Raw genomic sequence first — 144,179 nt, 5'->3', positions numbered from 1 at the left:
GATTCAGAAGGATAGGATTACGAGGTACATGGACAGGGTGGATAGACAGTTGCCGTTGCTGTTACTCAAAATGACACACTTTAAATGTGAAGGATTTACGGTTTCGTGAAGATTTGAGAATTGTTTTTCAACCAGAGCGTGTTGGGGTCTGGAATGCACTTCTTGAGCAGTTGTCATGCTAACCTCAAGCCATTAGAAACGACACTGTTGTGCACTTCAAATGCTTTAAGATTGACGGCTAAGGTCTTGTGTCGGAAAGTGGGCCGAATGTCGACTGTGCTGTATTTCTGGTAGTAAAGAGTCTGTGCTTAGGTGATTGTATGGCTGTGGAAGGTCAATCATTGAGTAGCTTAAGGTAGGAATTGATGGGTTTCTGAAGATTATCTTCACAAAGTTGATAAGAGAGAACTTGTAATATTTTCTGGAAATATGTCAATGGTAAAATTAAGAGAAAAAAGTTGCAGATTTCTGACAGTCTGATACCAGATAATTGAGAACCAGGAAATAGCAGAACTATGGAGCAAATACTTTAATTATGCCTTCACAGAAGAAAACAAAACCAAAAAGAAAACTTCCGAGCAATACTAGGGAATTTCAGTCTTACGAGAAAAGGGGAATAGAATGTAAATAGCAACTAAACAGTTTAGAGAAAGTATTGGACTGAAATTAATGGGCATTGACAATGTCATCAGAGATTTATGAAATGGGAATCATATTTGAGAAAGTGGCTTTTTGGAAATTTATGTAGAAGGTATCAATGCAATACGAGTGGATTAACAGAAAGATTTTTGATAAAGCCCCAAGCCTATTGCACAAATTCGAATCCTATGGGACTCGGCCTTATATATGGTCATAGATTTAGAATGGGAGAGCTGGCAGGAAAGAGTGAGTCGGAATAAAACCATGTTTTATTTTTATATGGAAGGCTTAGAGGATATTGTACGGATCGTGTCTTGGGCTCCAGCTATTCCCAATACACATCATATCTTTGGATGATGGGTGCAAATGCAAAATTCCCAAGTCTGCTGACAGCACTAAACAATGTCAGACTGTGAGTGGATGAGGAGGATATAAAAAAGCTCCAAGGTGACTGAGACAAGTGGAGTGACTGGGCAAATACGTGGCAGATGGAGAGTAATGGGGGAGATTGAGATGTTGTGTACATTGATGGGAACAATGGACTGGCAGCCTCTCATTTGAAAAAGGAGTGGTTGAAAAATGTTGCACTATAAATGAACTTAAGCTGCATTTTTGTTTATTTCTGCGTAGCCCTCCGAGTCCATGTGTGACAGTGAGTTCTGAAGCCAGAAGTCAATACTGGGAATGGCATTGGCACGCTGACCATTGTATGTAGGCCCAGCACGTGGGGAACTGTAACTTTGAAATGAATCTGGATCTCTCTGTACACCAATCACTTAAAGCAATATTGCAGGAGCAGAAAGCAGGAAGGAAGAAAAATGCTGTATTCACGTTCATTTCAGGGGGATTTGAGTACAGGAGTAAATGTATCTCACTGCAGCTGTTCAGGGCCTTGGTGAGACCCCATCTCGAACATTGTGCCGTATTGTGTGCAGTTTTGGTCTCTTTTCCTAACAGATGACAAACCTGACATTGAGTGAGAGTAGCAAAGGATGACCAGACTGATCACTGGGATGACAGACTTGTTGTGGGAGCAGAGTTTGGGGGAACTGGACCTGTATTCAATGGGGTTTAGGAAAATGAATGGAAATCTCAGTGAAATATATAACATTCTGACAGGGCGAGACAGATTAGAAACAGGGATGGTAATTCCCGTGGCTGGGACGTCTAAACCAAGGGGCGACAATATTAGGTACAGACAGGCCACTTTGCATTGAGATGAGAATAAATGTCTGCACTCGGAGACTGGCGAACCAGGGGTACTCTCTCCCAGATCAGGCTGTGGAAGTCAAGGGGCTGAATATAAATAAGGATTTGTGGAAACTAAAGGGATTGCGAGAGAGCAGGAGTATGGTGAGAAGATAGAAAATCAGCTCTCATTCCAGGTTGTTCTCAAATAACGCAATAACTGTGTTCCTGTGCAACACTGTGGTGTACAAAATCGTGCAATATTAATAATGGCGTCTATGGAAAAAAGAGGGTAATTGGCGAACCCCCAAAAATATCAGTAAAAACCAAACATTAAATTTGATCTAACAAGCAATAGGACAGTCTAAATAAATCTTTAAATTACATGTTGTAATGGAACAGTGCTGTAAATGCAACGCTTTCACACGACAGTCACTCACTGGTGCACGATATCTTTCACGACAATCTTCACCAGAAAGCGCGCGGGGGCTGCCTGACCATGTGATGCCGATGGGGAATTCCAGTTCTCTCCAACATTCTCCCCACAGTTTGAAATAGATTTCTTTCGAAACATAGACTACAATTCCCAGTTTCGGGCTCAGTTTCAAGGCCTGCAGAGCGGATTGCATTCCTGTTTTTGCTGAACACATTGATTGTACCTTTTGTAGACAGAGGGTTTCTGAGGCAGGATTTGCTGTTCAGCTGGTGCCCGACAAGGAATCGCGTCACAGTGAATGCCAGTTCACTTTATAGAAAAAGGTTCATGAATTGCATTGCAGCCGAAATGTATTTAATCAACACGTGTTATTGGTGAACTGCCTGTACATAGAATGGAGGCGCAAAACTGATGGGCTGAATGGATTACAGCAGTTCTCATTTTATGTTTCACAATGTTAAAACATATTAAGAGATATGTATATTGTATGGGGAAAACTGCGTTGAGGAGATGTTCGGCCATTAACTAGAATAGGGAAAGCTCAATGAGTTGTATGACATATTCCTTTCCCGATGCTTCTGTGCAGTGTGTGGGAAAGCTATGTAAATGTTGTCACAAGCTCTCAGCTGTTAGGAAGGAGGTCTCTGCAGGGTCAATAGGATTGTGTTTCCCATTCCCTTTTCTGATAACGAGTCTGGTGCCGGCTGTTCTCTCCGGGTATATCCTTTCAGACCTCGGAGCTGTTTGATACAATTGAGTGCCTTGCTTGGCCGTTTCAGAGACCATTGAAGAGTGTATCACATGTCTGTGTGTCTGGAGTCACTTTAGGGCCAGACAGGAAAGCACGGGGGATTCACTTCCTGAAAGTACACTGGGGAATGAGATCGACATCTATAATCGACATTGAACACAAGATCAATATGACTGACACCAGATAATAGATCACGATATTTTATTAATTGTTTTTAACTTGCACCAGTTTCCAGAGAATTATCCTGGTCTGGATTAGCAATCCAATGACAATTCCACAACAACACCATCTCCACATGGGGGTCTATCGGAAACCACACTGAACCGATTATTTCTGTACTCTTTGACAGCTCTATCAAAAATAACCCCAACCAATTTGGCCATCGTGATGGGACTGAGGACGTGGCAATTGGTCTAATTGTAATTATTCCCTTCTTAGGGGATGGGACATAGTTGAGTATTTACCCACATTGCCAGGAAGTTGTCAGAGTTGGAGCTGGAATGAAACAGCTTCCTCAGGGACACGGTTGGTTGTGTAGCAAAAGACCTCAGTCCTATTGCAGGAATGGTGTCAGAGCCAAATGCCTTTGTCGTACCTACAGTGTCCAGCTGTTTCTTCATGTCACGTGCAGTGAATTGAATTGATTAAGACGGGCATCAGTGATTCTGAGGGCATCATAGTGAGGGTGAGGTGGGTAATCGACTCAACACTTCTGGCTGAGGATGGTGCAGATCCTGCATCTTTAACATGGATGCACAGGGCTGTTGCATTATTTTGGATGGAGATATTTGTGGAGTCCTCTCCTCCAGTAAGTTGTTAAATGGTCCATCGACTTTTATGCATGGATTTGACAGGACGACAGAGCTTATATCTGATTTGTAGGTCTTGGGATCATCTCTCTCTCTGTATCAGATGTTAGTCCTGATGTTTGTAGTGTAACCAGTCAAGTGCAGTAGTTTTCATGGATTGTCATCAGGATTAAGTGCACGTGATTCCGACCCGACCATGTTCACCTACATTCGTCACTGACCCATGGATCGGCTTGATGGTAATGGTAGACGGATGGACTATCCTGGGGGAAAAGTTACAGATTGTCATTGAAATCTACAGCATCAGATGATAACCAAGTTTTAGCTGCAATATCTACAATTCAATGCTTCTGACTGCCCCCAGTTCACACCGAGACCCATTCACCCATCAGCCCTGTATTCAGTGACCTACTCTGGTTTCTGATGCGGAAATACTTCCATTTTCATTTTCTCATTCTGCTGGAAGTCTTTCCTTGGTGTCACGCCTCCAATTTGTTACATAAACAATATCCATGTAAGGTACAAATCTGAATCTTTTCCTTTCAGTAATGCCATCTTCTGTATTTGAAGTGAATGTGTTTCCTTCTGTTTTTCTCCGTGACCATGATTCAGAACTCTGCAGTGTCAGTGATGCCAGCCTTATGCAGTTTCAGAGTTAAGGAACTTGTCACCATGTGTTCCTGTTCAGTTCCCAGTGTACAACACTCCATGTTGGACAGGATGTTTGGGCATCTTTGACAATATGTCTTTGGAAATTGTTCTTAAACAGAAATTGGAGAAGAAATTGCTAAAGATGTTGCAGAATTTTCTGGAGTGACTGCAGAGTTAAACTTTCAGGTCCAGTGAACCTTCTATAAAGGTTTTTTATTTTTATTTCCAGTATTCCATATTTATTTATTTAATTGAAAAATTGTTCTGCGCCTATTCATTTCTGGAGAAACTCTGCAGGTCTGTCACTATCTGTAGAGAAAGAGAAACAGTGTTAGCGTTTCCAGTCCAGTGTGACAATTCTTCAAATTGCAAAATGGTCTTTTAATCCCTTGCCGGAAGTGGAGGATGGGTGGCAGGGAAAAGAGTGTGTGGCAAAAGAAAAACGGGCTTTTAACAGTGGTGAAAGGAAAGATTCTGTATAACGGGTCGAATTTAAGGTGTTAATGGAGGAAAGGGGTTCTCTCTATTGAATGCCAGATAAAGAAGACACAACAACACAAAGTCATACGGAGGCCAGGAGGGAGAATGTTGACCATGTGGTATTATATAAATCTGGCCACAGAACCGTTTTCACTGTCGTGATCACCACCCCCTTTAGACAAAGGAATTCAGGTGCTTGCCTTCTTATTGGCACTAGTAAGCGTTTCATGCTGCCTTAGTATTGTAACATGGAGAAAAACAAATCACAGCATGACATTTGGGCTGAGTGTTGGTTACCTGTCGTTTTTAATATTGTTTCAATTTTGCAGTGCTTATCTTTAAACGCTTGTTCTTGAAGTTAGCATCAGATGGAGTGTAGGATGTAGAGGAGTGACATTATAGAAACATATAAAATCATGAGAGGTATGGATAGGGTGAATAGCCAAAGTCTTTTCCAAAGGGTAGGGGAATCCAAACATAGAGGGAATAGGTTTAAGGTGAAAGAGGGTAGATTTAAAAGGGACTAAGGGGCAGCTTTTATACACAGAGGGCGGTGTGGGTATGGAATGAGCTTCCAGAGGAAGAGTGGGAGATGCAAGGACATCAACAACATTTAAAACTCATTTGGACAAACATATGAATGGGAAACATTTAGAGGCCCATGGACCTAATGAAAACAGATAGGACTAGTATAGTTTGGAAAACCTGGGAAGCATGGGCATTTAGAAAAGCTTCACGCAGAGTCAGGGTGGTTTTGTGAAAGGGAAATGATACTTTGCCTGTAAAATCATACAAAGTATTTCTGGAGATGCCTGTAAATGTAACAAGCGGACTTGATAAAGGGGATCTGGTGGACACCAGGCTTTCCAGAGATTTTCCACAAGGTATTACAAAATAAAGGTTCTTACACAAAACAGGAGCTCCAGGACGTCGGATACTGTATTAACATGGGATGATGATTGTTTAACACAGAAATCGGAGAGTCAGGATTAATGGATCTTTATGGTAAAGGTTTATCTGCTGGAGTACCACAAATATCAGTCTGATGGCATCAGTTATTTACAATCTATGCTGACAGCCTGAAGGAGGGAGCTGAGTGCAATACACATCCGAGTTTGAGAATGACACTGAGAATCAAAAGGCAGGCTGTTACTTAATGGAGAGGACTTCCAGAAAAGGAACAGGAAAGGCATTGGAGTCTTCCTGGGTATGAAACATAAAGTCAGCATGATGATGCAGCAAGTAACTCGGTTGGTACATTAGGTGGTTTCCTGGGATGAAAGGGTTGTGTTATTGAGAATCTCTCGGATGGTGAGGCGTTAATTCATTGGGTTTTAAATGAATGAGGAGTGATCCTGCTGAAAACTACAAGACACTGAAGGGGTTGGAGAAGGTAGAGGTTGAGAAGTTTTTTCCATTCTTGAGCAAAGTGTCGAACTCGATGATATAGATACTGAATAAGAAACATCAATTTCAATCTGAGATTCAGAGTAATGTCTTCTCTCCGAAGGTAGTGAATGTCTGGAATTCCCTTTCTCAGAGAGGTGTGGAGGGATACAAGGAGTCGGCAAGAGAGTGGAGTTGAGCCCTGGAGTAGATTAGCCATGTTCTTATTAAATGACAGGGTTAGCTTGAGGGACTGATTGACCGACTCTTGTTCCTATTTATTAATTTCACATGTTATGCTTTTGGAAAGTAACGGATTATTTTGCTGGAAATCGTGTTGTACAATGTTGCATTCAGGGAGAGCAGAGGATTTGTTGTTTTAACCCTGGGTGGGATATGTGGCTGTATTCCCAGCGTATCTGGGTCTGCAACATGACCCACATCTGGAGCATAAGTTACAGAGAGGGGAAGCCTGTAAACAGGGACTGGGGGGTGGGGTGGTGGTCACTTCCTGATCCAGCCTGGATTTTCCAAGTACATGTCCAAAACTACACCTAACCATCGGATTGGCCTCGATCTCTCCCTGTTTAGCATGTTAGAGGGCTGAATGGAACATCAGAACATAGGGCTGAGGGACACAAGTGGGCCATTCGGCCCTTTCACACTACTCCATCAGTAAATAAGGTCATGGCTCATCACATTGTGATCCCAGCTGCACGTTTCTTTCCATGCACCATTATCCCTGATTCACCTGTCCATGGAAAATCAGACAAAGCCAGCTTCGATGTAATATAAAGGTCCAGCCACGCCAAACTTCTGGGAAAGAGAATTCCCACTTGACTAAAATCCCACTTTGTGGATTTATCCTAATTCCTGCTCTGACAGATGTTGGAGGGTGTCACTGTTTCCTTTTATCATCCCATTCCTCCACTGCTGACACCAAATTTTAAATGTAACCAGATTGGTGATATTGCCGATGATAAAGTTCTCAGACTGAGTCAGGTTCAGTGACAGGAACAAGTCAGGCAAGGTTTCTTTAGTTAACCACAAGTAACTAACAGCACTAACAGATGCGCATGGTGGATCTGTGGTTATCACTGATACCTCCCGTCACCAAGTAGCTGCGTTCAGTTCGAACCTCGAGCAACCCTCTATGTGGATTTTGAACATTCTCCCCATGCCTGTGTGGATTTCCTCCCAGTGTTCTCGTTTCCTCCTATCGTCCATAGATATGCAGCTGAGAGTGGATTGGCCTTGCTGAATTGCCCGCAGTACCCGGGATGTGTCGGTTAGATCTCCCCGATTAAGAACAATCAATTAAGTTTTTTTTTCATCGTATGTTAGTGCCTGGGCCGCTGAGGTCTCGGAATCGATATGGCTAGACATTGAGCCCTCTCAGACAAAGTGAACCCTTATTAGTCTGTTGTTATGACAACATTTTGGAATATTGTCATAAAATAATGATTATCAATACTGTTAAAATTTCAAGGACAAAGCGTCAGATCGAAGCAATACAGCCAAAACCATGTTTCTTACCTCTTTAATTGGTATACCGGGGATAATGGATTCCAGGTTTAAACTGTGGGCAGCGAAGGGGATACCTTGCTTGGGTGATTTAGAATTATTAGTATCCCTACAGTATGGAAACAGGTCCTTGGGCCCAGCAAGTCCACTTCGATCCTCTGAAGAGTAACCCACCCACACCCATTCCCCTACCATCCTATATTTACCCTGTTTAATGCCACTACTTACAGATCCTGGAACACTATGAGCGATTGAGCAATGGCCAAGTCATCAAACCTGCACATGTTTGTGACTGTGGGAGGAAACCTACGCAGACACAGTTGAGAATATACTAACACCACATAGCGAGTCACCCAAGGCTGGAACTAAACCCGTGCCCCTGGTGCGCTGAGTCAGCAGTGCAAACCACTGAGCCACCACGTGTTACTTGAAGGAGAAACAATGATACCGTTTGATCAAATAACACGTAAGTATGAACTACCTAGTAGAGACTTTTTTTTCCAGCTTATAGATTTGATTAAAAAACACAATTTTAAAAACCACATATAGATCCGCTACAGAGAAGCAGGGGATTATTGTAAAGAATACACTCTCTGTCAGGACCCTTTACCATTTGTTGGAGAGTGTCCCCGCAGACAATGCTGTGCAGCTTTGTGACGTCTGTGCGAGAGAGTTGGGATTTTAGATCTCTTCGGAGACATGGGAGGATATTTGTGAAAATGCTCGAAGGAGTTTGATCTGTAATAGAACCCATTCCATGCAGTTGAAAAATCTTCATAGGTTCTATCTGACCACAGATTTTCTCTCAAAATTCAAAGTGGGATTATCTTCAGCGTGTCCTAAATGCAGAATGACTACAGGCACTCTTACTCATTGCATGAGGTCCTGCTGCAGGCTTTGTATATATTGGAGAACTGTGTTAGGTGTGGTAGAGTGGGTCATGGGGACCGAATTGGAGATGGACCTGGTTTGTATTTTCCTGGACCTGCCCAGAGTATCTTACACAGGTGCACATGGGAAAAAAATACATCCTTACTTTGTATGCTAGGAAAGATATTATGTTGTGTTGTATGTCTGAAAACTCCACGGGTCTGTTGAGACTTTGTAACCTTATCATGGAGAATATCCCTTTGAACTTTCTCACCAGTATGGTGCACCAAAAAATAGATAATAATATAAGTCATAGAATCATCGAGTCATGGAGATATACAGCATGGAAACAGTCCCTTCAGTCCAACCCATCCATGCCGACCACATATCCCAAACCAATCCAATCCCTGGCTCATAACACTCCAAACCCTTCTTATTCATTTCCCCATCCAAATGCCTCTTAAATGTTGCACTTGTATCAGCCTCCCTGACATCACCTAGTAGTTCATTCCATACACGTACCACTCTCTGTGTGAAATAGTTGCACCGTAGTTCTCTATTATATATTTCCCCTTTCATCCTAAACTTATACCCTCTCATTCTGACTCCCTGACCCCAGGGAAAAGACTTTACCTATTTACCCTATCCATGCCCCTCATAATTTTGTAAACCTCGATAATGTCACCCCTCAGCCTCCGACGCTCCAAGGAAAACAGCCCCAACCTGTTCAGCCTCTCTCTCTAGCTCAAATCCTCCAAAGCTGGAAACATCCTTGAAATCTTTTCGGAACCCTGTCAAGTTTCACAACATATTTCCGATAGGAAGGAGACCAGAATTGCACGCAAAATTTCAACACTGGCCGAACCAGTGTCCTGTACAGCCGCAACATGATCTTACAATTCCTGTACTCAATACTCTGACCAATAAAGGAAACGCCTTCTTCACTATTCTATCTACCTGTGATTCCACTTTCAAGGAGCTATGAACCTGCACTCCAAGGTCTCTTTGTTCAGCAACACTCCCTGCGACCTTACCATTAAGTGTATAAGTCCTGCTAAGATTTTCTTTCCCAAAATGCAGCACCTCACATTTATCTGAATTAAACCCCATCTGCCACTTCTCAGCCCATTGGCAATTTGGTCAATCTGAGGTGACCCTCTTCGCTCTCCACCACACCTCCAATTTTGGAGTCATCTGCAAACTTACTAATTGTACCTCTTATGCTCGCATCTGAATCATTTATGTCAATGACAAAAAGTACTGAATCCAACACGGATCCTTGTGGCGCTGCACTTGTCACAGGCCTCCAGTCTGAAAAACAACCCTCCCCCACCACCCTCTTCTTCTACCTTTGAGTCAGTTCTGTATCCAAATGGCTAGTTCTCCCTGTATTCCATGAGATCTAACCATGCCATTCAGTCTCCCATGGGGAACCTCATCAAAACCCTTGCTGAAATCCGTATAGATCACATCTACCCCTCTACCCTCTTCAATCCACTTTGTTACTTGCTTAAAAAACTCAATCAAGTTTATGAGACATGATTTCTCACGCACAAAGCCATGTTGACTATCCTTAATCAGTCCTTGCCTTTCCAAATACATGCACATCCTGTCCCTCAGGATTCCCTCCAACAACCTGCCCACCACCAACGTCAGGCTCACTGGTCTATAGTTCCCTGGCTTGTCCTTAACATCCTTCTCATACAATGGCACTACGTTAGTCAACCTCCAGTCTTCCAGCACCACACCTGTGACTATCCATACTATAAATATCTCAGCAAGAGGCCCAGCAATCAGTTCTCTAGCTTCCCACAGAGTTCTAGGGTACACCTGATCAGGTCCTGGGGATTTTTCCACCTTTACCCGTTTCAAGACAACCAGCACTTCCTCCTCTGTAATATCGACATTTTAAAGGTGTCACCATCTATTTCTCTACATTTTATATCTTCCATATCCTTTTCCACAGTAAATACTGATGCACAATACTCCTTTAGTATCTGCCACATACTTCCTGTGCTAGTAAAAATATTCTGTTGTGTTGGATGTCTGAAAAACCTCCGGGTCTGTTGTGTCATCATAAGCTCGTCATGGGGAATATCCCTTTGGACATTCTCACAAATATAGTGCACCGAAAAGCAGAGATTTATATAAGATATGGCAACCCTTTTTGGATTACCGCGATACAGGCTGATCTGACAATCTAAACAGGGCTTTTGTATAGCCATGACGATATTGTCTAATGAACCACATATTAAAAATTGTGAATGTATGAATGTGTATCAGTTCATGCTCTCGAAGAACGATAGCTATCACTTTGTTATGCTGAGCCATATTATTTATTGATTATTTATTGTTTATTTTTGTTTTTCTTCTGTCCGTTTAGAGACTTTAACTTATTTTGTATATACATGCACATGGGTGTAATTTTGTTCAGTTATTTGAGTTGTTTTGTTATTGGTTTAATATAAATAATAAAATATATTTCTCAATAAAATAAATGTTAAAAAATTCAAATGCAAACATTGATAGATTAGAGTTCCAAATAACTCTTTTTCAGAGAGATCACTCATGCTTTACAATGAAGGTCCCAAGACGGGTGATGGGGTGAGGTTGAGAGAGCATCCACTTCATGGTAACCTCTGTCGGTGTGGGGAATTGAACCTGCGCTGGTGGCCTCCCTCTGCATCACAAACCAACCATCCAGCCAACTGAGCGGGAGACTGTGTAACTGTTACACACAGAATCAGTCACAGACAAAGGGCAAGAGAAATTTTAATGACAAGGGAAAAGGTGTATTTCAGACAAAAACGTTCTCTGCTAGAGATCATATTTTATAATGAGGCAAGTGTTTGGAAGCTGTCTTTGGCTGAATACAATAAGGTGAGACCAGTGAAATAACCAGAATGACTAATTGTGATTGGATATCGATAAGCATAAAATAAGTGCATGTTTTTGATTGGTCTGTGGAAAGCATGCTGACTGTTGTATGAATTTATAAATCAGATGAAATATATTGTAAGCAGAGTCCGTCCCCATGGGAAATGCCTTCTGAACACATGCTAGAAGAAACCCGGGGTATGAAGTGTCTGAGAATCGAATGCTCAGTAACAGGAACCTGGGGGTTGAATGACTAAAAGTTCCTGTAACATGGAGCTGAGAAAACCATCAGATCACCCCCAAACGTATTGAATGTTGGAGCATGTTTGAAATACTGAATGGCCTCATGATGGATTTTAATTGTGTGTGATTTGAGAAACGTACATCTCTACTCCATCCTCTTACATGTTACACACTGGGGCACAGCCGTTTTCCTGAAACTGGGAATAAGTTGGAACAATACCTGGAAAATTCCATAATTGGCATTCCCAGGACTATTCTATAACTATGTGGGTGGCATTAGAAAGGCAAGAGAGAAAGAGAGGGAAGGTGCTGTATGCAGTAGTGAGATTGGTGGAGCATGAGCCTTGTTCGGGGGTCGGTGCTAGAACAGATATACAGTGAGTGTGAGGGAGCAGAGAGAACACGGTGACCCTTAACCCTCCAGAGTGGGGAAGGTTATTGATGCTTTTCCTGTATTGCTGGACATTTCTTCAGACCGTAGATACTGCACTGAGGTAGGTGGAGAGAGCAGACCATGCTCGGTGGGTCTGGTAGTGTGGCCCCCTCTGGGAAGAGAATGGTCCCCTTTTGTACTTGCCCATCCACCAGGATCTCCATGTTGCTGTCGACAAACCGTGGTGTAATTTCCCCTTCGCTGCCATGTTTGGGGAAAATGTGCAGGGCAGCTCCAAAGTGAGAAAGCGCAACCGTGTGCCCATCGGCCTTTTCAAGATGGCACCAGTGTCAGTGATCACAGAATATCCAGGGGCATCCAGGCGATTGTGAGTACCTCCAGTCATGATGGGTGTCAGAATCGGGCTGGCATTGTATGAGAGGGTCACTATGGAGTGGGGTGGCTAGTTAATGAGATGAGTTTGGTAAGATAGCACCATGAAACTAGCTCGGCCTCGTGCAGACAACCCCTCTGTCACACCTAATTAAAATGTCACTGAGACAGTTTTTTGTTAGATTCAGCCCAGTGAGGCGAAGACTCTGCTGTCCTCACTCCCAGTTACAAAGCTGCAGAACAAATGCTCATCCAAAACTCTCCATCGCCTGAACTCACAGCAATATCCCTTTCACTCATAATTCTTCGAAATACTGACCCGTGTTGCATGATACTATCGAAATGTCTTCATCCTGAAACCTGTGAACATATCCTTCCATGATATTTTATCTCAGTCTCCCCCCCACATCCTATCTCCACCCCAAAACACACTCATTTACAGTCATATTGCACGAGACTGCCAGTATGACTAGTCATTTGGCCTAGCTGGTCCATGGCAACCAAAATGTACATCCAGACTCACCCCATTTCCCTGCCCTTGTTCTGTATCCCTCTAATCCTTTCCTATCTGTGTATTTGTCCAATTGCCTTTTCAATGTTGTTATTGTACCCACCTCAATCACTTCCACTGACAGCTCAGTCCATATGTGTACCACACTCTATGTAAAAAAGTTGCCCCTCAGTTTCCTTTTTATATTTTTTATCCTTTCCAAACATTAATGGATGTCCTCTAGTCAACGATTCACCAAACTTGAGAAAGAAGGTTGAAGTATTCACTCCATGCACGCCTCTCATGATTTTATAAGGGCTACACTTCTATAAGAACCCCCTCAGTTTCCTTAGCTGTAAAGAAATAAGTTCTAACCTGTCCAACCTCTGCCTATAACTTAGAGCTTATAGCCCAGGAAACATCACTGGAAATTTGTTCTGCATACTTTCTAGTTCAATAATATCCATTCTAGAGCAAGATGAACAAAACTGAACACAATACTCCAACTGCAGCCTTACCAACATCCTGTACAATTGCAGCATAACGTCCCAACTTCTATACTCAATGCGTTGATGAAGGCCAATGTGCCAACAGCCTTCTTCACTGTCCTGTGTATCTGTGACTCAAATTTCAGACAACCGTGCACCTGATCTCCAACGACCTTTTGTTCCACTACACGTCTTAAGGCACTATCATTCGTCATTAAACTCCTACCTGGATTTGACTTTCCAAAATGCAAGACGTCACACTTATCTAATTTAAACTCCATTTGCTATTTCTCAGCCCACTTCCCCAGCTGATCAAGGTACTGCTGCAATTTCTGATAACGTTCCTCACTGTAAGTGATGTCTCCTAATTTAGTGTCATCTGCAAACCTACTAACGTTGCGTTGTGCACTCTGGTCCAAATCATTGATATAGATAACAAACAGCAATGGGCCCAGGACCGACCACTAAGGCACTCCACTAGTTACAGGCCTCCAGTCTGACAAGCATACCTCCACCAAAGCCATTTGTTTCAGAACATTAAGCCAATTGTGTCGCCAATTTGCCAGTTTACATTGGAGTCCATGCGATCTAACCTTCTAGAGCGGCCTACCATGTGGAACCTTATCAAAGACCTTACTGAAATCCATATAGACGATGTCCACCATCTTTCCTCATCAACCTTCCAGGTCACTTCCTCAAAAATCTCTATCAAACTTTGTCAGGCATGATCTGCCACGCACAAAGCTATGCTGACTGCTCCAAGTCAAACTCTGTCTTCCCAAATGCATCCATATCTTATATCTCCGAACCTTCTCAAGCGGTTTACCGAATACAGATGTGAAGCTTACTGGTCTATATTTCCCAGGCCTTTCTTTGCAGCCCTTCTGAATAAGGGCACTACATTTGCTACTGCCCAGTCTTCCGGGACCTTGCCCCTGAACTACCTTTTCTCGCCTTGTGCAGTGCTCTTAGATATATCTGGTCAGGACCAAGAGATTTATCTGACTTTATGCATTCTAATATTTCCAACAACACCTCTACTGTGATATTGACTGTGCCAAGATATCGCAACTAACCTCCCAAAGGTCACAGGTCTTCATATCTTTCTTCATGATAACCACAGAGGGGAAATTGAGGACCTCACCCATCTCTTGAGGTTTTACACATGCATGCCCATTTTGGATTTTAAGGCGTCCTATCTCTCTCTAGTTGTTCTTTTTATTTACTATACTGAATCTGGATTCATCTTCATCTGCTCAGCCAAGGCTATCTCATACCCCATTTTAGCCCTGCTGATTTCCTTCTTCAGTAAACTCCTTTAACCCATGTGTACCTCCAGGGATTCCCTTGGAACCAGCTGCCTGTACCTGAGCGATGCCTCCTTTCTTTCTGCTCAGAGCCGCAATATCTCTTGTTATCCAGGGTTCTCTCTTCCAGCCTCACTTTCCCTTCACCCTCACAGGAACATGCAGACCTTGAACTCGAGCTACCTCACTTTTGAAGCCCTCCCACTTTCCCGGGATCCTTTTGTCTGGAAACACACTACTCCAATCAAGCCATGAAATCCCCTGTCTAATGTCAACAAAATTCGCCTTGCCCCAATTTAGAACTTGAATCTGTGGGCCATTTTTTTTCCCTACCATACCTATTTTAACATTAATACATCTCTGGTCACTTTTCCCAAAATGCTCCCCCACTTTACCTCCGTCACCTATCCTGCCCTGTTTCCCAACAGTAGGTCGAGTTTGTCCCTTCCCGAGGTGGACCCTGTACATGCTGCTTGTGGAAGCTTTCCTGAACACACTTAACAAATTACGTTCCACCGAAGTTCTTAACCCTCTGGAAGTCCCAGTCTATGTTAGGATAATTAAAATCACCTATTATGACAACCCTATTGCTCCTGCAAGTCACGCCAGTCTTCCTGCATATTTGTTCCTCTAATTCCCATTGATTATTTGAAGGCTTATAGTGCAACCACTATAACGTCACCAACCCCTCTTATTGTTTGCATCATTTACAAAATCGCATTGGGTATTATCTCAGTTATTTCATCTTTAAATACTAGAGTGATACACGCCTTAATCAGAACTATTGGTATTTAAATTGTTTCCATTCACATCTCTTCCTCGCAGTGACTTTCACATTCGCAGCATCCCTTGTCAAGGCACAGTGGAGATATGGAGCTGTAAATGGATGGGAGCTGCACATCCTGTCAGTTCCAACATTGGTTGCCAGTTTCCCCACACTGAGCTGCGATCTAACACAGTGTTACCGAACAATGCAACAGCCTGAGTTTATATACGAATGAACCAGTGCGGACTGCACAGCCCCCCACGCTGGACATTTAGCCCAGGATTATAGATCCAGCATTGGTGTGGGCTGCACAGAGTTTCACTCTGCACATAGCTGGGTTGCATTCAGCAGTACACTAGCCGGATCTACACAGTGCTCCATCCTGAACATGTAATGGTTATGTCAGAGAACTAAACACCCGGCTATGCGTTTATTTTTGTTTTAATTCTTGTGATTGGACCCTTCAAATCCTGACTCATCCGATTAGACCGGACCCTCTGGATGAGTCATGGTAACTGTTGTTACAGCATCTGAGTCTGCAACATGACCAACAAATGGAGCAGAGGCTGCAGAGAGGGGCATCTCTGTAAAATGGAATGAGGGAATCGCCATCAGATCAGCCGTGGTCTTAGTGAATGGTGGGGCAGGATTGAATGGACCACTGATGCAACTTATCATATATTTCTCTTTGTTCCAAGCAAACTCCCCTTCTCTCCCAGTGTCCCATACTGGTGGGGAGTGAGTCACTTCCTCCTGTCCCTGCGTAACAGGATCCTCACTAGCCTGCAGATATCCCTGTGCCCCAGTTTTGAGCAGTTGAATAACTGGCTCCTGTTCCTGTGCCCCAGTCTCGAACAGTTGAGTGACTGCCTCCTGTCCCTGTGTCCCAGTTTCAAGCAATTGAATGATTCACGCATGATCCCAAGTTTGTGAAAATAGATGTCCTCCTCCTGCTCCTGAGTAACAGGCTCCAATAGCTCTGTGCTCACCTGCTGCTCCTGTGGAATGGAGGTGAGGGACTGAATGGCCTCTTCACATTCTGTACAGCTTTTTCTTGACTAAAAGCCTTTCTCCTGTTTCTGTAAAACACCATCAAATTCTGAATGATGTATTTTTGTATTTGACTCTCTGTAATTGAGCAAACCAGCGGACTGACAGAATTCAGAAGCTAAATAACCTCCTCCTGTTCCCGTGTTATACACTGAAGAGTCAATAGACTCTCAGAGATGTACAGTACGGAAAAAGATCCTTCCGTCTGGTCATCCATACCGCCAAATATCCTAAATTAATCTCGTCCCCCTTGCCAGCAATTGGCCCATCTCCCTTTAAACCCTTCCCATGCATGTATCCATCCAAATGCCTTTTAAATGGTGTAACTGTACCTGCCTCCACCACCTCTTTTGTCTGTTCAATCCATACACACAGCGGTCTCTGTGTGAAAATGTTGTCCCTCATGTCCCTGCTTAAATCATTCTCCTCTCACCTTAAACTTTTGTCTTCTAAGTTTGGACTTGTCTATCCTGGGAAGACATTGACTGTTTACCTTATCTATGCCCCTCATGATTTTTTAACCCCGTTAAGGATCCCCCACCCCCACCCCCAGCCTCAACACTTGAAAATAGCCCCAGCCTATTAAAACTCTCCATGAAACTCTAACCCTCCAACACCTGCAACATTCATTTAAATCTCTTCTGCACCCTTTCAAGTTTGACAACATCTTTCCGACAGTAGAGAGAACAGAATTAAAGGCAATATTACAAAAGTGGCCAAACCAATGTCCTGGACAGATTTAACATGTCATGCAAATGCTTCGACTCAAAGCACGCACCAATAAAGGAAATATCACCAAATGCCTTCATCACTGCGCTGTCTACCTGTGACGGCACTTTCAAGGAACGGAGAACCTGCACCACGAGGCTAGCGTTGCTGCCTCACAGGGCAGTGACCTGGGTTTAATTCCATCATTGAATGACTCGCTGTGTGGGGTTTGTACATTCTCCCCATATCTGAGTGAGTTTCCTGCGGGTGCTATGTTTTACTCCAACTGTATAAAGATATACAGGTAAGTGTAGATTGGCCATGCTAAATTGCGCACCATACCCAGGGTTGTGTAGGGTAGGTGGATTAGCCATGGAAAATGCAGGCTCAGAGGGATAGGGCAGGTGTTTGTCCAGTGGGATACTGTTTAGAGGTTCGGTGTGGTCTCGATGGTCCGAAAAGCCTGTTTCCTCACTGTAGGGATTCGATCATTTCAATGGAGTTCTCCTTCACTAGCAGCTTTCGACAGGGCACTACCTGTAAGTCTTACCATGATTTGTCTTGCCAAAATGCAACACCTCATATGTAACTAAAATATACTCTATCTGCCACTCCTCGGTTCACCTAAAAAAGGTCCCATTATCGTCTGAGAGATCATTCTTCACTGTCGACTACACCACCAAGTTTGGAATTATCTACAACCTTACTGACCATACTTCATATACTCAAATGTAAATGATTTGTATCAGTGACAAAAGGCAGTGGACCCACTATTGATCTTTGCGGAAAGCCACTGGTCACAGGTCTCCAAGTTTAATGAACAAATATCCACTGTCACGCCCTGTCTCCAATATTCAAGAAAATTTCGGATCTAAATGGCGAGGTCTCCCTGGATCCGAGGAAGTCTAACCTTGCTAACCAGTCTACCATGTAGAACATTTTGGGAATCTTACTGAGTTCCATAAAGACAACATCCACTGGCCTGTCTTCATCAATCATCTTCATCACTTCCTCAAAAGATTACACCGAGTCAGTGAGACGTGATCTCCAATGTACAAAGCCCTCTTCAGTCCTTGTCTTTCCAAATGCATTTACATCCTTTCCCACAAAATCCCCTCCAACAATTTAGTCACCATTGACGTCAGGCTCAGCGATCTATGGTTACCTGTTCTTTTTCCTTACTTTTAAAATAATGACACAATGTTAGCTGCCCTCCAGTCTTTTGACACCTCACCTGTGGAAATCAATGATACAAATATATCAGCAAAATGCTGACCAATTTCTTTCCTAGCTTCTCACAAACATTTGGGATACAAATGATCAGGTCCCAGGGATTAGTTCACCTTTATGTGTTTTAAAATGTCAAACACCTCCTTGTAGTATAGACACCTTTCAATGTTTCACTGTATATTTATTCATTCTCTCGCTCTTGTAATCTCCTCCTCATTAAATACCGAGGAGAAGGTTTTGTTTCATATCCCTCCAATCTCGGGTGGTTCCACACATAGGTAGTCTTACTGATCTTTAAGGGGCCCAGTTCTCCCCCTAGTTAATCTTTTACCATTACAGGATTTGTAGAATTTCTTCAATGCCTCTTTAACACTATTTCTAAAGCTATCTCATGTCCACATTTTTCTGGCCCGAATTCCCCATTGACTATACACTTATTGCCCTTATACACCTCTCGGGATTCACTTGATCTCAGCTCTGTTTACCTGACATATGCCTCCTTCCTTACCTTGACCATAACATCAATATATTTAACCATCCAGCATTCCCTGCACTCACCAGCCTTGCCCCTCTCACTAATAGGAACACGTTGGCTCTGGACTCTCTGAAATCACGTTTTGATGGACTTGCATTTACCAACCACCCCTTTAGCTGTGAATAGGGTACCCCAATCAGTCTTTCAGAGGGCTCACCTAACACTTTCAAAATTGGCCTTGTTCAAAGTTTGAACTTAAATGTTGACATCAGGTATTTCCTATTCCACAACTAATTTAAAACTAATATTTATGTATAACAGACTTGAAAGTTAAATCAACACTTCCTGCCCCTCTATAACGGGCTCGAAAGTCTGACCAGGCTCCTCCTGTCCCTCTGTAAGAGACTCAAGAGGCTTAATGGACTCCTCCAGTTCTTCTAAACACACTCGAGAGGCTGCACGGCCTCCTCCTGTCCCTGTGTAACAGATCCAAGACACAACAACCCGTGGATTACGAGCAGCCGTTAAACTGTATCTGGTGGAGGTCCATCCTTTCTCAGATACAGAAACACAGACAACACAATGTACTGCAGGTGCCCTCTCAGTTACACTTTATGCAGCTGCAGCAACACATCTCTTTGTTCTGAATGATTCTGTTGACAAAATGTGCCAATATTCCAGCTTTCCACCTTTTCAAGTAGCAACAGGCTAATATGGGCTGAATGGTCTTCTCTTCTCCTCTGTAATAGGCCCATTGGAAGAGAATTTCTTCGGCCTGTTCCTGAGCAGCAGTCCCAATGCTCTATCTCAAGGTTATGAAAGGATTTGAAAACAGGGCATTAAAACCAGGAGTAGCCTCACACTGGTCAATAAGCACCATACTTTGTGTTCAGGTATCTAGAATCTTGCCCACCACACCCCCCCCCCCCCACCTTTATTATGCAGCCGATATGTTATTTTATAACTGCCTCCTTTCATAAACAGAATGGAATATACAGTGTTCTGTTAATACGCTCAGATACAAGGAAAAAAAGATATAAAATATTGAAAGATTTATGGTCCATCCCTCAGCAACCCTCATCCATTGCATCCAGTATATGCAAAGTGATGTATTGAACTGGTTAACTGAGTCTATTTGTTTAGTGACTGCGATTAATGCCAATCTCCATGGATTGTAATTATCCCAGTGGAGGGTTTCCATCTTTTAATGATAAATGGGCTCCGTTCAATGTGTCATCTCATAACATGAGCGGAGCATCAACGACAGCACTGACAGGGATCAGCAGATCCAGAGAGAGGGGAGGGGAAATCAGAATCTGAGAACATGAGACTGGAATGTTCCAACAATGGATCAGAATTTAAGGACATTAGACTGAAATATTCCAACAATGGATCAGAATCTGAGAACATTAGTCAGGAATATTCCAATAATAGACAGGAGCTTATCCGATTATATTTGGTATCTTTCTGCATTTGATTGGATGTCATTATCATTGCGGATCTATTTCGCTCTTCTCATTATTCAATACTTTTATTATCCCTTCCTGGCTATCGTTGGTGTTCCTGGTGAGTGTCACTATCCAGATTTGTTTTTTTATAAACCAGTTATGACTGTATTATAGTTATTTCATATCGTCTACACTTCCTGCCACTATTATTGTTCCAATCCAATCCAATCTCTCAATCTAGATATTCACTCTACAGACCACTGCTAACTGCATCAATGAAGGTGTTCAATTCCTGTCTCGCTCTCTGCTCTGGCAGTGTTACTCACGGATCTCTATGTTGAACTATTCAGTTTCAGGGGAGAATCATAATGCATCGTATCATTGCCTTTGCTGTTAAGAGCATGGAGGTCACTGTCTACTGTTCTGGTTACAAACTCCACTTCCTTCCACTGTTTCCATCCCATCCCTGGCCAATATCTGCAGTTGAAGCAGACAAGTCACAACTGTGGGAGATCCCTTTGACAATGAGCTGATTCTTGACACCATTCCCTGACATTTCTAACTTGAAATACTCACTACTCCAGAATATATCTAACTGGTTTATTGCATCTGCTGTTTGAACCTTGAGCTATGAAGTACAGGCTTAATGAAGCCAATAATCTGCTGCTGACGCTCCCGGCTTCAAACCTGCCGAAGCAAATCTGATTCGAACTCACACCAAACTCCCATCCATCTGTCATTCATGTGCACACGGATGTATATTGCTGTTGTGTCTGGCAATGCCTTTATTTTAACATTCTCAAACACTTTATCTCATCTGTCCATGAAACTTCCCTCGTTCTCTCTATTGATAAACAAAAAGCCTGCCAGCTGTTCTTATTTAAAATTGTTTTCTCCATGTGCGTTCCTTCTCAAACAATGAGTTTCGCATTCAACCACGCCTATCGCGCACACTCTCTCAGTCTCTGATGAACACAGAGAGAGAGCAAACCTTCCAATTATAGGCAGTAATCTGATGCGAGTATAGTTAGTATATGTTAGTAAAGTTTTCAATACTCTCCAGATAGTGCAGTTCACTGAGCAACACACTAGCATGGTGTGCACAGCTCTCCATGCTGGGCTGTCATCTTGTCCCAGTTTATGTTTGTTTGTGGTGTTCTGTGAAGCAGATTCAGAATTTGATGTAACAAGCCATTCAGCTGATCTGACAATGCCTGTATTTAATGTTCTCATTCTTGTAATTTTCCGCACGAAGATCTCACGTCTGCAGTTAGTCCCACTGCCCTGTCTTTTTCCCCATATTTACACAACATCTTTTCAGTTAATTAACTGCCTGTTTCTGTCTTTAATGTGAATCTCTCTGTCCCTCTGTATCTTTCCCGGGCCTTGGGTTTTGTCTCCCTAGTGTATCGAGTGCTGGCATTGTGTAGCTCAGAAATAATGAAATGGCGTGTGTCAGGCTGTTGTTCACTTCCTGGTGTGTCCCATGTGATGGTTCATGGGCAGGTGTGTTTCAGAAGTTATGAGACACATCCTTGTACCTTGGTGTGTACCTGTGGCTGTCCCTTTCAGGTGACCTTGTGATCAGTAACACGAGGAAGACCACTGAGTAAAGGACCAGGCATCTAAATTGCCTGACAATGCTGTCACTTTTTAAATAAAAGGTTATTTTCTCGTCATTTTTCGTAAGAGGTCTTAAAGGCCAAACTTCCTACTGAAAACGGCTCAAGTAAATAACTTACGGGGATTTTAGGGTTTTTAATAAATAGTAGTAACAATGGCCAGCTCGCATAGACTAGGCTTTCTAGGTTTCTTTTCATTGTAGCAATAACAATCACCAGGTGCTTGGGGTCCCAGAACGGGTGTAAGTTTTAGTAAATTATCCCGAGCTGCTATTCTCTCTGGAAGCTCACTTGATGCTCTTTCCTCCTGGATTGGAGAACTGTATGCAAGAATGAATGTTTGAATGTTCCTTTTTGCCAAGGGGTGTGTTTAGGTGATTGTAGTATATTGGAACAGTTCATTTGTAGAAGGTACTGTATCCATTATTCTGTTAATGTTTCCAATAGTTAATTTAGTCTAAATTCCTCTTCATAGTGTATGGACTTTGATTAGAGTGTTTAAATACATTGTGTTTTGCTTTATGGTGAGTGGTTTGACGAGTACCATCACATCTGGAACACCCACTTCACATCTACCGTTAAAATAAGAAAAGGTTCGCATCCAAATTACCTCCTTAAACTAGTTTGAGTCAGTCTGGTTGGTCTATTGCAAACTGGGGACTCTTGTCTGGTTCTAAATCGATAATACTAAATTGGGTTTAGAATTCCAATCCCTACAGTGTGTAAACAGGCCATTCGACCCAACAAGTCCACACCGACCCTCCGAGGAGTAACCTACCCAGACCCATTCCTTTACCCTATTATTACACATTTACCCCGACTAAGGCACCTAACCCACACATCCCTGAAAACTACAAACAATTTAGCATGGCCAATTCAACTGACATGCACACTTTTGAATTGTGGGAGGAAACTAGAGAATCCAGAATAAGCTCATGCAGACACTGGAGAGTATGCACTGGGAGGCTATTGGGTTCAAAGGTCCAGTATGGTACTTGTTAGTGTCTTTGGTTCTGGATGTAGAATTTGGTTGGTTTAAACAGTGTATTGAGTTTAAAGACAATTTCAGTCACTAAGAGGTCTCTGGGTGTGGAAGAAGTAAAGTTTTACAAAAGGTAATGAAGGGAAGCTGTAGGAATTGACACACAAGCTGGAGTTAGAACATAGAACATAGAACATAGAACAATACAGCACAAAACAGGCCCTTCGGCCCACCATGTTGTGCTGAACTTCTAACCTAGATTAAGCACCCATCCATGTACCTATCCAAATGCCGCTTAAAGGTCGCCAATGATTCTGACTCTACCACTCACACGGGCAGCGCATTCCATGCGCCCACCACTCTCTGGGTAAAGACCCCACCCCTGACATCTCCCCTATACCTTCCACCCTTCACCTTAAATTTATGTCCCCTTGTAACACTCTGTTGTACCCGGGGAAAAAGTTTCTGACTGTCTATATCTATTCCTCTGATCATCTTATAAACCTCTATCAAGTCACCCCTCATCCTTCGCCGTTCAAACGAGAAAAGGCCGAGAACTCTCAACCTATTCTCATGCGACCTATTCTCCATTCCAGGCAACATCCTGGTAAATCTCCTCTGCACCCTCTCCAAATCTTCCACATCTTTCCTAAAGTGAGGCGACCAGAACTGCACACAGTACTCCAACTGTGGCCTAACCAAAGTCCTGTACAGCTGCAACATCACTTCACGACTCTTGAATTCAATCCCTCTGCTAATAAACGATAATACTCCATAGGCCTTCTTACAAACTCTATCCACCTGAGTGACAACTTTCAAAGATCTATGTACATAGACCCCAAGATCCCTCTGTTCCTCCACCTGACCAAGAACCCTACCATTAACCCTGTATTTCGCATTCTTATTTGTTCTTCCAAAATGGACAACCTCACACTTGGCAGGGTTGAACTCCATCTGCCACTCCTCAGCCCAGCTCTGCAACATATCTAAGTCCCTTTGCAAACGACAAATGCCCTCCTCACTGTCCACAACTCCACTTATCTTCGTATCATCTGCAAATTTACTGACCCACCCTTCGTCTCCCTCATCTAAGTCATTAATAAAAATTACAAACAGCAGAGGACCCAGAACTGATCCCTGCGGAACTCCACTTGTAACCGGGCTCCAGGCTGAATATTTACCATCTACCACCACTCTCTGACTTCGACCGGTTAGCCAGTTTTCTATCCAATTGGCCAAATTTCCCTCTATCCCATGCCTCCTGACTTTCCGCATAAGCCTACCATGGGGAACCTTATCAAATGCCTTACTAAAATTCATGTACACTACATCCACTGCTCTACCCTCATCCACATGCTTGGTCACCTCCTCGAAGAATTCAATAAGACTTGTAAGGCAAGACCGACCCTTCACAAATCCGTGCTGGCTGCCCCTAATCAAGCAGTGTCTTTCCAGATACTCATAAATCCTATCCCTCAGTACCCTTTCCATTACTTTGCCTTCCACAGAAGTAAGACTAACTGGCCTGTAATTCCCGGGGTTATCCCTATTCCCTTTTGTGAACAGGGGCACAACATTCGCTACTCTCCAGTCCCCTGGTACCAACCCCGTTGCCAGTGAAGACGAGAAGATCATTGCCAACGGTACTGCAATTTCCTCTCTTGCTTCCCACATAATCCTAGGATATATCCCGTCAGGCCCGGAGGACTTGTCTATCCTCAAGTTGTTCAAAATGTCCAACACATCTTCCTTCCTAACAAGTATCTCTTCTAGCTTACCAGTCCGTTTCACACTCTCCTCTTCAACAATACGGTCCCTCTCGTTCGTAAATACTGAAGAGAAGTACTTGTTCAAGACCTCTCCTATCTCTTCCGACTCAATACACAGTCTCCCACTACTGTCCTTGATCGGACCTACCCTCGTTCTCGTCATTCTCAGGTTTCTCACATACGCATAGAATGCCTTGGGGTTATCCTTGAACCTATCCGCCTAGGATTTTTCATGCCTTCTCTTAGCTCTCCTAATCCCTTTCTTCAGGTCCCTTCTGGCTATCCTGTATCCCTCCACTGCTCTGTCTGAACCCTGTTTCCTCAACCTTATGTAAGCCTCCTTCTTCCTCTTTACTAGACATTCAACCTCCCTCGTCAACCAAGGCTCCCTCACACGACCATTTCTTTCCTGCCTGATAGGTACATACATATCAAGGACACGTCGTATCTGCTCCTTGAAAAAGTTCCACATTTCCACCACATCCTTCCCTGACAGCCTATGCTCCCAACGTGTGCTCCTCAAATCCTGTCTTACAGCATCGTAATTTCCCTTCCCCCAATTGTAAAATCTATCTTGTTGTGTGCACCTATCTCTCTCCATAACCAAGGTGAAAGTCACAGAATTGTGGTCACCATCACCAAAATGTTCACCCACTAACAAGCCCACCACTTGTCCCGGTTCATTACCGAGTACCAAATCCAATATGGCCTCCCCTCTGGTTGGACAATCTACATACTGCGTTAGAAAAGCTTCCTGGACACACTGCACAAACACCGCCCCATCCAATCTACTTGATCTAAAGAGCTTCCAATCAATATTTGGGAAGTTGAAGTCGCCCATGACTACGTCCCTGTGACTTCTGCACCTTTCCAAAATCTGTTTCCCAATCTGTTTCTCCACATCTCTGCTGCTATTGGGGGGCCTATAGTAAACCCCTATAGAGTTGGGGTTGTGTTTGTCTGTGCGAAAATGAGAGGTAATTACAGCTATAGCTCGGCAATTACATTTGGTGGAACCGCCATCGGAATCTTTGGAAATGGCGAGAATTCAATTTCAAATGAGGCACCTTGAACATGAAAAGGAATTGAAACAGTTTGAATTACGATGAAAAGTAGAAATAAAACAAAAGGAAATGAAGACGGAAGAGAGAAAAAGAGAGAAGAAAAGCAGAGAGTTTCAACTTCAAAATTTAGTAATTGGAGAGGAAAGTTGACATAGAAGGTGGAGATGAAGGCAGACAGTCGGCTGGATAAGGAGGATAGTGAGGATGAGCAACCCTATATCGCCAAAGGTCTGATGGGGATCTGTTTAAATACATCCAGGTATTATCTAAATTTGATGAGAATGATGGAGGGAGCCTTTTTAATATCATTTCAGAAAGTGGCTAAACAAATGCAGTTTCCAGAGAACATGTGGATTTAGTTGATTCAAACAAAGCTGATAGGCATTTGCATCCCTATCAGAGGAGGTATCTGCTGAGTATGAGGAGGTAAAGAAAGCCATTTGAAGTGCATATGAGCTTGTGCAAGAAGCTGACAGACAGTGTTTCAGGAATCTAAAATAGCATGCCTGGTTAAACGCACTTTGTGTTTGAAAGGATCAAACAAATTTTGAAAGGTGGGGAAGGGTATTAAAACATAGCAAACCTATGACCCTGAGAGAGATTCTTATTTTGGAGAAGTTCAACAATTTACTTCCTGCAGTCATGAGAACTCGTGTGGAAGAGCAGAGAGTAACAATGGGAAAGTTAGAAGCTGAAATGGCTGATGATGATGATTGAGTTCAGAAAGCAAAGTTTGGTTTCTGTGAGAGATTGAGAAGATTGTGTGAGATCTTCTTAAAACATATCCCTGTGAGAGTAAGGTTTATTGGCATAGGCCAGGAGTAGCAGGTAAAGGGGTTAGAGCATTAAGAGGTACAGAAGCATGTAATTCTTTTCTGCTGAGACATGAGGAGCTACTTCATTCAGAAGGACTATTGGAGAGATGAGAAGTGCTCCATTATGTAACGTGTGGTTGGAGTGTCCAGTGGAAACACCAACAGATTGATTCCCCAATGGGGAAGGAGGCCTTGAGCTTGGTGTTGGCGTTACAACATTTCAGCATTTAAATTACAAATAACGTATCTGAGACAAATCGTTTTCACTGATCGTGACCCCATAAAGATTTTGGAGAAGTTTTGGGAGAGAAATACCAGTCTGTGTCGACTGAGCTTATTATTTCCGCCATTAAATATGAAATTATACATGTGACAGGGTTAGAAAACCTAAGTTTTGACACGTTGTGGAAACTTGAGTGAAGAAAAACAGAGGCATTCTGTGGCAGGAGTAAAATGACTGAAATCGAATGTCGTTGTGAACATTTGTATGCTCAGAGTCAATGTAACATATGTGTATGGCAGTCAATAGACAATAGTCAATAGGTGCAGGAGAAGGCCATTCTGCCCTTCGAGCCTGCACCACCATTCAATATGATCATTCCTAATCAGTATCCTCTTCCTGCCTTATCTCCATAACCCTTGATTCCACTATCTTTGAGAGCTCTATCCAACTCTTTCTTAAATTAATCCAGAGACTAGGCCTCCACTGCCCACTGGGGCAGAGCATTCCACACAGCCACCACTGTCTGGGTGAAGAAGTTTCTCCTCATCTCTGTCCAAAATGGTCTACCCCGTATTTTTAAGCTGTGTCCTCTGATTCGGCACTCACCCATCAGCGGAAACATGTTTCCTGCTGCCAGAGTGTCCAATCCGTTCATAATCTTATATGTCTCAATCATATCCCCTCTCAGTCTTCTAAACTCAAGGGTATACAAGCCCAGTAACTTCAGTCTTTCGGTGTAAGGTAATCCCGCCATTCCCGCCAGTCTACTCATAGAGGAAGGTTAGGAGGTCTAAAATGAATCCCTTTTTGTATATTGATGGATCATTTTATTAAAGTTGGAGTTGTGAGTATACTATCACTATAAAAAGGTTATTTTCTATTGGGATTTTTTTTGAAGAGAGGTTATAAAGGCAGAGGTGCAGAACTGCTGTCTGAAAACAGTTTAAGTAAATAATTGAGAAAGCCTTTAGGTTTTATGAAAACATTGGTAACAATGGAAGTGCAGCGGCCAGCTCTCCCAGACCAGGTTTTCTCGGTTTGCTTTTAGCTGCAGCATTCAGAAGCTGTTGGGGATCCCGGAAAGGGTTGGAAGTTTCAATACATGATCCCCAGCTGCTTTTCTCTCTGAGATCTCTGTTGATGTTGATATCTCTTCGATTGGAAAACTGCATGTAAGGATCTGTATTTGAATATATCTTTGTGCCAAGCAGTGCATACCAAGAAGATACGGTATCTATTGTTTGTGTAAGTGTTCAAACAGAAAAGCTATTTCAAAATGTTCTTTTCTTTAAGTGCATTTTAACTAAAGCATTTGAATAGACTATATTTTGCTTAAAGTCGAGTGGTTTGACCAGTCACAACATATCTGGAACGCAAACTTCACATCTATTTTTAAAATAAGGAAAGGTTTGGGTCTAAGCGACCTTCTTAAAATATTTTGCAGGGATCTGGTCTGGTCCACAACACTTATAGATGAGGAGTTTCTGACTGACTCCTCTTATTGAAAATTTAGTGGAGGGGTTGGGGATGGTTTGCTGGAGGTTGTGCTGTGAGCTGCCTGAGACATTCAGGGAGACATGAGGATTTGCTGACCCATCTTTGGGTGGAGCCTGGGGATTGTAGTTACAGCATCTGGGTCTGTAACATGAGCAACAAATGGAGTAAAGGTTACAGAGTGGGGAAACTCTGAAAACACAGAGTTAGTGTATGTGTGGAAAGGGATCTGTTGGACCCACCCGAGTTTTCCATTAACAGCCTCGCAAGCTACACTTAATCCAGGAGCAGAGTGTGAGGGCACATTGATTGAACAAGGAGCTGGTCACAGAGCAGTGTCACCTCCTTTAACGCGTCCTGCAGCTTCCCCCCCGGGGAAAGGACGGTGCTGCCAGTGGCTGTTCGGGTCACAGTTTCATTCAGCTTCTATGTTCTGGAACTTTCCAAGCAGGACTGGGTGACATAGCCATCATCTCCCAGTATGTTGCCATCAATGTAACCATTCGGTGATGGATGAGGTAAATACATCATTTCCCCCACAGCAGGGAGCTGCCAAGTGTATCCAGTATAATGGGATTCCCGATGGTGTACATGGCATCTGCAGAGTACCCATGTCAATGGGGAGAGGTAGAGGAACTGAAGGAGGTCTCTCTCTGTTAATGTTACCGTGTGTCCATGCACAGTACACTGTGTTGGTGAATACCTCTGTCCTGACAGCAGCCACAGTTCCTTCATTCACAAGCAGACAGCATTCCCATCGTCTTCGGGTCTCCATGTAGAAAGGAATGAATGTATCTTGGATAAAGGCCGTCCCCTTAATACATGTTTAAAAACAGCATCCCCATCACCAACCAAACACTTCAAAACATTCCATGTGTACGGAGAGCAATGGGGTCACTTGGAGTGTCTGGGTGCAGACGATCAGGGATGGAGCAAAACCTCCCATGTCTGTACGGGGCTGAGTGAACCCTCCAGGACACAGTATCATTAAGTCCTGTAATCCCTCTCCATTTCAGTAACATACTGCCTTCCATTATTCCTGTAAATGAAATGACAGGTTATATCATGTTATATTGCACCTGCCAAATTATTTTCCATTGCCTTTACCTCTCTTGATAATTTATTCTCTTGCTTATCACAGCAACATGACCAAACTCAATATCTGTATATCTGTTCCATCCTCCTGATCGTTGATGTAGATTGTAAATAGTTGAGGACCCAGCACTGGTCACTGTGTGACTCCACTGGTGACGTTCTGTCAAACTGATTAAGACTGATTTATCCGGAGAGCCTACTTCCTGTTTGATACACAGTCCTCTCCCATTACTGTGTAACACAGTGGAAAAGCTGAATATGAACGAAGAGAATCAGTCAGGAATCCAACCCCTCGAATCTGCTCCGCCATGGAATACAATCATGGCTGATGTCATCGCGGCCTCTGTTCCACATCCCTGCTATCTCTCGATCGTCAAACTCTAGTCTCTTGTTGGAGATTGCGCCACATGAAAAAAATATCCACTCCACATCTACACTTTCAATTATATTTCGCATCTTACAGACCTCAATGAGCTCTCCTATCGTTCTTATAAAATCGAGACTATAGGCCTAAACTGCTCAATTTCTCTTCATAAGACAAACACTTCAAATATGGAATCAATCTAATGAAGCTCTTCTGAATTGCGTCCAATGGAAATACCTCATTCTGCAGGACACCCAAACTGTACTCCAGTTACAGCCTCACTAATGCCTTGCATAGCTACAGCAACACTCCCTACCTTTCTACTCTATCCTTTTACAAATAAACGATGAAGTTATGCTTGCATTTCTCAGTATTTGAAGTACCCGCAAGCAAGTTTTCTGTGTTATGCAAGCAGACACCCAGATCCCTCTGCACTTAAGCACTTTGAAGTTTCTCTCCATTTAGATAATAATTTGCCTTTTTATTAGGCTGGCCAACTTGAATAACCCCATATTTATCCACATTAGTTTTCATTGCCAAATGTTTGCCCATTCACCCAATCTATGCATATAGTTTTTAAATCTCTTGCATCATCATTCCGAAGTAATTTCCCGCCAATGTTAGTGTCATCTGAAAAGTTAGCTAATGTATTTTCTATCCCGTCAACCGAGTAATAATATCGATCCCAAATGGTTGAGGCATGAGAACTGAAATCTATGGCACCCAACAAATTGCATTTTCCAATAGAAAATGATACATTTAATTCATCTGACTGCATTTTGTTAGTTAACCAATCCTCCATCCAAGACAATAAATTACTCCTAAACTCATGCTGTCTGATCTTACCACTCACTCTTTGGAGAAGCGACATATCTAATGCCTTCACGAAGACCAGATATATTCCATCACCAGGATTCCCACTATCCACCTTGTTTTTCACATCTTTAAATAACTCAAGAAAACACTTCAATCATAGTTTATCTTTTGTAAAACCATGTTGAGTCTGATGGATTGTGGTTTACGTCTGCAAATGTCCTCAACAATGGATTCTAATAATTTGCCTTAAATTACAATACTTTATTGTTACATTTTACTCCCTAATGTATTCAGTTATTATAATTTCTTCCCTTTTGAAAACCTTGACGTTTTCTTTGAATTCCTGTTTGATGGGCAAAAGGTTTTAAGAGATGTGCTCCAATTGCTGCATAAGCGGTATGTGTGGCTGACTGGACTCATCATCCTGCTGGTGTACAAAATCGATGGGATGAAGTCTTTCTGGGGTTCCATGTTTAGATTAGATTACTTACAGTGTGGAAACAGGCCCTCCGGCCCGCCAAAGCGTAACCCACCCATACCCCTACATCTACATCTACCCCTTACCTAACACTACGGGCAATTTAGCATGGCCAATTCACCTGACCTGCACATCTTTGGACTGTGGGAGGAAACCGGAGCACCCGGAGGAAACCCATGCCGACATGGGGAGAACGTGCAAACTCCACACAGTCAGTCGCCTGAGGCGGGAATTGAACCCGGGTCTCCGGCGCTGCGAGGCAGCAGTGCTAACCACTGTGCCACTGTGCCGCCCACACGTGTTGTCATCTCCAAGGCCAAAATGACCGCCTCCTGTTGATGCGTTAGAGGGGTGGGGGATTATGGAATCTTCCCGTTACTGTGTAACATTTTGAGGGTCTGATATGTCTTCTTATATTTCTCCATAATCGGTGGAGATACTGAACGGTCTCCTCATGTATCCCAGAGATGGAACGAAGGGAGCGATTGGTCTTCTCTTGTTCCCATACAACAGACACGTGTCTGAATTACCTCCTCCTTTCTCACGAAAAAAGTCTCAGATAGTTTTTATCCTAACACATTTCCCTTGCAACAGACTCGGTGGGTCTGAATGGCCTCCTGTTATCCCAGTGTAACAATCTCCAGTCACTGTGTGACCACTTCCAGTTCCTATGTTACGGACTTGAGGAGGCTGAATGGACTGATCCTGTTGCTGTGTAACAGGATACTGGTGCAACATGGCCTACTCTGGATCCAGTGTTATAGATTCGAGGGGATGATTGGCCTCGAATATATATCAGGCTCGAGGGGCTGACAGTGTCGTCCTATTCTGGTGTAACAGGCTCGAAGACCTGAATATCCTCCTGTTGTTCCTGTGTAACAGGCTGGTGAACGGAATGGATTCCCCCACTATCTGTGTAATTCTCTTCAGTTGTTGACTCCTTCCTGTCATCTGTGTTGAAATAAGATCATCCTTTATTTTTGTAAACTCCAATGGCTATTGGATCAACCTGATCATCCTTTAGATATAAGCTAGCACCTTCATTGCAGGAATCAGCTGAGGGATCCATCTCTGAGCTGCTTCCAATATAACAATATCCTTTCGTCATTGAAGAGACTAAATCTGTACACACTACTCCAGATGTGATCTCACTAAGACCCTGTACAGCAGCAGCAATGATTTACCAGCCTGTTGTAAGGTTCCCACCCAGGTTAGAGCAGTCTCAGCTCTCTGGGGGAATACAGAGCATTTATGAACGATCATTGTCCTTCTCTACTCCACTAGGATAACGGGAGATCTGGAGAAAATGTCACAATGATGCTTAAGAAGATCATAAATGATGTGGCGAGATGATCTCTACCATTAATCTCCCCAAATCCCACATCGCTCAGATTCTCCAGAATCTAGTAAGGTGGAGTGCAAAAATAGCAAGGAGAAGGCAACATTGATGGGAGTTATATATCAAAGTGAAAGCTGCAATACAAATGCTGGACATGTTATAAAACGGGAAATGAGATATACACATTTGTGGCTACTGCAGTAATAATGTCCTGTTTACATTATATCGAAACTGTGTTAACCCAACTGAATGCTAATGCTGGGAAAAAATGGATCTCATGAGCATGTGTAAGATGGTGGGATTAACATTTTGTCGAGCACTGAGCGAGAGATCAGGTTATTTAGAAATTGATGCTGGATGATCAGAAAAGCTCATTGAAAACTTTGCTGTAAAGGACCTTTTGGGAACAGTGACCACAATACATTGGTTTTCTTTTATGCTGTTTGAGTACACGGTAGTTTTTGTTTTATTTGAAGTAACTGTCATAACTCTGAATCGTCCAAGCCCTGAAGGTGTGAGGAGAAATTGGGGTCTGCAGATGCTGGAGATCAGAGTTGAGGAGTGTGGTGCTGGAAGATCAGAGTCGAAAAGTGTGGTGCTGGAAAAGCACAGTCAGGCAGCGTACTAGGATCAGGAGAATTGACGTTTTTGGCATAAGCCCTTCATCAGGAATGAGGCTTATGGATGAAGGGGGCTGAGAGATAAATGAGAAGGCGGTGTAGCAGGAGGGAGTTAGCTAGGAATGCGATAGGTAGATGAAGGTGGGGTTGAAAGTGATAGGTGATGAAGGGAGACAGAACGCCTCATCTACTACATACGTTAAAGCCAGTGTGGTCTTCTCTACATTGGTAAGGCAGGTGGATCATTTCAGAGAACATAGCTGGGATAGCCACATTGACCAACTCCACCGCCTTGTGGCTGAACACTTTAACTCCCCTTTCCACTCTGCCAAGGACGTGAGAGTCCTGGGCCTCCTCCATCGCCAAACCCTAACCACCCGAAGCATGGATGAAGAAAGGTTCTTCTTCTACCTTGGGACCCTCCAACCACAGGGGATTAATGTAGGTTTCACCAGTTTCCCCATTTACCCTAACTCCACCTTATCCCAGTCCAATCTTCCAACTCAGCATCCTCCCCCCTTTTGAACGTTCCTATGTGTTCATCTTCCTTCCGATCAATCTGGTCCACCCGCCTCTCCGACCTCAGCCTTTCAGCCTCACCTTCCACTATCTAGTAGATCACAGGAATTAGCTTAGAAAAATGCCAAGTACCGTAGTAAGCCAGGGGAATCGGAGAAATATAGGAACCAGCAACGGATGACCAAGAAAAGAAAATCAAAAAGCGAAAAAGCATAAAAACAAAAGAAAAACATAAATACTGCTAAAAAAAAGTACATCAGTGTATGAAACAAAAATAAAAACAAGGTCAAATATGGAACAGTGAGTGTGCGGACAGAATAATTTATTGAAGACAACAGAGAAATCGCAGGGAAAAGAAACAGTTTCTTTGTGTCTATCTTCAAGGCAGAAATTCTCCCAGAAATACCAAGTGACCATGGGACTTGTGTAAGTAAAGTCTAAGATCATTCTTATCAGTGTTGATGTCATCTTTGAAAAGAAAGCTGGATTGAGTATTTATAAACGTGACAGATCAAAAGTACTTCATACAAGAATTTCAGAGGAAGCAGCAATAGGCATATTGATTGCATCGCAGATTATCACGTTGTTTTCCAATACATTCCCGAAAGATATTTAGCCAATCTGGATAAGGCAAAGGTTACAAATATTATCCAACAGTTTAAGAAAGGATGAAGATGGAGAGTGGTGAACTACAGATCAGTAACTTGTCATCCGTGGTCGGATGTCTGTTGGGCTCGATTATAAAGAACGTGTTACTGGATATATAGAAGGTAATGGGAAAACTAGGGAGGATGATAATGCATCGATGAAACGAAAACCATAAGTGGCAAACATTTTTTGGAATGGTTTGAGATGATTCTTGTGGACGTAGGCAATGAGGAGCTAATGGATAACGTATAGTTGGATATTCAAGAGAATCTTTTATAAGAACTCTCCTACTAGCGTCATAAGAAAAGTTAAAGTGAAAGGACTTGGGAAGAATTGGCCGGCACAGTGGCATAGTGGTTAGCACTGCTACCGCACAGCACCAGAGACACGGGTTCAACTCCCGCCTCAGGCAATTTCCACATTCTCCCCGTGTCTGCGTGGGTTTCCTGTGGGTGTTCCGTTTTCCTCCCACAGTTCAAAGATGTGCAGGTCAGGTGACTTGGCCATGCTAAATTGTCCGGAGTGTTAGGTTAGGGGTAAATGTAGGGGTATGGGTGGGTTGCGCTTCGGCGGGTCTATGTGGACTTGTTGGGCAGAAGGGCCTGTTTTCACACTGTAATGCAATGTAATCTAAACACAAGCAAATAGGAAACGAAAAATTAGGTTGACATTCATGTGAATGTAATTGAAATATAGAAGATGCCATGCGCATCTTCTAAACTGAGAGTATTGTGTCCCGTTTGGAGTCCCAATCTAAGATAGAATATACTACAGACGAACTGCAAAAGGTATTCTCCAGATTAATCCCTAAAATGGCAAGATTTTCTGATGTGGAAACTCAGCCTGTGATCTCGAGTTTTAAAACATGAGAGGTGATTTTAGTGAAACTTAGAAACATAGAGGGGAGAGAATAACCGAGGGATATGGAGAAGTGCAAGCAGGAGAGATGAGGGAGAATCCCAGGATATTTTACACGGACAAGTAGAACAGAATAATCAGCAACAGTTCGTGTCCATTAGAAACCAAAGGGGCAATCAGTGTGTCAACCCGGAGAACATTGATAGATTGTTACAGGCAAACATCACAGCTGTTTCACTTGGGAGAAGGAGGATGCAGGAACAGAATTCGAGAAGATGGACTAGAAAGCTCTTGGAAAGAGATTTTTGTAAAATACAAGCGGCGGTTTGATGCTTTGTCTGGTAAAAAATTGGACCAATCTGCAGGTCTGGATAATGTTGGAGTCAAGGGAGGAAAGACGCTGACTGGAAATTTTAATTAGAATCTGACAATAGGGGAGATGCCAGAGGACTGGAGAACAGCTATTATGATTGCACTTCACAATAAGGGTGGTAGAGATAGACCAGGAAACTCTAGACGAGCGAGTATTAAATCACTGCTCGGGAAACTACTGGAGAAAATAGAGAAGGAGAAAATTGAACTCCAATCAGAATGGCAAGGTTTGATCAGGGATGATCATCATGACTTTATCAGAGTGAAGTCACACGAATGGAGTTGATTCAATTAGTTTGAGGAGGTCGCTTATTTAGTTTTGATGCAAGGCCTTTGACAAAGTTCCGCATGGGAAACTGAAAAAAATAAAGTAAAATCTCAGAGTATCAAGGATAACTTGAAAAGTTACAGCAAAAATTGTTTTAGTGTCAGGAGGCAAAGGGTGGTGGGAGAAGGCTGTTTGTGTGACTGGAGACCAGTGTCCCCTGGTGTACCACAGGGATCACTGCTGAGTCCCTTATTGTTTGTAGCATTCATAAATGGTATAGATGTGAATCTGGAGGGGGAGTGGGTGGAGGGGTGGGAGATGTGATAAGCAAGTTTGTGTTTGAGACAAAGATTGGCCGGGTGGTTGGCAGTGAGGAGGAAGTTCTGATTTTACAGGAAAATACAAGTGGAATGATCAGATGGGCAGATCAATGGCAGATGGAATGTGATCCTGATAAATATGAGGTGATGAACTTTGGAAGGAGGAACCAGACATGGGGTGTACACAATGATTGGCAGCACACTAGAGAGCTCAGAGGGTATTTCTCCACACATCCCTGAATGTGACTGAACAGGGTAATGGACTAGTTAAGAATTTAACCTTGGGTGGAACGTTTATTAATCAGGGAGTAGTTTATAAGTATTATACAGGGCTTGGTTTAGTCCATGATGGAGTACTGTATGTCGTTCTGGGAGCCAAATTATAAGGAAGGATGTGATTGTACTGGAGGGGGTTGCAGAGGAGATTCACCAGGATGTTCCCTGGGATGGAGCATATCAGCTCTGGAGAGAGGCTGGATAAGCGCAGGTTGTTTACCTTTGACAGAGAGGCTGAGGGGGATGTGATTCAGAAGGATAAGTTAACAAGGGGCATCGACAGGGTGGACAGACAGCAACTGTTCCTTTTAGACAGAGGGTCAAGAACAAGGGAGCACACTTTTAAAGTGAAGGGTTTGAGGTTCAGAGAGGATTTAAAGATGACTTTTTCATCACCCGGAGGGTGTTGGGGTCTGGAAAGTACTTTCTGAGAGGGGGGTTATCAAGGTTAACCTCTCAACTGTTAAAAGTACTTGGACAAGCACTTGGAAGTGCCATAACATTCCAGGCTATGAGCCTTTTGTCGGAAAGTGGGACTAATATAGATCGTGCTGTATTTCTGTTGGCACAGAGACTATGCTCCTGTGAGTATATGATGTGGAAGGTCAATGATTGAGCAGCTTTACACAAGAATTGATGGGTTTCTGAAGATAATGTTCACAAAGGTTATATGAGTGAACTGTTATAGCTTGTCAAATTATGTCAATGTGAGAAGTATGAAAAAGAAGTGCAGTTTTTTTCCAGTTTGAAACCAGAGAATGGAGAATGGGAAACAGGGAAATGGCAAAACTATGAATCCACTACTTCAGTTCTGTCTTCACAGTACACAGACAATACCAGGAAAACCAAGTCTGGCGTGGAAAACGAAATAGTACATGGAACATAGAACATAGTAAGTAAATGGTTTGGGAGAAATTATTGGGACTGAAAATAATGGTCTTAGACAACACTAACACAGATTTATGAAATGGGAATTATGTTTGAGAAACAGACTGGGAGACAAATGAAAGAGAAGCAATGGATGTAAAACGTGAATTTTCAGAAAGATTTTGGTAAAGCTCCAAGCCTAGTTTGCAAATTCAAATCTTCGTGGATTGGGGAGAATATATGGCCATGCTTCTAGAATGGGACAGCTGGCAGGAGACAGTGAATAGAAATAAACAGACTTGTGAAGCAACAGCCTGACACTGTCTGTAAGGTCTGATTCTGTGAGTATGACTATATCCCTGACACCCCATCACCTTCCCCAGATATCTCCTCTCTCACCAGCAGGACAGACAAAGCAGAAGTGGTGGCACCGTGGGATACAGTTTGAAGGGAATTGCTCTGGGAGTCCTCAACAGTGACTCTGTATCCCATGAACTCTCATGTCGTTAGTTTACACATGGAAAGGAAACCTCCTGCTGATTACCATGTACCAGCCTCTTCCAACTGATGAGTCAGTACTCCTCCAGGCTGAACAACACTTGGAGGAAGCGCTGAGGGTGGCAAAGGCACAAAATGTACTCTGGGTTAGGGATGTCAATGTCCACAAGAAGAGTGGTTCAGCAGCAGCATTACTGATTGAGCTGGTTGGGTCCGAAAGGATATAACTTCTCGACTCTGTCTGCGGCAGGTGGTGAAGGAACCCACAAGAGGGAAAAGCCATATTTGACCACAGCCTTACTAATCTGCCAGCTGCAGAAGTATCTGTCCATGACAGGATCGGGTAAGAGTGACCACCGCATAGTCATTGTGGAGATAAAGTCACACTTGCATATTGAGAATAACCTCCACCATTTTAGGTGGCACTGTCACCATGCTAAATAGGACAGACTTTGAACAGATCTAGCAGCCCAAGTCTGGGTTTCGATAATATGTTGTGGGTCATCAATAGCAGCAGAATTGTACTCCAGCACAACCTCATGGCCTGGCATATCCCCCTCACAACAATTACAATCAAGCCAGAGGATCAACCTTGATTCAATGGAGTGTGCAGGAGGGCTGGAGCAGCACTGGGAATACCTGAAAATGAGGTGTCTGCCTGATGAAGTCACCAACCATGACTACCTGTGTGCCAAACAGCATAAGCAGTTAGTCATAGACAGAGCAAAGTGATCCCACAAGCAACGGATCAGATCTAAGCTCTGCAGTCCTTCTACTTCTAGTAGAGAATAATTATGGATAATTAAACAAGTCAACAGAGGAGGACATTCCATAAGTATCCCCATCCTTCATGATGGAAGAGCCCAACACTTCAGTGCAAAAGTTAACATTCACGCATTCGCAACAATCTTCAGTCAGAAGTGCTGAGTGGATGATGCACCTCGGCCTCCTCTAGTGGTCCTCAACAATTCAGTTACCAGTCATCAGCCAATTTGATTCACTCCACGCGATATCCATATTCAGTTGGAGACACTGGATACCCCAGAGGGTACATAACCTGACAACATTCTGGCAATAGTACTGAAAAGTTGTTCTCCAGGCCTTGTCACTGCCCTCACCAAGCTGTTCCAATACCGTTACAACAACATTTCCCCAATTACATGGAAAATTACCCCAAGTATCTCCTGTACATAAAAAGCAGACCAAATCCAATCCGGCCAATACCACCTCATCAGTCTACTCTCGATCATCAGTAAAGTGGTGGAAGGTCTCAGTGCTTTCAAGCAGCACCTGCCCAGCAATACCCTGGTCAATGACGCCCAGTTTGGGCTCCACCAGGGCCACTCAGCTCCTGACCTCATTACCGTGGTTCAAACATGGACAAAAGAGCTGAATTCCAGAGGTGGGGTGAGAGTGATAGCCCTTTAAATCAAGGCTGCCTTCGCCCAAGTGTGGTATCAAGGGGCCTTAGCAACACTGGAATCAATGGGCATCAGGGGCAAACTCCCCGCTGGTTAGAATCATACCTGACACGGAGGAAGGTGGGCATGGTTGAAAAAGGTCAGTCAACTCAGCTCCAGGATAAATCTGTAGGCGTCCCTCGGGCAGTGGCCTAGGCCCATACATCTTCAGGGCTGCTTCATCAATGACCTTGCCTCCATTTTAAGGTCAGAAGTGGAGATGTTTGCCAATGATTGCACAATCTTCTGCAACATTTGTGGCTCCTCAGATACTGAAGCAGTCCATGTTCAAATACAACAAGATCTGGACAGTATCCAGGCTGACAAGTGGCAAGTAATAGTCACGTCACACAAATGCCAGACCGTGAACATCGCCACTAAAATACAATCTAACCTGCACGTTGGCATTCAATGGTGTTACTGTCACTGAATCCACAGTGGACTGCAGCGGTTCAACAAGGCAGCTCACCACCACCTTCTCAAGGGGCAACCAGGGACAGGCAATAAATGCTGGCCCAGCCAGTCACACCCAGATTCAGGAAATAAATATCATTTTAAAAAAATAACAGAGGAAGGTTTCTGGGATATCACAGAGATCGGTGCTCAGGTCCCAGTTGTTCACAATGCCCATTAAACATTTGGTTGCAGGAATCAAATACAATATATCCCAACCTGCCGACAGAACTAAAGGATGTTGGATTGTGAGTGGGTGAGGAGATTGTAAAAAAGCTTCAAGGTGACTAAGACAAGTGGAGTGAATGGGCAAATACGTGGCAGATGGAGAGCAAGGTGGGTTGAGGTGACAGTGTGCCCATTGGTGGGAACAAGAGATTGGCAGCTTTTCGTTTGAAAAGGGATTTTTGAAACATGTTGATCTGAAAAGCAACGTATGGGCCTTTTTGTTGTTTCCTTCTGCGCGGCCCTTCGAGGTCCCTGCAGCACAGTGAGGTCTGAACCGACAAGGCAATACTGGGAATGGCATTCACACGCTGCCCAGTGCACATAGACCTACCAAGTGGGGAGCTGTAACATTGCAAAGGATCTCGATCTCCCTGTAGACCAGTCACTGAAAGCAATATTGCAGGGGCAGAATGCAGTTAGGAAGATCAACTGACCTTCATTTCAGGGGGATTTGAGTCCAGGGGTAAGCGTGTCTTACTGCAGCTGTAGAGGGCTTTGGTGAGACCCTATCTCAAACACTGTGCAGTATTCTGTGCAGATTTGGTCTCAGTACATAATAAAGGACAAACCTGACATTGAGGGAGAGCAGTGAAGGATGACAAGACTGATCTCTGGGATGACAGGCTTGTTGTGGGAGCAGAGTTTGGGGCGACTGAGCCTGTATTCCATGGGGTTTAGGAAAATGGGTGGAGATCTCAATGAGATATATAAAGCTCTGACAGGGTGAGACGGATTGGAAGCAGGGATGATAATTCCCCTGGCTGTGGTGTCTCAAACAAGGTTCCATAGTATTAGGTACAGACAGACCATTCTGCAATGAGATGACAATAAATGTCTGCACTCAGTGACTGGTGAACCTGAGGAATGCACTCGAACCTGAAAGCCAAGACACTGAATATAAATAAGGATTTAGAGACAGTAAATGAATGGTGGGAGAGGAGGAAAACGGTGTGGAAATAAAGGGTCAGGTATCATTATATTGAATTGGGTAGCAAACTCGACAGACCAAATGGACTACTGCACTTCCTACTTTATAGCTTCCCAAGGTTAATCACAAGCTCTCAGATGTTAGGATGGAGGTCTCTGCAGGGTCAACATGACTGTGTTTCTCATTCCCTTTTTCCGATATTGAGGCTGGGGCCGGGTGTCCTGTCTGGTTTTATCCTTTAGACCTCGGAACAGTTTGATACAATAGAATGTCTTGTTTGGCGGATTCAGAGACCATTGCAAAGTTTATCACATGTCTCTGTGTCTGCAGTCACGTTTAGGCCAGACCAGGAAAACACGGGAGATTCACTTTCTGAAAGGACATTTGTGAAGCAAATTGGTGTGTACAATCGACATTGGCTTGAAGGTCACTATTTACGGACACCAGATTTTGCATCTTAATATTTTGTCAATTGTGTTTAACTTACACCAGCTGCCAGAGCATTAGCCTGGTCTGGATTAGTAATCCAGTGACCTTTCCACAGCAGCACCATATCTACATGGGGACCTATCAGAAATCATACTGAGCAGGTTATTTCTGTGCTGCTTAATAACTCTGTCAAAAAGAACTCCCACCAATTTGACTGTCGAGGTGGGTCTGAGGGGGAGGTAACTGGCCAGATTGTAATTATAATCCTCTTAGGAACTGGACATAGTTGAGTAATTTTCCACATTACCAGGGAGATGTCAGAGTTGGATCTGGAATGAAAGAGCTTCCCCAGGGACACGGCTTGTTGTGTAGCACAAGTCTTCAGTCCTATTGCAGGAATGGTGTCAGGGACCATTGTCTTTTTTGTACGTACTGTGTTCAGCTGTTTCTTCATGTCACGAACATCAAATTGAATTGGTTGAAGACTGGCATCTGTGATTCTGTGGCTATCATGGTGAGGGCGAGGTGGATCATCAACTCCACACTTTTGGCTGAGGGTGGTGCAGATACCACATCCTGGTCTTTTACACTGATGTACAGGACTGTTCAATTATTTAGGATGGGAATATTTGTGGAGCCCTTTCCACCATCATTTGTTTAATCATCCATCACCATTTATGACAGAATGTAACAGGATTGTGGAGCTTCGATCAGATCTGTTGGTCAAATGTGGTAGCATTAATGGGTTAGCATCAGGTTTAGGTTCACGTGGTTCTGACCCAGTCATGTTCACCCACAGTCATTACTGAAACATAGACCGTATTGATGGTAATGGCAGACTGAGGAAGTTATTCGAGGCTAAAAGTTACAGGTTGTGGTTGAATGCTGATGTAGTCTACAGCACTACATAAATGCGCAGTTTTGAGCTGCAATATCTGCAATGCAATTCTGCTGTCTGTCCCTTAGTTCACATCGAGACCCATTCACCCATCAGTCGTGTACTCAGTGACCTACTCTGGTTTCTGGTGTGGTAACACTTCCATTTTCATACTTTCATTCTCCTGAGGGTCTCTCCCCGGATCAGGCTTTCAATCTGACACATTCTGCAAAACCAAGTAACTGATTTTAGTTCAATTGTTTAATTCACCTCAATTTTTTTCCTTGAGTAATACCATTTTCTGTGTTTAAAGTGAATGTGTTTCCCCTGTTTCTCTCCCTGACCATGATTAAGAGTTCTGCAGTGACAGTGATGCCAGCCTTATGTAGTTTCCGAGCCAATGAATTCTCTGGATTCCCAATCATCTTCACCATATTGTATGTTTCCTCTTTTGGTTTGATGCCTTATCACTCATGGCTGCCTTGTCCTCCCATGAGTATGTTTCATCTCCTTTGGGAGAATTTCTGATATCCTCCGAAATATCCCCAGAAATTTCTGCTTTTGCTGCTCCATGGTCTGCCCTGCTCAGCTCCCTTTCCAATTAACTCTGGCCAGCTCCTCCTGAATGTCTTTGCAGTTACATTGCTCAATTATAACCACATTACATCTGGAAGAGAGCAATAGACATAAACCGAAAGAAGGAGCTTTGAGAGAAGGGACGCAAAGAATAATTGGTAAATTTCTTAACTAGATACAAAGAGAGAAAGAGTGCGACAACATAAATGAGGAAATGTGAAAAATGAGAAAACTAGATCATTGAAAGAATTAGATGTACATCCCTCAATGTTTTGCCAATTCCTGTGTGCTGTGGTCCTTTGTACAGTGCATGGACAACAGAGTAATGTGTTCAAATGCTGGCTCTGATTCCAGACTTTTTATCTCCAATAATATGACAGACACTAGCTTTGAATAGAACCCAACAGGCCAATATATTGAATTCTGGTAGAAAGGTGATTAACTGAAATAATTTGGGACACCAGAAGCAAGAATTTATAACACACATCCTGATAAGAAGGAGAGATTGGAGTAGAGAATTCTAGAAAAGGAGGGAACGTTGAGAGAAGGGGAAACATATCACTTTAGATGAGGATCCAATAATGTTTTATAAATTTTATACATCATATGCATCACTTTTCGTGTGTCTCCGTTTTTCATTTAGAATGTGTTGTGCACATATGAAAAATGTTACATATCTGCACACACACATTCATTAAACAATGTAAATAAAATCATTTTTCCGCCATTGAATTGGTCCTGTTGTTGTGTTACCAGGATACACGAACACCAGCTGTCCACCAAAAGACATGACCCATTATCACTATGTTCCATACATACAGACAAAGAAGGGCACCACTTTGATTGGGACAATGCACACACACATACTAAGACACGCAAGGATGTTCTTAGAGGAATAGCAGTCTGAACAGAAGTCCATCAATAAACGCATCAATTTAGATCCTGTCTACATTCTCTTGTAAACAAAAGAACTGGAAATGACATCACCCATCTTAAGAATCCAAGACCTATAAATAGAGAGGCGCGACATACCACCAGCACTTCAGCAGAGACTCAGAGACTCACACTGATGATGTTACCTAGTCATAGTATCGAATCATCAGAAAACAAACCTTCAAGCACAGCGAGCTAATTTGCATATATAAAAACAGTTATTTTTCTTTTATTAATGGAATTTGGGAGTTCTTTGTCACTTATGTATTAACAGATTACGAGGTGAGGTGAGATTTTTTGGGTTTGTGGTTTTAATTAACAGAAGGGCTCTAAATAGATGTCTTTACAGTTTGGGGCCCTGCTGTAAGGGAGTTGGACAGATTTGAACAGATTTCGGGTACAAACTGTCCCAGTAAATTCCAACACGTTGCAATTAGTGACCTAGATCTTCAAATAAAACCAGTCGGAAAATCTGTTTAATTTTGTTTACTTGTGGTTGTTTAAATTAAAAGTGAGGGAAATGGCTTTTAACATTACGAAAGAGGTTCCCAGATTTGCCAAGAAAGTTTAGAAAGACAGAAGCAGGACATTTTTTAGAATTAGCAAATAGGTTGGAATTGGGTTTAACCAGGGACAAAAGGAAACCAGAAATTATAATGGACTTGGTCAAGCACTTTGATGTATCAAAGAAACAGACAACTGCAGTCGAGTTAGAAAAAATTTAAATTGCAGATATGGCAACTGAAGTTAGAAGATAAAGAAAGAGACGGAAACAGAAAGAGAAAAAAGAGAAGGAGAGGAAAAAGAAAGAGAGAGAGAATTTGAGATTCAGAATTTGGGAATTAGACAAGAAAGTTAAATTAACAGGATTGAGATGAAGGGAGAACGTCGGGATGTACACAACTATGTTAGTGCCTTGCCATATTTCGATGAGAAAAATGTCAAAACCTTTTTTATTTCATTTGAAAAAAATGACTCGGCAGATGACGTGTCCAGTGAACTTGTGGGTAATGCTCGTTCAGACTAAGCTGGTGGGCACAGCTGGTGAGGTATGTACAGCGCTGTCAGATGAGGGATCAAGAGATTATGCAGATGTCAAATTGGCTATTTTGATTGGCTATGAATTGGTATCAGAAGCATATAGACAGAGATTCATAAAAATAGTGATGGAACCAGGTCAGACTTATGTTAAGTTTGAAAGAATTAACTACAGTCATTTTGTTAGATGGGTGTTGGACTTAAAAATAGATAAGACCTGTGAGGCTCGAAGGGAGTTAATCTGCTGGAGAAGTTTAAAGACTCACTTCCAGAGATGGTAAGAATTCATGTGCACGAACAGAAAGTTCAAGAAGCGAGAAGCGTGGCAGAAATGGCAGGTAAATATGCATTGGTGCATGAGATGAAATTTAGCTTCCGGGAGAATTTATATGCAATGAGGGATAGAAATTGGGAGAAGGGAAGTTCACACATTACAAAGCAAACAGTAGCGCACAATAGTTTACCACAGGTGAAAAAAGAAGCCCAAAGGGGTTGAAAGGAGGTGAAAAGCCTCAGGTGTTCTCAGTATAAGGGAGTGGAACACATAATATGACAGTGCCGATGGTTTAAGAAAGGCACGAGGAAAAGGTGTTTTCATTGAAGTAAGCTGGGACACACTGTGATGGTCGTTGAAGGAAGGAACTTTGGGAAAGATGTCACAGAAGAGGCTAAGCCCAGTGGCATTAGTGAAACTGGTAAAGGGGACCCCAAGTGGAGCCGAGGAGCTGCAGGAGAGTGCACAGCCGAGGCAGGGTCTGGGTATGGAGTCGGTACCTAATCTCTGAAAGAATTCACCGCTGTAGATAAAGTTTACTCAGAAAGAACAGGGGGAGAAGGACAAGAAGTTATAATTTTGTGAGATACGGGATCTGCTCAGTCTCTAATAGTTGATAAGTGAGGCGCCAGAAAAGCACAACAGATCAGGCAGCATCCAAACAGCAGGACAATCGAATATCAGGCAGTAACCCATCGTCAGGAACATGGTGGGGGGACAATGGGGCTGAAAGATAAATATGAGGGTAGTAGCTGAGCTGGTGGGAGGGTCACTGGGAAGGCAATAAGAAGATGTCGGTGGGAGTAATAGTGATATATCAGAGGGGAGGGTGGAGTCGGTAGGTGGGAAGGAAGCTGGCCAGTTAGGGCAGTTCAAGAGGCCAGTGCTGGTTGAACGGTTGGATATGGGAGAGGTTGGTGGAGGGGAGATTTGGAATTTGGTGAAGTCACCGTTGATGATGGTTCTAGTTTGAGGGTTCTAGTTGTCCTTCCACCTATCCACAACACCCTCCTCTCCGACCTATCACCATCACACCCCACCTTCGTCTACCTATCGCCTTCCAAGCTATCTTACACCCAGCTCCACTCCCACTCTCCTATTTATTTCTCGGCCCCCTTCCCCCTCCCTTACCTCCCACTTTCCTGATGAAGGATTTATGCCTGAAACGTCAACTCTTCTTCCCCTCAGATGCTGCCTGGTTGGCTATGCTGTTGCAGCCCCACACTTTTCAACTCTCACCTCCAGCATCTGCAGCCCTCACTTTCTCTCGGCCTCGAATAGTGAGAGATGAAAGTATTTTCACTCTTTCTGTAATATTAATCAAGATCGTAACAATTTGTGGAATGGGGTTAGAAATTAAGTATTCCCTTGTGTAACATCAGGATGGAATGCCAATTCAAGGTTGGGGAAGTAACAGTGACAGTGAGTAACAGAGTGTCATTTCCAGGAATATAGTTTATTCTTGTGAACGATTTAACAGGATCCAAGGTGGGAATGGCACCCCTTGTATTGGAGAAGGCAAAAGGAAAACTAAGGAATTGGGGAGTTAAAAGAAAAATACCCAGGATTTTTCCAGACTATATAGTAACAAGATTCCACTGTCATAAGTTAGAGCAGGAAGGAAAACCGAAATAAAAAGCCAAAGGAGTTGATGTGCAGTGAACTGACACCCTGTTTGCAGGAAAAACCTGAACAGGCAGAGGATCAGGCAGAGGTGTTTCGTCCAGAAAGGCTCATGGACTTACAACAGATATATACACACACATACACATGCATATACACAGAAAAGGAATCACAATATATTGTCGAACATTATTAACTTCAAGATAGAATGCTAAAATTAAAATGGCGACCCCGATAGGTTATTGCAGAAGGGAAATGGGCCGAAGTGCACCAGATTGTGTTAGAGGTAGCGTACAGTGTTACGAGTAGCACATAAACTAACGGCAGGGGGTCACCTTGGTGTACAGAAGAATCAGGTTAAGGTACAGAGGCATTTCTAGTGGCCTGGAATGCACACGAACGTGGTTATTTTTTGATGTACATGTCAAACATTCTAAATGGTAGGTAAGTCACAGGCAGTAATAAAGCCAGCACCTTTGTTACCAATTCCTGAATTCGAAGAACATTTCACGTAGGTTATGATGAGTTGTGTAGCTCCCCTATCTAAAATAAAAGTGGAAATGCCAGCCATAATGGATGTGTCTACCAGATTTCCAAAGGCAATTCTATTATGGAGTGTGAAGATAAAAGGGAGGTGGAGGAGTTGGTAGCTTTCTTTACTCACTGTGGGCTCCGCAGAGAGATTCAGTCAGACCAAGGTCTCATTTTACCGCTCAGTTGTTTAAAGAAGTCAGGGATACCTTAGGCATACAGCAGTTTAAATCAAGGGCATCCCATCCTGAATCCCAGGGAGCCTTGGAAAGTTAGCATCAGACGCTGAAGACCATATTAACAGTGTACTGTCAGGATTACCGGAATGATTGGAATGAAGGTGTCTCATTGAATTGTTTGCCATTAGACAAAAATTATTTGTCCCAAATAAATCTACTCAGTTTACTTCCTTTGAGTTAATATTTGAAGTGAGAGGTCCTTTGGAATTAATTGAATATAAATTGACAGGACCGAAGTCAGAGATCTCACACTCGGATTATGTATGTGAGGTGAGGGAGAGATTAGATGGAGGAGGTGAGTTAGCTGAACAGCACCTGAAGGGCACAGCATAGAATGAAGCATGTGGCAGATACAAACTCTGAAATTTTGACGATTTCCTGTGGGGATGACATATTAGTATTGCCACCAGTGATAGGAATTCCCTTCACAGCCATGTTTAGTGACTCAGGAACAGAGTGCTGGTCAGATGAACAAATTGTGTAGTTTATCTATATGATGTAGTGATCATTAGCAAGTGATTGAAAGCTCACATGTTACAGTTGGCAGAGCATGTTGAACGATTACAAGAAGCAAACTTGGTAATAAACTTAAAGAAAACAGAATTCGCAAAGGCAGAGGTGACGTTCTAGGGACATTATATTGGAAATAGAAGATTGACCCCATGGAACACAAAGACAAAGGGCTTTGAGGAATTTCCACAACCATCCTCGAAGATAGAGATGCTTCGATTTTTGGAACTGAGTGGATTCTATCGGAAGTTTGTTCCAAACTTCAGCAGCGTATTGGCACCACTGATGGATTTATTAAAGGAGAACACAGAATTGTGGTGGACAGAACAATGCCAGGAGGCATTTGAGAATTTTAAAGCAGGATTAATCACCGCACCAGTTTTAGATACTCCAAATATTTTGAAACCCTTTGAAAGTTCTATTTGCTTCTAGGGATATAGGGCTTGGAGATGTATTGATACAGAAAGGTTATGATGGATTTGAATGGCTAATTGGCTACTTGTCAAAAAAACACAATATCCACCAGAAAGAAAAATACAACATTCTCCATTATTGAAAAATAATGATTAAGTTTTGCACTGACCTTACAATATTTCAATGTTTATGTGACAAATAAATTGTCGGAGATGGTTGTGGACAACGACAAACCTCTCACGTTTTTTGGAATATTTAAAGACCAGAATATGAGAGGATTTCATTGGGGTCGTATCACACCAACTTTAAATTTACAAAATGTACATGCTGTGGACCCTAAAATGTGATAGCAGATGTGTTATCGCGGATTTAAAGGAAAAAGTTTAGATAAGATTTGACTTATTCCAGTTTAAATAGGTGTACAAAATTAATATCAATGACATAACTGAGATTAATACTTTTGTATTTCATCATAATGGGATTAAGAATTAGAGGAAAAGAAACGAAGCCATCGTTTCATTCTGATGGTTAATTTTTTTTTTCTGAAGAAGGGAGGTCTTATGAAGCCGAAAGTATGTATGGGCACTTTAAAATAGAACGGGTTTTGTTGAATACAAAGTACAGCACCGATGCCAGCTAAATGTCAGATTGTTCCATATGTCACAATTAGCTGGGAAATGGAGACCTGAGTTTTGGTTGCTGTTTTCACAATAATTCAAATACAACCAAAGAGTTTAAATAATGATCGGGATACCAGAAGCCAACGGAACTTGAATATTATTGTTTGGACATCTGGAAAGCAATCAAATTATGAGAATTGTTGTATCATGGGGACTATATAAACCCAGCATTTGAACACTAGAGGGAGAGCCATTGCCATCCAACAGCAGAGTAACTGCTGTAGAGCAGGAGTGATAACTGACCATCTCAAACACTCTCTATCAAAGATACATGTTCATGTAAACCTACTTGCAATAGAAAAAACATGACCCAGGGAGATCAGCAGCTGGAAGAGTGAACACAGCGGGGAAGATAGAGACTGTGTGGTCTTGAGATTGTAATGTTTAATATGTGGGCTGTTGGAACAGAATATTTTTACAGAGTTGGAGTCAGATAGTAAGTAGCTAAGAAAAGAGGAGCTTGTAATTGTGAATAGTTGTTGTTTAGTGTTCACTATTAAGGTTAAGACACTAACTTGTTAATTTTTGTTTAAATAGTGGAATGTAGGAGATCTGTATCACTCATATTTTAACACATTACAAGGTGGGGCGAGCTTTTCTGGGTGTTTGGGTTTAATTTACAGAGGGGTTTCCACTCTACCTTGTAAATGTCCATCCACGCTAACCCCAATTCCCTGCAGTTGGCCCATATCCTTCCAGTCCTTTCCTATCAACATATTTATCCAAATGCTTTTGAAATGTTGTTAATGTATCTCCTTCAATCACACCTGCGGGCAGCTCATCCACGTACCAGCCTCTGTGTAAAGAACTGGCCCCTCAAGTTCCCTTTTATTCCTTCCCCTTTAACCTTAAACTGATCCTCTCTCGTCCTCGATTCTCTAAACCTTGGAAAAAGACTGAGAGCATTAACCCCACCATCGTGATCTTATTCAGCTCTATAAGGACTCCCTCAGTTTCCTACATGCTCAAGAAAAGGTCCTATCTTGTCCAACCTCTCCCTATAACTCAGACCATTGGGTCCTGGGAACGTCTTTGTAAATTTCTTCTGCATTCTTTCTAATTTAATAGCATCCTCCCTATAACAACGTGACAAAACTGAACACAATACTCCTAGTGCAGACTTACCAAAGTCCTGTGTAACTGCAACATAAATTCCCAACTTCTATACTCAATGTCCTACCTGATGAAGGCCAATGTGCCAAAAGCCTTCTTCACTGCCCTGTCTACCTGTGACTCCACTCTCAGAGAACCGTGCACCTGAACTCCAAGGTCTCTCTGCCCATTACACCCTTGAAGATCCTCCCATTCAACATGAGACTCCTACCTTGATTTGAGTTCCCAAAATGTAAGACATCACGTATCGATATTAAATGCCATTTGCCATTTCTCGGCCCACTTTCCCACCTGATTAAGGTCCTGCTGCAATTTCTGATAAACTTCCTCACTGACCATGCTCCCACTTACTTTAGTGTCTTCTGCAAACTTACTAATCATAACTTGTACATTCTCAACCAAATCATAGATAACAAACAACAATGGACCAAGCCTCCGGTCTGACAAACAACCTTCCACTCAACCCTCTGCTTCCTACCATCAAGCCAACTGTGTATCCAATTGGCCAGTTCCCCCCCCGCATTCTACGAGATGTTACCTTCCTGAGCAGCTGCCATGTGGAACCTTATCAAAGGCCTTACTGAAATCCACAGAGACGACATCTACCATTCTGCCCTCATCAAACATCCTGGTAACTTCATCAAAGGACTTTAAGAAATTTGGGAAGCATGATCTGCCACTCGCAAGTCTATGCTGACTGCTTCGAATCAAATCCTGTGTACGTAATGGGTGCAGTCAATGGTATGCTGTCCTTCATTGTAAGATGATTCAAGTACATAAGTAAATCCATCTTCCTGCTGTTGTAGAACCTTGCTGAGACAACATTTGGCGCACTCTGTACAGATTTGATCTCCTTTGTAAGGAATGATTCCCTTACCACAGACATGGGTGATGGTAATATGAGGATAGAGTGAAGAAGCTGAGTGTTTAATCTGTAGAGCTGTGAGAGATGAAGAAATGGTGACGCTGAGACACGAGGAGTGGCAGCGATCACTTATTTCCAAAATAGACATTGACAGGGAGAGAAATTCCATACTTTACCCAGGATTGATTGGTTTGATTTATTGTCACGTGTACCTCAGTACAGGGAAACACTTTATTTATGAGCAGTGGAGGCAGATCATAGTAAGCATGGCCAGACAGATCATAGGGTGGAAATAGACTTGGACAGAGTAAGGCATACAGGTTACACTGAACAGGACGTGCCCTAGACAATGTCAACATGAACAAGATCAGCATTATTTGAACTTAGAGAGTCCATTCATCAGTCTAACGTGACTTTCCTAATAGTTTATATGTCTTAATTAACTCTCCCCACGTCACTGTGCAGTCGGTGAGTGAACCCTGTACTGAACGTCAGGTTAATTACAATCCCCAACAGCAGCCAGAATACCTCCGTCTAAAACAGGTATCCATTCCCAATAACTTCCGCCCTACATAGAGAACACCAGGCTGGCTTCTCGGAGATCGAAGATGCCTTCTTGAGACTTCACACAAGATATATGGCTTCCCTCTTCACCACTAGAAAACCACATTAAAGTCCCACATGTGTATCAGGAGCAACAGAGCCAAGAGGAACAATGTGGAGCAGTCTGTCTGTGCAGCCTCTGCCCCACTTGTTCATCATGTTAGAGCATCAATTCGGAGACACATAAGACTGCCGATGCTGGAGATCAGAGTAGAGCATCAATTGCTGGAAAAGCACAGCGGGTCAGGCAGCATCAGGAATCAGCAAAAATTACGTCATTCTGCCCCTGTGTAAGTGCATTGAGGTGGGAATGGCCTCCTACTGTTCCTGTATAAGGGGCTCAAGGGAGAGATTGGCTTCAACCTCGTCCGATTGGACAGGGCCAAGGGCCTGACTGGGTTACCCCTGGTTCCTGTTTGACAGCTCATTGTACTGACTAGTATGACAATGTTGCATCTTTAAGAGGTTATTTTGTCCGTGTTTCTTTTAAGAGAGAGATTGAACGATCGTTACCAAGCTGGGTAGTAAAGACCACTTGAGTAACAGCTAGGGAGGCCTTGTGTTTATTTTAATGCAGCCTGAATGGGTGTGGCCAGCTCTCACAGATTAGGATCTCTGGGTTTTGGTTTCTCAGTGACATCAGAAACTATTGGGGTCTCCACAGAGTTGGAAGCTTCAGTGAAGGTCTCCTGGTTGCTACCCTCTCTGAAATTTCTCTTGATGCTGTTTTTAATTCCTGGATTGGAGAAATATTTGTGACATTCTGTGTCTGAATATTCCTTTTTGCCAAGGGCTGTGTTTATGGGATTTCCCTATATTGGAACAGTTCATTAGTAATAGTTCCTAGATCTATTATTCTGTTAAACTGTCCAATAGAATTACGTTATGCTAAATTCCTCTTTCTTTGGTTTCATTTTCTCTTTCGTGTTTAAGTAGATAGTGTTTTGCTTCACCGAGTAGTTTGACCATTCACATTGCATCTGGAACAGACACTTTGCATTTCCTTTAAAATGTGAAAACATTAGACTCTAGGCTATTGCCGTCAAATACTTTCGAGGAGCTCTGGTGTGGCCCTTCACACTAGACTCCTTCCCTTCCTGAGTAATAGGTTGGAGGCACTGAATGGGCTGTCCCTGTTCATCTCCAATAGTGTCTATGGCTGAATGACTTCCTCATATTACTGTGAAACCAGCGTGAGGTATTGAATGAACTCTTGTTTTACTGTTGCAATGTGCAGTGCCCGCCAGTGCTGTTACATGAATGTTACGGACCATTTAACAACACAAGTCTCAATGGAGTCTGGATCCTGCTACACATGGAAAAAGACCAGTTCAGGAGTTGACGGGGGACAAAATGTTCTGAACATTGTGGAATCTTCAGTGACCATCCCCACTTTCTGATCTCATGGTGGGGAAGGTGGGGGCGGGGAGACATTGATGAAGCAGCTGAAGGTGTTTGTGAAGAGGAAGCTCCCCTGAGGATCTCCCACAGAGGTGACCCAGGACTGAGATGGTGAACATCTTCCTTTGTGCCATGTTTGACCCCAAACACTGGAGAGGTTACTCTGATTCACATTAAGTTCAGATTTGTTAAGCTCCTTGATGTCAACAGAAGTCAACCACTGCCTTCATATCGGGGCCAGTCATTATTACCTGAACCCTTGTCTCAATCTCTTTTGTTCATATCAATAGGCCATGATATAGGAGCAGCAAGTGTTTTCTTCAAACAGGTGGGATTGAATGTCAGGATTTCTCTCCTCAAGGGTGTTCGGGGAGATAGATGACTGAACGTATTTGAAGAGGAGGTGTATGGACATTAACCTGTCAGAGAGTTGAGGGCTATGAAGAATTGGATGTGAAAGAAAATTTGAGACGAAGAGCAGATCAGTCACGATCTTAAAGAAGGGCAAGGCAGGCTTGGGGAGTGAACAACCTGCCCCTGTTTCTGATGTTCTCCCATTCTGTTATTGGAAAGTTAGTGGGTGTTATTTTCATGAATGTTCTGTTTTTGAATGTTGCAGACAGGGAGACCAGAGGATTTTGTGAGCCATCACTGAGTGAGGTATGGGGGCTGTATTCACACTGAACCTGAGTGTACAACATAACTAACAAATGAAGCACAAGTTACAGAGAAGGGAAGCTCTGTGAAGAGAGATGAGGGGCCTCTTTCCTACCCAGCCTGGGTTTTCCAATTACATTTCCCAACTCACTTCAAACCGCGTGGGACAGTACTGAGGGGCTGAATGGTCTCCTGTGTTTCTGTGCAACATATTATAGGAGTAAGTAACCTCCAACTGTTCCTGTCTAGCAGGTTTGAGGGGCTGAATGGAACACAGGAACATGGGACTGAGGAGCAGGAGTGGGTCATTAGATACTTTGAGCCTTCTCCACCAGGCACTAAGATTGTGGCTGATCAGGTTGGGATCTCAGCCCCACTTTCCTGTCTGTATCCCATTATCCATGACTCACTTCTCTGTCAAATATTTAACTCATGCAGCTTTCAATCAATGTGAACATAGAGGCACGATAAACTTCCACTGAAGAGAATTCCGACTTGAAAGGTCCTTTCAGAATTAGTCATCATCCCTCTTACAGAAGCAGAGAGTCATGCAGAATGGAAACAGACCCATTAGTCCAATCTGTTCACTCCGATCAGATATCAAATCTGATTTAGACCCATTTGCCAGCATTTGGCCAATATTCCTCCTGTGATTGTACCCGCCTTCACCACTTCCTCTGACTGCACTTTCTGTCCACACACCACTCTCTGTGTGAAATATTTACCTTCAGGTCCCTTCTAAATCATTCGCCCTCTCCCCTTCAACCTATGCTGTCTTGTTCTGGACTCCCCTATCCTTGGGAGCAGAACATGGCTGTTCAGAATATCCATGCCCCTGATGATTTTATAAACCTCTATAATGTTGCCTCTCAACCTCTCACACTCCAGGGGGAAACACCTCAACCTAATCAACCTCTCCCTAAAGCTCAAGCCTCCAGTCCTGGAACATTCGTGTAAGTCATTTCTGCAGAAAACCGAGTTGTACGCAGTATTCTGAAAGTGGCCTCACCAACATCCTGTACAGATGTAACATACCACCACAATTCCTATACTCAATACTCTGACTGATTAAGGCAAATGTGCCAAATGTGTTCAGCACCACTCCGTCCACCTTCGACTCACTGCTAGAGGTAATCATGTACGTAAACATCAGAAAGTTAACATGATGGTAGTGCCAGCAGATAGGAGGACCAGTGATACATTAATCATTATTGAGATTAGATTGTGTTGGGAACATGAGCTTAACATGTCAGGAAGTGAAATCAAATCAATGGTTTCAGGGTAGTTAATACACAAAATAACAGATAGCCCGGAGTGATTTACAGACTGGAATCTAATGGAGGGGTTCGGGTGATTAATATACAGAATACCAGATACCCCGGAGCGAGTTACAATCTGGAATCTAATCTAGGGGTTCAGGGTGGTTTATGTACGAATAACAGATATTTCAGAGTGAGTTACAGCATAGAATCTAATCTCGGGTTTCAGAGTGGTTTATATGCGGAATAACAGGTAGCCCGCAGTGAGTTACAGCCTGGAATCTAATTGCAGGGTTCAGGGTGGTTTATATACAGAATAACAGATAGTCCAGAGTGAGTTACAGCCTGGAATCTAATCGAGGGATTCAGGGTGGTTTATTTGCAGAATAACAGATAGCCTGGAATGTGTTACAGGTTGGAACCTAGTCGAGGGGTTTAGCATGGTTTATGTACAGAATAACAGATGCCATGGAGTGAATTACAGACTGGAATCTAATCGAGGAGTTCAGGGTCGTTTATATACAGAATAACAGAGAGCCCACAGTGAGTTCCAGCCTGGAATCTAATCGAGGGGTTCAGAGAGTTTTAGATACAGAATAACAGATAGCCCGGAGTGAGTTACAGACTGGAATCTAATCGAGGAGTTCAGGGTCGTTTATATACAGAATAACAGAGAGCCCGGAGTGAGTTACAGCCTGGAATCTAATCGAGGGATATGTTCACCTTTTTATATGAAATAACTTGTAACTGGGAGTGACTCACAAAGTGCACTATTGGCCAAGTGGTTTCAAATCTTGACTCACATAAACAGAATGCAGTCACAAACTACACAACTTTACTGACTCCCAACTTTCCTTGTTTGAGGACTATCCTCCTCTGTTTTCCCCTTTCACTGAAAGTATTAATATACCTTTTATACTGCACTGCCATTCTGGTTACAGTGCTACCTATCTCTCACTGTCTCATTTATCTTCAATCCTGTTGAAAGATACGTAAACCAAATAAAAACACAAAGTTCCAGAAAGAGTTTTGTTCAATTGCAGGTGCATTACTTTCTTTGATTTGTAGACAACACACAATTTGAACCCATAGAAGGTCAGTGTGGGATTTGAGAAACTCTTCACTTTGGGATGAGGCCTAGCCAGGCAGGCTTCTGATCCAAATCTGCAAATCTACAATTCAGTGACTAAGCTCTATCAGGTTTTGTATATTATGTTTCTTCATACATTAGGAGCTTGGAAAGTAAGGCAGACCTTACTGGAATGTCACATTGTCTCTCCGCATTCACTGTAAACAGGTTCTGGGATTTACATTTTAACCACCTTCAAAGAGCTGTCTCCATTTCCTATCTCTGCTGGCATCAATGAATGGAAATGACTTTTGACACATTGCCCCCTCTCCCTTGCTGAAAGTATTCCGGACACAAATCAGTCAGGCAGTCATTTTAGATTTGTCCACAGCCACCATTTTATATCAGCAAAACGATGACATTGAGTTTATAAATAAGGAAAAGCAAGAGAGACTGGCAACATCAATACAGTTCGAAAATACATAAAACGATTCACTAGAGAGGAAGAAAAGGACAACCAACTCCGATTCCTAGACGTGATGGTACAGAGAACACCGAACGGAGAATTCACCAAGTCCTAAACTATGAAAGCAACCACCCAAACACACACAAACGAAGTTGCATCAGGACACTATTCAAAAGGACCACAACACACTGCAGCACACCAGAACGACAAAAAGAGGAAGAGGAACACCTATACAAAGTATTCACCAAAAACGGACACCCTCGCAATTTCATCAACAGATGCCTAAGGGAGAGACAACGGAACGAGGACATGCCGCAACCCAAAGGACTAGCCACACTACCATACATGAAGAGCATTTCTGAACTGACAGCCAGACTACTGCGATCACTAGGACTCATAACAGCACACAAACCAACAGCCACTCTCAGACAACAACTCACCAGACCGAAGGACCCGATACCCAACATGAGCAAAACTACTGTAGTGTACAAAATCCCATGCAAGGACTGCACAAAACACTACATCGGACAAACAGGAAGACAGTTAACGATCCGTATACACGAACACCAACTAGCCACGAAACAACACGACCAGCTATCCTTAGTAGCCACACACACAGACGACAAGCAACATGAATTCGACTGGGACAACACTACCATTACAGGGCAAGCCAAACAGAGAACAGCCAGGGAATTCCTAGAGGCATGGCACTCATCCACAGACTCTATCAACAAACACATCGACCTGGACCCAATATACCGGCCACTACAGTGGACAGCTGGAACTGACAAGCGGAAGCAGCAGAGACAGGCCACTATAAATGCCGGATGAAACAGCACAGAAGCGCTTCACAGAAGGCTCCCAAGCACTGAGGATGTCACCTAGACAGGGGACAAAACGTTTGTAAGACAAATTCCCAGCTCAGCGACCAGAACCACAACAACATAAAACATTGAACACGCACACAAAATCACACATAAACATGCATACACAGACACACAGAATCACACACGGAGAGATACAGACTCCTTCCAGAAGCTGTCTCCATTTCCTACCTTACAATGGAATTCATGTTATAATGATGCATTCATGCAGGACAAGAAACAGCTTTTGAGACTTTCCCCATTGTGACAGGAATTCAGCCCCAATCTGAAACTTGGAGATATGCAACAGGACACAAATGTACAGCAGCTTTCTGTGTTCCTGCTCCCAATGTAACATTTGACCATTTAGTTTATCTTGTCTTCGGTCAAACATCCAACAAGGATCACTACACAGATCAATAACAGATCCCCAGGAGTGAGTTCCAGACTGGAATCTAATTGAGGGGTTTAGGGTTTACATACAGCATATGAGATACCAAGGAGTGAGGGACCGACTGGAATCGAATCGAGGGGTTCAGGGTGGTTTACATACAGAATAACAGATAACAAGTCGTGAGTCACAAAATCGCAGAGTTATACAGTCATAGAGATGTACATCATGGAAACAGACCCTTTGGTCCAACCCGTCTATGCAGATCAGATATCCGAACCTACTCTAGTCTCTTTTTCAAGCACTTGGCCCATCTCCCTCCAAACCTTCCCATTCATATACCCATCGAGCTGAATTTTAAATGTTGCAATTGTACTACCCTCCACCACTTCCTCTGACAGTTCATTCCATTCATGTATCACCCTCTGAGTGAACAAGTTGCCCCTTAGGTCTCTTCCATATCTTTCCCCTCTCACACTAAACCTCTGCCCTCTAGTTCTGGACTCCCTACCCAAGGAAAACACTTTGTCTATTTATCCTATCCATGCCCGTCATGATTTTATAAACCTTGATAAAGTCACCCCTCAGCCTCTGATGCTCCAGGGAAAACAGCCCCAGCCTGTTCAGCCTCTCCCTGTGGCTCAAATCCTCCAATCCTGGCAACCTCCTTGTAAATCTTTTCTGAACCCTTCCAAATTTCACAACATCCTTCCGATAGGAAGGAGACCTGAATTGCACGCCATATTCCAACAGTGGCCTAACCCATGTCCAGTCCAGACACAACATGACCTCTCAATGCCTATACTCAAAACTCTGACCAATAAAGGAAAGCATACCAAACGCTGCCTCCATTATCTTATCCACCTGCCACTCTACTCTATCTTTGTTCAGCAACACTCCCTCAGACCTGACCATTAAGTGTATAAGTCCTGCTCAAATTTGCTTTCCCAAAATGCAGCACCTCATATTTATCTAAATTGAACTCCATCAAGTGGAATAGAAGTGAAGGTTTTGGGGTGTTTTTGAAACATGCCAGTCACACATACATGGAAGTGAGTTACACGTTGGAATCTAATCAAGAGGGTTCCGGGTGATTCATATAATCCCGACAGTGGGGAAACAAGCCCTTTAGCCCAACAAGACCACACTGACCCACAGAAAAATAACCCATCCAGACCCATTTCCCCACATTTACCCCTGACTAATGCACCTAACATACACATCCCTGAATACCATGGGCAATTTTAACAGATGAATGGTAAACCGTTTGTGTATTGCCATAATATAATCAATATTACACACACACACACACACACACACACTCCAATTTTAACTTGAAAGAACGTTGTCCAGATATTCATGGAACTCACGACAAAGGAAAAATTGCAAGATTGTTCAAAACAGTATTCTGCTTCTGAAGATATTGTACTCACACAGCTGCTAGCAATGGGATTTCATCCTGGGAGAATTGAATTTGGCTGAATTCCCTTTGCTTTAGGCAGTGAGTAGATTCCAATGAATTCTGGTCAGGGAGCACCCAAAGGGTTGCACGATGGTTAGCACTGCTGCCTCACAACACCAGGGACTTTGGTTCGACTCTAGCCTGGGTGTGTGGAGTTTGTACGTTCTCCCCGTGTCTGTGTGAGCTTCTCGTAGGTGCTCCAGTTTCCTACCACAGCTCAAAGTGTGTAGGTTAGGTTGATTGGTCATGCTAAATTGTTGTAGTGATCAAGGATTTCTAGGTTCGGTGCATTAGTCAGGGGTAAATGTAGGGGAATTTTTTGGGAAGGTTAGTATGGACTTGTTGGGCCGAAGGACCTGTTTCAGCACTGCAGGGAATCCATAAAAATAAGAATGGTAACGATGAGTTTAGAGTATTTTTTTAGCTCGCACACATTGCTGTGATGAGGAACATTGAAGGAGAGAGAGTGCAATCGGCCATTCCTTCTCAGGCAGATTACATTTTCTCCCTCTCTGAGTTGAATCACACAGTAATGTCATCCTCTCCCAAACTGGACCATGTGAGGTCTCCTTGTACATTGTCCAAACGATGTCTCCATCACATTCCCTGTTCCATGTAGGTGCATCATTTCTGCTGTCATACACAGAGACAGACCCGTAGCAGAAAATGATCTTGGTCGATTTGAAGATATGTTTATATAACGCTGCGTCATTAAAAATTAAAATTGTTTAAGTTATTCAGAATACTTGTGTTAAACTGAATGCATTTTTAAGAGAAATACAGAAATTGCTGGAAAAGCTCGGCAGGTCTGTCAGCATCCAGATGCCTTTTACATGCTGTAGTTGTACCAGCCTCCACCACTTCCTCTGGCAGCTCATTCCATAAGCACACCACCCTCTGTGTGAAATGGTGCCCTTTCGGCCGCATCAAAACCTTTTCCCTCTCAATTTCCACCAATGCCTCTAGTTTTGGACGCCCCAAACCTGGGGAAAAACCCTGACTACTCACCCTATCCATGGCCATTTTGATTTTATTAACCTTTACTGCTGCGAAATGTGACTCCAATCAACACGAATAGCTGTACTTTCCGTCATCCTGGGCCTAAATTCTGAAATTCAATACTGACACCTCTTCCTTCTCCATCAAGTCACAATTCTAAATCCATTTTAATCAGTTTGTTCAGATGTATCATGGGACACTTCTGTGGGCTTTAAACCGAGACCTTTGTGCCCAGAGAAAGGGACACTAGCATCACTCGACAATACCCATAAAGCTGGAACAGTATTCTCCTGTGTGTTTGTTCATCAGACTGTTCTGTCATGCTGGGACATACCTCTGCAACAGGTAGGATTTGAATCCGGGCCTTCTAGTCCAGAGCTAGGAACACTCCCACACAAGTTCAGGAATTGAAATCAAATCCAGAGCTCTGGCTCAGAGACAGGGACACTACCCACCACACTATCATACCCAGATTTTGGGTCATATTTTAGTGCCCACTTTCAGTTCAGTGTGGATTTATTATAATCAGGTTACCATTGCTATAAACATCTTTAATCACTATTATCTGTAGTCTGCAATATTAAGGAAAGAAATCCTGCAGACACACTCTGCCCAATGAAGGGTCTCAAATAGATATTTATTACTGAACACCAGAGACGAAGGTAGAGTTTAATTTCTGGTCCCAAAACACCGATCACTCTTACCCACCTCTAACGTGCGACTGCCCTCTTCCTAAAACCATGAAGCGACACCAGGCCGCTGATTACTATCCAGCCTCTCCTCCCCACTGACTGTGTCTGCAATCTGTCCCTCCTCCCCCTAACCACACAAGACAACCCAAGCTCAGGGTCTTTGTGACAATCAAGGCTGGAGTGTGCAGGCCTCCTGGAGAGGGGGATGGGCACTTTAAAATTGAAGGGGGAGGGGGAGGTGGCAGTAATATCACACACTGGGCTGAGGGGTGGCAGATGGAGTTGAGTTTGGATTAATGCGAGGCATTGGATTTGGTAAATCAAACAAGAACAGGACCTATACAATTAAAAGTAGGGTCTTTGGCAATGTTGTAGAACAGAGACCTAGGCCGTCAGGTATAATTCTTTAAAATGTTCATCGCATATAGATAGTGCGATTAAGGAGGTGTTTAACACACTTGTCTTCATTGGTCAGACCTTTCAGTATCGGAATTGGGACGTCAAATCTTGTGGTTGTACAGGACATTAGTGAGACCTCTTCTGGAATACTGTGTCCAGTCTGGTCATCCTGCCCGCCCATTCCATAGGCACACCTCCCTCTGGGTGAAAAAGCTGCCCCTAAGATCACTTTTAAATGTTTCCCCTCTCACCTTAAGTCTATGTCCTCTAGTTTTGGACTCCCTGTGCCCTAAGAAAATACCTTGACTCTTCACTTTAATATTACTGACCTTGATATTATTAAACTGGAGAGGATTCAGAAGAGTTTAACCTGGATGTTGCTGGGAAAGGAGGGATTGAGCTATAAGGAGAGGCTGTGTAGGCTGGGATTTTTTCACTGAAGAATATGAAATTAAGCGGTAACTTTACGGAGGTTTATAAAATATTGAGGGGTACAGATAAGCCGAAGGGCTGATGTCTTTTCCCTAGAGTTGGGGATTCAAAACTGAGGGATATTTTAAGGTGCGAGGAAAAAGATTTACAAAAGTCAGGAGAGGTAATTATGTAAGACAGAATCTGGCTTGTGTGTGGAATGAACTTCCAGATGAAGTGGTGAAAGCAGGAACAGTTACAACGTTTAAAGGACATTTAGATCAGTCCATGGATAATACATCAGTTTGGATGGTGTGTGAGCAGCTGCCCTTTCCCTCCCCCTCTCTGAATGTATCCCTGTTGGTTTTCACCCTCTGCAAATGCCTGTGCAGTGGCGTGGGGAGGCCAGCAGAGGGTGGCATTGCATCACTTTAGGCACCACAGAGACTGGCAGACCTGCCCCACACAGAGACACACAGATACACACAGCAATTGTTAGGACACAACAGTGAGTTCATCTGGTAATATAAACTAAACATAAAGAAATGGTCAATTGGCTTTGTAAACTGTTAAAATATGAGTGACAGAAAACTCCCAAATTCCACTGTTTAAACAAAAATATCAATTTATTTTTTAACTCTGAAAGTGAACAAATTTCATCAACTATTCACAACTCTGAGACCCCATTTCTCTAAACTGCTTATTTCCCCATTCCAACTCTACAGCAATTACATAAACGTAATTTCAAAACCACACAGCAGCTGTTGTTTCATCTGACCTCACACCAAAATCCTTTTTTCCCATCTTTCCTGGGAAGACAGGCTCATGTTACAGGATGCTATCGAAGTGTCTATATTTCAGCATTCTGCAACCTGGGAACACATCCTTCCATGACACTGTGTCTCAGTGTCCCCATCTTTGTCTATACACGAAACCCGTCCCATGTGATGATATTTAAACTGATTCCCCCGCCGTGTCTCTGTGGCAGTGATGTTCACACCCACAGCACCCCCTTGTCAGGGCACAATGGAGAGTTCGAGCTGTAAATGGGAGGGAGCTGCACATCCTGACACTTCCAGCCCGGGCTGCAAGTTTCCCCAAACTGGGCAGGAATCTCAGTGTTACTGAGGAATGCACTGGGGTGGTATACACAGTCCTACATGCTGGGAGGGTAACTGCTCCTGGGTTACAGATCAATGCACTGGGGTGGTACACACAGTCCTACATGCTGGGAGGGTAACTGCTCCTGGGTTACAGATTAATGCACTGGGGTGGGGTACACAGCTCTACACGCTGGGAGGGTAACTGCTCCTGGGTTACAGATTTATGCAATGCGGAGGTGTGCATAATCCTACATTCTGGGAGGGTAGCTGCTCCTGGTTTACAGATGAATGCATGGGTGATCACTGCACAGGTCGCTGTGCTGGTCAGACTATCTAGTTGAGGTTTACAGATAATACAATGATGTGGTTTGTGCAGCTCCCAATGTTGGATGGATATTTGTTTCAGATTTAGACATTAGTGCCCTGTTGTGTTCTGCACAGCTCTCAGTGCTGGACAGATATCTTGTCCGGGGTTATAGATCAATGCACTGCTGTGGTCTGCACAGCTCCCTGTCCTGGACAGATATCTAGTCCGAGTTTATATATCAATGCACTGCTGTGGTTTACACAGCTCCCCGTACTGGACAGATATCTAGTCCGAATTTATATATCAATGCACTGCTGTGGTTTACACAGCTCCCCGTACTGGACAGATATCTAGTCCGGGTTTATAGATCAATGCACTGCTGTGGTCTGCACAGCTCCCCGTCCTGGACAGATATCTTGTCCGGGGTTATAGATCAATGCACTGCTGTGGTCTGCACAGCTCCCTGTCCTGGACAGATATCTAGTCCGAGTTTATATATCAATGCACTGCTGTGGTTTACACAGCTCCCCGTACTGGACAGATATCTAGTCCGAGTTTATATATCAATGCACTGCTGTGGTTTACACAGCTCCCTGTACTGGACAGATAGCCGGTTGCTGAAGAAGGGCTTATGCCTGAAACGTCGATTCTCCTGTTCCTTGGCTGCTGCCTGACCTGCTGTGCTTTTCCAGCAACACATATTCAGCTCTGCACAGATATCTAGTCCGGGTTTATAGATCAATGCACTGCTGTGGTCTGCACAGCTCCCCGTCCTGGACAGATATCTAGTCCGGGTTTATAGATCAATGCACTGCTGGGGTCTGCACAGCTCCCCGTCCTGGACAGATATCTAGTCCGGGTTTATAGATCAATGCACTGCTGGGGTCTGCACAGCTCCCCGTCCTGGACAGATATCTAGTCCGGGTTTATAGATCAATGCACTGCTGTGGTCTGCGTTGCTTCCCATGCTGAATACTCGCTGAAGGAACACCGCAATCCAGGCAGCATCAGGAGGTATAGAATTTGATGTTTCAGGTGTAGCCCTCCTTCAGGATCCTTACAGAATGGTTCCACCTCCTGATGGTGTCAGAATTGCTGTGTTCTCACAGCTTCCTGCCTGTCTACTTTGGACTGCAGCATCTGCAGCTTTTCTCTCTCTATCACAGCTTCCAAAACTGGACAGATGTCGAGCCTGCGTTTGAAGATAAGTGCCCTGACATGATCTGTGTGCAGTGTTCCCCTCTGGACAGATTGCTGGATTGTATTGACCAGTGTAATGGATGAATCTGGACAGATTGCTGGGTTGTACTGAGCAGGACACTGGCTTGTTCTGTACAGTGTTCCACGGTGAACAGATATCTCCCTCTGGGTGTATGGTGTCTGGGCTGGTTCTGGGAGGTGGATTGAGAATGTGGTATATCTCACCATTTCAGCTGGTCTGGGAATGCCTTTAGTTCCCATTCCTGTGATTGGACGCTCCGTCTCTCACCCCATTAATGTTACAGTGTGTCCAGGCAAAGTACATCATGTTGGTGGGGTGGGGAGGGGGGAAAGGTCATGGACAGGTCAAGGGGTTACCTGGAACGTTCTGTCCCTGACATTCTATAACTGACATTCCCCGGAACGTTCTGTCCCTGACATTCTATAACTGCCATTTCCTGGAACGTTCTGTCCCTGACATTCTATAACTGACATTCCCCGGAACGTTCTGTCCCTGACATTCTATAACTGACATTCCCCGGAACGTTCTGTACCCGACATTCTATAACTGACATTCCCCGGAACGTTCTGTCCCTGACATTCTATAACTGACATTCCCCGGAACGTTCTGTACCCGACATTCTATAACTGACATTCCCCGGAACGTTCTGTCCCTGACATTCTATAACTGTCATTCCCCGGAACGTTCTGTACCCGACATTCTATAACTGACATTCCCCGGAACGTTCTGTCCCTGACATTCTATAACTGACATTCCCCGGAACGTTCTGTCCCTGACATTCTATAACTGACATTCCCCGGAACGTTCTGTACCCGACATTCTATAACTGACATTCCCCGGAACGTTCTGTCCCTGACATTCTATAACTGACATTCCCCGGAACGTTCTGTCCCTGACATTCTATAACTGACATTCCCCGGAACGTTCTGTACCCGACATTCTATAACTGACATTCCCCGGAACGTTCTGTACCCGACATTCTATAACTGACATTCCCCGGAACGTTCTGTCCCTGACATTCTATAACTGACATTCCCCGGAACGTTCTGTACCCGACATTCTATAACTGACATTCCCCGGAACATTCTGTACCCGACATTCTATAACTGACATTCCCCGGAACGTTCTGACCCTGACATTCTATAACTGACATTCCCCGGAACGTTCTGCCCCCGACATTCTATAACTGACATTCCCCGGAACGTTCTGTCCCTGACATTGTTTGTGAACGGCCGGACGTCAGTGAATTGAACAAACGATAAGATCCCGAGGGAAGAGATCCCGTTCCAGGGAGAAGGAGACACTGTTCCGAAGGCCCCTCAGGCAGTTAAAGGGGTGAATACGTTTTCCCTGCGTTTACATTTCTCCCCGACACAGGATCGACCACAATTTAGACCAAAATACAGAAATTCCCAAACTCCGTTTGTCTTCAGGAAACTGGGAGAGAATCCTTCAGGACAGCAACGTTTCCACCCTCCGTATTAGGAACTGGGAAGGAGTGACCTGTATCTGCTCTCGAGTGATCGAGTGTGTGGGAATGTTCTAGAAACCATCTGTCTTTATGGATGTGTCTCTGTGTGTTTGGGGAGGGAGGGTTTCTTGTGGTTTATGTCACATTTTTGTCAGTAATTCCGACCTTCCCATTTGTTATTCCAGCTCCAATTATTTTACTAAATCCCTGAATACAGGGACACATTTGAAAATCTCACTGGGTCCCCGATCAAACGGGTCCCTTTGCCTCCAGGCTGATGGATAATGGGTTTGTTTTCCTTCCTCACAGTTAACGTAGTGACCATCTACGTCCTGCTTTATAAAGATTGTGGATTGTCTCCATGTGTCAGACGATACCTGGGGGCCATGGCAGCGGCGGATCTCCTGGTCATTATCCTCGACCTGATCCTGAGACACATTCCCATTGTTTATGAGGAACAGTTTTATTTCCTGAGGTACTCCGTCCCCGTGTGTAATATCCACGCCGTCCTGCTTTATGCAGTCACTGACTGCTCTGTCTGGTTCACCGTCACTTTCACCTTTGATCGGTTTGTGGCCATTTGTTGCCAGAAGCTGAAAAGTAAATATTGCAGTGAGAAAACGGCGGCTGTGGTTCTGGGAGCAGTGACTGTGCTGAACTGTTTAAAGAACATTTTCTGGTATTTTATGCTCGAGGCTCGGTATTGGCTGGTGAACCGCCCCTGGTTTTGTGATGCAACAGACGCTGTTCTATCCTCCATTGTCTGGGTCACAATCGAGTTCCTCCACCACATTCTAACCCCGTGTGTCCCATTTCTCCTGATTCTGCTGCTCAATGTTCTCACCGTCAGACACATTTTAGTGACCAGCAGAGCCCGCAGGAGACTCCGCGCTCACACCAATGGGGACGCTCAGTCTGACACTGAAATGAGAAACCGAAAAAAATCCATCATTTTACTGTTTGTGATCTCGGCCAATTTCATCCTGTTATGGTCAACGTTAATGCTGTTTTCTATATGGAGACGGATGTGGTTTATTGGGTATCGGTCTGTGTATCTCGATCTCTTTGTGCAGGAATTGGGCTTCATGCTGCAGCTCCTCAGTTGCTGCACAAACACCGCGATTTATGCCGTGACCCAGACTAAGTTCAGGCAGCAGCTGAAGAATGTGCTGAAATATCCCTTCACCCAAATCCATCCATCCATCAAATTCCCTCATTAATCAATCCATTCGGGATTTTCTCATTTCAGTTCAGTGTTTCAGCGATGGAGCAGCCTGTCACTCTGGTAACAGACTGAGGGTAGCGCTGGTTTGTCCATCCTTATCCCACAAGAGGGTTACAGGGAAACATTTCAATGTTTCTCACAACTCTGGGGCCAGTGAGAAAAGGCACCATCCCACTGACTGGATCCATCACTTCCATTTGTAACCAATAAAAATGTTGATTAAAGCGTGCCGAGCAGCAGAGTGACCGATGTTGTTGTGTGTCTTTGTGTTGGAGAAGCTGAGCTGGAGAGAGACAGACTCAGCCCCAAGTCCTGGTTCTCAGGGAAGGAGAGGGCACCGCGCCCTGAGCTCAGGAGCTGGGTTTAACTCCCTCTGATCCCCCCCACTCCAACCTGACCTCCACATTTCCTGTCATGAGTGGGACAGGATTTCAGTTGTTTAATGGGGACTACCCCCCTCCCCAATCTCTGGATCTGAGGGAGAGGGACGCGTCAGGGAGAGAGATTACATCAGAGAGGGAGGGGGTGCCGGAGGGAAAGAGATTTAGTCAGAGAGAAACAGAGGGAGGTGGGGAGAAAGAGAGACTGAGGTAGGGGGATCGAGAGTGAGAGAAGTGGAGAGAGAGTGAAGGAGCAGGGAGAGACAGAGAGAGCGAGAGGCAAGGGAGAGCTAAGGTGAGGAAGAGAGAGAGAGAAATAGGGGAGGACATAATGAGAGAAGTGTCAGAGAGTGGGGGACAGAGAGAGGAGGACAGAGAGAGAGGGGGACAGAGAGAGAGGGGGACAAAGAGCCGGGGAACAGAGAGTGGGGGCTGAGAGTGGGGGACAGAGAGAGGGAGACAGAGAGAGAGGGGGAACAGAGAGATTGGGACAAAGAGAGGGAGAACAGAGAGAGGGGGACACAGAGAGAGGGGGACAAAGAGATGGGGAACAGAGAGGGGGGGACTGAGAGTGGGGGACAGAGAGAGGGGGACAGAGACTGGGGGACGGAGATAGTGGGGGACAGTGAGTGGGGGATGGAGAGACTGGGGGACAGAGGGGGGTCAGAGAGTGGGGGATGGAGAGAGTGGGGACGGGGGGCGGACGGGGGGACAGAGAGGGAGTTGACAAAGAGAGGAGGGAGTGAATGGGGGACACAGAGAGAGGGGGAAAGAGAGATGAGGACAGAGAGAGGGGGACAGAGTGAGGGGGACAAAGAGAGGGGGACAGAGAGAAAGGGGGGACAAAGAGAACGGGACAGAGAGAGGGCAACAGAGGGAGGGGGACAGAGAGAGGCAGATAGAAAGAGGGGGACAGAGAGGGGGACAGAGAGGGATGACAGGGAGTGGGGGACAGAGAGAGGGGAACAGAGAGAGAGGGAAAGAGAGGGGGGTCAGAGAGAGTGGGGAGACAGAAAGAGGGGGGTACATAGAGGGGGCTGAGAACGAGAAGGCGGGACGGGGGTGGGGAACAGAGAGGGAGGTCAGAGAGAGGGGGGAGAGAGATGGGAGGGGCGGAGAGGGGAGGGACGAAGCTGGGAGGGACAGAGATGGGGGCAGAGAGAGGGGGAACAGAGAGAGTGGGGACAGGGAGAAGGGGGACAGAGAGTGAAGGGGACAGAGAAACCGGGGGACAGAGAAATCGGGGGACAGAGAGAGGGGGGCAGATAGAGGGGGGGCAGAGAGAGGCGTAAAGAGAGACGGGGACAGAGGGGGCGGACTGAGAGCAGGGGGACAGAGAGAAGGGGGACAGAGAGAAGGGGGACAGAGAGAGAGGGGGACCGAGAGAGGGGGACAGAGCGCGGGAGATACAGAGAGGGGGGAGGACAGGGATAGAGAGGGGGAATGAGAGAGGGGGACAGAAAGAAGGAGGGATAGAGAGAGGGGGACAGAGAGAGAGGAGGACAGAGAGAGAGGGAGGACAGAGAGAGGTGGTACAGGGAGAAGGGGAGACAGAGAGAAGGAGCAGAGAGAGTGGGGACAGTAAGAGAGGGGAGACAGAGAGACGGGGGCGCAGTAGAGGGGGGACAGGGGAATGGAGAGAGGTGGGACAGAGAGTGGGGGAAAGAGAGAAGGGGACAGAGGGGGTGGACTGAGAGCGGTGGAACAGAGAGAAGGAGGGGCAGAGAGAGAGGGGACCGAGAGAGGGGGACAGAGCGCGGGAGAGACAAGAGAGAGTTGGGGGGACAGAGAGAGTGGGGACAGAGAGAGGAGGACAGAGAGAGGGGGGCAGAGAGCGGGGTGACTGGGGGGGAAGAGAAAGGGGGACAGAGAGAGGAGGGAACAGAGGGAGAGGGGGTCAGAGAGAGGGGGGCAGAGGGGGAAGAGAGAGGGGTGACAGAAAGAGCGTGGGGACAGAGAGAGATTGGGGACAGACAGAGGGGATTCCAGAGAGAGGGGAGAAAGAGAGAGAGGGGGGATGGAGAGAGAGAGAGGGGGACAGAGAGAAGGGGGACAGAGAGGGGGCGGTCAGAGTGAGAGAGGGGGTCAGAGAGAGAAGGGGACAGAGAGAGAGAGGGGGACAAGAGAGTGGGGACAAGAGAGTGGGGGGAGAGAGAGGGTTGAGTGATAGGGGAGAGAGAGGGGGTAGTGAGAGGGGGAAGAGAGAGAGGGGACAGAGAGAGGGGAACAGAGAGAGAGGGTGGACAGAGAGATGGGGACAGAGGGAGAGGGAGGGACAGAGTGAGAGTGTGACAGAGAGATTGGGGACAGAGTGAAGGGTGACAGAGCTGGGGGGACAGAGAGAGGAGGACAGAGAGAGAGTGGGGACAGAGAGAGAGGGGATATTGAGAGAGGGGGACAGGGAGATGGGGGCGAAGAGAGAGGGGGACAGAAAAAGGCGGCAGTGAGAGCGGTGGAAAGAAAGAGGAGGAAAGAGAGACGGGGACAGAGGGGACGGACAGAGAGAGTGGGTACAGAGGGGGTGGGACAGAGAGAGGGGGGACAGAGAGGGAGGGAACAGAGAGAGGGGGACAGAGAGAGTGGGGGGAGTGAGGTAGGGGACAGATAGGGAGAGAGAGGGGTGTATAGAGAGGGGTCAGAGAGTGGGGGACAGAGAGAGGGGGACAGAGAGAGGGGGACAGAGAGAGGGGGACAGACGGTGGGGGACAGAGAGTGGAGGACAGAGAGAGGGGGGACAGAGAGAGTGGGTCAGAGAGAGGGGGACAAAGAGAGGGGGAACAGAGAGAGTAGGGTAGAGAGTGGGGGACAGACAGAGGGGGACAGAGAGTGGGGGACAGACAGAGGGGGACAGAGAGAGGGGGACAGAGAGAGGGGGGACAGAGAGTGGGGGAGCGAGAGAGCGGGGGACAGAGGGGGGGACGAGGGAGAGAGTGGGGGACAGAGGGGGGAACGGGTAGACAGAGAGGGAGGTGACAGAGAGAGGAGGGAGTGAGAGGGGAACACAGAGACGGAGGGGCAGAGAGCGCGTGGGGACAGAGAGGGGGATAGCGAGAGAGGCGGACAGAGAGAGGGTGACAGAGAGATGAGGACAGAGAGAACAGGAGAGAGAGGGTGACAGAGAGAGGGGGACAGAGAGGGGGACAGAGATAGAGGGACAGAGAGAGAGGGGGTACAGAGAGAGGGGGACAAAGAGAGGGGGACGGAGAGAGGGAGACAGAGAGTGGGGAACAGAGAGAGGGGGACAGAAAGCGGGGGACAGAGAGTGGGGGACAAAGAGTCGGGGACAGAGAGTGGGGGATGGAGAAAGTGGGGGACAGAGAGAGGGGGACAGAGAGTGGGGAATGGAGAGAGTGGGGGACAGAGGGGGGACGGGGGTCAGAGAGGGTGGTAATAGAGAGAGGACGGAGTGAGAGGGGGACACAGAGAGAGGGGTACAGAGAGAGGGGGACAGAGAGGGGGACAGAGAGAGGGGGACAGAGACAGCGGGATAGAGAGAGGGGGTGCCAGAGAGACTGAGGGGACAGAGAGAGGGGGTACATAGAGAGGGCTGGGACTGAGAAAGCGGGAAGGGGGGGCAGAGAGGGGGGTCAGAGAGAGGGGGGACAGAGAGAGGGTGACAGAGAGGGGAGGGACGGAGATGGGGGACAGAGATGGGGGCAGAGGGAGGGGGAACAGAGAGAATGGGGACAGGGAGAAGGGGGACAGAGAATGAAGGGGACAGAGAGATGGGGACAGAGGGGGGACAGATGGGGGGGCAGAGAGAGAGAGGGGGACCGAGAGAGGGGGACAGAGGAAGGAGGGGGACAGAGAGAGAGAGGTCAGAGTCAGGGGGACAGAGAGAGTGGGGACTGAGAGAGGGTGGGAGAGAGAGAGGGGGACAGAGAGGGGGGAGACAAGAGAGTGGGGGGAGCGAGGTGGGGAGAGATGGGGAGAGAGAGGGGTGTATAGAGAGGGGTCAGAGAGTGGGGGACAAAGAGAGGGGGAACAGAGAGAGGGGGACAGAGAGAGGTGGTGGGAGAGAGTGCGATGGAGAGCGGGGAAAGAGAGTGGGGGATGGAGAGAGTGGGGGACAGAGGGGGGATGGGGGAGAGAGTGGGCGACAGACTGGGGAAAGGGAAAACAGAGAGGGAGGTGAGAGAGAGAGGACGGAGTGAGAGGGGGACACAGAGACAAGGGGGAAAGAGAGCGCTTGGGGACAGAGTGGGGGACAGAAAGAGAGGGGGACAGAGAGATGAGGACAGAGAGAACGTGAGAGAGAGGGGGACAGAGAGGGGGGGAGAGAGAGTGGGGGACAGAGAGTGGGGGACAGAGAGTGGGGGCTGGAGAGAGTGGAGGACAAAGAGAGGGGGACAGAGAGTGGGGAATGGAGAGAGTGGGGGACAGAGGGCGGGACGGGGGAACAGAGAGGGAGGTAATAGAGAGAGGACGGAGTGAGATGGGGACAGAGAGGGGGACAGAGAGAGAGGGGGACAGAGAGAGAGGGATGGAGAGAGGGGGGGACAGAGAGAGTGAGGAGACAGAGAGAGGGGGTACATAGAGATGGCTGAGACCGAGAAGGCGAGAAGGGGAGTGACAGAGAGGGGGGACAGAGAGAGGGTGACAGAGAGGGGAGGGACGGAGAAGGGGGACAGAAATGGGGGCAGAGAGAGGGGGGAACAGAGAGAGTGGGGACAGAGAGAAGGGTGACAGAGAGTGAAGGGGACAGAGACGTGGGACGGGGGGGACAGATGGGGGGCAGAGAGAGGGGTAAAGAGAGGGGGGACAGAGAGAGGGAGGGACAGAGAGGGGGGACAGAAAGAGAGGGGGGACAGAGAGAGTGTGGTCAGAGTCAGGGGGACAGAGTGAGAGGGACCGAGAGAGGGACAGAGGGAGGGGGACAGAGAGAGGGCTGGGACCGAGAAGCGGGGGACAGAGAGGGGGACTGAGAGAGGGGGACAGAGAGAGGGGTGGGGAAGAGAGAGGGGGACAGAGAGAGAGGGAGACAGAGAGGGAGGGAGGACAGAGAGTGGTGGTACAGAGAGAGGGGGGACAGAGAGGGGGGAAGATGGGGTGTACAGGGTGAAGGTGGGACAGGGAGAGGGGGCAGAGAGAGTGGGGACAGTAAGAGATGGGAGACAGAGAGACGGGGATGCAGTAGAGGGACGGACAGGGGGACAGAGAGGGAGGGACAGAGAGAGGGGGAAAGAGAGAAGGGGACAGAGGGGGCAGACTGAGAGTGGGGGGACAGAGAGAAGGAGGGGCAGAGAGAGAGTGAACCGAGAGAGGGGGACAGAGAGCGGGAGAGACAGAGAGAGGTCGGGGTACAGAGAGAGTGGGGGTCACAGAGAGAGGGAGGCAGAGGGGGCAGAGAGAGGGGAACAGGGGTGTACAGAGAGAGGGGGGACAGATAGGGAGGGGGGACAGAGAGAGGGGGGACAAAGAGAGACGGGGACAGAGAGAGTGGGGACAGAGACAGAGAAACAAAGAGAGGGAGACAGAGAGAGGGGGACAGAGAGCGGGGGGACGGAGGTGCAGAGAAAGGAGGACAGAGAGAGGAGGGAACGGAGGGAGAGGGGATCAGAGAGAGGGGGGCAGAGGGGGAAGAGAGAGGGGTGACAGAGAGTGGGGACAGAGAGAGGGGGACAGAGAGAGGGGGACAGAGAGCGGGGGGACGGAGGTGCAGAGAAAGGAGGACAGAGAGAGGAGGGAACGGAGGGAGAGGGGATCAGAGAGAGGGGGGCAGAGGGGGAAGAGAGAGGGGTGACAGAGAGTGGGGACAGAGAGAGGGGGACAGAGAGAGGGGGACAGAGAGAGGGGGTGCCAGAGAGAGGGGAGAATGAGAGTGAGGGGGGAAGGAGAGAGAGAAAGGGGGACAGAGAGAGGGAGGGGCAAAGAAAGAGGGGAGAGAGGGAAGGGGGTCAGAGAGGGGGCGGTCAGAGAGAGATGGGGGATCAGAGAGAGAGGGGGAGAGAGAGAAAGTGGGACAAGAGAGTGGGGGGAGAAAGAGGGTGGAGTGACTGGGGAGAGAGAGGGGTAGAGAGAGGGGGAAGAGAGGGGGACAGAGAGAGGGGTGCACAGAGTGGGGGGACAGAGAGAGGGGAACAGAGAGAGAGGGTTGGACAGAGAGATGGGAACAGAGGGAAGGGAGGGACAGAGTGAGAGGGTGACAGAGAGAGTGGGGACAGGGAGGAGGGTGACAGAGCGGGGGGTACAGAGAGAGGGGGGCTATTGAGAGGGGGGGACAGAGAGATGGGGGCAAAGAGAGAGGGGGATAAAAAGAGGGGGGCAGAGAGAGCGGGTAAACAAAGAGGAGGAAAGAGAGAGGGGGACAGAGGGGACGAACCGAGAAAGGGTGGGACAGAGAGAGGGTGGGACAGAGAGAGAGGCACAGAGAGAGAGAGGGGGACACAGAGAGGGGGGCAAGAGAGAGGAGAGAGACGGGGGAGACAGTGGTTGAGAGAGGGGGGAGACAGACGGTGGGGGGGTAGCGACGAGGGGAGAGAGAGGAGGGGAGAGAGTGGGGAGAGAGAGAGGGGAAGACAGAGGGGGGAGAGAGGGCTAACAGAGAGGAGGGTAGAGAGAGGAGGGGAGAGAGGAGGGGAGAGAGGAGGGGAGAGAGAGGGGAGAGAGGGGGAGAGAGGGGGGAGAGAGAGGAGGGGAGAGAGTGGGCTGAGAGCGGGGGAGATGGGCAGGGAGAGAGATGGGGAGAGTGAGGGGGTGAGTGAGGGAGGGATTGAGAGAGGGAAGGGGGAGACACTGGGGTAAGTGATTGGGGTAAGAGAGCAGCGTAAGTGACCGGGGAGCGAGAGAGGGGAGGGAGAGAGGGGAGGGAGAAAGAGAGGGGAAGGAGAGAGACGAGAGAGAGTGGGGTGAAAAAGTGGGGAGATGGAGAGAGGGGAGGTGGAGAGAGGGGAGAAAGAGAGGGGTGGAAAGCGAGGGGAGAGAGAGAAAGGGTAGAGAAACAAGGGTATAGAGCGAGGGAGAGAGAGAGACAGAGGGGGTAGAGAGAGTGGAAGAGAGAGAGAGGGGAGAGAGAGGGTAGAGAGAGAGAGGGGGGCGAGAGAGGTCGGAGAGTGGGAGGGGGAGGGGGGTGAGAGAGGGGGGAGAGAGATGGTGTGAGAGAGGGGGTGAGAGAGGGGATGAGAGAGGGGGTGAGAGAGGGGGTGAGAGAGGGGAGAGAGAGGGGGTGAGAGAGAGGGGAGAGAGTGGAGACGAGTGGGGGCGAGATTGGGGGCGAGAGAGGGTGTGAGAAGGGGCTAGGGAGGGGGCGAGAGTGGGAGCAAGAGTGGGGGGCAAGAGAGGGAGCGTGAGTGGGGGCGAGAGAGAGGGGGAGAGAGGGGGTAGAGAGAGAGTTGGGGAAAGAGGCGGAGGGGGGAGAGAGAAGGGAGAGAGAGGCTAGAGAGAGGGGGAGAGAGTGTGGAGGAGAGAGTGGGGGAGAGAGTGGAGGAGAGAGAGGGGGTGAGAGAGAGGAGAGAGAGGGGCAAGAGAGGAGGGAAGAGAGAAGGAGAGAGAATGGGAGGAGAGAGAAAGGGTGATAGAGAGAGGTGAGAAGGAGAGGCGAGAGAGGGGGAGAGGGGGAGAGAGAGGGTGTGAGAGAGAGGGTGTGAGAGAGGGGGAGAGAGAGAGGGGGAGAGTGGGGGTTGAGAAAAGGGGAAAGACAGGGGGGTGTGGAGAAAGAAGGGGGCGGAGAAAGAAGGGGGCAGAGAAAGGGGGAGAGAAAGAGGGGGAGTGAGATTGGGGGAGACAGTGGGGAAAGAGTGGGAAAGAGAGAGGGGGAGAGTGAGATGGTGAGAGAGGGAGGGGGAAGAGGGGTGGAGAGAGGGGGGAGTGAGAGAGGGGAGAGAGATGGTGTGAGAGTGGGTGAAGAGAGTGCGGGAGACAGTGGGGAAAGAGAGTGGGGAGGGAGAGGAGAAAGAGTGAGCATGAGAGGCAGGGATTGAGAGAGGGAGAGAGAGGAGAGATTTAGGCGACAGAGTGGGAGAGAGAGTTAGTGAAGAGAGAAAGGGAGAGAGAGATTGGGGGTCGAGAGAGGGGGTGAGCAGGGTAGAGAGAGAGGGGAGAGGGAGGGAGAGAGAAGGGGAGGCGGAGAGAGGGGGAGAGTGGGGGACAGAGAGAAGAGAGTGGTGGACAGAGGGAGGGTGACAGAGGGAGGGGGACAGAGAGTGGAGGGAGAGAGAGGGGGAGAGAGGGGGGAGAGAGGGAGGGGTAGAGAGAGTGTGGGGACAGAGTGGGGGAGAGAGTGGGGAGAGAGAGTGCAGAGAGAGAGTGCAGAGAGAGAGAGTGAGGGTGAGAGTGGGGGAGGGTGATGTTTAGGGAGGGAGGGAGTGAGAGAGAGGGGAGAGATTTAGGTGACAGATTGGGGGAGAGTTAGTGAAGAGAGAGGGAGAGAGAGAGAGAGTGAGGTGTAGACAGAGAGAGTGGGTGAAAGAGAGAGGAGTAGAGAGAGGGGGTGAGAGAGACGGTAAAGAGAAGGCGAGAGAGGAGGGGAGAGGGGGAGAGAGGGGTTAGAGGGGTGAGAGGAGTGTGGAGAGCGGGGGAAGAAAGAGAGGAGGCAGAGAGAGAGAGATAGAGAGGGGGAAGAGATACGGGGAGGGCAAGAGAGAGGCGGAGATAGCGGGGGAAGAGAGGGGGGAGAGAGGGGGAGAGAGGGGGAGAGGGGGGAGAGAGGGGGGAGAGAGTGGGAGGGAGAGGAAGGTGCGAGGGAGGGTGAGAGAGGGGGGACAGAAAGAGGTTGAGAGCGGGAGGAGAGAGAGGGGAGAGAGATGGGGAGAGAGTGGGGGAGAGAGAGAGGAGAGTGAGAGGGGGAGACTGACGTGGCGAGAGACGGGGAGGAAGAGGAAGGTGCGAGGGAGGGTGAGAGAGGGGGTACAGAAAGAGGTTCAGAGTGGGGGGTGAGAGAGGGGAGAAAGAGGGGGAGAGAGTGGGGGAAGAGAGAGTGGGAAGAGAGAGGGGGAGCGAGACGGGGAGAGCGATGGGGAGAGAGGGGGTAGAGATGGGGCAAGAGAGGGGGAGGGAGAGGAAGGTGCGAGGAAGGGGGAGGAGGGGACAGAAAGGGGGTGAGAGCGAGGGAAGAGACAGGGGAGAGTTGTGGGAAGAGAGTGGGGGAGAGGGGGGAGACAGAGGGGGAGAGAGAGGGCGAGAGTGACGGGGAGAGCGACTGGGAGAGCGACGGGGACGGGTGAGAGACGGGGAGAGAGAGGGGGGCGGAGAGGAAGGGGGCGAGGGAGGTGGAGAGAGGGGGACAGAAAGGGGGGTGAGAGAGGGGAAGAGAGCGCAGGGAGAGAGAGGGGAGAGTGAGAGGGAGGGAGTGAGAGAGGGAGTGAGAAGGGAGAGATTTAGGCGACAGAGTTAGTGAAGAGCGAGAGGGGGAGAGAGTTTGAGGGGTAGAGAAACAGGGTGAGCGGGGTAGAGAGAGATGGGACAGAGAGAGGAGGTGAGAGAGTGGGGTAGAAAGAGGGGAGAGGGAGGGGAGAGGGAGAGAGGGTGAGAGTGGGGGGGAGAGAGAGGGGAGAGTTGGGGGAAAGAGAGGAGAGAGAGGCGGACAGAGAGAGGGGAAGAGGGATGGGGACAGAGAGTGGAGGGAGAGAGAAGGGGAGAGAGAGATGGGGAGAGAAGGAGGGGAGACAGATTGTGGGGAGAGAGTGAGGGAGATATTGGGGAGAGAGAGTGGGGAGAAACAGTGTGGGGAGAGAGTGGGGGTGAGAGTGGGGGAGGAAGAGAGGAGGAGAGGGAGGGTGGAGTGAGGGGGAGGGGAGAGAGGTGTTAGAGGGGGGAGAGTGCGGGAGAGAGAGGGGAGAGTCGGGGGAGAGAAAAGGAGAGAGAGGGTAACAGAGGGAGGTGGCCAGAGAGAGGGGGACAGAGTGAGAGGGACAGAGAATCGAGAGAGAGAAAGAGGGGGAGATAGAGAGGGGCGAGAGAGGGTGAGCGGGGTAGAGAGAGATGGGATAGAGAGAGAAGGTGAGAGACTGGGGTAGAGAGAGGGGAGAGGGAGTGGAAGACGGAGAGTGGGGAGAGTGGGGGAGAGAGAGGGAAGAGTGGGGGAGAGAGAGGAGAGAGAGGCGGACAGAGGGACGGGGAAGAGGGAGGGGGTCAGAGAGTGGAGGGAGAGAGGGAGAGAGTTTGGAGAGAGAATGGGGAGAGACAGTGGGGGGAGAGAGTGGTGGAGAGAGTGGTGGAGGGAGAGGGTTAGGGAGGGAGGGAGTGAGAGAGAGGGGAGAGAGTTAGGTGACAGAGTGGGGGAGAGAGTTAGTGAAGAGAGAGGGGAGAGAGAGAGTGAGGGGTAGAGAGAGGGGGTGCGAGTGAGAGGTGCCGAGAGAGGGGTTGAGAGAGACCGTAGAGAGAAGGGGAGAGAGGAGGGGAGGGGGAGAGAGAGGGGGAAGAGAGAGAGGCGGCAGAGAGAGACAGAGAGGGGGAAGAGAGACAGAGAGAGAGAAGAGAGACAGGGAGCGGGAGAGAGGGGGAGGAGGAGGGAGTGAGAGAAGACGGGAGAGAGGGGGCAGAAAGGGGGGGAGAAAGTGGGGGAAGAGAGATGGGGAGAGTGTTGGCGTGTGTGAGGGGGTGAGAGAGAGAGGGAGAGAGACAGGGGAGAGAGTGGGTGGGAGAGAGAGGGGGAGAGAGAATGGGAGAGAGATGGGGAGAGGGGGAGAGACGGGGAGAGTGACGGGGAGAGATGGGGAGGGGGGAGAAAGTGGGGGAAGAGAGATGGGGAGAGTGTGGGGGTGAGTGTGGGGGTGAGTGTGGGGGGAGGGAGGGAGAGAGGGGGCAGTGAGCGGGAGGAGAAAGTGGGGAAGAGAGATGGGGAGAGTGTGGGGGTGTGTGAGGGGGGTGAGAGAGAGAGGGACAGAGAGACGGGAGAGTGTGGGTGGGAGAGAGGGTGGGGGAGAGAGAAGGGGAGAGAGGGGGGAGAGGGGGAGAGACGGGGAGAGAGAGGGGAGGAAGAGGAAGGGGCGAGGGAGGTGGAGAGAGGGGGATAGAAAGGGGGTGAGAGAGGGGGGACAGAGCAGGCGGAGAGAGGAGACAGAGATGGGGAGAGAGATGGGGAAAGAGATGGGGAGAGTGAGAGGGAGAGAGAGGGGAGAAAGGGCGCACGAGAGGGGTCGTGAAAAGCGGGCAAGGGGGCGAGATGGGGTGAGAGAGAGGGGAGAAAGAGCGGAGAGAGAGAGGGAGAGAGTGAGGGTGCGAGAGAGAGGAGTAGAGAGAGGGGGAGAGGGAAGGAATAGAGAGAGGGCGAGAGACGGGGAGAGAGACAGGGAGAGATTGTGGAGAGACAGGGGGAGAGCGAGAGGTGTCGAGAGAAGGGACAAGAGAGAGGGCGAGAGTGGGTGGCGAGAGAGTGGGGTAAGACAGGGGGGTGAGAGAGGGGGCGAGAGAGGGGAATGAGAGAGCGGGGGTGAGAGAGGGGGAGAGGGGGAGAGAGAGGTGGAGAGAGAGGTGGCTGAGAGAGAGAGAGTGTGGAGAGAAAGGGGGAAGAGTGAGCGGGAGAGTGAGAGGGAGAGAGAGGGCAGGGATAAAGGGGGGGAGAGAGGGTAAGGGTGAGACAGGGGAGAGGGGGCGTGAGAGCGGGGGTGAGAGAGCGGAGGTGAGAGAGCGGGGAATGAGAGAGAGGCGGGCAGAGAGTGGGGGAGAGAGAGGGGGAGAGAGAGGGGGCAGAGAGGGGGAGAGGGGGAGAGAGAGGTGGAGAGAGAGAGGGAAAGAGAGGGGAGAGAGAGGGGGAGAGACTGGAGAGGGAGACGAAGGGGGCGAGGGAGGTTGAGGTGGGACAGAAAGGGGGTGAGAGAGTGGCAAGAGAGCGTGGGGAGAGAGGGGGGAGAGAGATGGGGAGAGTGATGGGGAAAGAGATGGCGAGAGTGAGAGGGAGAGAAAGGGGAGAGAGGGAGCACGAGAGGGAGTGAGAGAGGCGGGCGAGGGGGATGAGAGGGGGTGAGAGAGAGGGGAGAGAGAGGGGAGAGAGAGGGGGAGTGAGAGGATGCAAGAGAGAGGGGTAGAGAGAGGGGAGAGAGAGGGGGCGAAAGAGGGGGCGAGACAGAGGGTGAGAAGGGGCAGTGAGAGAGAGTGTGGAGAAAAAGTGGGGAAGAGAGAGCAGGGAGAGAGGGGAGAGAGACAGGAGAGATAGGGGGCAGAGAGAGAGAGAGAGACTGCATGGAGAGAAAGGAGGAAGAGAGTGTGGGAGAGTGAGAGGGAGAGAGAGGGGGAGCGATAGTGTGGGAGAGACAGGGCGAGAGAGAAAAAGAAAGGGTGAGAGAGGGGAGAGAGGGAGGTGAGAGAGACGGACTGAGGGAGCAGTGGTAAGAGAGCGGGGTGTTAGAGAGAGGGGGGAGAGAGACGGGTAGAGCGACGGGGAGAGCGACGGGGAGAGGGGGGAGAGACGGGGAGAGAGAGTTGGAAGGAGACAAAGGGGGCGAGGGAGGTGGAGAGAGGGGGAAAGAAAGGGGTGAGAGTGTGGGAGAGAGAGGGGAGAGAGAGGGGAGAGTGAAAGGGTGAGAGAGGTAGGGAGTGATAGACGGAGAGAGAGAGAGAGGCGAGAGATTTAGGTGACAGAGTTAGTGAAGAGCGAGGGGGGAGAGAGAGTTTGAGGGGTAGAGAGAGGGTGAGCGGGGTAGAGAGAGATCTCATAGAGACAGGGGATGAGAGAGTGGGGTAGAGAGAGGGGAGAGGGAGGGGGAGAGATAGGGAGAGGAGAGAGGGGTTAGAGGGGTGAGAGTGGGGGACAGAGAGGGGCGAGTCGGGGGGGAGAGAGGGGGAGAGAGGGGGAGAGCGAAGGGGAGGGGGGAGAGACGGAGGGAGAGAGAGGGGGAGGGAGATAAAGGGAGCGAGGGACCGGGTTAGAGAGGGGGCAGAAAGTGCGAGTGAGTGCGGGGAGAGAGAGGGGAGAGAGATGGGGAGAGAGATGGGGAGAGTGAGAGTGCCAAATGAGAGGCGGGCGAGAGGTGGTGAGAGAGGGGGAGAGAGAGAGGGGCGAGGGGTGAGAGAGACAATGCGAGAGAGAGGGGTAGAGAGAGCGGGGAGAGAGAGAAGGGTAGAGAGGGTGGCGAGTGAGGGGGGCGAGATGGGGATGAGAAAGCGGGCGAGAGGGGGGAGAGAGAGGGGGAGAGAGAGGTTGATAACGAGGGGGAGAGAGAGTGGGGAGAGAGAGGGGAGAGGGGGCAGAAAGAGAGAGTATGTGGAGAGAAAGGGGGAAGATAGAGCGGGAGAGTGAGCGGGGAGAGAGAGAGGGGGAGAGATAGAGAGAGAGTGTGTGGTGGGGGGGAAAGAGGGGGGAGAGGGTGAGAGAGAGGGGGAGAATGAGACCGGACGAGAGAGTGGGGGTGAGAGCGTGGGGGCTAGATTTGTGGGTGAGAGAGGATGGCGCGACAGAGTGGGGGAGAGAGAAGGGACGAGATGGGGGAGACAGTGGGGAAGAGACTGGAGGAGAGAATGGGGGAGTGAGTGGAGGGAGAGAGTGTGGGGAGAGAGTGTGGGAGAAAGGGTAGAGAATGAGGGAGAAAGTGCGGGATAGAGTGGGGCAGAGTGAGAGGGTGAGAAAAGGAGGGGATGAGAGAGGCAGAGAGAGGGGAGAAGGTTCGGTGGCAGAGTGGGGATAGAGTTAGTGAAGTGAAGGGGAGACAGAGTGAGGGGGTATAGAGAGAGGGGGTAGAGAGAGGGTGAAGCGCGGGGAGAGCGAGGGAGTGAGAGGGAATGAGAGTGGGAGGGAGAGTGAGCTGACCGAGTGAGGGGAGAGAGGGAAGGGCAGTAAGAGAGGGGCTCGAGAGATGGGTGTGAGAGAGGGAGAGAGGGAGGGGAGAGAAGGGAGGGGAGATAACAAGGGGAAGTGAGGGGGAGAGAGAGAGAGGAGAAAGAGAGGGAGAGAAAGGGAGTGGGGAGGGAGAGGGGGTGAGAGAGAGAGGGGGAGAGAGAGAGACAGGAGACAGAGGGGAGAGAGAGGGGACTGAGAGGGGGGAGACAAAGAGGGGGAGAGAGAGAGGGTGCAGAGCGAGAGGTAGAGAGAGTGGGGCGAGAGATTGGGGCGAGAGAGGGGGAAAGAGGGAGGGGGAGAGGGAGGGGAAAGAGTGAGGGGGAGAGAGGGGCGAGAGGGGAGAAAGGGGGAAGAGGTGGCGAGAGAGGGATGAGAGAGCTTGTAGAGAGGGGAAAGTCAGAGAGCTTGGGAGAGAGTGGAGAGAGAGAGGGGGAGATGGAGAGAGGGGGGACAAAGAATGGGAGAGAGAAGATGGAGAGGGGAGAGATAGAGGGGATATAGACAGAGAGAGAGAAAGGGTTGAGAGAGAGGGTAGAGAAGTTGAGTAATGAAAAGGATAAAAAGAGAGGCGGAGAGAAGTGGGGTGAGAGAGAGGGCGAGAGAGGGGGACAGAGGGAGTGGGAGAGAGAGAAGGGGAGAGAGGGAGGGGGAGACAGGAGGGCAGAGAGAATGGGGGAGAGCGAGTAAGGGACAGTGAGTGGGTAGAGAGAGAGACAGACGGAGAGAGAAAGGGGGAGAGAGAGAGGAGGAGGGGGGAGTGAGGTGAGAGAAAGGTGAGAGAGAGGGGAGAGAGAGAGAGGGGAGAGAGAGGGGACGAGGGAGGTGGGCGAGAGCGGGAAGAGAGAGAGGTAGGAGAGAGAGAGAAGTGGGGGGAGAGACAATGGTGGGGAGAGAGAGATGTAGGCGAGAGAGAGAGGTGAGGGTGAGAGAGGTGGGGGAAAAGAGACAGGGGAAGAGAGAGGAGGAAAGAGACAGAGGGGAAGAGAGGGAAGGGCAGAGAGAAGGAGGGCGAAAGAGGGGAGTAGGGCCAACGGAGAGGGGTCAAGGGAGAGGGCGGAGAGAGGAGGGGGAGAGAGAGGGGGAGAGAGGGGAGAGAGGAGGGGGAGAGAGGGATGGAGAGAGAGGGGGAGAGGGGGAGAGAGAGATGGGGAGACAGAGGGGGGGGAGAGAGAGCGGGAAGAGAGACAGGAGAGAGAGAGGAGGCAAGGTAGAGGGAGAGAGAGAGGTGAGTGAAACGGGCAGAGAGAGAGGGAGAAAGAGAGGGGAAGGGAGAGGGGGAGAGCGAGCGAGAAAGCGAGGGGCAAGAGAGGGTGACGAGCGAGAGGGGAGACAGAGAGGGTGTGACAGAGAGAGGGGATGGAGAGGGGGAGAAAGAGAGGTGAGGGGGGAGAGAGGGGGGAGATAGAGTGGGGGAGTGAGTGGGGGGATTGAGTGGGGGGAGTGTGGGGAGAGGGGGAGAGGGGGGTAAAGAGTGGGGGAGAGAGAGAGGGAAGGAGTGAGTGGGGGAGGGGGAGGGGGAGTGAGGTTACAGAGTGAGGGGGTCAAAAGAGGGGGCGAGCGAGGGGGGACAGGAAGGGGAGAGAGGGAGGGGGAGAGAGGGAGGGGGAGAGACAAGGAGTGGGGAGAGAGTGGGGGAGAGAGAGGGGGAGAGAGAGAGGGAGAAAGAGAAAGGTGCGAGTGAGGCAAGAGAGGAGGCAAGAGATGGGAAAAGAGAGAGGGAGAGAGCGAGGGGGGAGCGAGAGACAAAGCGTGGGGAGAGAGGGGTGGCAGAAAGGGGAGGAAGACAGAGGGGGAAGACAGAGAGCGGGGGAGAGAGTGGGGAAGAGAGGGGGGAGATGGAGATAGAAGAGACGGAGAGAGGTGAGAGGGAAGATGGAGAGGGGAGAGAGTGGAGAGAGAGAGGAGAGAGAGACGGGGGGTAGAGAGACAGGGGTAGAGAGAGGGGAGTATTGAGAAGGATAAAGAGAGAGGGTGGAGAGAGAAGGGGGCGAGAGAGGGGGGCAAGAGAGGGGGACAGGGGGAGTGGGAGAGAGTGAGGGAGAGAGAGTGATGGGAAAGAGGGAGTGGGAGAGAGAGGGGAGAGAGAGGGGAGAGAGAGGTGGTGAGAGAGAGAGGTGAGGGAGATAGAGAGGTAAGTGAGAGAGAGGTGGGGGAGAGAGAGGTGGGGGAAAGAAAGAGAGGGGGAAGAAAGAGCGAGGGAAGAGAGAGGGGCAGAGAGAGAGGGAAATATAAGGGGCGAGATAAGGGGGAGAGATTGGGGGAGAGATTGGGGAGAGATCGGGGAGAGGTACCGGGAGAGATAGGGGAGAGGTACCGGGAGAGATAGGGGAGAGATAGGGGAGAGAGAAGGGGAAAGAGAAGGGGGAAAAGGAGGGGAAAGAGAAGGGGAAAAATAGGGGAGAGTGAGGGGTTAGAGAGAGATGGATTAGAGAGAGAGAACGGGACAGAAAGGGGTCGAATGCAGGTGTCGAGAGAGGGGGTCGAGAGGGGGTAGTCGACTGAGGGCTTTCGAAGGGAGCGGTTGTGAGAGGTGTGTCGAGAGAGGGGGGACAGTGAGGGGGTCGAGAGAAGGGGGCTGAGAGAGGGGGTTCGAGAGAGTGGGTCAATAGGGGGAGAGTGAGGGGAGGGGGAGAGAGAGGGGTTAGAGCGTGGGGGAGAGTGATTGGGGAGAGAGAGTGGGGGGGAGAAAGGGGGCAAAGAGGGGGTAGAGATGGGGAGGAAATGAGAGAGAGTGGAGAGAGAGAGTGAAGGGTGAGAGATGGGGAGAGCGAGGTGCGAGCAAGAGAGATGGGCAAGAGAGTGGGTGAGCGAGAGACAGAGAGAGGTGCAAGTGTGAGTGAGTGAGTGAGTGAGGGGACGGAAATGAGAGAGAGTCTGAGATCGAGAGAGAGAAGGCGATAAGGGGACAAGAGAGAGAGAGAAAGATAGAAAGAGGGGGAGAGCGAGATAGGGAGAGATACAAGGTGAGCTAGAGAGAGAGGGACGTGAGTGAGAGGCACGCGAGGGGGGGAGAGAGAGAGTCAGGTGAGAGAGAGGGATGAGGTGGAGAATGAGTGAGTGGGTGAGAGAGAGAGTGAGTGAGGGGAAGAGAGATAGAAAGAGAAGTTGAGAGAGGGACTGAGAGAGAGAATGAGAGTGAGAGGGTGAGAGATAGAGAGTGAGGGAATGAGAGAGGGGATCGAGAAAAAGCGACAGAGAGTCAGAGAGAGATGTCTCAGTGAGGACCAGTCCAGCAGAGGTGAAAGCAGGTCCCTCACAAGATGATGTGAATGAAGCCTAGAATATAGCTGTTCCTTACCCAGCTATGTGTCCATGTCCTGTCTTCCGGGTCTGAATACAGAAGGTCACGAACTCCTCCCTGAGCTGTTTACCTGTGAGTGATCTTACTGACTGCAGGATTCACTGAAGGCTCCAGACCTCCCTCTCCATCTCTGTCTGGCTGACCAACCGTCTTTGATGTGGTTATGGACGAGACAGGAGTTAGGAATTCGGCTGAGACAGGAACAGCCTGATGACCTACAGGAGACAGGGAAACAGACAGAATGGGAAGTTAGACTGATGCAGTGCGGGATCTGGAAAATCCCAGTCTCCATCCCTGGCCTGTGCTGCTGTGTCTCTCTGGAATGGGGAATTCCACTGGCTCAGGATCTGGAGTAGCTGCAAGTGTGAGAGACACTGACAGATGCAGCAATTCGACCCACACAGTGAGGGATACCACATGGAGAGATACTGAGTGATATCACCAGAGTGCAGGAAGGTATCAGGATCACACAATGGTCATGATGAAAGGGTTGGGATTCATGGTGCACGGGGATCAGTACTCAGTGACAGGTGAGCTACGAGTGGGACAGGTGATGGCCTCGTGCTATTCTCACCCGACTGTTCATCCAGATGTTAATGCCAGTGTCCAGTATAACCCATCTGACTGCTTAATATCCTTTTAGGAAGGAAATCTATTATAGACAGCGGGTCTGGCCGACATATGAATCCCGACCCAGAGCAATGGGGTTGACTCTCAACTGCCCCCTGAAATGATCCAGCAAGGCACTCAGCTCAAGAGCAGCTCGGGGTCGACATGCGATGCTGGCCAGCCAGAGACAGCAACATCCCATGAGTGAATTAGACACAACACGGCACGGTGGCACAGTGGTTAGCGCTGCTGCCTCACAGCGCCTGAGGCCTGGGTTCAATTCCCGCCTCAGGCGACTGACTGTGTGGAGTTTGCACGTTCTCCCCGTGTCTGCGTGGGTTTCCTCCGGGTGCTCCGGTTTCCTCCCGCAGGCCAGGTGAATTGGCCATGCTAAGTTGCCCATAGTGTTAGGTAAGGGGTAAATGTAGATGTAGATGTAGAGGTATGGGTGGGTTACGCTTCGGCGGGGCGGTGTGGACTTGTTGGGCCGAAGGGCCTGTTTCCACACTGTAAGTAATCTAATCTAATCTAAAAAAAACACTGCTGGGATCAGTGTCCTGGTCAATCATGTCGGTAAGCTTATGGACAGGACTTTAAACTGACAGAGAGGATGCAGGGCCAGGGTTCAGGTGAAAGGAGCTTTCCAAATCCAAACAGAAATGGCAATGTAGATGAAGACGAACAGAAAGAGACAGAGTTTAACTGAAACTGTACATCAGTGAATTGGACTGTGACAAGAAATTGTGGAAAGAGTCAATCGTAATGTTCTTTTTTGGAATGGACAACGTCTCTGCAATAAGGTGGATGGACTGTGGCACAGAGATAAATGAGGTTTAGTGGTGACAGGGTGAACAAAAGGTGGAACATGAATATTCTATTGTCCACCTCCTTGAGGGGTGACAGGGAGTGCAGGATGGGTAACCCTGACAGTAATGGGTAACAAAGGCATTACAGAGAAAGCCTTTGGCCTCAGATGATGCAGCTGAATCAGACTGAATGCAGATTCTGGGTAACACGTGGCAAAAACACAAGCAGGAGAACAGTTTAGAGGCTGCCCAACAGCATTTCATTGCTCAGCCCTGTTCCACATTCCAATGTATTCCTGTGTAATACAAAGGCACTGTGACCATTTTGGGAGACTTCAGTCTTTATATAATCTGGGACAGTCACATCGGCAAAAGGGATGTTCTCCGAACTCCTCTTTGGATGTTTCTATCAGTGTTTCTTTGAATAACACGTCGTGCAAACGGCCAGGGAGGTGACTATCTCAGATCGACCGTTCTCGGTCAGATCCACCGACGTCAAGCCGGTGTTCTTCTCTGACCACTGCCTCCTGCTGGCCGACTGTCACCTACAGGACGAACAGCGGGCGGGCAAGGGAACGTGGAAACTGAACACTAAGTTGTTGACCCCGGGAAACATCGAAGAGCTCAAGAGGGATTACGCAGGTTGGAGAACCATGAAGCCCCTCTTTGAATCTCCAGCGGACTGGTGGGAAACGGTAAAAGGGAACATCAAGAGGTTCTTTATCCTCAAAGATGTCCAGGAGGCGAGAGAGAGGCGGGGAAAACTGTCCCAGCTCCAGGAAAGTATGCAGAACCTGCTCCTGCTGCAGACGATGGGGGTTGATGTCACGGAGGACCTCAAGGAGGTGAAGGGCCAGCAAGCCTCGCTCTTTGCCTCGGAGGCCTCCAGGATAATCTTCCGGTCCAGGGTCCGCTCAGTGGAGCAGGACGAGACGTGCTCACGTTTCTTCTTCCAGAAGGTGCACAAAGAGAGCTCCGTGCTCAGCAGCCTGAAGAAAGAAGATGGCTCGGTAACGTCATCTCAGGCTGACGTCATGAGGATCAGCAAATCCTTCTACGCCAGCCTGTATGACTTGAAGCCAACCGACAGCGCGGCCTCCCAGTCGTTCCTGTCCTCTATCACGGAGGTCCTAGACGACGGAACACGAGAGAGGCTGGACCAGCCGCTATCTCTGGATGAACTGACCAAGGCCCTCGAGTCCTTCGAAAAGAATAAAACTCCCGGAAGCGACGGCTTACCGGTCGAGGTTTATTCCGCTCTTTGGGACTTGATCAGCCAGGACCTGCTGGAGGTGTATGTCAGTATGATCCGGGCAGGTACCATGAGTGAATCCATGAGGAAAGACATCATCACCCTCGTCTACAAGCGGAAGGGGGAGAGGGAGGAAATTAGAAATTGGAGACCGATCTCACTGTTAAATGCAGACTACAAAATCTTGTCAAAGGTCATCGCCAACCGGGTCAGGTCTGCTCTGGGATCGGTGATCCACCCGGACCAAACCTGTGCTGTACCGGGCAGGAAGATCTCTGAGAGTCTCGCACTCCTCAGGGATACGATCGCCTACGTGCAGGACAGGGGGGTGGACACCTGCCTCATCAGCCTGGACCAGGAGAAAGCCTTTGACAGGATATTGCATACATATATGAGGGATGTCCTCTCCAAAATGGGCTTTGGGGAGGGAATCGGAAATTGGATCAGACTGCTCTACACCAACATTGTCAGTGCAGTCTCAATCAATGGGTGGGAATCAGATAGCTTCCCTGTAAGATCTGGAGTCAGGCAGGGATGCCCCCTCTCACCCGCCTTGTTTGTGTGTTGCATAGAGCCATTTGCCGAGTCCATCAGGAAGGATGTGAGCCTGAGTGGGGTGACTATTCCTGGCAGCGGGGGCCTGCAGGTTAAGGCCTCCCTGTACATGGATGACGTCGCTGTTTTCTGCTCGGATCCGCTGTCCGTGCACAGACTCGTGTGCATCTGTGACCAGTTCGAACGGGCCTCGGGGGCCAAGGTAAACCGAGGCAAGAGCGAGGCCATGCACTTCGGGAACTGGGCCGACCAATCCTCTATCCCCTTCACCGTCAGGACTGACCACCTGAAGGTGCTGGGTATTTGGTTCGGGGGGGCTGGGGCGTGCACCAAGACCTGGGAGGAGCGGATCAGGAAGATGAGACAGAAACTAGGCAGATGGGGGCAACGGTCGCTCTCCATCGTGGGAAAAAACCTGGTCATCAGGTGTGAGGTACTCTCAGTATTGCTATATGTGGCACAGGTCTGGCCTATCCCCAGGACCTGTGCCGCCGCAGTCACCCGGGCCATCTTCCAATTCATTTGGAGATCAAAGATGGACCGGGTCCGAAGAGACTCTATGTACAAAGACCGGTGCAATGGGGGAAAAAACACGCCCAATGCCACCCTCACCCTGATGGCCACCTTTGTGTGTGGCTGCATCAAGCTGTGCGTGGATCCCCGGTACGCAAACACCAAGTGTCACTACGTACTGAGGTTCTACCTGTCCCCGGTGTTGCGAAGGATGGGCCTGGCCTCGCTGCCGCGGTACGCTCCGAGTAGTTGAACCGTTCCGTATCACCTGTCCTTCGTGGAGAAATTTATGAGGAAAAACACCTTTGACCACAAGTCCATCAGGAAGTGGTCAGCACATAGCGTCCTTGAGACCCTTCGGGAAAAGGAGAGGGCGGATCCTGTCGAGCGGTTCCCTGAGCAGACTGTCAAAGCCATTTGGCAGAATGCCTCATCGCCAGAACTTTCCAACAAGCACCAAGACGTGGCTTGGCTGGTGGTGAGAAGGGCTCTGCCTGTGAGATCCTTTATGCACGCCCGGACTCTCTGCCGCACCGCACGCTGCCCTCGAAGTGGCTGCGGGGGGGGACGAGACTGTCACACACCTCCTTCTGGAATGTGCCTATGCAGAGGAAGTCTGGAGAGGAATGCAGTGGTGCTTTTCGAGGTTTGTCCCGAGCAGCGCCGTGACGCGGGACTCCGTGCTCTACGGCCTGTTCCCCGGGACTCACACCAAGACGAACATTAACTGGAGGATCATCAACTCGGTGAAGGACGCTCTCTGGGCGGTCCGAAACCTGTTGATCTTCCAGCTGAAGGAGTTGACCCCGACCGAGTGTTGCAGACTGGCACATTCCAAGGTCCAAGACTACGTGTTGAGGGACGCGCTGAAGCTTGGGGCAGCTGCCGCCAAGGCGCGGTGGGGAAAGACCACCATGTAAGATCGGCCTGCCTAAAGAAGAACAGGGGGCCCATGCGGACGTTTTGTTTTTTTTTGGGCTCTGCTGATGGCTCAGCCAAATATATGTACAAGATTGAAAAATGCACAGGATTGTTCATGACATTGATAAATACGAATCTGTGTTCGGAAATGTGGACATATGTATGGCATGATCAAATGTACAGACCATCAAATCTTTTTATGAATAAAGTATAGTTTTGAAATAAAAAAAACATCTCAGATCGACCGTTGGGTGATGACGCTGAGGGAAGGAGTAATGTCCCACTGAGATATCCTCTGGGAAATTGTAGTGTAGTGGAATTCAGCGAGATGATGGATTTTTAAAGTGACCATAAAGCACAGCCAACAATCACAACCAAAGTCATTGACATGTGTTTGAGAGGAGAACTGACCAAGGTAAACAGGGGAAACAGTGAAGTGTATGGCTGGTAATGGACAGTACAAAACATTTACAGTCAGAGAGATGGACAGCACAGAAACAGGGCCTTTGGTCCAACTCATCTACACCACCCACATATCCTAACATAATCTCATCACATTTGCCAGCACTTGGCCCAAATCTCTCTCAACCCTTCCTGTTCATATACCCATCCAAATGCCTTTTAAATGCAGTAATTGTACCAGCCTCCACCACTTCATCTGGCAGGTCATTCCATACACACAACACCCTCCACATCAAAACGTTGTCCCTTACGTTCCTTTTATATCTTTCCCGTCTCACCCTCAACCTGGGCCCTCCAGTTCTGGACTACCCCATCCCAGGGAAAAGAATATGTCTGTTATACCTATCGATTCGTCTCATGGTTTTATAAACCTCCATATGGGTGCCCCTCAGCCTCAGACATTCTCGGGAAAACAGGCCCAGCCCATTTCACCTCTCCCTGTAGCTCACATCCTCCAATCCTATCAGCATCTTTGTAAATCTTTCTGAACCCTTTCAATTTATACAACATCCTTCCGATATGGAGGAGACAAGAATTGCACACAATATTCCAAAAGTGACTTATCCAATGTCCTGTATAGCTACAACATGACCTCCCAACTCATCTACTCAATGCACTGATCAGTAAACACAACCATACCAAACACCTTCTTCACTATCCTATCGACCTACAATTCTCCTTTCAAGGAACAATGAACCTGCACTCCAAGGTCTCTTTGTTCAGAAACACTCCCTGGGACATTAACATTAAGTGTATCAGTCCTGCAAGAGTTGCTTTTCCAAAATGCAGCACCTCCCATTTATCTAAATGAAGCTCCATCTCCCACCCCTCAGCCCATTGGCCCATCAGTTCACCATCCCGTTGTAATGTGAAGTAACATTCTTCGCTGCCCACTAAACCTGCAATTTTGGTGTCATCTGCAAACTTACTAACTATACCTGCTGTGTTCACATTCAAATCATTTATATCATTAATGGAAAGTAGTGGACACAGCACCGATCCTTGTGGCACTCCACTGGTCACAGGTCTCCAGGCTGAAAAAAACACCCTCCACAACCACCCTCTGTCTTCTACCTTCGTGCCAGTTCTGAATCCAAATGGCTGGTTTTCCCTGTATTCCATGAGATCTATCCTTGCTCTCCAATCTACCATGTGGAAACATTTCGAACACCTTACTGAAGTCCATATCACTCACATCCACCGCGCTGCCCTCATCAATCCTTTTGTTAGTTCTTCAAAAAACTCAATATCTTGAGACATGATTTCCCACGCACAATGCAATGCTGACTATCCCCAATTATACACTGCCTTTCTAAACACATGTAATTCCTGTCCCTCATGTATCCGTCTTTCCACGTGCCCACGACTGACGTCAGGCGAACCAGTCTGTAGTTCCCTGGCTTGTCCTTACCACCCTTCTTAAACAGTGGCACCAAGTTAGCTTAACCTGCAGTCTCCTGGCACCTCACCTGTGTCTATCGATGATACAAATATTTCAGCACTGGGCCCAGCAATCACTTCTCTAGCTTCCCACAGAGATCGAGATTATACCTGACAAGGTCCTGGTGATTTATCCATCTTTAACCATTTCAAGAGATCCAACACCTCTTCCTCTGTAATATGAACATTTTGCAAGATGACATCATCTACTCTCCAATGCTATTTCTCAAACCATCATTCTATTCTATATCTTCCATTTCCTTCTCGACAGGAAATACTTGTTAGGTATTTTCTCAATCTCCTGCAGCTCCACGTGCAGGCTGTCTTGATCTTTGAGGGCCCTATTGTCTCCCCAGTGACCCTTTGGCCTTTATGCATTTGTAAAAGATCTTTGGATTCTCCTTAATCCTAATTGTTAAAGCAATCTCATGTCCCCTTTTTGCCCTGCTGATTTCCCTCTAACCGTACACAACACTGTAATCTCCCCCTTCCTGACTGATCCCTACACAACACTGTAATCTCCCCCTCCCTGACTGATCCCTACCCAACACTGCAACCTCCCCCTCCCTGACTATTCCCTACCCAACACTGCAACCTCCCCCTCCCTGACTGATCCCTACCCAACACTGCAATCCCCCCCTCCCTGATTGATCACTACCCAACTCTGTAATCTCCCCCTCCCTGACTGATCCCTACCCAACTCTGTAATCTCCCCCTCCCTGATTGATCACTACCCAACACTACAACCTACCCCTCCTTAACTGATCCCTACACAACACTGCAATCTCCCCCTCCCTGACTGATCCCTACCCAACACTGTAATCACCCCCTCCCTGACTGATCCCTACCCAACACTGTAATCTCCCCCTCCCTGACTGATCCCTCCCCAACACTGTAATCTCCCCCTCCCTGACTGATCCCTACCCAACACTGTAATCTCCCCCTCCCTGACTGATCCCTACCCAACACTGTAATCTCCCCCTCCCTGACTGATCCTTACCCAACACTGCACTCACCCCCTCCCTGACTGATCCCTACCCAACACTGCAATCTCCCCCTCCCTGACTGATCCCTACCCAACACTGCACTCACCCCCTCCCTGACTGATCCCTACCCAACACTACAATCTCCCCCTCCCTGACTGATCCCTACCCAACACTGCACTCACCCCCTCCCTGACTGATCCCTCCCCAACACTGCACTCACCCCCTCCCTGACTGATCCCTACCCAACACTGCAATCTCCCCCTCCCTGACTGATCCCTACCCAACACTGCACTCACCCCCTCCCTGACTGATCCCTCCCCAACACTGCACTCACCCCCTCCCTGACTGATCCCTACCCAACACTGCAATCTCCCCCTCCCTGACTGATCCCTACCCAACACTGCACTCACCCCCTCCCTGACTGATCCCTACCCAACACTGCACTCACCCCCTCCCTGACTGATCCCTACCGAACACTGCACTCACCCCCTCCCTGACTGATCCCTACCCAACACTGCAATCTCCCCCTCCCTGACTGATCCCTACCCAACACTGCAATATCCCCCTCCCTGACTGATCACTACCCAACACTGCAATCTCCCCCTCCCTGACTGATCCCTACCCAACACTGTAATCACCCCCTCCCTGACTGATCCCTACCCAACACTGCACTCACCCCCTCCCTGACTGATCCCTACCCATCACTGCAATCTCCCCCTCCCTGACTGATCCCTACCCCACACTGTAATCTCCCCCTCCCTGACTGATCCCTACTCAACACTGCAATCACCCCCTCCCTGACTGATCCCTACCCAACACTGTAATCTCCCCCTCCCTGACTGATCCCTACACAACACTGCACTCACCCCCTCCCTGACTGATCCCTACCCAACACTGCACTCACCCCCTCCCTGACTGATCCCTACCCAACACTGCAATCTCCCCTCCCTGACTGATCCCTACACAACACTGCACTCACCCCCTCCCTGACTGATCCCTACCCAACACTGCAATCTCCCCCTCCCTGACTGATCCCTACCCAACACTGCACTCACCCCCTCCCTGACTGATCCCTACCCAACTCTACAATCACCCCCTCCCTGACTGATCCCTACCCAACACTGCAATCTCCCCCTCCCTGACTGATCCCTACCCAACACTGCACTCACCCCCTCCCTGACTGTTCCCTCCCCAACACTGTAATCTCCCCCTCCCTGACTGATCCCTCCCCAACACTGTAATCTCCCCCTCACTGACTGATCCCTACCCAACACTGCACTCACCCCCTCCCTGACTGATCCCTACCCAACACTGCAATCTCCCTCTCCCTGACTGATCCCTACTCAACTCTGCACTCACCCCCTCCCTGACTGATCCCTCCCCAACACTGCAATCTCCCCCTCCCTGACTGATCCCTACTCAACACTGCACTCACCCCCTCCCTGACTGTTCCCTCCCCAACACTGTAATCTCCCCCTCCCTGACTGACCCCAACCCAACACTGCAATCTCCCCCTCCCTGACTGACCCCAACCCAACACTGCAATCACCCCCTCCCTGACTGTTCCCTCCCCAACACTGTAATCTCCCCCTCCCTGACTGATCCCTCCCCAACACTGTAATCTCCCCCTCCCTGACTGATCCCTCCCCAACACTGCAATCTCCCCCTCCCTGACTGATCCCTACTCAACACTGCACTCACCCCCTCCCTGACTGTTCCCTCCCCAACACTGCAATCTCTCCCTTCCTGACTGATCCCTACTCAACACGGCAATCTCCCCCTCCCTGACTGATCCCTACCCAACACTGCAATCTCCCCCTCCCTGACTGATCCCTCCCCAACACTGTAATCTCCCCCTCCCTGACTGATCCCTACACAACACTGCACTCACCCCCTCCCTGACTGATCCCTACTCAACACTGCACTCACCCCCTCCCTGACTGTTCCCTCCCCAACACTGCAATCTCTCCCTTCCTGACTGATCCCTACTCAACACGGCAATCTCCCCCTCCCTGACTGATCCCTACCCAACACTACAACCTACCCCTCCCTGACTGATCCCTACACAACACTGCACTCAACCGCTCTCTGACTGATCCCTACCCAACACTGCAATCTCCCGCTCTCTGACTGATCCCTACTCAACACTGCAATATGCCCCTCCCTGACTGTTCCCTCCCCAACACTGTAATCTCCCCCTCCCTGACTGATCCCTACCCAACACTGCAATCTCCCCCTCCCTGACTGATCCCTACCCAACACTGCACTCACCCCCTCCCTGACTGACCCCAACCCAACACTGCAATCACCCCCTCCCTGACTGATCCCAACCCAACACTGCAATCACCCCCTCCCTGACTGTTCCCTCCCCAACACTGTAATCTCCCCCTCCCTGACTGACCCCAACCCAACACTGCAATCTCCCCCTCCCTGACTGATCCCTACTCAACACTGCAATCACCCCCTCCCTGACTGATCCCTACCCAACTCTACAATCACCCCCTCCCTGACTGATCCCTACTCAACACTGCAATATGCCCCTCGCTGACTGATCCCCACCCAACACTGCAATCTCCCCCTCCCTGACTGATCCCTCCGCAACACTGTAATCTCCCCCTCCCTGACTGACCCCAACCCAACACTGCAATCACCCCCTCCCTGACTGATCCCTACCCAACACTGCAATCTCCCCCTCCCTGACTGATCCCCACCCAACACTGCAATCTCCCCCTCCCTGACTGATCTCCACCCAACAAAGTAATCTCCCCCTCCCTGACTGATCCCTACCCAACACTGCAATCTCCCCCTCCCTGACTGATCCCTACCCAACACTGCAACCTCCCTCTCCCTGACTGATCCCTACCCAACACTCCAATCGCCCCCTCCCTGACTGATCCCTACCCAAAACTGTAATCTCCCCCTCTCTGATTGATCCCTACCCAACACTACAACCTACCCCTCCCTGACTGATCCCTACACAACACTGCACTCAACCGCTCTCTGACTGATCCCTACCCAACACTGCAATCTCCCGCTCTCTGACTGATCCCTACTCAACACTGCAATATGCCCCTCCCTGACTGTTCCCTCCCCAACACTGCAATCTCCCCCTCCCTGACTGATCCCTACCCAACACTGCAATCTCTCCCTTCCTGACTGATCCCTACCCAACACTGCAATCTCTCCCTTCCTGACTGATCCCTACTCAACACGGCAATCTCCCCCTCCCTGATTGATCCCTACCCAACACTACAACCTACCCCTCCCTGACTGATCCCTACACAACACTGCACTCAACCGCTCTCTGACTGATCCCTACCCAACACTGCAATCTCCCGCTCTCTGACTGATCCCTACTCAACACTGCAATATGCCCCTCCCTGACTGTTCCCTCCCCAACACTGTAATCTCCCCCTCCCTGACTGATCCCTACCCAACACTGCAATCTCCCCCTCCCTGACTGATCCCTACCCAACACTGCAATCTCTCCCTTCCTGACTGATCCCTACTCAACACGGCAATCTCCCCCTCCCTGACTTACCCCCACCCGACAAAGTAATCTCCCCCTCCTGACCCATCTCTCCCAGGTCAGGTCAGAGGGATGCAGGTATTAATAATTAATCCTGTCCTTTGTGTATTTATATGTATTAGAATGTATGAACGTGGACAAATCTCCTGACCAAATATATCCAACAACACAGCAAGAGGCGAGAGAAAAAATTGTGGGGGTCCCTGGCTGATCTTTTTGCATCGACATTCCCTACAGGTGAGGTCCCACATTTTGGAGGGCAGCAACTGTTGTGCCTTTATTCGAGAAGGGCTGCAAAGGAAAACCTGGGAACCATAGAACAGTAAACCCAACATCCATGGTAAGTAAATTACTTGAGAAGATGCTCTGCATTTGGAAATACAACATTTAATTGGGAGTAGTCAGCATAGCCTTGTGTGTGGGAGACTAGGCCTCACAAATTTGTCAGCGTTCTTTGATGAAGTGATCAGGAAGTTTGGCGAGGGCAGGCCAGTACATGTAGACTCTACAGACTTCAGGAAGGCCTTTGATAAGATTCCACATGGTACCTTGCTCTGGAAGGTTAGATCGCATGGAATCCAGGGGGCGTTGGCAAACTGAGTACTCAATTGGCTTGATGGTAGGAAGCAGAGGGTAACAGTCAGACTGGAGGCCTGTGACTAGTGGTGTGCCTCAGCGGTCATAGAATCATAGATTCCCTCCTCTGTGGAAACAGGCCCTTCGGCCCAACAAGATCACTGGCCCTCTGAAGATTATTCCACCCAAACCTATTCCCATACCCTGTTACTCTACATTAACCCCTGACTAATGCAACTTACTTACACATCCATGAACACTATAGGCAACTGAGCATTGCCAGTTTACCTGACCTGCACATCTTTGGATTGTGGGAGTAAACCGGAGCACCCAGAGAAAACCCACGCAGACATGGGAAGAACATACAAACTCACTTGGGTTGGCATGGTGTCTCAGTGGTTGGCACTGCTGCCTCACAGCGCCAGGGACCCGGGTTCGACACCAGCCTCAAGTGACTGTCTGTGTGGAGTTTGCACATTCTCCCTGTGTCTACGTGGGTTTCCTCTGGGTGCTCCGGTTTCCCCCCACAATCCAAAAATGTACAGGTCAGATGAATTGGCCAGGCTAAGTTGTCCATAGTGCTCGGTGCATTCGTCCAGGGTAAAGATTGGGTAAGGAGAATGATCTGGGTGAGTTACTCTTCAGCAGGTCGGTGTGGACTTGTTGGGCCAAATGGCCTGTTTCCATACTGTAGGAATTCTAACCCTAACAGGATCTAACCCACACAGACCATCCTGTGAGGTTGGAATTGAACCCAGATTGACAGTGTTGTGAGGCCTGAGTGCTAACCACTGTGCCATTGTGCCACTGAGCTGGTCAGTGCTAGGCCCATTACTGTTTGTCATCTATATCAATAATTTGGATGGGGATGTTTAAGGCATGATTAGAAAGTTTTCAGATTACACTAAAATAAGTGAGGAAGGTTCTCAGCAATTGCAACAGGGCCTTGATCAGCTGGGGAATTGGGCTGAGAAATGACAAATAGAGTTTAATACAGACAAGGGCGAGATCTCGCATTTTGGAAAGTCACATCAAGACTGGGGTTTCATGGGGATTGGTAGGGCCTGATGGAGTGTAGTGGGACAGAGGGAGCTTGGATTCTAGGAGCACGGCTCTCTGAACTCAGGGAGACAGGGCAGTGAAGGAGGCTTTTGGCACACTGGGCCCTTCACCAGTCAGGGCATGGAATATCGAAGTTGGGAAGTTCTGTTGTAGTTGTGCAGGATGTTGGTGAGGCCACACTTGGAATATTGTGTTCAGTTTTACCCACCTTGCTATAGGAAGGATGTTATTAAACTGGAAAGAGTGCAGAAGAAACTTACAAGGATGTTGCCAGAACTCAACTAGACGGTTATAGACAGAGGTTGGACAAGCAAGGACATTTTCTTTCGTGCGTAAGAGACTGAGGGGGTGTCCTTATAGAGGTGTATAAGATCATGGGAGGCATGAATAGGGTGCATGCACTCAGTCTTTATCCAAGGCTTAGGGAATCAAGGATGAAAGGGCATCAGTTTAAGGTGAAAGGGGAACGATTAAAAGGGAACCTGAGGGACAATGCTTTTCCCCAGAGGGTGGTCCACATACGGAATGAACTACCAGTGCAAGTGGTCGAGGAGGATACTTTTAAGAACATTTAAAAGGCACTTGGACAAATACATGGAGAGGAACGTAGTGGAAGGATATGGGCCAAGTGCAGGGAAATGGGGTTAGTGTGGATGGGCCAGTTTGGGCCAAAGAGCCTGTCTCCATGCTGTAGAAATCTATGACTCTATGAAAATACCCAGGTGTCCCATAATACCGAAGCAGCCAAAGCAATAGGAATACGAGCTGGTACAAATCTGAAACAGTCCTGCAGAATTTCACAGGAAGCCAGCCTGGCCTTGCATTGAAGGACTCCTGGCACAGGAGCTGCAGTGAGATGCCCATAGAGAACTGGGGAAGGAAGCTGGAAAGCTCTCTCCACTGCCGATAGCCTGGAGGACCCCGGGCTGGGATAAGGCAGCTGGGATCCGGTCACCCCAGGGAAACCTACAGGCTGTGACCGAGCTAGGTCTCCGACACAATGAGCAGGACAGAAGGTTGCAGGAAAATCTCACCCACATGGGACTACTCCAGTTCCAATTGGGAAGAGCCCAATCCAGTGAAAGGAGGGTCTCTGGGGATGGGGAAGCAGCCTCAGGTTACATTGACAATCTGGAAGGACAGTGTATGAGCTCCAAGCAGCTGTATGGGTCCTGTACACCTGCAACACGGAGCAACACACATCAGGCCCCAGTAGGAGGTGCCAGAAGCAAATACAATCCCTAGGGAACCAGGACTCCTCCCAGAATGGGATAATGTGTGCCTTTGGGGTTCTACCTCCCCAGGGAGATAATGACAGGCTCCACACTGACACATCCACACCCACTCACAGATGAGGACTCCCACTGCCTGTCTCAAAGGTAACTGCACCTTTTGCCCCCATCCCTGAGCCACAGCCGAACTCAGAGTCCATGAATCATGTGGTTACCCAGTGTAAAGCAGCTTATGGTCTCACTCCGTACACAACAGCCATTCCAGGCACCCAGCTGGTGGGCAGCACCAACAATATCCCGTCTCTGGCACAGATACTGACTGACAGTCTGTCATACACAGAGTGGACGCTGAGGAGCAAACCAAATGAATCGCCATGTGCCTTAGTCCAGCAGGCCATTCAGCCCTCCCTGAGGGCCAACAGCTAGGGAGGGGCATCCATGATGAGACGAAGGCAGCGATCCTCACTGCTCGATGGCAGGATAAGGCATAACCTGCAGAGGCGCTACATAACTGCAGAACAACAACCAGGGGAATGCTCCCCCCTCCCCCCGTCAGCTTCACCCGGAGACTCTGTGCCCAATTTGTCTGGATTTTTGGGGATATGAGCTGCACCTCTCTTAGCGATGAGAAACTGGGCCCGACCCTTTGTCTCCCATCTCTCAGAAAGGTGGAGGGACTACTGGGATTCGACCCCTCAATCGCACCCGTAATGAGGCTTGGGCCCTCTGCTAATTAATTGCTGAATACGAAATAGACTTTAGGGATTTCCACATTGTGTTAAAGGAGCTCAGGGATCAGTAGTGATTGGTAGGATTTCACGAGAATGGGTGCATGGTAGTAGGATACCAAGCACCCTGCCTGGACTAGGGGTCATTTTCGGACAGCAATATCCCAGGAAGCCCACCAGGGAGAATTCCGCAGAAACAACATTAAAAACGGGCTGTGACCAGGAGGGAAGGCTCCTCCCCCAGCTGGTCCCACACATGCCAGGATCTCACAATATACTAGTGATTAAACTCACAGCGAATTCCTTGTTCATGAACGTTTATCACAAACTGGCACTAATCATAATGAATGTATCAGGGATACAGTAATCAGACTGGTGTCCTTCCCCATTAAAATAATCACGGTCCCAACTGACCCACAGGATAATGGGACAATGGACAGGGAAATTTGAGGGAAAACACAGAACCCAGAAAAGTAATTAACAGACAAATGAAAAGGGAACTCCTTAATGATTGAGCCACAGTATACGAGTCCATCCCCAGGGCGGGAGTGTTACCGGTCAGTACGTTGACTTGGCTAATTTGGAGAATAAACTCAGGATCCTGACCCAACAACTCTCTCATGAGCCTGAAAAAGACTGAATACAGAAAGCCCAGAGGAGACCATGGGACAACTCGTGGAGAATCAGGCGAACCATCACTTCTTGACCAAACTGGAGGGTCACGCCAACACGATTAACCAGATCATCCACGTCCCAATCAGAAATTATGGTGAGCAGTAAAACCACACCCTGTGCAGAATCTATGGTAACGGGATGATGAAACAGCTGAGGGAGGAGCTCAGACAGGCCAGCCAAGGGAATGTCCCATCCCGGGTTAGTGACAAACAGCATAAATATTTGTTCCAGGAGAACACCCACACCAAGGTCTCTCACTGTCAGTGACAGCAGCTCGCCAAGGGCTGGGTTAATAACAGCTGTAAGGACACTCTCGGTGGGACACCTGGGCTTGGTATGAGGGATTCCACTTAACCCAAGTGACCAAAGGTAGGATGAAGTCCAAATTATCGGAGTTGTATAAAAAAGGTATTTGGAAGGGCTACCATGATTACCTCCCACTTCCTGTGGAGATAGAGGGAACATTGCCAGGGACCATACTTACCTAAATGGGAAGGAACAGGTCATACCATGACATTCCTAAAGCCTGTTATCCAAGAATTTGGCTCCTCTCACATCGGTTGTGGTCCTAACCGCACTCACCTTGATATATCTCGGGATACCGGTGGTTAGGATTGCAGGCTGTAACAGATGGGTACGATCATGGTGAATAATGCCTGGACACACACTCAGGGGCTGGAAGGTAGATGGAACGCCCCGGGTGATCAACTTATTTTCATTCATTTCCAGTGTTTGAGTGTTCCTGGCTGGGCCAGTGTTGATTTCCTGCTCATAGTTGCCATTACAACAGATTGGCCATATTAACTTTCCAATTGTGTCAAGGGATATTCGGGCTGGCTGGAGTAGCCATAGGAAATGCAAGGTTTCAGGGATATCATTGGGGGAGTGGGTCTGAGTTGGATTCTCTTAAGAGGGTCATTATGGACTCAATGGGCCGAACGGTCTGATTCTGTTCTGTCAAGATTTTATGATATCACTTATCAGCAATAAGACTTAGGGAGTAGGTTTGCTCGGTGATAGGTTTGATATCCAGACGTTTCGTTACCTGGCTGGGTAGCATCATCAGTGGTAACCTTCAAGTGAAGCTATAAGACCATCGGTTTGGAAAACGTACACAATGGCTTTTGCACAGACAGCTGGCTACTCTGACAACAAGCATAACCAGCTTTTAAAATTAGGTTTGTAATTTATTGCATAAGCTTCTTTCTTTCCATTCAAGTGGATGAGTTGGGGGAGATGTCACAATCTCCTGGCTAAAACACAGAAAGACAGCCAAGGTTTATTGGCCAAGGAAATCTCCCAAATCACAAAACCCGCACACCAGGCACAGTGCAAACACAGCATGATGTAAAAGGCAACAGTTATTCTGGACAGACGTATCTACCAAACAAATGAGGGCCCAGACAGGAAGGCACCGGCTCCTGCTACACAAAGAAATGAACAGCAACAAGCCATCCAAATGATTGGCAATGCTTAAAACTATTAACGGATTCTCCTAATTGGCCAGAACGACAGAAAGTTCCTGAAAACAATCCAGAAATTAACAAAAACAGGGTATATCTGCAGATTGATTGCCTGAATCTCTGGAGGCCTTCTGAGGAGACCAGCATGGCAAGAGACAGAGACCATCTGACCATCCAGAGACAGCGAGGGCGAGAGAAAACATTTTCGCAGACCCAGAAGCAGAACCAGAGACAGAGAGAGGCTGAAGCAAAACCCAGGGGCATGGGAGAGAGGGAATGTGAAAATCCATTGAGAGAGAGAGTTGGAACCAACTAGAATAACAAGTGTCACCCCTTCAGTCTGTCCATGTTTTAACTCCTCAGTCTTAGTCTGACTTCCCCTTCTCTCCCTCTCTCTGTCCTTCTGTCTTTCTCTCTCATACACACACTCTTTCTCTCACTCTCTCCCTCTCCCTGTCTCTCTCTGCCCATCTTTCTCCCATTCCCCTTCCCCATCCGCATTCTCTCCATCTCTGTATCTTTTTCTCACCCTCCCTTTCTGTTTTTCGCTATTTCAGACCTGAAAGATCTCACCCAATTTTGTACCCCCTCAAAAATGCTGTGCCCCTCATTTTCACTGTCCTCCCAAATTTATCCCCTTCCCCAAATATCTTCCCTCCCAAATAATTGCCACACCAGATGTGCCCACCTCAAATATTTCACTGCCCCCAACATTGCTGTGAGCCGCACTCCCTGGGGCAGAGGGAAATGAATGGAAAAGTGTGGAGCTGGAAAAGCCCAGCAGGTCAGGCCTGAACCATCGACTCTCCTGGCTGACCCGCTGTGCTTCCCCAGCTCCACACTTTGTAACTCTGACTCTCCAGCATTTGCAGCCCTTCCTTTCTCACGCAGGTAAATGATTCTGGGTTGACTGACTGGCCTGTGGCTGTTTTAATGCACAGCAAGATCCCAGTCCCAGAATTATAGAAGGCTTGTATCACAGATGGAGTCCTTCCTGCCCATTCTCCCCCCCCCCCCCCCCCCATTAAATGATCCTGGTCCTGTTCAGGATCCTCAGGATTAAGACCATAGGACCATAAGACCATAAGACATAGGAGTGGAAGTAAGGCCATTCGGCCCATCGAGTCCACTCCGCCATTCAGTCATGGCTGATGAGCATTTCAGCTCCACTTACCAGCATTCTCCCCATAGCCCTTAATTCCTCTAGACAACAATAACCTATCAATCTCGGCCTTGAAGACATTTAGCGTCCTGGCTTCCACTGCACTCCGTGGCAATGAATTCCACAGGCCCACCACTCTCTGGCTGAAGAAATGTCTCCACATTTCTGTTCTGAAATGACCCCCTCTAATTCTAAGGCTGTGTCCACGGGTCCTCGTCTCCTCGCCTAACAGAAACAATTTCCTAGCATCCACCTTTTCAAAACCATGTATTATTTTATACGTCTCTATTAGATCTCCCCTTAATCTTCTAAACTCCAACGAATACAATCCCAGTATCCTCAGCCGTCTCTCATATGCTAGACCTGTCATTCCAGGGATCATCCGTGTGAATCTCTGCTGGACACGTTCCAGTGCCAGTATGTCCTTCCTGAGGTGTGGGGACCAAAACTGGACACAGTACTCCAAATGGGGCCTAACCAGAGCTTTATAAAGTCTGAGTAGTACATCTCTGCTTTTATATTCCATTGTCCCCTGAATGGCCTCACTGACTATCCTTTCTGTGGAGACCTCTTCTCCATGTTGTGGTTCTGTTCGCCGAGCTGGGAATTTGTGTTGCAGACGTTTCGTCCCCTGTCTCGGTGACATCCTCGGTGCTTGGGGGGCTCCTGTGAAGCGCTTCTGTGTTGGTCCCTCCGGCATTTATAGTGATTTGTATCTGCCGCTTCTGGTTGTCAGTTCCAGCTGTCCACTGCAGTGGCCGGTATATTGGATCCAGGTCGATGTGTTTGTTAAACACACCAACCCGGACCCAATATACCGGCCATTGCAACGGACAGCTGGAACTGACAACCAGAAGCGGCAGAGACAGGCCACTATAAATGCCGGAGGGACCAACACAGAAGCGCTTCACAGGAGGCTCCCAAACGCTGAGGATGTCACCTAGACAGGGGACGAAACGTCTGCAACACAAATTTCCAGCTCGGCGAACACAACAACAACAATGAGCACCTGAGCTACAAATCTTCTCAGAAACTTTGAATACCTCTTCTCCATCCTGTCTCAGACATTGCGTCTCATGCTGTCCCTCCCTCAATCTCTCTGTCTCTCACAGCAGCCCCTCCTTTCTCCACCAACCCTAAAACCCCATCAAACAGTCCCCCATCTCTGGCTGTCCCACTCCCTCCCTGTCTCCCAATCTCCCCCTTCCCATGTAGACCCACAGCTCCTGGGCTGGAGGACATGGTGCAGAGACTAACACACCTTTTGACTGGCTGCTGTCATGCACAGAAAGATCCCACTCTGCAACCATTCCCCTGACACACACACTGTCCTTCTCCCTCCATATGTGTCCTTCTTCCTCTCCCTGTTTCTCACTGCCCATCTCTCTCTCTTTCCCCACTTTCTCCATCCCCACTCTCTCCATCTCTCTCTTTCTCTTTTTGTCACCCTCCCTTTCTCTTTTTCTTCATTTCAGACTCAATGAGAAAAGTACTTTTATGTCCCTTACACTAACCCCCTCCCCACAGTCGGGGTAACATTCGGGAGAGACCAGGAAAAGGTTGATCCCCCGCATTAAATGTACAGCATCCAGCGACACAGAGACAAACTCTTCCCATGTCCCTTCCCCAGTCATTGGGACAGGGGTCTAGGGAGACAGAGGGAGAGAAACTACAAGAGTGAAAGAGAGATGGGTAGACAGACAGTGAGAGGGAGGGAGAGAATAAGAGGAAGATGGGCAGGCAGAGGGTGGGAGAGAAAGTGAGAAGAACTGAAAAAGAGTAGGAGAGAGGCAGAGAGAGAAAAGGCGAGAGAGAGAGAGAGAGAGAGTAAAACCCCTGGAAAAGAAATACAATGTCAGACAGATACAAGGGGAAAAAGGGGAGGCAAAGACAGGGAGAGAAGGTCAGATAGACAGCGAGAGAGAAATCCCAGGGAGAGATATAGGGTAGAGAAAGAGAGAGGAGTTGCAGCAGCAGCGTAGAGCTGAGAGAGTGGAGTGGGGGGGGGGAGGGGGGAGGGGGCGGCTGTAATGCAACGAGAATGATTTACAGACAAGAACGTCAAGATCCCACAGAGCTGAGAGAAAGATGCAGAGGGAGATGAGCAAGGTGTTGGTTTTGGGGAAGATTGAATGATTAAACATTCCTGAAAAACATGATGGGGTGACAAAGGGGCAGAGTGTTGGAGGGAGGGAATCTGCAGGGAAATGTCAACAGGGCAGAGATATGAAGGATGTTGTGAGATAGGGATTGAAGGGAAAATGTGGGAGAGACAGCTGGGAACACAGAAATATACATAAGAGCTCTCATGGGAGTGGGAAGCAGTAAGATAATAGACAATAGACAATAGATGCAGGAGTAAGCCATTCTGCCCTTCGAGCCTGCACCGCCATTCAATATGATCATGGCTGATCATTCCTAATCAGTATCCTGTTCCAGCCTTATCTCCATAACCCTTGACTCCACTATCTTTAAGAGCTCTATCCAATTCTTTCTTAAATGAATCCAGAGACTGGGCCTCCACTGCCCTCTGGGGCAGAGCATTCCACACAGCCACCACTCTCTGGGTGAAGTAGTTTCTCCTCATCTCTGTCCTAAATGGTCTACCCCGTATTTTTAAGTTGTGTCCTCTGGTTCGGCACTCCCCCATCAACGGAAGTATGTTCCCTCCTGCCAGAGTGTCCAGTCCTTTCATAATCCTATACGTTTCAATCAGATCCCCTCTCAGTCTTCTTAACTCAAGGGTATACAAGCCCAGTCGCTTCAGTCTTTCCGTGTAAGGCAATCCTGCCATTCCAGGAATTGACCTCGTGAACCTACGCTGCACTCCCTCAATAGCCAGAATGTCTTTCCTCAAATTTGGAGACCAGAACTGTACACAGTACTCCAGGTGTGGTCTCACCAGGGCCCTGTCCAGCTGCAGAAGCACCTCTTTGCTTCTATACTCAATCCCTCTTGTTATGAAGGCCAGCATGCTATTAGCCTTCTTCACGACCTGCTGTACCTGCATGCTTGCCTTCATTGACTGGTGGACAAGAACACCCAGATCTCTCTGAACAGCCCCTTTACCTAATTTGATACCATTGAGGTAGTAATCTGCCTTCCTGTTCTTGCCACCAAAGTGGATAACCAGACATTTATCCACATTAAACTGCATCTGCCATGCATCTGCCCACTCACCTAACTTGTCCAGGTCACCCTGTAATCCCCTAACATCCTCATCACATTTCTCCCTACCACCTAGCTTTGTGTCATCAGCAAATTTGCTAATGTTATTGCTGATACCATCTTCTATATCATTTACATATATTGTAAAAAGCTGCGGTCCCAGCACGGATCCCTGCGGTACCCCACTGGTCACTGCCTGCCATTCCGAAATGGAGCCGTTAATCACTACCCTTTGTTTCCTATTAGCCAACCAATTCTCTATCCAATCTAGTACTTTGCCCCCAATCCCGTGCGCCCTAATTTTACTCACTAACCTCTTGTGTGGGACTTTATCAAAAGCTTTCTGAAAGTCCAGGTACACTACATCCACTGGATCTCCCTCGTCCATCTTCCGAGTTACATCCTTAAAAAATTCAAAAAATTTAGTCAAGCATGATTTCCCCTTCATAAATCCATGCTGACTCTGTCCTATCCTGTTACTATTATCGAGATGTGCCGTAATTTCATCCTTTATAATAGACTCCAGCATCTTTCCCACCACTGAGGTCAGACTAACTGGTCTATAATTTCCTGCTTTCTCCCGCCCACCCTTCTTAAAAAGTGGCACAACATTAGCCGCCCTCCAATCCTCAGGAACCGACCCCGATTCTATTGATCTCTGGAAAATAATCACCAGCGCATCCACGATTTCCCGAGCCACCTCCTTCAGTACCCTGGGATGCAGGCCATCAGGTCCCGGAGACTTATCAACCTTCAGACCTAACAGTCTCTCCAACACCAAATCCTGGCAAATAGAAATTCCCTTAAGTTCAGGTCCTTCAGCCACTGTTACCTCAGGGAGATTGCTTGTGTCTTCCCCAGTGAACACAGATCTGAAGTACCCATTTAATTCCTCTGCCATTTCTTCGTTCCCTGTAATATATTCCCCTGCTTCTGTCTTCAAGGGCCCAATTTTTGTTCTAACCATTTTTTTGCCTTGGACATACCTAAAAAAGCTTTTACTATCCTCCTTTATATTCTTGGCCAGTTTACCTTCGTACCTCATTTTTTCTCTGCGTATTTCCTTCTTACTAATCCTCTGTTGTTCTTTAAAAGCTTCCCAGTCCTCCGTTTTCCCGCTTATCTTCGCTAAGTTATACTTTTTCTCTTTTAACCTTATATGTTTCTTTACTTCCCTCGTCAGCCACGGCCGCCCATGTCTCCTCCTGGGATCTTTCTTCCTTTTAGGAATGAACTGATCCTGCATCTTCTGCATCATACACAGAAATATCCGCCATTGTTCCTCCACGGTCTTCCCTGTTAAGGTATTGAACCATTGAACTTTGGCCAGTTGCTCCCTCAGAGCTCCATATTTCCCTTTATTCAACTGAAATATTGTCACTTCAGATTGTACCCACTCCCTCTCAAATTGCAGATTGAAGCTTATTGTATTATGGTCACTACTTCCCAATGGCTCCTTCACTTCGAGGTCACTGACCAATTCTGGTTCGTTACACAATACCAGATCCAGAATCGCCTTATCCCTGGTCGGCTCCAGCACCAGCTGCTCTAAAAATCCATCTCTGAGGCACTCCACAAAGTCTCTTTCTTGAGGCCCGAAACCATCCTGATTCTCCCAGTCTACCTGCATGTTAAAATCCCCCATAACAACTGTAGTAACATCTTTGCGACAAGCCAAATTCAGCTCCTGATTCAACTTACCTCCAACATCCAGACTACTGTTTGGGGGACTGTAGATGACTCCCATGAGGGTCTTTTTACCCTTAGTGTTTCGAAGCTCTATCCACACTGACTCTACATCCCCTGACTCTAGGTCCACCCGCGCAAGGGACTGAATATCCTCCCTTACCAACAAGGCCACCCCACCCCCTCTGCCCGTCAGTCTATCCTTACGATAGCACGTGTAGCCTTGAATATTCATTTCCCAGGCCCTGTCCCCGTGAAGCCACGTCTCAGTTATCCCCACAATATCGTATCTGCCAATTTCCAAAAGAGCCTCAAGCTCATCCACCTTGTGTCTAATGCTTCGTGCATTCATATATAGAATTTTTAATTTGTTACTGCTCTCACCCTTCCCCTCAACCCTTATTTCACTCAACTTTACAGCATGATGCCTTTTCCAGTTTTCTGCCTCCTTGATACAGTTGTCTTTCTTGACTTCTCTTGTTCTAACTACCCCTTCAATTTCCTTTTTAAACATCCAGCTTGTCCCCTCCCCCCCGCTACTTAGTTTAAATGTAGCGGTGTTGCAGCAGAAAACCTGCCTGCCAGAATGCCGATCCCTGTTCTATTAAGGTGCAAGCCGTTTCTCTGATCGGTGGGATCAGACTGTGCAGCCTCCCCCTCTCTAGCATCTTGCGCCGTTGTCTCTCCTCAGTGAAGAGCTCGCATCTTGTGGTAAAATTCCCACAGACAGCCTGAATCCCACAGTGTGTGTGTGTGTGTGTGTGTGTGTGTCTGTGTGTCTGTGTCTGTGTGTGTTCACTCTCTTTGGTTCCAGCTCCTGTCTGATGATTCCGTATAGCAGAATAATTTGATTCTCTGTCTCTGTACTGTCCGGGTTTCAGCTCCCAAATCAAATGCTAAATCCTCCACGATCCTATTGAATAGTAGAGCAGGCTCGAGGGGATGAATGGTCTCCTCCTGTTCCTATTTCAGATGGTCTTATGTTCTTAACACTACCTCCCAGCTCTTGGCCCCCACCCTGGAGGTTATGACTCCACAAGGCCCTGATCTGTAGAGTGCTGCACTCTTCCGTGAGTATCGGAAGGAATCAGCCTCATTTGGATTAGAGTTGCAGCCTCTCAGTGAGAAGTGAAATCTCCTCGAGATTCCCCTCAGTCTCTCACTGTAAGGTGGAGCAGGCCAGTCTCGGGGAAGCAAACAACAGGCCAGGTCTGCCCTGTCCTCCAGCTCCATTTCAGAAGGCCACAAGGGAGGGGCTTGTTTCCTTCATCAGCTTCCTGTGCTCTGCCTTCTGGGTTAGGGTGGGGGCCGAATGGCCTTGCTCCTTGCTCCTATTGAGGTGCAGGCTGGCTATGATTGGGTTATACAGGGCATGCCCCTGGAGAGAAGTCACTTAGCTCAGTTGGCTGGACAGTTGGTTTATAATGCAGAGTAAAACCAATAGCGTGTGTTCAATTCCCACACCAGCTGGGGTTACCCTGAAGGACTCTCCTTCCCAACCTCTCCCCTCAGCTGGGCCCTGGTGACCCTCTGATTAAATCCCCACCAGACCCCACTCTGTAATGAGGAGCTGTCCCATGCTCTGGTAAGACTACGGTGACATTACATTGGTTTGTACCTGGAGCACTGTGTGCAGGACTAGTCACTGCATTGTCAGAGGGATGTTAGTGTGTGGGGAAGGTTTATTGGATGAATCCCCACTGGAATGAACAGCACTCTCTTTCCCCCAGTTAATTCACTCTTGCAGCCTTTGTGTCATTGGAGACACGAGGACCACCTCACCTGAAACAGCAGCTGGATTTTATATTCATGAGCACCCAAAAAGATTGGCTAGTTTACACACACACACACACACACACACACACAAAGCCCCTGCCACACACAGGCTCTCTCACACACACAAACACACACTCCTTCAAACAAAAACACAGACACACTCACACACACACACACACACACACACAGGCACAACTCTCTCACACACAAACACACACAAGCACACACTATATCTCTCACACACATACATGCACAGATATACACTCCCTCAAATACACACACGGGCACACTCTCTCACACATACACGCAGACACACTCTCTCTCACACAGACACACTCTCTCTCTCATTTACACACACACTCTCACACACACTCTCATTCTCTCACACGCCCACTCACTCTCATGTACATAGACATTCTCTCTCACACACACACACTCTCTGTCTCTCACACACACAGACATTCTCTCTCACACACATACACACAGACAGACATACAGACATACAGACACACGATCCCTCAAACACACACAGACACACTCTCTCTCACACACACATACACACAGTCTCTCTCATTTACACACACACTCACACACACACGCTTATTCTCTCACACACCCACTCACTCTCACGCACACAGACACTCTCTCTCACACACACAAACACTCTCTGTCTCTGACACACTCACACTCTCTCTCACACACACACTCTGTCTCTCTCACACACAGACATTCTCTCTCACATGCATACACACAGACACGCAGACACACGCTCCTTCAAACACACATAGACACACTCTCTCTCACACACACACACATGGACACACACTCTCTCACACACACAGATGCTCTCTCTCACACACACATAAACACAGTTACACTCTCTCTCACACACATACACACGCAGACACACGCTCCCTCAAATATGCATAGACACACTCTCTCACACACACACGGACACCCACATTCTCTCTCACACGCACTCTCTCTCACACACAGACCCACTCACTCTCACACACACATGCACACAGACACACTCTCTCACACACACACTATTTCTCACATAAGACACACTGTCATACACACACACAGACACATACACACTTCGACACAGACACATACACATATAGACACACACACACGTTCTCTCTCTCACACACACTCTCAAACACACATACACACTCTCTCTCACACACATACACACTCTCTCACACACACACATGCACACAGAGACACACACACCCTAAAACACACACACAGCCACACACTCTCACATGAACATGCACTTCTCTCTCACGCACACATATACAGACACACAGAGATACACATGCATCCACTCTTTCACACACACAAACACGGGCAGTCTCTCTCTCTCTCTGTTTCTCTCTCTCTCTGTCTCACACACACACACACACACACAGAGCTGGCATGGTTGAGGTATTGCTGGAGAAATGATTTCTCCGAGGACGGAACCCTGATCTCACATGATGACTGCTCCATGGAGACAGACAGCAGCTACAGATGGACTTGTTGGATCTTCCTGTGCCCCACCTCTTGCATCGACAGCATTAGTCTGTTTGGGTGCCTGCTTTCCTAAAACGTCTCCAAGCAACAAGTGACAATAGATTGAGGAAAGTTTTCCCCCAAACCATGTTTCAGACACATCCTGATGTTATTTTTCACTGATTGTTTAAAATGATCTGAATCTTCTGAAATGGGGAGTGGCTTCCATTTCAGATTACGACACCAGAGTGCCTCGGGGACCCTGAGGAAATGATCAGGGAATTGCATCTATTCCTTTCTATCCTCTGCACTCTGTACCACGAGATAGTGCTCCCTCAGTACCTCAGATAGTGCTCCCTGAATACCCCAGATAGTTCTCCCTCAATATGTCAGATAGTGCTCCCTCAGTACCTGAGATAGTTCTCTCTCAGTACCTCAGAAAGCGCTCCCTCAGTACCTCACAAAGTGCTCCCTCAATACCTCAGATTGTGCTCGGTCAATACCTCAGATAATTCTATCTCAATACCTCAGATAGTTCTCCCTCAATACCTCAGATGGTACTCCCTCAATACCTCAGATAGTTCTCCCTCAGTACCTCAGATGGTGCTCCCTCAATACCTCAGAAAGAGCTCCCTCAGTACCTCAGATAGATCTCCCACAGTACCTCAGGTAGTTCTCCCTCAATATCTCAGATAGTGCTCCCTCAATACCTCAGATAGCTCTCCCTCAGTACCTCAGGAAGTACTCCCTCAATACCACAGATATGTTTCCCTCAGTACCTCAGATAGTGCCCCCACAGTACCTCAGATAGTTCTCCCTCAATACCTCAGAAAGTGCTCCCTCAGAACCTCAGATAGTTCTCCCTGAATACCCCAGATAGTTCTCCCTCAATACCTCAGATAGTTCTCCCTCAGTACCTCAGGTAGTTCTCCCTCAATATCTCAGATAGTGCTCCCTCAATACCTCAGATAGCTCTCCCTCAGTACCTCAGGAAGTACTCCCTCAATACCACAGATATGTTTCCCTCAGTACCTCAGATAGTGCCCCCACAGTACCTCAGATAGTTCTCCCTCAATACCTCAGAAAGTGCTCCCTCAGAACCTCAGATAGTTCTCCCTGAATACCCCAGATAGTTCTCCCTCAATACCTCAGATAGTTCTCCCTCAATACCTCAGAGTGTGCTCCCTAAATACCTCAGAAAGTGCTCCCTCAATACCTCAGATAGTGCTCCCTCAGTACCTCAGATAGTTCTCCCTCAGTACCTCAGATAGATCTCGCTCAATACCTCAGAGAGTGCTCCCTCAATAGCTCAGAAAGTGCACCCTCACTACCTCAGGTAGTTCTCCCTCAATACCTCAGAAAGTGCTCTCTCAGTACCTCAGATAGTTCACCCTCAGTACCTCAGATCGTTCTCCCTCAATACCTCAGGTAGTGCTCCCTGAATACCTCAGATAGTTCACCCTCAATATCTCAGATAGTGCTCCCTCAATACCTCAGAAAGTGCTCCCTCAGAACCTCAGATATTTCTCCCTCAGTACATCAGAAAGTGCTCCCTCAATACCTCAGATAGTTCTCCCTCAATCCCTCAGAAGGTGGTCCCTCAATACCTCAGAAAGTGCTCCCTCAGTACCTCAGAATGTGTTCCCTCAATCCCTCAGAAAGTGCTCCCTCAATACCACAGAAGTTCTCCCTCAGTACCTCAGAAAGTGCTCCCTCGGTACCTCAGATAATGCTCCCTCAATTCCTCAGAAAGTCCTCGTTCAATACCTCAGATAGTTTTCCCGCAGTACCTCAGATAATGCTCCCTCAATTCCTCAGAATGTGGTCTCTCAATACCTCAGAAGATGCTCCCTCAGTGCCTCAGAAAGTGATCCCTCAATACCTCAGAAGTTCTCCCTTAGTACCTCAGAAAGTGCTCCCTCAATATCTCAGAAATTTGCTCCCTCAGTACCTCAGATAGTGCTCCCCCTGTACCTCAGAAAATGCTCCCTCAGTACCTCAGAAAGTGGTCCCTCAATACCTTAGATAGTGCTCCCGCAATACCTCAGAGAGTGCTCCCTTCAATATCTAAGAAATTGCTCCAACAGTACCTCAGACAGTGCTCCCTCAAAAGCTCAGAAAGTGCTCCCCCAATACCTCAGAATGTGCTCCCTCAATACCTCAGATAGTTCTCCCTCAGTACCTCAGAAAGTGCTCCCTCAATATCTCAGTAATTTGCTCCCTCAATACCTCCGAATATGCTCCCTCAATACCTCAGAAAGTGCTCCCTCGGTACCTCAGATAATGCTCCCTCAATTCCTCAGAAAGTCCTCGTTCAATAACTCAGATAGTTTTCCCTCAGTACCTCAGATAATGCTCTCTCAATTCCTCAGAAAGTGGTCTCTCAATACCTCAGAAAGTGCTCCCTCAGTGCCTCAGAAAGTGCTCCCTCAATACCTCAGAAAGTGCTCCTTCAATACCTCAGATAGTGCTCCCTCAATACCTCAGAAAGTGCGCCCTTCAATATCTAAGAAACTGCTCCCACAGTACCTCAGACAGTGCTCCCTCAATACCTCAGAAAGTGCTCCCTCAGAACCTCAGATAGTTCTCCCTGAATACCCCAGATAGTTCTCCCTCAATACCTCAGATAGTTCTCCCTCAATACCTCAGAGTGTGCTCCCTAAATACCTCAGAAAGTGCTCCCTCAATACCTCAGATAGTGCTCCCTCAGTACCTCAGATAGTTCTCCCTCAGTACCTCAGATAGATCTCGCTCAATACCTCAGAGAGTGCTCCCTCAATAGCTCAGAAAGTGCACCCTCACTACCTCAGGTAGTTCTCCCTCAATACCTCAGAAAGTGCTCTCTCAGTACCTCAGATAGTTCACCCTCAGTACCTCAGGTAGTGCTCCCTGAATACCTCAGATAGTTCACCCTCAATATCTCAGATAGTGCTCCCTCAATACCTCAGAAATTGCTCCCTCAGAACCTCAGATATTTCTCCCTCAGTACATCAGAAAGTGCTCCCTCAATACCTCAGATAGTGCTCCCCAGTAACCCAGAAAGTGCTCCCTCAATACCTCAGATAGTTCTCCCTCAATCCCTCAGAAGGTGCTCCCTCAATACCTCAGAAAGTGCTCCCTCAGTACCTCAGAAAGTGCTCCCTCAGTCCCTCAGAAAGTGCTCCGTCAGTACCTCAGATAATGCTCCCTCAATTCCTCAGAAAGTGGTCTCTCAATACCTCAGAAAGTGCTTCCTCAATACTTCAGAAAGTGCTCCCTCAGTACCTCAGATAGTTCTCCCTCAATACCTCAGAAAGTGCTCTCTCAATACCGAAGAAAGCGTCACTTTATTGTATTTAACCCCCAAAGCCCCTCAGACATTACCTCCACAAAACATTCACATCCTCAACACTTCAGGGCTCAGCCCAGCCCCCCCCCCCCTCAGATTGTGTTCAAACCCCTTCAGACAGTGAGGACCCACATCCACCCCTGTCCAAGATTGGAGCCCAGGTCCCCAGAACATTACTTGTCTCTCTGGATTAATTTTAGAATTCCTACAGTGTAGAAGCAAGCCATTCCGTCCATTGGCTCCACACTGACTGTCTGAACAGCATCCCACCCAGACTCACATCCTCTACTCTATCCCTGTAATGCTGCATTTCCCATGGCATCTTTGGGCGGTGGGAGGAAACTGGATCACCTGGAGGGAACCCGCACAGATACAGAGAGAATGTGTAAACTCCACACAGACAGTCACCGGGAGTTAGAATCAAACCACTGAGACACTGTGCTGTCCTCTCTCCTTGCATGCCATGTCATCTAACCTTTTACTAAGTGTCTCCTATGTGAAACCTTCTCATCTGTCTCCTTGGTCATCCCCTCAAAAGCTCTATCAACTTGGACACATCATTTCCAAACAAACCCAAGCTGACCATCCCTAATCAATCCTTGCTTTTCCAAATGCATGTAAGTTGTCTCTCAGAATGCCCTCTAACAGCTTACCCACCACTGCCATCAGGCTCACAGCTCCATAGTTCAATGGCTGTTCCTTGCAGCCTTACTTCAATAATGGCCCATCATTAATCACCCTCCAGTCTTCAGGCACCTCACCCGTTGCCACTGATCGGTCCATCTGACAAGGCCATCTCCATCCTTCTGTAACCTAAGACTATCATCCTCAGTATTTATCACCCAACCAATCTTCATATCATTCATGAACCCAATGATTAACCCTCCACCATTCAAATCTAAATCTTTTCTATCAACCACATCAGCAAGACCCCAACAGTGAGACATGAACAGACAGTGGTTTCTAATGGGGCCATCACTGTCTGCTTCCTGGCTCTCAGCATTCTGCACCAAATTCCTTGGATCTTGAGTTTTTATGTTCACTATCAGTTTCCAGTATGGATCCTGATAAAAGCCTTACTGACCTCCAAGCAGGCGACAGGAAAGCATTGCCCTTATTTACACACCTGGTCACCTCCTTAAAAAGCGCAATCCCATTGGTCAGACCTGACCCTCCCCTTAACACAACCATTCTGACTGTTCTTCGTGAACTCCAGTCTCTTTAAATGCTGATTAATTCTATCTCCCAAAATTGCTTCCAACAGACGTCCCACCCACGATATCAGCCTGACTGGCCTGTAGCTGCCAGATATATACCATGCTCCTTCTTGAATAACAGTACCACATGGTCAGTACGATGACACCTCTCCTGTGGACAGAGGGGATTTGAAAATGTTTGCAAGTGTACCTGCTACTTCCTCCATCACCTCATTCGGTAAACTGAGATACATTTCCACCATCTTTGGAGATTTATTGGGTTGTAAGAAGGCCTGACCACTCAGAACCATTTCTCTCTCTATATATGCTCATTCATTTAATTGTATCACAGAGCATCTTCACGATTTCATATCAACCCTGTCCCAATGAGCATTGACAAAATGCATTCATTCACTGTAGCCTCTGGGTCCATGCACAAATTTTCACTGTGTTTCTCGCATTATCAATTCACCCTTAATGTCACTGTAAGGTACATTCAGAATTCTATTTCCCCTCTTAGCACTCCTCTCTCCCAGGCAATTAGCCTGTGATATGATTTGGAGGAGTGTGGGATGTCATTCTGGATGTGAATTAGCATTGGGAAGCTCAGAAATAAGGAACACCCAACTGTGCTGAGTGTGGGGCAGTGGGATTCATTTGGGATGAGCACACGGAAGCTGAGGAATAAAACAAAAACTCGATCCCTGGGAAAAGAGGGTGGTACCTCTTCAGGTTCAATAACCAATTAAAGATGGTCTGTTTGAACACAGTCTCTGGAATCTGGACGTGGGAATCATTACTGAGCAGGGTATGAAGGAAGCAGATTCAGAAATGGACTGAACAATTTCAGATATTCCTCGTAGACCACAAGACATGGGAGCTGAAACTAAGTCTTTCAGCCCATCTGATAGTGTGGCACTCACTCAGTACTGACTCTCTTACAATGCAGGTATCCCACAGACTGATGCGCTGACAGTGTAGCGCTCCCTCAGTAATGACCCTCTGACAGTGCAACACTGCACCCATATGGACCCTCTGACATTGCAGCACTCCTTCAGTACTGACCCTCTGACAGTGCAGCACTCCTTCAGTACTGACACTCTGACAGTGCAGCACTCCCTCAGTACTGACCCCCTGACAGCGCAGCCCTCCCTCAGTATTGACCCTCTGACAGTGCAGCACTCCCTCAATGTGACCCTCCGACAGTGCAGCACTCCCTCAGTGCTGACCCTCTCACAGTGTGACACTCCCCCAATGCTGATACTCTGACAGTGTGGCACTCGCTCAGTAATGACCCCTCTGACAGAGCAACACTATCTCAGTACTGACCCTCTGACAGTGTGGCACTCCCACAGTACTGACCCTGTGACATTGCAGCACTCCCTCAGTACAGACTGTTTAGCAGTGCAGCATTCCTTCAGTACTTACCCTTTTATATTGCAGCACTCTCTCAGTACTGACCCTCTGACAGTGTAGCACTCCCACATTACTGAACCTCCAGCAGTGTAGCACTCCCTCAGTACTGACCCTCTGATATTGCAGCACTCCCTCAGTGCTGACCCTCTGACAGTGCAGCACTCGCTCAGTATTGACCCTCTGGCAGTGTGACAATCCCGCAGCACTGACCCTCTGACAGGGCAGCATTCCATCAGTACTGACACTCTCACAGTGCAGCACTCCCTCAGCACTGTCACTCTAAGAGTGTGGCACTCCCTCTGTACTGACCCTCTGACAGTGTTGCACTCCCTCTGTACTGACCCTTTGGCAGTGTAGAACTCCCTCAGCACTGACCCGCTGACAGTGTGACACTCCCTCAGTGCTGACCCTCTGATAGTGTGACACTCCCTAAGTATTGACCCTCTGACATTGCAGCACTCCATCTGTACTGACCATCTGACAGTGCAGCACTCCCTCACTACTGGCCCTCTGACAGTGCAGCACTCTCTCAGTGCTGACCCTCTGACAGTGTGACACTCCCTCAGTACTGACCCTCTGGCAGTGCAGCACTCCCTCAGCACTGAACCTCCGACAGTGTGGCACTCCCACAGTGTTGACCCCCTGACAGTATGACACTCCCTGGGTACTGAACCGCTGACAGTGCAGCACCCTCTCTGTACTGACCCTTTTGCACTGTAGCACTCACTCAGCACTGACTGTTTGGAAGTGTAGCGCTCCCTCAGCACTGACCCTCTGACAGTGTGACAATCCCTTAGTACTGATGCTCTGACAGTGTGGCACTCGCTCAGTAATGACCCCTCTGACAGAGCAACACTATCTCAGTACTGACCCTCTGACAGTGTGGCACTCCCACAGTGCTGACCGTGTAACATTGCAGCACTCCCTCAGTACAGATTGTTTAGCAGTGCAGCATTCCTTCAGTACTTACCCTTTTATATTGCAGCACTCTCTCAGTACTGACATTCTGACAGTGCAGCATTCCCTCAGTACTGACTCTCTCACAGTGTAACACTCCCTCAATACTGTCACTCTGACAGTGTGGCACTCCTTCAGTACTGACCCTCTGACAGTGCAGCACTCCCTCAGTACTGACCCTCTGACAGTGCAGCACTCTCTCAGTACTGACCCTCTGATAGTGCAGCACTCCCTCAATGTGACACTCCGACGGTGCAGCACTCTTTCAATGTGACACTCCGACAGTGCAGCACTCCTTCAATGTGACCCTCCAACAGTGCAGCACTCCCTCAGTGCTGACCCTCTCACAGTGTGATACTCCCCCAGTGCTGATACTCTGACAGTGTGGCTCTCGCTCAGTAATGACCCCTCTGGCAGAGCAACACTATCTCAGTACTGACCCTCTGACAGTGTGGCACTCCCACAGTGCTGACCGTGTAACATTGCAGCACTCCCTCAGTACAGATTGTTTAGCAGTGCAGCATTCCTTCAGTACTTACCCTTTTATATTGCAGCACTCTCTCAGTACTGACATTCTGACAGTGCAGCATTCCCTCAGTACTGACTCTCTCACAGTGTAACACTCCCTCAATACTGTCACTCTGACAGTGTGGCACTCCTTCAGTACTGACCCTCTGACAGTGCAGCACTCCCTCAGTACTGACCCTCTGACAGTGCAGCACTCCCTCAGTACTGACCCTCTGACAGTGCAGCACTCCCTCAGTACTGACCCTCTGACAGTGCAGCACTCCCTCAATGTGACCCTCTGACAGTGCAGCACTCCCTCAGTACTGACCCTCTGACAGTGCAGCACTCCCTCAATGTGACCCTCTGACAGTGCAGCACTCCCTCAGTACTGACCCTCTGACAGTGCAGCACTCCCTCAGTACTGACCCTCTGACAGTGCAGCACTCCCACAATGTGACCCTCCGACAGTGCAGCACTCCCTCAGTGCTGACCCTCTGACAGTGCAGCACTCCCTCAATGTGACCCTCTGACAGTGCAGCACTCCCTCAGTGCTGACCCTCTCACAATGTGACAATCCCTTAGTACTGATACTCTGACAGTGTGGCTCTCGCTCAGTAATGACCCCTCTGACAGAGCAACACTATCTCAGTACTGACCCTCTGACAGTGTGGCACTCCCACAGTGCTGACCCTGTGACATTGCAGCACTCCCTCAGTACAGACTGTTTAGCAATGCAGCATTCCTTCAGTCATTACCCTTTTATATTGCAGCACTCTCTCTGTACTAACCCTTGACAGTGCCGCACTCCGTCAGTACTGACCCTCTGACAGTACAGCACTCTCTCAGCACTGACCCCTCTGACAGTGGAGCACCCCCTCAGTACTGACCCTCTGACATTGCAGCACTCCCTCAGTGCTGACCCTCTGACATTGCAGCACTCCCTCAGTCCTGACCCTCTGACAGTGCAGCACTCCCTCAGTATTAACCCTCTGGCAGTGTGACAATCCCGCAGCACTGACCCTCTGTCATTGCAGCACTTCCTCAAGAGCTGACCCTCTGACAGTGCAGCACTCCCTCAGTATTGACCCTCTGGCAGTGTGACAATCCCGCAGCACTGACCCTCTGACAGTTTGGCACTCCATCAGTACTGACACTCTCACAGCGCAGCAATCCCTCAGCTCTGTCACTCTGAGAGTGTGGCACTCCCTCAGTACTGACCCTCTGACAGTGTGGCACTCCCTCAGTATTGACCCTCTGACAGTGCGGCACTCCCTCAATCCTGTCACTCTGACACTGAGGCACTCCCACAGTGCTGACACTCTGACATTGCAGCACTCCCTCATTACTGACTCTCTGACAGTGCAGCACTCCCTCAATACTGACCCTCTGACAGTGCAGTACTCCCTCAGTACTGACAGTGCAGCACTCCCTCAATACTGTCACTCTGACAGTGTGGCACCCCCTCAGTATTGACCCTCTGACAGTCCAGCATTCCCTCAATACTGATCCTCAGCCAGTGCAGCATTCCTCAGTGCTGACCCTCTGACAGTGCACAATCTCTCAGTAATGACCCTCTCACAGTTCAGCTCTCTCTCACTAATTACCCTCTGAATTTCAGCGCTTCCTACATCCCGACCCTCTGACAATGCTGCACTCCCTCTATACTGACTCTCTGGCAATGCAGGAATCCCTCAGTACTGACCCTCTGACAGTGCAGCACTCCCTCAGTAATGACTCTCTGACAGTGTAACACTCCCTCAGAACTGATGCTCTGACAGTGCAGCACTCCCTCAGTACTGACTCTCTGACAGTGTAACACTCCCTCAGAACTGATGCTCTGACAGTGTATCACTCCCTCAGTACTGACTCTCTGACAGTGTAACACTCCCTCAGAACTGATGCTCTGACAGTGTATCACTCCCTCAGTACTGACTCTCTGACAGTGTAACACTCCCTCAGAACTGATGCTCTGACAGTGTGACACTCCCTCAGTACTGACCTTCTGACAGTGCAGCATTCCCTCAGTACTGACTCTCTCACAGTGCAACACTCCCTCAATACTGTCACTCTGATAGTGCAGAACTCCTTCAGTACTCACCTTCTGACAGTGCAGCACTCCCTCTGTACTGACCCTCTGACAGTGTGGCACTCCCAAAGTACTGACACTCTGACCGTACAGCACTCCCTCAGTATTGATCCTCTGACAGTGCAGCACTCCCTCAATACTGATCCTCTGACAGTGCAGCACTCCCTCAATACTGATCCTCTGACAGTGCAGCACTCCCTCAGTACTGTCACTCTGACACTGTGGCACTTCCACAGTGCTGACTCTCTGACAGTGCAGCACTCCCTCAGTACTGACTGTCCGACAGTGCAGCACTCCCTCAGTACTGACCCTCTGACAGTGCAGCACTCCCTCAGTACTGACTGTCCGACAGTGCAGCACTCCCTCAATACTGACCCTCTGACATTTCAGCGCTTCCTCCATCCCGACCCTCTGACAATGCTGCACTCCCTCAATACTGACTCTCTGGCAATGAAGCAGACCCTCAGTACTGACTGTCCAACAGTGCGGTGATCTCTCATGACCGATTCATGACAGTGTGAACCTGACTCCGTACTGACCCTCTGATAGTGCAGCAGTCCCTCAGTCCAGCTTTCCTGACAGTGCAGCATCCACTCAGTATTGACCCTCTGACAATGTGACACACCCGCAGTACTGACCATCTGACAGTGCAGTACTCCCTCAGTACTGACCCTCTGACAGTGCAGCACCCCCTCAGTGCAGACCCTCTGACAGTGTAGCACTCTCTATATACTGACCCTCTGACAGTGTGGCACTCTCTCAGTACTGACCCTCTCACAGTTCAACTCTCTCTCAGTAATAATCCTCTGACATTTCAGTGTTTCCTACGTCCCGACCCTCTGACAATGCTGCACTCCCTCTATACTGACTCTCTGGCTATGCAGGAATCCCTCAGTACTGACCCTCTGACAGTGCAGCACTCCCTCAGTACTGACCCTCTGACAGTGCAGCACTCCCTCAGTACTGACCCTCTGACAGTGCAGCACTCCCTCAATACTGACTCTCTGGCAATGAAGCAGACCCTCAGTACTGTCTGTCCAACAGTGCGGTGATCTCTCATGACCGATTCATGACAGTGTGAACCTGACTCCGTACTGACCCTCTGATAGTGCAGCAGTCCCTCAGTCCAGCTTTCCTGACAGTGCAGCATCCACTCAGTACTGACCCTCTGACAATGTGACACACCCGCAGTACTGACCATCTGACAGTGCAGTACTCCCTCAGTACTGACCCTCTGACAGTGCAGCACTCCCTCAGTACTGACCCTCTGACAGTGCAGTACTCCCTCAGGGCTGACCCTCTGACAGTGCAGCACTCCCTCAGTACTGACCCTCTGACAGTGCAGTACTCCCTCAGTACTGACCCTCTGACAGTGCAGTACTCCCTCAGTACTGACCCTCTGACAATGTGACACACCCGCAGTACTGACCATCTGACAGTGCAGTACTCCCTCAGTACTGACCCTCTGACAGTGCAGCACTCCCTCAGTACAGACCCTTTGGCAGTGCAGCACTCTCTCAGTGCTGACCCTCTGATAGTGTGACACTCCCTCAGAGCTGACCCTCTGACAGTGCAGCACTCCCTCAGTGCTGATCCTCTGACAGTGTGACACTCCCGCAGTACTGACCATCTGACAGTGCAGTACTCCTTCAGTACTGACCCTCTGACAGTGTGACACTCTCTCAGTGCTGAACCTCTGACAGTGCAGCACTCCCTCTGTACGGACCCTCTGACAGTGCAGCACTCCCTCAGTACTCACCCTCTGACAGTGTGACACTCCCGCAGTACTGACCATCTGACAGTGCAGTACTCCTTCAGTACTGACCCTCTGACAGTGCAGCACTCCCTCATTACTGACCCTCTGACAGAGCAACACTATCTCAGTACTGACCCTCTGACAGTGAGGCACTCCCTCAGTACTGACCCTCTGACAGTGCACACTCTCTCAGGACTGACCCTCTCACAGTTCAATTCTCTCTCAGTAATAATCCTCTGACATTTCAGTGTTTCCTACGTCCCGACCCTCTGACAATGCTGCACTCCCACTATACTGACTCTCTGGCTATGCAGGAATCCCTCAGTACTGACCCTCTGACAGTGCAGCACTCCCTCAGTACGGACCCTATGACAGTGCAGCACTCCCTCAGTGCTGACTCTCTGACAGTGCAGCACTCCCTCATTACTGACCCTCTGACAGTGCACACTCTCTTAGTACTGACCCTCTCACAGTTCAGCTCTCTCTCACTAATTACCCTCTGAATTTCAGCACTTCCTACGTCCCGACCCTCTGACAATGCTGCACTCCCTCTATACTGACTCTCTGGCTATGCAGGAATCCCTCAGTACTGACCCTCTGACAGTGCTGCGCTCACTCAGTAAGGACACTCTGACAGTGCAGCACTCCCTCAGTACAGACCGTCTGACAGTGCGGCACTCCCTCTATACTGACCGTTTGACATTGCAGCACCTCCTCAGTACTGACACTCTGACAGTGTGACACTCCCTCAGTACTGACCCTCTGACAGTGTGGCACTCTATCAGTACTTTCACTCTGACAGTACAGCACTCCCTCAGTACTGACCCTCTGACAGTCTGGCACTCCATCAATCCTTTCACTCTGACAGTGCAGCACTCCCTCAGTACTGACCCTCTGACTGTGCAGCACTCCCTCAGTACTGACCCTCTGACAGTGTGACATTCCCTCAGTACTGACCCTCTGACAGTGCAGCACTCCCTCAGTACTGACCCTCTGACAGTGCAGCACTCCCTCAGTAGTGACACTCTGACAGTGCAGCACTCCCTCAGTACTGACCATCTGACAGTGTGGCACTCCCTCAGTACTGACCCACTGACAGTGCATCACTCCCTCAGTACTGACCCTTTGGGAGTGTAACACTCCCTCAGCATGGACTCTTTGGCAGGGTAGACCTCCCTCAGCTCTGAGATTCTGACAGTGTGGTACTACCTCAGTACTGACCCCTCTGACAGTGCCGCACACCCTCAGTACTGACCCCTCTGACAGTGCAGCGCTCACTCAGTAAGGACACTCTGACAGTGCAGCGCTCTCATAGTAAGGACTTTCTGAGAATGTGGCACTCCCTCAGTACTAACCTTCTAACTTTGCAGCACCCACTCAGTAATGACACTCTGACTGTGCAGCACTCCCTCAGTACTGCCACTCTTACAGTGCAGCACTCCCTCAATACTGACAGCTCTGACAGTGCAGCACTCCCTCAGTACTGACCCTCTGACAGTGTGGCACTCCCTCAGTACTGACACTCTGACAGTGCAGCGCTCCCTTAGTAAGGAGCCTCTGACAGTGCAGCACTCCCTCAGTACTGACCCTCTGACATTGCAGCACTCCCTCAGTACTGACCCTCTGACTGTGCAGCACTCCCTCAGTACTGCCACTCTTACAGTGCAGCACTCCCTCAATACTGACAGCTCTGACAGTGCAGCACTCCCTCAGTACTGACCCTCTGACAGTGTGGCACTCCCTCAGTACTGACACTCTGACAGTGCAGCGCTCCCTTAGTAAGGAGCCTCTGACAGTGCAGCACTCCCTCAGTACTGACCCTCTGACATTGCAGCACTCCCTCAGTACTGACATTCTTACAGTGCAGCATTCCCTCAGCACTGACCCTCTGTCAGTGTGGCACTCACTAAGTACTGGCACTCTGACAGAGCAGCACTCCCTCAGCACTGACCATCTGACAGTGCAGCACTCCCTCAGTAGTAACACTCTGACAGTGCAGCACTCCCTCAGTACTGACCCTCTGACAGTGCAGCACTCCCTCAGTAGTAACACTCTGACAGTGCAGCACTCCCTCAGTACTGGCATTCTGACAGTGCAGCACTCCCTCAGTACTGACCATCTGACAGTGTGGCCCTCCCTCAATACTGACGTTCTGACAGTGCAGCACTCCCTCAGTACTGACCATCTGACAGTGTGGCACTCCCTCAGTACTGAAACTCTGACAGTGTGGCCCTCCCTCAATTTGACCCTCTGACAGTGTGGCACTCCCTCACTACTGACCATCTGACAGTGTGGCACTCCCTCAGTACTGAAACTCTGACAGTGTGGCACTCCCTCAATTTGACCCTCTGACAGTGCAGCACTCCCTCAGTACTGACCATCTGACAGTGTGGCACTCCCTCAGTACTGACGTTCTGACAGTGCAGCACTCCCTCACTACTGACCATCTGACAGTGTGGCACTCCCTCAGTACTGAAACTCTGACTGTGTGGCACTTCCTCAGTACTGACCCTCTGACAGTGCGGCACTCCCTCAGTACTGACCCTCTGACAGTGCAGCACTTCCTCAGTACTGACCCTCTGACAGTGCGGCACTCCCTCAGTACTGACTCTCTGACAGTGCGGCACTCCCTCAGCACTGACACTCTGACAGTGCGGCACTCCCTCAGTACTGACCCTCTGACAGTGTGGCACTCCCTCAGCACTGACACTCTGACAGTGCGGCACTCCCTCAGTACTGTCACTCTGACAGTGCAGCACTCCCTCAGTACTGACACTCTGACAGTGCAGCACTCCCTCATTAATGATCCTTGGACAGTGCAGCGCTCCCTCAGTAGTGACCCTCAGACGGTGCAGCACTCCCTCTGTAATGACCCTCTGACAGTGTGACACTCCCTCAGTACTGATTCTCTGACAGTGCAGCACTCCCTCAGTGCTGACCCACTGACAGTGCAGCACTCCCTCAGTGCTGACCCACTGACAGTGCAGCACTCCCTCAGTACTGACCCACTGACAGTGCAGCACTCCCTCAGTGCTGACCCACTGACAGTGCAGCACTCCCTCAGTACTGACCCACTGACAGTGCAGCACTCCCTCAGTGCTGACCCACTGACAGTGCAGCACTCCCTCAGTACTGACCCTCTGACAGTGTGACACTCCCTCAGTACTGATTCTCTGACAGTGCAGCACTCCCTCAGTGCTGACCCACTGACAGTGCAGCACTCCCTCAGTCCTGACCCTCTGACTGTGCAGCACTCCCTCGGTACTGACCCTCTTTATTTCTTGGGAAATATGGAGACATAGGGTTTGCAGATTCTGAGGAAGCATGAGAGAGACACACAAACCAAGGCCTGTCTGAAACTCTCTGCAATAGATTATTCAGAGGCACAGAGTCACAGAGATGCAGAGCATGGAACCAGACCCTCCTATCCAACTTGTCCATACCAACCAGATATTCTCATCTCATTTTATTCCATTTGCTAGCACTTGGCTGATATCCCTCTAAACCCTTCCCATTCACCTACTCATCCTGATGCCTTTTAAATGTCGCAATTATACCAGACCCCATCACTTCCTCTGGCAGCTACCTGCATGCCCTTGAATAAGTGCTCAAACATTCATACTGTCGATTCAAACTCTAATAAACACCAACCTACGAAAGGATATCATTGTCATTTTCAACTGACCCTTTGCTTCTTCATTACGCTGATTTGAACAGAGGTAAAGAAACAGAGTTAGTGACCATCCACCGTGACCCTGTTATAAAACTTATTTTCAAATGTGGCTTGTATGTGATTCCCACCCCCTCTAATAGTTGCCTGGAAGGTGGGGGTGGGGTGTACTCTCCTGCTGCAGTCCTTGGGTGTCCCACAGTGATGTTAGGGAGGGAGCTCCAGGAGTTTGACCTGCACCATGTAAAGAGCTCTCTTACTGGAGTGCCCTTTTTAAAGTTGGGAAGTTATTATAGACCAGGAGGACCTGAGAGCTGCTGTCTTGTCAGAGAGAGAGGCCTGGTGGGTCACACCCCTCAGGTGAGGGGAGAGGTCATGATAGAGATTGAGCCAACAATGTTGGCATCATGAACCTGTTAGCTGAGGTAACTGACCCCCCTTTGTAGCCGAGGGATTCAATCCCTTGAACAGAGCAAGCTTGAGAATTCAACACTAAAATCAATCTGTACGGACACGCTAGAGACCTGAAACATCAATACAGAGATTGCTGAAGAAGCTAAGCTTGTCCGGCAGCATCTCTGAGGGGAGAGGGAGAAAGAGACAGAGAGAAAGTTTACCTTTTAATCCAGTGATTTCTGCAGGAAAGTTCCTTCAGAACAAACTGTTTTGAGGAAGAGTCACTTGATAAAGGCACTTCACAAAGATCCTGATCAATGTAACTTTGTGATGTTAGTTCAGAAGGAACAGCTCAGACCTAACATTTCGGTGTGCCTTTGTTCTGTATCTGTTCTCCCATGTAGCCCGCACTCCGAATACAATACCTTACACAGCCTTAAACCTGCACACCTGCTGTGCTCTTCCAGCACCACTAATCCAGAATCTGGTTTCCAGCATCTGCAGTCATTGATTTTACCACAGCCTTAAACCTGTTTGTCAACTTTCAACAGTAGCAGCCTCAGGGCATTGAACACAGACTGAATTACTCAGTGATGCATGAATGAGATCAAGTTCTCAAGTCAACAGATGGTGGGGAAATTCAGCACAATACAGCAGGTAGCAACAGTGAAGAGAGGAACAATTCGCATTCCAAGTGACTCTTCCTCAAAACGGTCTGTTCTGAAGGAACTTTCGCGCAGAAATCACTGGATTGAAAGGTGAACTTTCTCTCTGTCTCTTTCTCCCCCTCCCTTCACAGAAGCACTATCTGAGGTAATGAGGGTGCACATTCTGAGGTACTGAGGGAGCACTTTCTGAGCTACCGAGGGAGCACTTTTTGATATATTAAGGGTGCACTTTCTGAGGTATTGAGGAAGCACTATCTGAGGTATTGAGGGATCAATTTCTGAGGATTTGAGGAAGCACTATCTGAGGTATTCAGGGAGCACAATCTGAGGTATTGAGCAAGCACTATCTGATGTAATGAGGAAAAACTCTCTGAGGTACTGAGGGAGCACTTTCTGAGGTATTAAGGAAGCACTACCTGAGGTACTGAGGGAGCACTTTCTGAGGTTTGAGAGAGCACTTTCTGTGGTCCTGAGTGTGCACTATCTGAGGAATTGAGCGAGTACTTTCTGAGGTATTGAGGGAGCACTATTTGAGGTACTGAGGGGCGACTTTCTGAGGTACTGAGTGTGCACTATCTGAGGTATTGAGGGAGCACTGTCTGAGGTATTGACGGTACTCCTTCTGAGGTATTGCATGAGTGCTTTCTGAGGTATTGAGGGAGTACTATCTGAGGTAACGAGGAAGCACCATGTGAGTACTGAGGGAACACTATTTGAGGAACTGAGGGAGCGTGTTCTGAGGTACTGAGGGAGCACTATTTGAGGTGTTGAGGAAGCACTATCTGAGCTATTGAGGGAGCATTGTATGAGGTACCGAGGAAGCACTGTATGAGGTACTGAGTGTGCACTATCTGATGTATTGAGGGGGCACTTTCTGAGGTATTGAACGAGTAATTTCTGAGGTATTGAGGGAGCAGTATCAGATGTACTGAGGGAGCACTTTCTGACGTATTGAGGGAGGACTTTCTGAGGTATTGAGGAAGCACTATCTGAGGTGCTGAGTTAGCACTATCTGAGGTACTGAGGGAGAACGTTCTGACATATAGAGGGTGCACTTTCTGAGGTATTGAGTGAGCACTATCTGAGGTATTGAGGGAGCATTTTCTGAGGTATTGAGGGAGTACTATCTGAGGTATTGATGGAGCACTATCTAGGTACTGAGGAAGCAGTTTCTCAGGTATTGAGTGAGCACTTTCTGAGGCAATGAGGGAGCATTATCAGAGGTATTGAGGGAGCACTTTCTGCAGTACTGCTGGAGCACCTTCTGAGGTACTTAGGAAGCACTATCTGAGGTATTGACGGTGCACTATGTGAGGTATTGAGAGAGCCTTTTCTGAGGTATTGAGGGAGCATTTTCTGAGGTACTGAAGGTGCACTATCTGAGGTATTGAGGGAGCCCTTTCTGAGGTACTGAGGGAGTTCTTTCAGAGGTATTGAGGAAGCACTATCTGAGGGACTGAGGAAGCAGTCTCTGAGGTACTGAGGGAGCACCCACTGAGGTATTGAGGTAGATCTATCTGAGGTATTGAGGAACATTATCTGAGTTATTGAGGGAACACTTTCTGAGGTATTGAGGGAGCACTTTGTGAGGTATGGAAGGAGCTCTTTTTGAGGTATTCAGGGAGCACTTTCTGAGGTATGGAGGGCGCACTTTCTGAGGTATTGGACAAGCACTTTTTGAGCTACTGAGGGAGCAATATCTCAGGTTTTGAGGGAGCACTTTCTGAGGTATTGAGGAAGCACTATCTGAGGGACTGAGGAAGCACTCTCTGAGGTACTGAGGGAGCACTTTCTGAGGCATTGAGGAAGCACTACCAGAGGTACTGAGGGAGCACTCTCTGAGGTATTGAGGGAGATCTATCTGAGGTACTGAGGGAGCACTATCTGAGGTATTGAGGGAGCACATTGATTTATTGAGGAAGCAATTTTCTGAGGTACTGAGGGAGCACTTTCTGAGGTATTGAGTGAACACTTTCTGAGATATTGAGGGAGCATTATATGAGGTATTGAGAGAGCACTTTCTGAGGTTTTGAGGGAGCACTATGTTAGGTATGGTGGAGCACTATCTGATGTATTGAGGGTGGACTTTCTGAGGTATTGAGGGAGGACCTTCTGAGGAATTGAGGAAGCACTATCAGAGGTATTGAGGGAGCATTATCTGAGGTATTGAGGGAGCATTATCTGAGGTACTGAGGGAGCACTATCTGAGGTACTGAGGGAGCACTATCTGACATACTGAGGGACCATTAACTGAGGAACTGAGGGAGCACTTTCTGTGGGACTGAGGAAGCACTTGTTGAGGTATTGCGGGTGCACTATCTGAGGTATTGAGGGAGCACTTTCTGAGGTAGTGAGGGAGCAATTACTGAGGTATTGAGGGAGTACTATCTGAGGTATTGGGGGAGCACCTTCTGAGGTATTGAGTGAGTATTTTCTGAGGTATTGAGGAAGCACTATCTGAGGTACTGAGGGAGCAATTTCTGAGGTACTGAATATGCACTATCTGAGGTATTGAGGGAGCACTTTCTGACGTATTAAGGAAGCACTGTCTGAGGTACTGAGGGAGCAATTTCTGAGGTACTGAGTATGCACTATCTGAGGTATTGAGTGAGCACTGTCTGAGGTACTGAGTGTGCACTATCTGAGGTATTGAGGGAGCACTGTCTGAGTTGTGAGGAAGCACTGCCTGGAGTACAGAGTGTGCACTATCTGAGGTATTGAGGGGGCACTTTCTGAGGTATTGAGCGAGTAATTTCTGAGGTAGTGAGGAAGCAGTATCAGATGTACTGAGGCGGCACTTTATGACGTATTGAGGGTGCACTATCTGAGGGACTGAGTATGCAATGTCTGAGGTACTGTGGGAGCATGTTCTGAGGTATTGAGTTAGCACTATCTGAGGTAATGAGGGAGCACTTTCTGACATATAGAGGGTGCTTTTTCTAAGTTATTCAGTGAGCACTATCTGAGGTATTGAGGGAGCACTTTCTGAGGTATTGAGGGAGTACTATCTGTGGTATTGATGGAGCGCTATCTAGGTACAGAGTAAGCAGTTTCTCAGGTATTGAGTGAGCACTTTCTGAGGTAATTAGGGAGCATTATCAGAGGTATTGAAGGAACACTTTCTGCAGTACAGCGGGAGCACCTTCTGAGGTACTTAGGAAGCACTATCTGAGGTACTGACGGTGCACTATGTGAGGTATTGAGGGAGCCTTTTCTGAGGTATTGAGGGAGCATTTTCTGAGGTACTGAGGGTGCACTATCTGAGTTACTGAGGGAGCCCTTTCTGAGGTATTGAGGGAGTACTTTCTGAGGTACTGAGGGAGTACTTTCCGAGGTATTGAGCAAGCACTCTCTGAGGTACTGAGGAATAATATCTGAGGTATTGAGGGAGCACTATTTGATTAACTGAGAAAGCATTCTCTGAGTTACTGAGGGAGCACTTTCTGAGGCATTGAGAAAGCACTATCTGAGCTACTGTGGAAGCAATATCTCAGGTATTGAGGGAGCACTTTCTAAGGTATTGAGTGAGCACTTTCTGAGGCATTGAGAGAGTACTATCTGCGGAATTGATGGAGCACTATCTCGGTACTGAGGAAGCAGTTTCTGGGGTATTGAGTGAGCACTTTCTGAGGTAATGAGGGAGCATTATCAGAGGGAGCACTTTCTGCAGTACTGCAGAAGCACATTCTGAGGTACTTAGGAAGCACTATCTGAGATTCTGAAAGTGCACTATGTGAGGTATTGAGAGAGCCTTTTCTGAGGTATTGAGGGAGCATTTTCTGAGGTACTGAGGGTGCACTATCTGAGCTACTGAGGGAGCCCTTTCTGAGGTATTGAGGCAGTACTTTCAGAGGTACTGAGGGAGTACTTTCTGAGGTATTGAGCAAGCACTATCTGAGGTACTGAGGAAGTAATATCTGAGGTATTGAGGGAGCACTTTCTTAGGTTTGAGGAAGCACTATTTCATTTACTGAGGAAGCACTGTCTGAGGTACTGAGGGAGCCCTTTCTGAGGTATTGAGGCAGTACTTTCAGAGGTACTGAGGAAGCACTGTCTGAGGTACTGAGGGAGCATTTTCTGAGGTATTGAGAAAGCGCTATGTGAGGTACTGAGGGAGCAATGTCTCAGGTATGAAGGGAGCACTTTCTGAGGTATTGAGGAAGCATTGTCTGATGTACTGAGGAAGCACTCTCTGAGGTACTGACGGAGCACATTCTAAGGTATTGAGGAGGCACGACCTGAGGTACTGAGGGAGCACCCTCTGAGGTATTGAGCGAGATCTATCTGAGGTATTGAGGAACACTATCTGAGGTATTGAGGGAACACTTTCTGAGGTATTGAGGGAGCACTTTCTGAGGTATGAAAGGAGCTCTTTTTGAGGTATTGAGGGAGCACTATTTGAGCTACTGAGGGAGCAATATCTCAGGTTTTGAGGGAGCACTTTCTGAGGTATTGAGGAGGCATTATCTGAGGTATGGAGGGAGCACTATCTGAGATATTGAGTGAACACTTTCTGAGATTTTAAGGAAGCAATATTCTGACGTACTGAAGGCGCACTTTCTGAGGTATTGAGTGAACACTTTCTGAGATATTGAGGGAGCATTATATGAGGTATTGAGGGAGCACTTTCTCAGGTATTGAGGGAGTGCTATCTAAGGTATAGGGAGCAAGGAGGTATTGAGGGAGCACATTCTGAGGTATTGAGGGAATACTTTCTTAGGTATTGAGGAAGCACTATCTGAGGTTTTGAGGGAGCACTTTCTGAGGTACTGAGGGAGCACTTTCTGAGGTATTGAGGGAGCACTTTCTGAGGTACTAATGGTGCACTTTCTGAGGTATTGAGGAAGCGCTATCTGAGGTATTGAGGAAGCACTTTTTGAGGATCTGAAGAAGCATGATCTGAGGTATTGAGGGAGTGCTATCTGAGGTATTGAGGAAGCACTTTCTGAGGTAGTGAGGAAGCACTATCTGAGGGACTGAGGGAACATTAACTGAGATACTGAGGGAGCATTATCTGAGGTACTGAGGAAGCGTTATCTGAGGTACTGAGGGAGCACTTTCTGAGGTATTGAGGAAGCACTATCTGAACTACTGAGAGAGCAATATCTCAGGTATTGAGGGAGTACTTTCTGAGGTAATGAGGAAGCACTGTCTGAGGTACTGAGGGAGCACCCTCTGAGGTGCTGAGTGTGCACTATCTGAGGTATTGAGGAACACTTTCTGAGGTATTGAGGGAGCACATTCTGAGGTATGGAAGGAGCTCATTTTGAGGTATTGAGGGAGCACTATCTGAGGTATTGAACAAGCACTATTTGAGCTACTGAGGGAGCACTTTCTCAAATTTTGAGGGAGCATTTTCTGAGGTAATGAGGAGGCACTATCTGAGGTACTTTGGAAGCAGAGGTACTGAGGGAGCACTTTCTGAGGTATTGAGGGAGCACATTCTGAGGTATGGAAGGAGCTCATTTTGAGGTATTGAGGGAGCACTATCTGAGGTATTGAACAATCACTATTTGAGCTACTGAGGGAGCACTTTCTCAAATTTTGAGGGAGCATTTTCTGAGGTAATGAGGAGGCACTATCTGAGGTACTTTGGAAGCAGAGGTACTGAGGGAGCACTTTCTGAGGTATTGAGGAAGCACTACCTGAGGTATTGAGGGAGATCTATCTGAGATATTGAGGAACACGTTCTGAGGTATTGAGGGAGCACTTTCTGAGATATGGAAGGATCTCTTTTTGAAGTATTGAGGGAGCACTATCTGAGGTACTGAGGGAGCGCTATCTGAGGTATTGAGGGAGCACTTTCTGAGGTATTGAGTGAACACTTTTTGAGATATTGAGGGATCATTATATGAGGTACTGAGGGAGCACTATCTGAGGTATTGTGGGAGCACTATCTGAGGTATTGACGGAGCACATTCTGAGGTATTGAGGGAGCACTTTCTGAGGTACTGAAGTAGCACTATCTGAGGTATTGAGGGAGCATTGTCTGAGGTATTGAGGGAGCATTATCTGAGGTACTGAGGGAGCACTTTCTGAGGTATTGAGGGAGAATTCTGAGGTATTGAGGGAGCAATTACTGAGGTATTGGGGGAGCACTATCTGAGGTATTGGGGGAGCTCCTTCTGAGGTATTGAGCGAGTATTTTCTGAGGTGTTGAGGAAGCACGATCTGAGGTACGGAGGGAGCACTTTCTGACGTATTGAGGAACCACTGTCAGACGTATTAAGGAAGCAGTGTCTGAGGTACTGAGGGAGCAATTTCTGAGGTACTGAGTGTGCACTATCTGAGGTATTGAGGGAGCACTGTCTGAGTAGTGAGGAAGCACTGCCTGAAGTACAGAATGTGCACTATCTGAGGTATTGAGGGAGCACATTCTGAGGTATTGAGCGAGCACTATCTTAGGTATGGGGGGGCACTATCTGAGGTATTGAGGGAGCACATTCTGAGGTATTGAGGGAGCACTTTCTGAGGTATTGAGCAAGCTCCATCTGAGGTACTGATGGAGCACTTTCTAACATATAGAGCGTGCACTTTCTAAGGTATTGAGTGAGCACTATCTGAGGTATTGATGAAGCACTATCTAGGTACTGAGAAAGCAATTTCTGAGGTATTGAGTGGGCACTTTCTGAGGTAATGAGGGAGCATTATCAGAGGTATTGAGGGAGCATTATCTGAGGTATTGAGAGAGCACTCTCTGCAGTACTGCGGGAGCACCTTCTGAGGTACTTAGGAAGCACTATCTGAGATATTGACGGTGCACTATGTGAGGTATTGAGAGAGCCTTTTCTGAGATATTGAGGGAACATTTTCTGAGGTACTGAGGGTGCACTATTTGAGGTTTTGAAGGAGCATTTTCTGAGGTATTGAGGGAGCATTTTCTGAGATACTGATGGTGCACTATCCGAGGTATTGAGGGAGCAGGATCTGAGGTACTGATGTTGCACTTCCTGAGGTATTGAGGGAGTACTTTCTGAGGTACTGAGGTAGTACTTTCCGAGGTATTGAGCAAGCACTATCTGAGGTACTGAGGAATAATATCTGAGGTATTGAGGGAGCACTTTCTGAAGAATTGAGGGAGCACTATTTGATTTACTGAGGAAGCACTCTCTGAGTTACTGAGAGAGCACTTTCGGAGGTATTGAGAAAGCACTATCTGAGGTACTGAGGGAGCACTATCTGAGGTATGGAGGGAGCACTTTCTGAGTTATTGAGCAAACACATTCTGAGCTACTGTGGGAGCAATGTCTCAGGTATTGAGGGAGCACAATCTGATGTACTGAGGGAGCACTCTCTGAGGTATTGAGGGAGATCTATCTGAGGTATTGAGGAACACTCTCTGAGGTATAGAGGGAACACTTTCTGAGGTAGTGAGGGTGCACTTTCTGAGGTATGGAAGGAGCTGTTTTTGAGGTATTGATGGAGCACTATCTGAGGTACTGAGGGAGCACAATCTGAGATATTGAGGGAGCACTTTCTGAGGTATTGAGGAAACAATTTTTCTGAAGTACTGAAGGTGAACTTTCTGAGGTATTGAGTGAACACTTTCTGCAAAATTGAGGGAGCATTATATGAGTTACTGAGGGAGCACTTTCTGAAGTATTGAGGGAGCACTATCTGAGCTATTGAGGGAGCATTATCTGTGATACTGAGGGAGCACTTTCTGAGGTACTGAGGGACCACTTTCTGAGGTATTAATAGTGCACTTTTTGAGGTATTGAGGAAGCACTATCTGAGGTAGTGATGAAGCACTCTCTAAGGTACTGAGGGAGCATTATCTGAAGTACAGAGTGTGCACTATCTGACGTATTGAGGAAGCACTATCTGAGGTAGTGATGAAGCACTCTCTAAGGTACTGAGGGAGCATTATCTGAGGTACTGAGGGAGCACTTTCTGTGGTACTGAGGAAGCACTTTCTGAGGTATTGAGAGTGCACTATCTGAGGTATTGAGGGAGCACTTTCTGAGGTATTGAGGGAGCAATAACTGAGGTGTTGAGAGAGCACTATCTGAGGTATTGGGGGAGCTCCTTCTGAGGTATTGAGCGAGTATTTTCTGAGGTATTGAGGAAGCACGATCTGAGGTACTGAGGGAGCACTTTCTGACGTATTAAGGAAGCACTGTCCGACGCATTGAGGGAGCAATTTCTAAGTTGTGAGGAAGCACTGCCTGAAGTACAGAGTGTGCACTATCTGACGTATTGAGGGAGCACTTTCTAAGGTATTGAGTGAGGACTATCTGAGGTATTGAGGGAACACTTTCTGAGGTATTGATGGAGTACTGTCTGAGGTATTGAGGGAGCACTTCCTGAGGTATTGAGGGAGTACTATCTGAGGTATTGATGGAGCACTATCTAGGTATTGAGGAAGCAGTTTCTCAGGTATTGAGTGAGCACTTTCTGAGGTAATTTGGGAGCATTATCAGAGGTATTGAGGGAGCACTTTCTGCAGTACTGCGGGAGCACCTTCTGAGGTACTTAGGAAGCACTATCTGAGGTACTGACGGTGCACTATGTGAGGTATTGAGAGAGCCATTTCTGAGGTATTGAGGGAGCATTTTCTGAGGTACTGAGGGTGCATGATCTGAGATACTGATGGTGCACTATCTGAGGTACTGAGGGAGCCCTTTCTGAGGTATTGAGGGAGCACTGTCTGAGGTATTGAGGAAACAATTTTCTGAAGTACTGAAGGTGCACTTTCTGAGGTATTGAGTGAACACTTTCTGAGATATTGAGGGAGCGTTATGAGGTACTGAGGGAGCACTTTCTGAGGTATTGAGGGAACATTATCTGTGGAACTGAGGGAGCACTATCTGAGGTTCTGAGGGAGACTATCTGAGGTATTAATTGTGCACTTTCTGAGGTATTGAGGAAGCGCGATCTGAGATATTGAGGGAGAACTATCTGAGGTTTGGAGGGAGCGCTTTCTGATGTAGTGAGGAAGCACTATCTGAGGTATTGAGGGAACATTATCTGACATACTGAGAGAGCATTATCTGAGGTACTGAGGGAGCACTTTCTGTGGTACTGAGGAAGCACTTTCTGAAGTATTGAGGGTGCACTATCTGAGGTATTGAGGGAGCACTGTCTGAGTACTGAGGAAGCGCTGCCTGAAGTACAGAGAGTGCACTATCTGAAGTATTGAGGGAGCACTTACTGAGGTATTGTGGGAGCATTTTCTAAAGTATTGAGGTAGCACTTTCTGAGGTATTGAGGGAGAACCTTCTGAGGGACTTAGGAAGCACTATCTGAGTTATTGAGGGTGCACTACCTGAGGTATTGAGGGTGCACTACCTGTGGTATTGAGGGAGCACTATCTGAGGTACTGAGGGTGTACTATCTGAGGTATTGATGGAGCATTTTCTGAGGTACTGAAGGTGCGCTGGCAAAGGTATTGAGGGAGCACTATCTGAGGTATTGAGGGAGCGCTATATGAGGAATTGAGGGAGCACTTTCTTAGGTAATGAGGGACGGACTATCTGAGGTACTGAGGTAGCCCTTTCTGAGGTATTGGGTGTGCAGTATCTGAGGTACTGAGGGAGCACTTTCTGAGGTATTGAGCAAGCATTTCCTGAGGTACTGAGGGAGCACTCTCTGAGGTATTAAGGGAGATATATCTGAGGTATTGAGGAACACTATCTGAAGTATTGAGGGAGCACTATCTGAGGAACTGAGGGAGCACTATCTGATGTACTGAGGTAGCACTTTCTGAGGTATTGAGTGAGCACTTTCTGAGCTATTGAGTGAGCATTATATGAAGTACTGAATTAGCACTTTCTGAGGTATTGAGGGAGCAAAATCTAAGGCATGGGGAGCACTATCTGAGATATTGAGGGAGCACTTCCTGAGGTATTGTGGGTGCTCCTTCTGAGGTACTGAGGGAGCACTTGCTGACGTACTGAGTGTGCACTATCTGTGGTACCGAGGAAGCACTTTCTGAGGTATTGAAGAAGTACAATGTGAGTGCTGAGGGAGCACTATCTGAGGTACTGAGGAAGCACTATCTGAGGTACTGAGGAAGCACTATCTGAGTTATTGAGGGTGCACTATCTGAGGTAGTGAGGGAGCATTTTCGGAGGTATTGAAGGACCATTTTCTGAGGTACTGGCAGTGCACTATCTGAGGTATTGAGGGAGCACTATCTGAGGTATTGAGGGAGCACTATCTGAGGTATTGAGGGAGCACTATCTGAGGTACTGAGGAAGCACTATCTGAGGTACTGAGGAAGCACTATCTGAGTTATTGAGGGTGCACTATCTGAGGTAGTGAGGGAGCATTTTCGGAGGTATTGAAGGACCATTTTCTGAGGTACTGGCAGTGCACTATCTGAGGTATTGAGGAAGCGCGATCTGAGATATTGAGGGAGAACTATCTGAGGTTTGGAGGGAGCGCTTTCTGATGTAGTGAGGAAGCACTATCTGAGGTATTGAGGGAACATTATCTGACATACTGAGAGAGCATTATCTGAGGTACTGAGGGAGCACTTTCTGTGGTACTGAGGAAGCACTTTCTGAAGTATTGAGGGTGCACTATCTGAGGTATTGAGGGAGCACTGTCTGAGTGCTGAGGAAGCGCTGCCTGAAGTACAGAGAGTGCACTATCTGAAGTATTGAGGGAGCACTTACTGAGGTATTGTGGGAGCATTTTCTAAAGTATTGAGGTAGCACTTTCTGAGGTATTGAGGGAGAACCTTCTGAGGGACTTAGGAAGCACTATCTGAGTTATTGAGGGTGCACTACCTGAGGTATTGAGGGTGCACTACCTGTGGTATTGAGGGAGCACTATCTGAGGTACTGAGGGTGTACTATCTGAGGTATTGATGGAGCATTTTCTGAGGTACTGAAGGTGCGCTGGCAAAGGTATTGAGGGAGCACTATCTGAGGTATTGAGGGAGCGCTATATGAGGAATTGAGGGAGCACTTTCTTAGGTAATGAGGGACGGACTATCTGAGGTACTGAGGTAGCCCTTTCTGAGGTATTGGGTGTGCAGTATCTGAGGTACTGAGGGAGCACTTTCTGAGGTATTGAGCAAGCATTTCCTGAGGTACTGAGGGAGCACTCTCTGAGGTATTAAGGGAGATATATCTGAGGTATTGAGGAACACTATCTGAAGTATTGAGGGAGCACTATCTGAGGAACTGAGGGAGCACTATCTGATGTACTGAGGTAGCACTTTCTGAGGTATTGAGTGAGCACTTTCTGAGCTATTGAGTGAGCATTATATGAAGTACTGAATTAGCACTTTCTGAGGTATTGAGGGAGCAAAATCTAAGGCATGGGGAGCACTATCTGAGATATTGAGGGAGCACTTCCTGAGGTATTGTGGGTGCTCCTTCTGAGGTACTGAGGGAGCACTTGCTGACGTACTGAGTGTGCACTATCTGTGGTACCGAGGAAGCACTTTCTGAGGTATTGAAGAAGTACAATGTGAGTGCTGAGGGAGCACTATCTGAGGTACTGAGGAAGCACTATCTGAGGTACTGAGGAAGCACTATCTGAGTTATTGAGGGTGCACTATCTGAGGTAGTGAGGGAGCATTTTCGGAGGTATTGAAGGACCATTTTCTGAGGTACTGGCAGTGCACTATCTGAGGTATTGAGGGAGCACTATCTGAGGTATTGAGGGAGCACTATCTGAGGTATTGAGGGAGTACTTTCTGAGGTACTGAGGGAGTACATTCTGTGGTAGTGAGCAAGCACTATCTGAGGTACTGAGGAAGTACTATCTGAGGTATTGAGGAAGCACTATTTGACTTACTGAGGAAGCATTCCCTGAGGTACTGAGGGAGTACATTCTGAGGTATTGCGGAAGCACTATGTGAGGTACTGAGGGAGCAATATCTCAAGTATCGAGGGAACACTTTCTGAGGTATTGCGGGAGATCCATCAAAGGTATTGAGGAACACTATCTGAGGTATTGAGGGAGCACTTTCTGAGGTATTGCGGAAGCACTCCGTGAGGTACTGAGTTTTCAATAACTCAAGTATTGAGGAACACTTTCTGAGGTACTCAGGAAGCATTGCCTAAGGTACTGAGGGAGCACTTTCTGAGGTATTGAGAAAGCACTGCCTGAGGTATTGAGGGAGCACTCTTTGAGGTTTTCAGGGAGATCTATGTGAGGTATTGAGGAACACTATCTGAGGTATTGAGGGAGCACTCTCTGAGGAAATGAGAGAGCACTATCTGAGGTATTGAGGTTGAACTTTCTGAGATATTGAGGGAGTACTATCTAAGGTATGGGGGAGCACTATCTGAGGTATTGAGGGATCACACTCTGAGGTATTGAGGGAGCATTATCTGTGGTACTGAAGAAGCACTTTCTGAGGTATTAAGGGTGCACTTTCTGAGGTATTGAGGAAGCACTATCTGAGGTATTGAGGCAGCACTTTATGAGGTTCTGATGAAGCACTCTCTGAGGTACTGAGGGAGCATTATCTGAGGTACAGAGGGAGCACTTTCTGACGTATTAAGGAAGCACTGTCTGACGTATTGAGAGAGCAATTTCTGAGTTGTGAGGAAGCACTGCCTGAAGTACAGAGTGTGCACTATCTGACGTATTGAGGGAGCACTTTCTAAGGTATTGAGTGAGCACTATCTGAGGTATTGAGGGAACACTTTATGAGGTATTGAGGGAGCAATTACTGAGGTATTGAGGGAGCAATATCTGAGGTATTTGGGGAGCTCCTTCTGTGGTATTGAGCGAGTATTGTCTGCGGTATTGAGGAAGCATTATCTGAGGTACTGAGGGAGCACTTTCTGACGTATTTGGAAGCACTGTCCGACATATTGAGGGAGCAATTTCTGAGTTGTGAGGAAGCACTGCATGAAGTCCAGAGTGTGCACTATCTGAGGGAGCACTTTCTAAGGTATTGAGGGAGCACTTTCTAAGGTATTGTGTGAGGACTATCTGAGGTATTGAGGGAGCACTTTCTGAGATATTGAGGAAGCATTATCTGACATACTGAGGGAGCATTATCTGAGGTACTGAGGGAGCACTTTCTGAGGTATTGAGGGAGCACTGTCTGAGGTATTGAGGAAACAATTTTCTGAAGTACTGAAGGTGCACTTTCTGAGGTATTGAGTGAACACTTTCTGAGATATTGAGGGAGCGTTATGAGGTACTGAGGGAGCACTTTCTGAGGTATTGAGGGAACATTATCTGTGGAACTGAGGGAGCACTATCTGAGGTTCTGAGGGAGACTATCTGAGGTATTAATTGTGCACTTTCTGAGGTATTGAGGAAGCGCGATCTGAGATATTGAGGGAGAACTATCTGAGGTTTGGAGGGAGCGCTTTCTGATGTAGTGAGGAAGCACTATCTGAGGTATTGAGGGAACATTATCTGACATACTGAGAGAGCATTATCTGAGGTACTGAGGGAGCACTTTCTGTGGTACTGAGGAAGCACTTTCTGAAGTATTGAGGGTGCACTATCTGAGGTATTGAGGGAGCACTGTCTGAGTACTGAGGAAGCGCTGCCTGAAGTACAGAGAGTGCACTATCTGAAGTATTGAGGGAGCACTTACTGAGGTATTGTGGGAGCATTTTCTAAAGTATTGAGGTAGCACTTTCTGAGGTATTGAGGGAGAACCTTCTGAGGGACTTAGGAAGCACTATCTGAGTTATTGAGGGTGCACTACCTGAGGTATTGAGGGTGCACTACCTGTGGTATTGAGGGAGCACTATCTGAGGTACTGAGGGTGTACTATCTGAGGTATTGATGGAGCATTTTCTGAGGTACTGAAGGTGCGCTGGCAAAGGTATTGAGGGAGCACTATCTGAGGTATTGAGGGAGCGCTATATGAGGAATTGAGGGAGCACTTTCTTAGGTAATGAGGGACGGACTATCTGAGGTACTGAGGTAGCCCTTTCTGAGGTATTGGGTGTGCAGTATCTGAGGTACTGAGGGAGCACTTTCTGAGGTATTGAGCAAGCATTTCCTGAGGTACTGAGGGAGCACTCTCTGAGGTATTAAGGGAGATATATCTGAGGTATTGAGGAACACTATCTGAAGTATTGAGGGAGCACTATCTGAGGAACTGAGGGAGCACTATCTGATGTACTGAGGTAGCACTTTCTGAGGTATTGAGTGAGCACTTTCTGAGCTATTGAGTGAGCATTATATGAAGTACTGAATTAGCACTTTCTGAGGTATTGAGGGAGCAAAATCTAAGGCATGGGGAGCACTATCTGAGATATTGAGGGAGCACTTCCTGAGGTATTGTGGGTGCTCCTTCTGAGGTACTGAGGGAGCACTTGCTGACGTACTGAGTGTGCACTATCTGTGGTACCGAGGAAGCACTTTCTGAGGTATTGAAGAAGTACAATGTGAGTGCTGAGGGAGCACTATCTGAGGTACTGAGGAAGCACTATCTGAGGTACTGAGGAAGCACTATCTGAGTTATTGAGGGTGCACTATCTGAGGTAGTGAGGGAGCATTTTCGGAGGTATTGAAGGACCATTTTCTGAGGTACTGGCAGTGCACTATCTGAGGTATTGAGGGAGCACTATCTGAGGTATTGAGGGAGCACTATCTGAGGTATTGAGGGAGTACTTTCTGAGGTACTGAGGGAGTACATTCTGTGGTAGTGAGCAAGCACTATCTGAGGTACTGAGGAAGTACTATCTGAGGTATTGAGGAAGCACTATTTGACTTACTGAGGAAGCATTCCCTGAGGTACTGAGGGAGTACATTCTGAGGTATTGCGGAAGCACTATGTGAGGTACTGAGGGAGCAATATCTCAAGTATCGAGGGAACACTTTCTGAGGTATTGCGGGAGATCCATCAAAGGTATTGAGGAACACTATCTGAGGTATTGAGGGAGCACTTTCTGAGGTATTGCGGAAGCACTCCGTGAGGTACTGAGTTTTCAATAACTCAAGTATTGAGGAACACTTTCTGAGGTACTCAGGAAGCACTGCCTAAGGTACTGAGGGAGCACTTTCTGAGGTATTGAGAAAGCACTGCCTGAGGTATTGAGGGAGCACTCTTTGAGGTTTTCAGGGAGATCTATGTGAGGTATTGAGGAACACTATCTGAGGTATTGAGGGAGCACTCTCTGAGGAAATGAGAGAGCACTATCTGAGGTATTGAGGTTGAACTTTCTGAGATATTGAGGGAGTACTATCTAAGGTATGGGGGAGCACTATCTGAGGTATTGAGGGATCACACTCTGAGGTATTGAGGGAGCATTATCTGTGGTACTGAAGAAGCACTTTCTGAGGTATTAAGGGTGCACTTTCTGAGGTATTGAGGAAGCACTATCTGAGGTATTGAGGCAGCACTTTATGAGGTTCTGATGAAGCACTCTCTGAGGTACTGAGGGAGCATTATCTGAGGTACAGAGGGAGCACTTTCTGACGTATTAAGGAAGCACTGTCTGACGTATTGAGAGAGCAATTTCTGAGTTGTGAGGAAGCACTGCCTGAAGTACAGAGTGTGCACTATCTGACGTATTGAGGGAGCACTTTCTAAGGTATTGAGTGAGCACTATCTGAGGTATTGAGGGAACACTTTATGAGGTATTGAGGGAGCAATTACTGAGGTATTGAGGGAGCAATATCTGAGGTATTTGGGGAGCTCCTTCTGTGGTATTGAGCGAGTATTGTCTGCGGTATTGAGGAAGCATTATCTGAGGTACTGAGGGAGCACTTTCTGACGTATTTGGAAGCACTGTCCGACATATTGAGGGAGCAATTTCTGAGTTGTGAGGAAGCACTGCATGAAGTCCAGAGTGTGCACTATCTGAGGGAGCACTTTCTAAGGTATTGAGGGAGCACTTTCTAAGGTATTGTGTGAGGACTATCTGAGGTATTGAGGGAGCACTTTCTGAGATATTGAGGAAGCATTATCTGACATACTGAGGGAGCATTATCTGAGGTACTGAGGGAGCACTTTCTGTTATACTGAGGAAGCACTTTCTGAGGTTTTGAGGGAGTGCTTTCTGAGGTATTGAGGATGCACTATCGGAGGTATTGCGGGAACACTTTTTGTGGTATAAAGGGAGCACTACCTGAGGTATTGAGGGAGCACATTCTGAGGAATTGAGGGAGCACCTTCTGAGGTATTGAGGAAGCACTATCTGAGCAATTGAGGGAGCATTATCTGTGGTACTGTGGGAGCACACTTTCTGTGGTACTGAGGGAGGACATCTGAGGTATTAAGCGTGCACTTTTTGAGGTATTGAGGAAGCGCTAGCGGAGGAAGTGATGAAGCACTCTCTAAGGTACTGAGGGAGCATTATCTGAGGAACTGAGGGAGCACTTTCTGTGGTACTGAGGAAGCACTATCTGAGGTACTGAGGAAGCACTTTCTGAGGTATTGAGGTTGCACTTTCTGAGGTAGTGAGGGAGCAATAACTGAGGTATTGAGGGAGCACTATCAGATGTATTGGGGGAGCGCCTTCTGTGGTATTGAGCGAGTATTTTCTGAGTTATTGAGGGAGCACTATCTGAGGCACTGAGGGAGCACTTTCTGACGTATTAAGGAAGCACTGTCCGACATATTGAGGGAGTAATTTCTGAGTTGTGAGGAAGCACTGCCTTAAGTACAGAGTGTGCACTATCTGACGTATTGAGCGAGCACCTTGTAAGGTATTGAGTGAGAACTATCTGAGGTATTGAGGGAGCACTTTCTGAGGTATTGAGGAAGCACTATCTGAGGTACTGAGGGAGCATTATCCGACATACTGAGGGAGCATTATCTGAGGTACTGAGGGAGCACTTTCTTTGGTACTGAGGAAACACTTTCTGAGGTATTGAGGGTGCACTATCGGAGGTATTGCGGGAACACTTTCTGAGGTATTGCGTGAACACTTTTTGTGGTATAAAGGGAGCACTCCTTAGGTATTGAAGGAGCACTATCTTAGGTATGGGGGAGCACTATCTGAGGTATTGAGGGAGCACATTCTAAGGTATTGTGGGAACACCTTCTGAGGTATTGAGGAAGCACTATCTGAGCTATTGAGGGAGCATTATCTGTGGTACTGAGGGACCACTTTCTGAGGTACTGAGGGAGCACTTTCTGAGGTATTGAGGAAGTGCTCTCGGAGGAAGTGATGAAGCACTCTCTAAGGTACTGAGGGAGCATTATCTGAGGTACTGAGGGAGCACTTTCTGTGGTACTGCGGAATCACTTTCTGAGGTATTGCGGGTGCAGTATCTGAGGTATTGAGGGAGCACTTTCTGAGGTAGTGAGGGGGCAATTACTGAGGTATTGAGGGAACACTATCTGATGTATTGGGGCGTGCCTTCTGAGGTATTGAGCGAGTATTTTCTGAGTTATTGAGGAAGCACTATCTGAGGCACTGAGGGAGCACTTTCTGACGTAGTAAGGAAGCACTGTCCAACATATTGAGGAAGCAATTTCTGAGTTGTGAGGAAGCTCTGCCTGAAGTACAGAGTGTGCACTATCTGACGTATTGAGGGAGCACTTTGTAAGGTATTGAGTGAGAACTATCTGAGGTATTGAGGGAGCACTTTCTGAGGTATTGAGGAAGCACTATCTGAGGTACTGAGGGAGCACTTTCTGAGGTATTAATGGTGCACTTTCTGAGGTATTGAGGAGGTGCTATCTGAGGTATTGGAGGAGCAATTTTTGAGGATCTGAAGAAGCGTGATCTGAGATATTGAGGGAGTGCTATCTGAGGT

General features: G+C 47.8%; 1 long non-coding RNA gene across 1 annotated transcript; it reads right to left on the bottom strand.

Moving 5' to 3' along the window:
• Positions 1-66,305: 66,305 nt before the first annotated feature.
• LOC140468479 (uncharacterized) lies at positions 66,306-126,343 on the bottom strand. The gene is made up of 4 exons (XR_011955665.1): positions 126,087-126,343; positions 105,906-105,994; positions 84,450-84,667; positions 66,306-66,428 (listed from the first exon to the last, which is right to left on the bottom strand). It is a non-coding gene; the product is annotated as an uncharacterized lncRNA (long non-coding RNA).
• Between the last annotated feature and the right edge of the window lie 17,836 nt (positions 126,344-144,179).

Source organism: Chiloscyllium punctatum, chromosome 47 (genome assembly GCF_047496795.1).
Source record: "Chiloscyllium punctatum isolate Juve2018m chromosome 47, sChiPun1.3, whole genome shotgun sequence".
Taxonomy (NCBI): Eukaryota; Metazoa; Chordata; class Chondrichthyes; order Orectolobiformes; family Hemiscylliidae; genus Chiloscyllium; species Chiloscyllium punctatum.
The sequence above is the reverse complement of the archived record's forward strand: the minus strand, read 5'-3'. Positions and strand labels throughout refer to the sequence as shown.